General features: G+C 43.1%; 2 protein-coding genes and 43 non-coding genes across 45 annotated transcripts; 1 reads left to right on the plus strand and 44 right to left on the minus strand.

The window, feature by feature from the left end:
• Nucleotides 1-10,157: 10,157 nt before the first annotated feature.
• Nucleotides 10,158-10,230, minus strand: trnav-cac (transfer RNA valine (anticodon CAC)). The gene has a single exon. It is a non-coding gene; the product is annotated as a tRNA-Val (tRNA).
• Nucleotides 10,231-10,975: 745 nt separating this feature from the next.
• On the minus strand, nt 10,976-11,048 carry trnav-cac (transfer RNA valine (anticodon CAC)). Its single transcript has one exon. It is a non-coding gene; the product is annotated as a tRNA-Val (tRNA).
• Nucleotides 11,049-26,588: 15,540 nt separating this feature from the next.
• Nucleotides 26,589-26,661, minus strand: trnav-aac (transfer RNA valine (anticodon AAC)). Its single transcript has one exon. It is a non-coding gene; the product is annotated as a tRNA-Val (tRNA).
• Nucleotides 26,662-27,586: 925 nt separating this feature from the next.
• On the minus strand, nt 27,587-27,659 carry trnav-cac (transfer RNA valine (anticodon CAC)). The gene has a single exon. It is a non-coding gene; the product is annotated as a tRNA-Val (tRNA).
• A 123-nt stretch (nt 27,660-27,782) lies between these two features.
• trnav-aac (transfer RNA valine (anticodon AAC)) lies at nt 27,783-27,855 on the minus strand. Its single transcript has one exon. It is a non-coding gene; the product is annotated as a tRNA-Val (tRNA).
• Nucleotides 27,856-28,069: 214 nt separating this feature from the next.
• On the minus strand, nt 28,070-28,142 carry trnav-uac (transfer RNA valine (anticodon UAC)). The gene has a single exon. It is a non-coding gene; the product is annotated as a tRNA-Val (tRNA).
• A 648-nt stretch (nt 28,143-28,790) lies between these two features.
• Nucleotides 28,791-28,863, minus strand: trnav-cac (transfer RNA valine (anticodon CAC)). Its single transcript has one exon. It is a non-coding gene; the product is annotated as a tRNA-Val (tRNA).
• A 123-nt stretch (nt 28,864-28,986) lies between these two features.
• Nucleotides 28,987-29,059, minus strand: trnav-aac (transfer RNA valine (anticodon AAC)). Its single transcript has one exon. It is a non-coding gene; the product is annotated as a tRNA-Val (tRNA).
• A 553-nt stretch (nt 29,060-29,612) lies between these two features.
• On the minus strand, nt 29,613-29,685 carry trnav-cac (transfer RNA valine (anticodon CAC)). The gene has a single exon. It is a non-coding gene; the product is annotated as a tRNA-Val (tRNA).
• Nucleotides 29,686-30,160: 475 nt separating this feature from the next.
• trnav-uac (transfer RNA valine (anticodon UAC)) lies at nt 30,161-30,233 on the minus strand. The gene has a single exon. It is a non-coding gene; the product is annotated as a tRNA-Val (tRNA).
• Nucleotides 30,234-30,898: 665 nt separating this feature from the next.
• trnav-aac (transfer RNA valine (anticodon AAC)) lies at nt 30,899-30,971 on the minus strand. Its single transcript has one exon. It is a non-coding gene; the product is annotated as a tRNA-Val (tRNA).
• Nucleotides 30,972-32,850: 1,879 nt separating this feature from the next.
• trnav-aac (transfer RNA valine (anticodon AAC)) lies at nt 32,851-32,923 on the minus strand. The gene has a single exon. It is a non-coding gene; the product is annotated as a tRNA-Val (tRNA).
• Nucleotides 32,924-33,690: 767 nt separating this feature from the next.
• On the minus strand, nt 33,691-33,763 carry trnav-aac (transfer RNA valine (anticodon AAC)). Its single transcript has one exon. It is a non-coding gene; the product is annotated as a tRNA-Val (tRNA).
• A 9,038-nt stretch (nt 33,764-42,801) lies between these two features.
• Nucleotides 42,802-44,109, plus strand: LOC143753369 (uncharacterized protein F54H12.2-like). The gene has a single exon (XM_077245698.1). It carries the CDS (start codon nt 42,802-42,804, stop codon nt 44,107-44,109), a length of 1,308 nt encoding a protein of 435 aa, XP_077101813.1.
• An 11,621-nt stretch (nt 44,110-55,730) lies between these two features.
• trnav-uac (transfer RNA valine (anticodon UAC)) lies at nt 55,731-55,803 on the minus strand. Its single transcript has one exon. It is a non-coding gene; the product is annotated as a tRNA-Val (tRNA).
• Nucleotides 55,804-55,940: 137 nt separating this feature from the next.
• On the minus strand, nt 55,941-56,013 carry trnav-uac (transfer RNA valine (anticodon UAC)). Its single transcript has one exon. It is a non-coding gene; the product is annotated as a tRNA-Val (tRNA).
• Nucleotides 56,014-56,472: 459 nt separating this feature from the next.
• Nucleotides 56,473-56,545, minus strand: trnav-aac (transfer RNA valine (anticodon AAC)). The gene has a single exon. It is a non-coding gene; the product is annotated as a tRNA-Val (tRNA).
• Nucleotides 56,546-56,780: 235 nt separating this feature from the next.
• On the minus strand, nt 56,781-56,853 carry trnav-uac (transfer RNA valine (anticodon UAC)). Its single transcript has one exon. It is a non-coding gene; the product is annotated as a tRNA-Val (tRNA).
• A 127-nt stretch (nt 56,854-56,980) lies between these two features.
• trnav-uac (transfer RNA valine (anticodon UAC)) lies at nt 56,981-57,053 on the minus strand. Its single transcript has one exon. It is a non-coding gene; the product is annotated as a tRNA-Val (tRNA).
• Nucleotides 57,054-57,723: 670 nt separating this feature from the next.
• On the minus strand, nt 57,724-57,796 carry trnav-aac (transfer RNA valine (anticodon AAC)). Its single transcript has one exon. It is a non-coding gene; the product is annotated as a tRNA-Val (tRNA).
• A 2,903-nt stretch (nt 57,797-60,699) lies between these two features.
• On the minus strand, nt 60,700-60,772 carry trnav-uac (transfer RNA valine (anticodon UAC)). Its single transcript has one exon. It is a non-coding gene; the product is annotated as a tRNA-Val (tRNA).
• Nucleotides 60,773-61,442: 670 nt separating this feature from the next.
• On the minus strand, nt 61,443-61,515 carry trnav-aac (transfer RNA valine (anticodon AAC)). Its single transcript has one exon. It is a non-coding gene; the product is annotated as a tRNA-Val (tRNA).
• Nucleotides 61,516-61,750: 235 nt separating this feature from the next.
• trnav-uac (transfer RNA valine (anticodon UAC)) lies at nt 61,751-61,823 on the minus strand. The gene has a single exon. It is a non-coding gene; the product is annotated as a tRNA-Val (tRNA).
• Nucleotides 61,824-61,950: 127 nt separating this feature from the next.
• Nucleotides 61,951-62,023, minus strand: trnav-uac (transfer RNA valine (anticodon UAC)). Its single transcript has one exon. It is a non-coding gene; the product is annotated as a tRNA-Val (tRNA).
• Nucleotides 62,024-62,160: 137 nt separating this feature from the next.
• trnav-uac (transfer RNA valine (anticodon UAC)) lies at nt 62,161-62,233 on the minus strand. The gene has a single exon. It is a non-coding gene; the product is annotated as a tRNA-Val (tRNA).
• Nucleotides 62,234-62,360: 127 nt separating this feature from the next.
• Nucleotides 62,361-62,433, minus strand: trnav-uac (transfer RNA valine (anticodon UAC)). Its single transcript has one exon. It is a non-coding gene; the product is annotated as a tRNA-Val (tRNA).
• Nucleotides 62,434-62,819: 386 nt separating this feature from the next.
• trnav-uac (transfer RNA valine (anticodon UAC)) lies at nt 62,820-62,892 on the minus strand. Its single transcript has one exon. It is a non-coding gene; the product is annotated as a tRNA-Val (tRNA).
• Nucleotides 62,893-63,605: 713 nt separating this feature from the next.
• trnav-aac (transfer RNA valine (anticodon AAC)) lies at nt 63,606-63,678 on the minus strand. The gene has a single exon. It is a non-coding gene; the product is annotated as a tRNA-Val (tRNA).
• Nucleotides 63,679-63,913: 235 nt separating this feature from the next.
• trnav-uac (transfer RNA valine (anticodon UAC)) lies at nt 63,914-63,986 on the minus strand. The gene has a single exon. It is a non-coding gene; the product is annotated as a tRNA-Val (tRNA).
• Nucleotides 63,987-64,113: 127 nt separating this feature from the next.
• Nucleotides 64,114-64,186, minus strand: trnav-uac (transfer RNA valine (anticodon UAC)). Its single transcript has one exon. It is a non-coding gene; the product is annotated as a tRNA-Val (tRNA).
• Nucleotides 64,187-64,323: 137 nt separating this feature from the next.
• trnav-uac (transfer RNA valine (anticodon UAC)) lies at nt 64,324-64,396 on the minus strand. The gene has a single exon. It is a non-coding gene; the product is annotated as a tRNA-Val (tRNA).
• A 127-nt stretch (nt 64,397-64,523) lies between these two features.
• trnav-uac (transfer RNA valine (anticodon UAC)) lies at nt 64,524-64,596 on the minus strand. The gene has a single exon. It is a non-coding gene; the product is annotated as a tRNA-Val (tRNA).
• A 5,787-nt stretch (nt 64,597-70,383) lies between these two features.
• On the minus strand, nt 70,384-70,456 carry trnav-cac (transfer RNA valine (anticodon CAC)). Its single transcript has one exon. It is a non-coding gene; the product is annotated as a tRNA-Val (tRNA).
• A 123-nt stretch (nt 70,457-70,579) lies between these two features.
• trnav-aac (transfer RNA valine (anticodon AAC)) lies at nt 70,580-70,652 on the minus strand. The gene has a single exon. It is a non-coding gene; the product is annotated as a tRNA-Val (tRNA).
• A 214-nt stretch (nt 70,653-70,866) lies between these two features.
• On the minus strand, nt 70,867-70,939 carry trnav-uac (transfer RNA valine (anticodon UAC)). Its single transcript has one exon. It is a non-coding gene; the product is annotated as a tRNA-Val (tRNA).
• Nucleotides 70,940-71,399: 460 nt separating this feature from the next.
• Nucleotides 71,400-71,472, minus strand: trnav-aac (transfer RNA valine (anticodon AAC)). The gene has a single exon. It is a non-coding gene; the product is annotated as a tRNA-Val (tRNA).
• An 836-nt stretch (nt 71,473-72,308) lies between these two features.
• On the minus strand, nt 72,309-72,381 carry trnav-uac (transfer RNA valine (anticodon UAC)). The gene has a single exon. It is a non-coding gene; the product is annotated as a tRNA-Val (tRNA).
• A 757-nt stretch (nt 72,382-73,138) lies between these two features.
• Nucleotides 73,139-73,211, minus strand: trnav-uac (transfer RNA valine (anticodon UAC)). Its single transcript has one exon. It is a non-coding gene; the product is annotated as a tRNA-Val (tRNA).
• A 266-nt stretch (nt 73,212-73,477) lies between these two features.
• Nucleotides 73,478-73,550, minus strand: trnav-cac (transfer RNA valine (anticodon CAC)). The gene has a single exon. It is a non-coding gene; the product is annotated as a tRNA-Val (tRNA).
• A 948-nt stretch (nt 73,551-74,498) lies between these two features.
• Nucleotides 74,499-74,571, minus strand: trnav-cac (transfer RNA valine (anticodon CAC)). The gene has a single exon. It is a non-coding gene; the product is annotated as a tRNA-Val (tRNA).
• Nucleotides 74,572-75,100: 529 nt separating this feature from the next.
• trnav-uac (transfer RNA valine (anticodon UAC)) lies at nt 75,101-75,173 on the minus strand. The gene has a single exon. It is a non-coding gene; the product is annotated as a tRNA-Val (tRNA).
• A 985-nt stretch (nt 75,174-76,158) lies between these two features.
• trnav-uac (transfer RNA valine (anticodon UAC)) lies at nt 76,159-76,231 on the minus strand. Its single transcript has one exon. It is a non-coding gene; the product is annotated as a tRNA-Val (tRNA).
• Nucleotides 76,232-76,497: 266 nt separating this feature from the next.
• Nucleotides 76,498-76,570, minus strand: trnav-cac (transfer RNA valine (anticodon CAC)). Its single transcript has one exon. It is a non-coding gene; the product is annotated as a tRNA-Val (tRNA).
• Nucleotides 76,571-76,693: 123 nt separating this feature from the next.
• On the minus strand, nt 76,694-76,766 carry trnav-aac (transfer RNA valine (anticodon AAC)). Its single transcript has one exon. It is a non-coding gene; the product is annotated as a tRNA-Val (tRNA).
• Nucleotides 76,767-94,908: 18,142 nt separating this feature from the next.
• On the minus strand, nt 94,909-122,839 carry LOC143753370 (FGGY carbohydrate kinase domain-containing protein-like; the record flags this gene model as incomplete). Its single annotated transcript, XM_077245699.1, has 9 exons — nt 94,909-94,931; nt 95,814-95,934; nt 96,070-96,144; nt 96,720-96,870; nt 96,938-96,999; nt 115,895-116,002; nt 116,079-116,182; nt 122,475-122,603; nt 122,724-122,839. Coding segments are annotated over 9 exons (889 nt in total), but the record flags the coding sequence as incomplete, so codon positions are not given.
• Between the last annotated feature and the right edge of the window lie 11,041 nt (nt 122,840-133,880).

A 133,880-nucleotide genomic window follows, 5' to 3' on the forward strand; every position in this document is an offset into this window, starting at 1 on the left:
TAATGCCCCCGAAGGAGTAGTCTGTGAATGAAAAAGACAAAACATTTAGTCTAGCAGGTCATTTATTTAATTACCGCTTTATCTATTCAAGACTACCCTCATATAAAATAGAAAATATTGGATGTCAAAAACGTACTTAAGGTTATAGAATAAAATGTATACATTTGTTCCAATAGTTTTCAGAATTGTGTCAGCTGCTAGCACTAATTTGTGTGACTACTGAGTTGTGACAGTTAATATGCAAATTCAATTATTTTGGACCAATAAAATTTGAAATTACTTACCGAGACAACATGCAATGAAATATAATATATGTTGCATATATAACAAGAGAAAGAAACAGTCATAACTATCCAATAATTTTAACTAATCCTAGATGGAATTATACAATACTGTTTAAAGGTCTATGTTCAGTAAGATTCTTTTTGTTTTTGAAATATGATTAAAATACAGTCAAAAACAGTAATAGTGGGAAATAATATTGCAATTTAGGATCGCCGCTTATTTGAATCTGTTTTCAAAAGTATTTACAGTTTTTTTCAATCGCTAACAAGCGCTTACCCATACTTCAGATACTTTTTCCTAAACTCTTAACACAGACTCACACCAACAAAACACAATTGGCCAAATTGATAATTTTCTTCTCAAGAACACATTTTGTTACAGATTTTTATGATTGTTTACACACTAAAATAAAAATTTCCACACAATTTGCAAAATTCTACTCCAATGAGCAAAACCCCTCCGCAGATTTGCACAACATTACACACAATGTCTGCCTTACCCTTATAGCAAAACATTACACACGGTGATTTGTAAAACTCTACACACATTTTCACACCTTAGACACAGATAAGGATTGTGAGGTTACTTCCTTGTCATTACAAAGCCCCGGATTGCCATTGACCACACTAATGAATGAATTGGATATGCACATCCATCAGGCGTGGAAGCACACATGTGCTAATTTGAAAACGCATCACTCAGGAGTGCTATAAAAGGCAGCAGGTGAGTTCACCTGTCTTCAACAAAAATGGAAGGAGCTAGAAGAAGAAGAAGAAGAAGAGTGAGAATAAGAGGGGGGGGCTCAAAGAGGAGATGAAGGAGGTAGAGGAAGAGGAGAAGGAGGTAGAGGAAGAGGTGAAGGAGGTAGATGAAGAGGAGAAGGAGGTAGAGGAAGAGGAGAAGGAGGTAGAGGAAGAGGTGAAGGAGGTAGAGGGACCATGGACTGACACCGATGGAAGCTGGACAAAGAGTTCAACCAAATCTCTGGTTGATACTGTAACTGAATAGTTACAGTATTCTTGTTGCTTTTACAGCAGTTTTTCTTCAGAGTCAAACTGTATGTACTTCATGCAGTAATTTTAATTTGTCTACAGATTTTATTTTTTTCATTGATTTCATTGTTGGTTGATTACTTTAACTGATTATGGTAAGAAATACTGTAAATAAATACTTGAAATATGAGTCTGCAGAAATCAGTGTTGTGCAGTGCTTGGTAAGTTTATAGTAGGCCTATTTGTGTACATTCTCCCTATATCTCAAACTAATCATGAAGAATGTTGTTTGTGTGTCACAATTTTTTTTTTCATCTAAATTATCCCTTACATAACAATGTCTGGCCAAAAATCTAGCACATGCTATTTCCTAAAAATATTATTTTTACAAATGTGTTTTTTATTTATCACAACAGTGTGAAACTGGTTACAATAGTGTCTGATCATTGAGGACTGTGTTGGTTAAATGAAAACTAATAGCATTTTCACAAATATGTGTATATCTTTTGACTGAAGTGTGTATGTTTTGACAGAAGTGTGTCATTTTCCAAACAATCTAGAAATTATGCCAATTGAGTGTGGTGTTTGGATAATTGTGATTACATTTTGAAAAAAAGAACCCGGTTTTCAAAATTGCGTGTAAACAATTGAAAAAAACTGTAAATATATACTAACTCTTGTAAGGAACTCAGCTTTTTGGAAATATTAATAATCAATAATATCTTGTTATTATTAATTATAAATATTTGGGTCAGTTAATTGGATTAACTTGATGTGGCTGAATTAATATTACAATCAATTAATCAGTTCTTCCAACGAACTCTTTTGATTATTAATTTATTCTAAGAAAAGGGTATCTTCCATGGCCACCGAAGAATAATTATTTCTTCGCCTGTACTTGTACTTTGAGCCAGTAGCAAAAACCGTGATCGTAAAGTGACTTGTATTGCAAGCAAAACAGAACCAAATACATATTATGTACAAGTTTTATTAACTAAATATAGATATTTATATGAATATAAATAAACTAAACAACATACACACATGAATACATAAATAGGTTAGTGATAGGATGAAGTTGGAAACCGGAAGAGGGTCTATGAGAAGAACCATCAGAATTTCATTTTACACATTTCATTGAATTGAATACTTGCATTTGTAATGGGAACAATTCTTGAAGTTGTTGAAAATTGAAGTCGTTGATGGTTCCGGCAGTGTCAAGTGGAAGTTGGTTGAGCGTTCTCTTTCTCCAGGACCGCATGGCTGGTTTGGGCAAGGCCTGGGACTCTGTTGAGGCCAAGCCGAGCACCCAGGAGAAGTGAGGAAGTCGGAAGGATGGGTGATTGGAGTCGTTGTTGGTTGGAGTCTTTGTTGGTTGGAGTCTTTGTTCCAAAACTCCTGAGATTGTCCTTGGTTCTTTGTGAGAGAGTCTTCTCTCTTTTCCATGAGGCCGGATCTGGTTGGAATCGAGGCCTGCTGGGCCCTGGGGCCCCCGTGGAGGGGGAGGGGGCTCCCCAGTCTCACCAGAACAGTGTTGCGGCTGGATGAAAAACTAAGAGAGGCAGGTCACATGTGGACTGTCTCTAATAAGGCCTGGAGAAGATCCTCCCCTAAGGGTTGAACTCGACCAATCAGAAAGGGGACATGTCTGAGAGGGAAAGTGGCTCTTAGTTGATTTATGGATCTTTGTCCCTAGGAAGATTATACCTTCATTAATGCTAAAATAGCTATAACACATCCACACTGCATTCTAGAAGAAGGTGATGTACATCAAAGTGTGAGTCATTAAATGAGGATTAGTTAGGTAGGAGGCACTATACAGGTGAGGTTACATTGATCGTTAGTTTGTTGTATACCAGGATACATACCATAATATATACCTAATAGTACACGAGACAGTAAACCATTTACACTGTTTCTTTCACAGTTTTATGCATGTTCATTTATAGATCAGTTAGTCTATGATTAATGCAGCAAAGTCTGTTTTAAAGAGGGTTTCTGTTTCATAGTCTCTCTCTTGAGTATGTGGCCACATTCCTCGGAGGTCGTAAAATCTCCTTGTCATGCCCTGTAACATGACACTGTTTCTGCCCTTGTGTTTGTTCATTTGGGCTGTGTGAGGAGTTTCATAAACCTTTGTATATAATGAATAATTAGTATGTGTCTGATTGGTCCATACCCTACAGATCCCCCCTCTCGATCGTTGTTGTCCCCCCTCAAGGACAACCACGAGCGAAGTTGGAAGTGCAGAGAGATCGGACACACACTTGTCATAGAAGGCTGGAAGGCCATGGTGGCCTCTGGTTGCTCGTGTCTTCTGGAGCGGTGGTCGTTCCACGGCTGGTGATGTGGACAGTAGCCAAGTCCAGGTCTCTGCAGCAGGTGTTGAGGCAGCAGGTGTTGGGACATTCTGAAGTTCATTAGTTTTGGGGCAGGTGTTTCCTTGTGGTTGCAGGAAGTGGTTAGGCCTCTATGTAGCATAGAGAGGTTTTCAAGCTGACATGGTGCTGGTGGCCGGAGGTCAGAAGGTGGTTGTTAGCCTCTCAGTCACGAGAGGTCTGAAGGATTGAAGTGTTGTTCTGTCCTTATGGTGGTTCCGACGCAAGCTTGCCTAAGCTGGGGTGGGCAAGGAGTCGGAAGCTTGTACCTTACAGGACTCCTCGGGTGAGTCCTGTGCAGGGAGCTATTTTGCATGTGTCAGCGGCTCCAGTAACTCTGAGGCAGGTGCGTCCAGCTGTCCTTGCGGAGCCTCAGATTGACACCTGTGTGAAGGGTATGGAAGAGGATGCTGTCGTTGACAGCCGTGGTCTTCCTGTGGTGTTTGCAGGGTGCTGTCCTCCATGGCTTCTCCAAGGGGCTTGGCTGGTACCTGGGTTGTTGCCATGGTGACAGTTCTGTGCTGGTCCTGGGCATGCTCAGTCCAGCTGCATTGAATCTGGTTCGAACCTCAGTGTCTAGCTGGTCTGTAAGGCTTTGGGCACAGGTCCGCTCCTTGTGGGACGCTGTGATCTATTATGTGAGGTTGTTTACCTTCTGTTTTATACCCATAAGGTGGGGTAAGGAGATGAGAATCTTGATCACCCCGGTGTGGCTGTAACTCTGGCTTGGGGCATGGGTCGTTTGTCCTCTTCTCTCATGGTGCAGTTCCGTTGGCTCCGGTGCCGTCGGATGTCAGCAGCCATGGGTGGAACAGTGTTCCTCGCGATGGCTTGTCAGTCTTTTCGTTCTCCTAACCGGTTAAGGTCAGGTTAAGCAGAGGATCTGCAACATTTTGGCACACCTGTGGTGAGAGACTAATGCATGACCCTAGAAAGTTCAGAGCCACGGTTTAATGGGTTCGCTAGATATGTAGCATAAAGCTAGGTATTTCATGTGTAGCTAGCTAGTGAAGTGTGTATTGTATCCTTATCATCTTAGCTGTGAATGTTAGGAGGCTAAGACTTGTGTGGTTCCGAGAGTATTTCCTGGAAAGGGCATAGCCGAGATGAAATAAATGACTTAAGATGGTTCTTATGACTAAAATATTTCTCTGGACTTAACTGGTGGTTCACTACGGCTTGACGAAGTGAAGAATAGGAGGAAAAAGGACAGCTTTCCTATTCAAATTATGCTTATTATCAATCCTCGGGACTATAGTTATGCCCTAGTAATCGTTGAAGTTACTTGTGTTGCAGGGTCATAAAAATTAGTGCACTTGTTGAAAATAAACAAAATCACAAATAAAGGTGTCTCTGGTTCCTTTCTGGGCCCTATGGGAAATGGAACCACATTTGAACAAGAGAAGAAATGGAAATAAATCATATACATGACAGTATAGACAAGTGAATAGCTGACTGCTATTATTATCGAAGTAAAATAAAAATAAAAAGGACTTAAGTAAGTGATAAAAACAGCCGGAATGATCTGAAATTGAGAGTAATCAATAGCACTAGTGACTAACCTTTAGATTTGCCTGGACCAAAACTCCATAGTGGGTCACAGCTGTTGCGTGTTTAAGACCACACCGTGTGTGTCCCTCCAAAGGTTTAGTCAACATGCTGATGAAAATTCTCATAACTATAAGAATTCTTCTCTAGCTACATAGCTTACATGTAATTAAACTTGGGTTTAATTGACAGGGCATCTGCAAATTTAGCCTACAGCGCTCAGCAAGGACTATGCCTAAACTAGTGAAGGTGAAATTCAGCTGAGAAGAATTGAAAGTAAGGAAAGAGAAAAATTAGAAACCCTAAATGGGGTTAAAGAAAGTATTTTAGAATACTTTGCGCTGTATACATAAAAGCTGTAATTAAGGCTTCAAGTAAATGATGCTAACCGCTAACTGTAGAAGTTATTATGTAGCTTAGCCTAAGCTGGATGGATGCTAGGTTAGCTTAGCTTAGCCTAAACTGGATGGACACTAGGTTAAGTTAGCTTAGCCACCTAGGCTGGTTTGTTTACAAGATGACGTCACGAGTTAGCACTTCCTGTGACAAGTCGTTGTCATGGGAACCAGTGCATGTAAGAACAATTCAACAGTCCATGAAGAATGTCCGCACATTTTAAATGAGTTATGCATGTTTAAACGGGTTAAAAGGGGGCGCCTATACTTTAAATCTTTCAAGAGCTTGATGTTACATTCAGTAAAATGCAAATGTGGTTTGGCATTTGCAAATTTTACTCATGGAACTCTTCTCTTTACTGTACGCAACTTATTCTATTTGTTTACAGAGTAAGGAAATAGATTTGCTGTAAGTCAAAGCTTGTCTAAGCCTATATAGTTACGTCCATCTCGTGCATAAATACTGACTTTTCAGCGAGTAAACAGTTTTGATCGCTAGGTAGCTCTCTGCTTGTAGATGCAGCCAAAATTTAGGTGAATTTACATCAACCTAACAATAATTTGTAAGGTCTTTACTTTGTAGAAAGGGGAGCATCACCCAAGTCTACGTGTATATAACACTGTACTGAGATTCCTTCGTCAGAAACAGATTAAGCAATACTGCAATTTGGATTCCTTCAACCAAAGCAGACTAATAAATACCGGTACAGTTTGCATGCCGCTGAGATGAGATTCCTTTGTCAAACAGACTTACGCTTTAATGCTGAAATTACCGATACCAGTTAAGACCCCTTTTTTTTTATTTTTTATTATTATTATTTTAAGTAGAGATGTCAATTCCAGCTATCGTTTTATCTGCATTTAGACAAGCCAGCAGCTAGTGATCAAAATGTGTATCGCATATCATGTCCCGTTTGGATCGGAATGATCAAATAAGCACTTTTTTAGGATAACAGTAGTTACGAAGGGGCTATAGGTCATGCTAGTTTTCCTGTAACCCTTCATTGTCATGGAAACTAATGTGTAGCAGTGCCAATTCAACCAGCATGTAGCAAATGTTTGTTTCAAAAGAGTCGTGCATAGTCTGTTGGCAGGTGAGGCTTACACGTCCATTCAAGATTTCCTTTATATCAGTAAAATTCTACTTTTACTAATGCAGAGTCTTGCTGCTCTTTGAGCACACATTTTCATCTACTTTAAAAGTTTTATGTCCTATGTTGACCAGGGACTTTTTAGCAGAGTCTTGCATTGTTTTCATGCTGTGTGCCTTCTGGCTTTGCAGTTCAGAATCAATGGGGTCTTAGGAACCTTTTCTGGGGAGGCCTTCTGTGTTAGAGGCCTTCTGCATCAGGTCACGCATCGTTGAGTGGGCATTGCGTGGGGGCAGGTGAAAATATGGTGACTAACTGGTTTTGGAGGAAAAGTTTCTTGAAGCTGGTGTCCTCCTCCGTCACAGGTTCGTTGTAAGTTCCACAGAAAACTCGTTCGGAGTCGGTGGTGGTAGCACAGGCCCTTCTAGGTCTGTCCTGCTTGGTGTTTGGGCAGGGCCCAGCTGGGCTAGATGTGTCTAGATCAGATGGAGTCTGTCTCGGTGTGCCACACCGGCTGCAGGTGCAGACTGCAGGTGAAAATCAATGTCTCGTGGATTGGCAGGGATGTCTCTGACCTTTCACTTGAGATTGTTGAGTGTCACTTCATGTGCCATTTCAGGGATTGTCTGAGTTACCTTTTCCTCCTGCAGCTGCAGGGGCTCTCAGGACACTGTCTGGTGAAGTGTTAAGCCGAGGGCTTTGGCTCCTCCCCCCCTTTGTGCAGGGCTGGGGAAGCTTACGCTGCTAATGTGAAGGTCAGCAGGGTCCATCTTTCTTGTGTGGTCCATTTGCAGTGGGTTGGACTGTTGCAGCTCTCTTTGGACCACATGGAGTGCGTCAATAATGTTACAGCATCGCTAAGTCAGTGTTCGGACTTCCGCTGCACATTGATGGCTTTAGCTCTCTTTGAGTTCAACCATTTCTTTAAGTTCTTTGAGTGAAACAGTTCTTTACCCGTCGGTTTGCAGGTGCTCAGAGCTGTCGTCCGCCTGAAAACTGATGATCTCTTTCAGTTGCTCTGCTCTGTCAGGGTCCTTGCATCTGTCCTGTGCCTTCTCCCGTTGAGCAGGGTTCGTTCTCTGTGGAGTCCTGTGGCTGGCAGCGTTAGTTCATTTACCTCCTGTTTGAGGCCTGCGGGAGCATGGCCAAGGAGAAGATAATGCTGGTCAGCTCTTGGTGGCTCAGGCTGGGTGTCAGACGTCTGCTTTCATTGTTGCCTAACTGTTCCTTCCTCTGCCGTGGCAGGTCGTTGCCTGCTTCAGGCTGAAGGATGTCCATGACACTGCTCTGCCGGGTCTTCAGGTGGTCCTGGTGGCAGAGCTGGGTGTCTGAGGCCTACTGGAACACTTGTGGGAACACGAGAGAGAAATGGCAAAGGCAAATGCAAGTTTCTACAGAGGTTGTGAGCTATCTGTGTGGGAGAATGGCTATGTGGAGCAGCTAAAATTTAGTGTTGGTGAGCACACACAACAAAAAAAAAAAAGTTTTGAGTATCTTAGTTGACGTGCTTTAAGCAGCATCGACTGATGACTGGGCTCTTACATGTCATAACCTATTACTCAAAAATGCTGATGGTTCTTCTCACATGTTGTGCTACGAGAGTAACAGATAGAGCAAAACCAAAATAAAACAATGGGATGAAACCAGAAAAGAAGAGGAAGAAAGGAGTGTTTTACCTATTTAGGTTTAGCTAGGAGACATAGGTAAACAGGAGTCACTTATGGGTTATGCTGCTGTTAGACTAAGCTACCAGGGACACATCAGACATCTCAAGGTCCAAAAGAAGAAGAAGAAACAATGGGAAGTGTTTCCAGTTCTGTCTGGGGCCTACTGTGCGTTTGTGTTTAGCCGTACTTCATGTACTTAGCTTGGTGCTAAGGAGTGAGGATGGGTAAAACACAGACAGGAAGTAGGATATTAATGACCTGTGTAACTCGCTATGGAAACAACAGTCGCTAGATATTGTAATCCTATAGAGAGAGCGAAGATGAGGATAGTGACTAGTCATCTAAAATAAGGTAAAGGTAAAGTTAGAACGTCCTTATAGCTCTAAGAAAACTAAAAGGAAAGGGAAGCGTATCAAGTAATTTAATTAAATTTCAAATTTAGTTAAGCCCTTCTTTTTTTCTTTAGCTGAATATAAGAATTCAGGCTGAAACAAACGTAAATAACTAAATTGAAATAAAATAAAAATAAATAAAAAAAATGTATGTAAACATTGTGTGTTCTCATAGCTCTGGTAACTAGAGGGGAACTTGACTAAGCAAATTGATTTAATTAAATTCCCAATTTAATTAAATTCAATTTAACTGAATAGGACTATTCAGGCTCAACAGGTGTAAATACACAAAATAAAATAGGGGTAGATTTAAGTAAAAATAAAAGAAACACAAATAAAAACCCAAAGTATCTGGGTTTCAATCTGAAAGTGAAACCAAGAGGAAGGGGTCGAGAGAGAGAAAGAGAGAGAGAAGAGGGTGGTTTAACCCTCTTATGAGACGTGCTTCGTGAAGCTCTGACACCAGGGTGAATCATTCGTCTCAAATCATTCGGAGTGTATCACTGCTAAGGTCACGTGATTTTATTAAACTGGGCTTCGTTACGCGTCATAGCTGTTTCGAAATTGTTTTAAATTTCAACGGTTCGTGAACCATTGTGTATCTGGTCTCTATGTGATCTCGTATCACTTTATAGATTCGTACACATTTAATGACGCATTTGATAAAGGGTCTGATTGACTTTCAAGTCAAGCTTTCATAAAACGAGCCCTACGGTTTACTAAGATATTATGCCTTGAAAGACACCTCATATTAAACGATATTAGGTAGCTCGCGGATTGCCATTACCTGATTACACCTTTTGATAAAACCTTTGCGATTGGTTTGTAAAAGGTGTTTCGTTGATTTGAGTTTCCGCTACGCTTTCACGTGTTGGGCGAATGTGATGACCACTACACTACAGAAACCTAATGTTGAGAGGGATGTGCTTTTTAGAAGATGGCTCCTTCCATAATCTGCCCTGCAAGCAGTGTGACAGTCTGTAAATTCCACAAACAACAGAACAGAGGTTATTCGGCATGGCAATCTGCCTACAGCTCCTTGGTACGATGGCCTTCACAAGGGTTATGTAGCGAATTGCAGCATTTATATTTAACATGCCTCCACTTGTTTCCACCCAGTTTTGAACTGAGGACCTGTCGCGTGTAAAGCGAACGTGATAACCACTACACTACGGAAACTTGATGTGGATGTCAGTCCCACCTCTTCTAGGGTACGCTTGTTCAAAAACGACTGAAACTATAGACTGCCCAGTGTTTTAAACATGGCAAAAAGCTGCTAATTTTGTTGGCAGACCAAACATTTTTTATTACTGTACAGGAAACCTCAACGGTCATTTGTTTTATTTTTGACAGAAAATGTGCCTGCATCCCTGCAAGTGTACTGACCTGATCAAGCGAAAACCACACACAGTTTCCACCCAGTTTCGAACTGGGGACCTTTCGAGTGTGAGGCGAACGTGATAACCACTACACTACGGAAACACACCTTCAGGTTGCAGACATAAATCTTTAGGTGCACGCTTATTAAAAGGCATATAAAGGAAAGGAGCGCTGCTACTAGTGTGGCAAAAAGTTTAAATTTTCTGTCAGAATCCAACCACTGTTTCTGCTCGGTTTCGAACAGAGGACCTTTTGCGTGTTAGGCGAACGTGAGGAACACTACACTACAGAAACCTATTGATGAGGTACATGTGCTTTTTAGAAGATGGCTCCTTCCCATAATCTACTCTGCAAGCAGTGTGACAGTCTGTGAATTCCACAAACAACAGAACAGAGGTCATTCGGCATGGCAGTCTGCCTACAGCTCCTGGGTACGATGGCCTTCACCTGTCTTAAAAGTAAGGGTTTTGTATCGAATTGCAGCATTTATATTTAACATGCCTCCACTTGTTTCCACCCAGTTTTGAACTGAAGACCTTTGCGTGTAAAGCGAACGTGATAACCACTGCACTACAGAAACTTGATTTGGACGTCAGTCCCACTGCTTCTAGCGTACGCTTGTTCAAAAGCGACTGAAACTATAGACTGCCCAGTGTTTTTAACATGGCAAAATGCTGCTAATTTTGTTGGCAGACCGAACATTTTATATTACTGTACAGGAAACCTCAATGGTCATTTGTTTTATTTTTGTCCTTTTCTAAAGAGATTAAACCACAAACATCCCTGCAAATGTAACTGACCTGCTCAACAGAAAATCGCATACGAAATTTTTGCAAAAACCACCCACAGTTTCCGCCCAGTTTCGAACTGGGGACCTTTCGCGTGTGAGGCGAACGTGATAACCACTTCACTACGGAAACACATCTTCAGGATGCAGACATAAATCTTTAGGTGCACGCTTATTAAAAAGCATATAAAGCAGTGGTCTCAAACTCAATTCCTGGAGGGCCAGAGCTCTGCACAGTTTTGCTCCAACCCTAATCAAGCACACCTGATTCAGCTAATCAAGGTCTTCAGGATTGCTAGAAACTTCCTTGCAGGTGTGAGTTTGAGCTGGTTGGAGCTAAACTGTGCAGAGCTGTGGCCCTCCAGGAATTGAGTTTGAGACCACTGATATAAAGGAAATGAGCGCTTCACCCACCTAGTGTGGCAAACAGTTTACATTTTCTGTCAGAATCCAACCACTGTTTCTGCTCGGTTTCGAACCGAGGACCTTTCGCCCTTTAGGCCACCGGGTTAGGGAAGGGGACCCCCGCGCGTCGCCCCCTAGGTGATTTTTCGGGGACCGGCCGACGGTGCCGACGAAATCCGGCCCCCTCGCCCGCGATCCGGGCATCGGCCACAGGGGGGCGACTCGCCGACCGCCCTCAGTCGATTCGACACGCGCCGAACAGGTTGCGGGCGGGCGTCCACGGAGCGCACGCGCGTCCCCCTGACCGCCCTTTCGCGAAATTCCCTGACCGCACCCACCGACCACGGAGCGCCCGTCCGTCCCACCTGTGACCTGCGAACAGCCCCCTGGCCACGCCCACTGACACGAACAGCCTATTCGTCCCACCGACCGCCTGTGTGACCACGAACGGCCTTTTCGCCCACGGCCAACCTGGGTGACGGCCCCTGGCCCCGCCCACTGACACGAACAGCCTATTCGTCCCCCTAACCGCCTGTGTGACCACGAACGGCCATTTCGCCCACGGCAAACCTAAGTGACGGCCCCTGGCCACGCCCACTGACACGAACAGCCTATTCGTCCCCCTAACCGCCTGTGTGACCACGAACAGCCTATTCATCCCACTGACCACCTATGTGACCATGAACGGCCTATTCATCCCACCGACCGCCCAGTGACCACGGACAGCCTATTCGTCCCACTGACAGCCTATGTGACCACGAACGGCCCGTCCGTCCACGGCCAATCTAAGTGACGGCCCGTGGCCCCGCCCAGTGACTACGGACAGCCTATTCGTCCCACTGACAGCCTGTTTGACCACGAACGGCCCGTCTGTCCACGGCTAATCTAAGTGACGGCCCGTGTCCCTGCCCAGTGACCACGGACAGCCTATTCGTCCCACTGACAGCCTGTTTGACCACGAACGGCCCGTCTGTCCACGGCCAATCTAAGTGACGGCCCGTGGCCCCGCCCAGTGACCACGGACAGCCTATTCGTCCCACTGACAGCCTGTTTGACCACGAACGGCCCGTCTGTCCACGGCCAATTTAAGTGACGGCCCGTGGCCCCGCCCAGTGACCACGGACAGCCTATTCGTCCCACTGACCGCCTGTGTGGCCACGAATGGCCTATGTGTCCCATCAGAAGAACTATACATTATTAGACTTAAAATGGCATGTCCATGGACAGCCTATTTGAACTCTGTCAAATAAGTTACAGGTCGGCAAAGTAAGGGCCCACCTGTAACTTATTTGACAGGGTCCAAATAGGCTGTCCGTGGTCAATGCATTAATAGGTCATATTTCATAATTACAGTGGTTTTATTAGGTGAAACCTACTGTACACCACACAGGGGCCACAATACAACACACTGATGTACATTAAAGCTATCAATTATGCATAATTAGCCTAAAAATGGACTGTCCACGAACAGCCTATTTGGACCCTGTCAAATAAGTTGCAGGTGGGCAAAGTAAGGAACCACCTGTAACTTATTTGACGGGGTCCAAATAGGCTGAGCGTGGTCAATGCATTAATAGGTCATATTTCATAATTACAGTGGTTTTATTAGGTGAAACCTAATGTACACCACACAGGGGCCACAATACTACACACTGATGTACATTAAAGCTATCAATTATGCATAATTAGCCTAAAAATGGACTGTCCACGAACAGCCTATTTGGACCCTGTCAAATAAGTTGCAGGTGGGCAAAGTAAGGGCCCACCTGTAACTTATTTGACGGGGTCCAAATAGGCTGTCCGTGGTCAATGCATTAATAGGTCATATTTCATAATTACAGTGGTTTTATTAGGTGAAACCTACTGTACACCACACTGGGGACACAATACAACACACTGATGTACATTAAAGCTATTAATTATGCATAATTAGCCTAAATATGGACTGTCCACAGACAGCCTATTTGGACCCTGTCAAATAAGTTACAGGTGGGCAAATTAAGGGCCCACTGTAGCCTAAAAATGGACTGTCCACGAATAGCCTAATTGGACCCTGTCAAATAAGTTACAGGTGGGCAAATTAAGGGCCCACTGTAGCCTACAAATGGACTGTCCACAGACAGCCTATTTGGACCCTGTCAAATAAGTTACAGGTGGGCAAATTAAGGGCCCACTGTAGCCTAAAAATGGACGGTCCACAGACAGCCTATTTGGACCCTGTCAAATAAGTTACAAGTGGGCAAAGTATACCTGTAACTTATTTGACGGGGTCCAAATAGGCTGTACGTGGTCAATGCATTAATAGGTCATATTTCATAATTACAGTGGTTTTATTAGGTGAAACCTGCTGTACAACACACTGGGGACACAATACGACACACCTATGTACATTAAAGCTATTAATTATGCATAATTAGCCTAAATATGGACTGTCCACGAACAGCCTATTTGGACCCTGTCAAATAAGTTACAGGTGGGATCTTTTTTATATTTTGTTGTCATGATTGATAAAAATGCATAAAAATGATTAAATATCAATTTTAAGTTCATCTTTGGGCCCCCCTGAGCAATTAGCAGCCTTCAGAACCCCGAAATTCCACTGTCCACGAACAGCCTAAATTTTTGAATGGGATAAGTTGCAGGTGGGACGTCCAGATCTCAGCCTCTGGACACAATTTGGAGCTGAAACCTGAAACAGGGCCCACCTGTAACTTATTTGACGGGGTCCAAATAGGCTGTCCGTGGTCAATGCATTAATAGGTCATATCTCATAATTACAATGGTTTTATGTCGTCAAACCTACTGTAAACCACACTGGGGACACAATACAGCACACTGATGTACATTAAAGCTATTAATTATGCATAATTAGCCTAAATATGGACTGTCCATGAACAGCCTATTTGGACCCTGTCGAATAAGCTACAGGTGGGATGCTGTTTTTAACTTAGACATTTTCAGCGGATGAATCCCCGTAATGATTAGGCGATTTTATCACATGTGGTGAAGTCCCACCTGCAACTTATTTGACGGGGTCCAAATAGGCTGTCCGTGGTCAATGCATTAACAGGTCATATTTCATAATTACAGTGGTTTTATGAGGTGAAACCTACTGTACACCACACAGGGGACACAATACAACACACTGATGTACATTAAAGCTAATAATTATGCATAATTAGCCTAAAAATGGACTGTCCACGGACAGCATTTAGGGCACCCGTCAAATAGGTTACAGATGGAATGCTGTTTTTAACTGTAACGAACTTAACGGGGTACTACGGACCCCAGTCTTTGCGGACCGTCTGAGGGGACCCTGAGGGGCCACAGATTTCAAATCGGAGCCATTCGGAGCTATTGGGACCGTTGCGTGGGGATGTCCACCAAACGCCTATGAAAATGAATGGGATAAGTTGCACGTGTCAGTGGCTCCCGCGCGGCCCCCGGGGGTCCGAGGGGCCCCAAACTCTACAAAAAGTTGCGTCACGTGGCCCTCTGCGACAGACAGAGCGGGCTAGGTCGAGACATGCCAAGTTTATTTTTAGCTATTTTTTATGCACCTCTCTGTCTCCCATTGATCTCTATGGGAGCATGTGTCTGCAAGGGTTAATTCAGCAGTTAGGATTAGACGGCCTACTTGTTCCAACTTATGTGCAACTTATTCCATGGGGCTGTTGGTGGCCAATTAGCGTGAAAAAAGGTCAGAGGGACGCGGAACTCTAGAACCCGTCCCCGGGGCCCGTGACGAGACCCACGTGTCGGTTTCGGGCCGATCGGGCGTTTCCTTCAAAGCGTTTGGCTGAAACACATACTTAGAACCGATCTAGAACCACCAAGCCCGTGATCTAGAACCGGGGGCCCCCGGACCACAGCCGTGCCGAATTTGGGGCCGCTGCGACCTTTCGACCCCTTTTGGCCCCTGTTTTTTTGACGTCCCACGTGCAACTTATTCCATGGGGCTGTTGGTGGCCAATTAGCTTGAAAAAAGTTCAGAGGGACGCGGAACTCTAGAACCCGTCCCAGGGGCCCGTAACGAGACGCATACGTCAGTTTCGGGCCGATCGGACCTTTCTGTCCACCCTTCACCGAGCACATGGTCCAATTAATGGCAGCCCTCTTGCACACACAGAAAGACATATGCTCAGTAGAACCAAAAGTGAGGAGATTTTTGAACAAAAAAATGATACACTTGGAACCGATCTAGAACCCTGCGATCCGGGATCTAGAACCGGGGGCCCCTCGACTACCAGGGCGGCGAATTTGGAGGCGGTGCGACCTTTCGACCCCTGTATTTCCGCCCTCCCACGTGCAACTTATTCAGTTTAAACTTCACAGTCGCTTCCAGGTCAAGGGGGGCTTTTTTCGGCCAAATGAGCAGTTTTGGGCACGGAACTCTAGAACCCGTCCCCGGGGCCCGTGAAGGGACGCATATGTCAGTTTCGGGCCGATCGGGCGTTTCCTTCGAACCGTTTTGCTGAAACACATACTTAGAACCCATCTAGAACCACCAAACTCGTGATCTAGACCCGGGGGCCCCCGGACTACCGCCGTGCCGAATTTGGGGCCGCTGCGACCTTTCGACCCCTTTTGGCCCCTGTTTATTTGACGTCCCACGTGCAACTTATTCCCTGGGGCTGTTGGTGGCCAATTAGCGCGAAAAAAGGTCAGAGGGACGCGGAACTCTAGAACCCGTCCCAGGGGCCCGTGACGGGACGCATACGTCAGTTTCGGGCCGATCGGACCTTTCTGAAACACGTCCACCAAACACCTGTGGAAATGAATGGGATAAGTCACACGTGTCAGTGGCCCCTGTACGGCCCCCGGAGGTCCCACGGGCCCCAAACACTGCGTGCCGGGGCCCCTCGGGCCCCCGAACGACATAGCAGGTGGACGAGTCTCTAGAGCTCAGGGCTAATTTTTTCTCCACATTTGTTCAAGTTTCTCTTCAAATGCCACTTGCACTCATAGTCAGGTCATAGACTGGCATTCCCTCTTGAAGGGTCAAACTGAAAACACACTCGGAACCGATCTAGAACCACCAAACCCGGGATCTAGAACCGGGGGCCCCCGAACACCCACCGCGTCGAGTTTGGGGCCGCTGCGACCTTTCGACCCCTTTTGGCCCCTGTTTTTTTGACGTCCCACGTGCAACTTATTCCATGGGGCTGTTGGTGGCCAATTAGCGCGAAAAAAGGTCAGAGGGACGCGGAACTCTAGAACCCGCCCCAGGGGCCCGTGACGGGACGTACGTGTCAGTTTCGGGCCGATCGGACCTTTCTGTCCACCCTTCACCGAGCACATGGTCCAATTAATGGCAGCCCTCTTGCACACACAGAAAGAAATATGCTCAGTAGAACCAAAGCGAGGAGATTTTTGCACAAAAAAATTATACACTTGGAACCGATCTAGAACCCTGCGATCCGGGATCTAGAACCGGGGGCCCCTCGACTACCAGGGCGGCGAATTTGGAGGCGGTGCGACCTTTCGAGCCCTGTATTTCCGGCCGCCCACGTGCAACTTGTTCAGTTCAAACTTCACAGGCGCTTCCAGGTCAAGGGGGTGTTTTTTGGCCAAACGAGCAGCTTTGGACGCGGAACTCTAGAACCCGTCCCAGGGGGCCGTGACGGGACGCATACGTCAGTTTCGGGCCGATCGGGCGTTTCCTTCGAACCGTTTTGCTGAAACACATACTTGGAACCGATCTAGAACCACCAAACCCGTGATCTAGAATCGGACCACCGTCCACCAAGTACCTGTGAAATCGCATTGAATAAGTTGCACGTGTCACTGAACCTCGTTCGGCCCCTGGAGGTGCTAGGGGCCCGAAACTTCTTGGAAAGCTGCGTCACTCGGCCCCGGAAAGCACACAGAGAGGGGAACGTCTAGTCACACAAAAAAAATACTTGTTGCCCAATGTCCACAGAACACCTATGAAAATCAATGGGATAAGTTGTACGTGGGACGCTTTGCCGTTTGGCCCCCGGGGGCCCTGGCGGCCCCAAACTTAATCTGCCTACTGTCACTGGGGCCCAGAAAGACCCTGGGGGATGTAGAAAGCTGAACCATGTGTGGATCAGGCCGAACCACCGAAACGCACACTTGGGAACCACGTAGAACCTTGAAACTAAGGATCTCGCCCCGGGGCCCGCTGGGCTACCCTCACGCCAAATTTCGAGGCCCTGTGACTTTTCGGCTCAGAGTTAGAGACACAGTGAATTGAGACAAAAAACAGGTGGTTAGGGGTCAAAATAGGCACTTTGTGGTACTGAGGATGACTATGGTGAAGTTTAGGTGGTTAGGGGACCCCACAGGCACTTCGTGGCAATGGAGAAGAAAATAGGTGGTTAGGGGTCAAAATAGGCACTTCGTGGTACTGAGGAAGACTATGGTGAAGTTTAGGTGGTTAGGGGACCCCATAGGCACTTCGTGGCAATGAAGAAGAAAATAGGTGGTTAGGGGTCAAAATAGGCACTTCGTGGTACTGAGGAAGACTATGGAGAAGTTTAGGTGGTTAGGGGACCCCATAGGCACTTCGTGGCAATGAAGAAGAAAATAGGTGGTTAGGGGTCAAAATTGGCACTTCGTGGTACTGAGGAAGACTATGGTGAAGTTTAGGTGGTTAGGGGACCCCATAGGCACTTCGTGGCAATGAAGAAGAAAATAGGTGGTTAGGGGTCCAAATAGGCACTTCGTGGTACTGAGGAAGACTATGGTGAAGTTTAGGTGGTTAGGGGACCCCATAGGCACTTCGTGGCAATGAAGAAGAAAATAGGTGGTTAGGGGTCAAAATAGGCACTTTGTGGTACTGAGGAGGACTATGGTGAAGAGTAGGTAGTTGGTGTACCCCAAAAGCACTTGGTGGACTCCCACGTGGTGCAATGGCACCCCCAGAGGCGTCCACAGAGAGCCTATGGTAATATATGCTAATCTTGGCCTCTTTATATGCGATTTTGGAAAAGTGACACGGCACCACTGAATAAGCAGCTTGTGTCGTCCATTTCGAGCACGCGGACCTCGAAGTGTCGGTGCTGACAATGGCAACTTAAATGAATGGGGAAAAGCAAACGTGATAACCACTACACTACGGAAACTTGATTTGGACGGCACCCACCTAGTGTCATTCGGCATTGCAGTCTGCCTACAGCTCCTTGGTACGATGGCCTTCACCTGTCTCAAAAGTAAGGGTTTTGTAGCATTTATATTTAAAATGCATCCACTTGTTTCCGCCCAGTTTTGAACTGAGCACCTTTCGGGTGTAAAGCGAACGTGATAACCACTACACTACGGAAACTTGTTTTGGACGTCAGTCCCACCTCTTCTAGGGTACGCTTGTTCAAAAGCGACTGAAACTATAAACTGCCCAGTGTTTTTAACATGGCAAAAAGCTGCTAATAGGCGGCGAGCTACATAGGCCTACCGTGCACCCCCCCCACCTCCCAACAAAACCATACTTTTCTGAAAGGTCTGGATGTGTAGAATATGAATCTGAATGTTAACATTGAAAATGTTGGGTTGCACTACCTGTTTTAGGCCTGTGAATAGGGAAACCCTAAAAAACGATTGTAAGCGATTTTAACACGTCGAGATTGTCCTAGTCAATCAGAACAGCTTTTAGGGGACCCAATACACACTCAAACTTAACATATGATGACTTAGGTCAAATATCTACCATGCTGCTTATTGGTAGGTGTCTAAAATGAACATAGGTAAGGCTTTATGTTGATATAATGAGCCCATTTCATGCATAGGCCACGACCTAGATTCGCCTATCATACACCCCAACCCCCTCCCCTGACAAAATCATGCTTTTCTGAAAGGTCTGGATGTGTAGAATATGAATCTGAATGTTAACATTGACATTTTTGGGATACACTACCTGTTTTAGCCCTGAATATGGAAACCCTAAAAAACGATTTTAAGCTATTTTAACACGTCGAGATTGGCCTAGTCAATCAGAACAGCTTTTAGGTTACCCAATACTCTTACTACACTACATTGATAGTTACTTTAAATAGTTGTTTTTAATTATTTTTTATTTAATATAGTTAAGGCCTTGTATGGATATAATCGATCAAGGTCCATTTCCATAGTATCAGTTAATATGCTAACGTGCTAACATTCCAACCCTCATTACCCTTTCCATCAAAGGTGTGTGGCTCACAAGTCATTTCATTGACAAATCAGAAACCTGTCTGGGTTGTTCATCCAATGACAAAATAAGATATTTGTTGAATTTTCATTAATAGTTTCCTCTGTGTCAGACAGGTATATAAAGACCGTCCTGAAAGACTGTTCTTACTCACACAGACAGATTCTCCAAGTCTGCATCCTCTGCCTATACAGCAAGAAATTTGTTTCACTGAATTGCTCGATGTTTGATATTTTAGTTTACAATTTAATATAATTGACCCGTCTTACTACACTACATTGATGCTTACTTTAAATATTTGTTTTTAATTATTTTAAATGACATTTGATAGATTAATAGATATATACTTTATTCATCCCAAAGGGAAATTTTAGACGTCCAGTAGCTTATACATACACACACACACACACACACACACACACACACACACACACACACACACACACACACACACACACACACACACACACACACACACACACACATATCTCATACACATAGATAATCTAGTCGGTTATATAATTGGTTTCTTCAACATAGCTGAACTGCTCAGTTATGTCTGAGTCAAGACATGAGTCAGTGGGCCAAGTGACTGCAGGTCCTTCAAGGCATAGGGGATGTCATGGGACAAAACCAAAGTCCAGATGCATTGTGCATGTCCCTGGTCTTGTATATGGACCACTCGTGCAATTATGGGCAAACGCAGATTCTGATGCAAGATTAGCCAGAATGAAAGAAATACGTGACAAGAGATTAGCTGAACCACTGGAATCTGCTCACAGAATGACTGTAACCTGTGAACTTACACCAGACACCCTTACAGAAGGTGATGGATATCACAGAGAATGCTACCAAAGATTCACCATGAATCTCAAAAGACTCGACCAGAAGCCTGAACTATTAGCAGCAAGTTCAAGGCAAAGTCAGAGGGCCTCAACTGGTGACAAGGTGCTCTTCACACCTGACTGTATATTCTGCAACTCAATTACACGGAAGAAGGTAAAAAATAAAGGGATATGGACGACTGAGGGGTTAAGAGAGTTTGAGTGTGATGGGTAGAGAACAGTCCTCAAAGTTGCAGAACAAAAATTTGATGAAAATTCATCAAGAAAAATGGAGAAGTGCAAGCACAGAAAACAAGGCCAAACAAATCCAACTAGTAGAAGCTCACGGTGAGGCATTTGGTGCTGTATCTCGAGTAATTGACAAGGAAATCATCGGCAGAAACAAAATGATGAAATTGACTGATCTGACCAAAATCTACATAGCTCATCTGGAATGCACAAACTTCCCCAATCCCAAATTGCGTGGGGAAAAGCTCAAAGCTAAGCTAGAAACACATGGACAATACAAGGAAAAGGTGGCATTCTGCAAGCTAAACAAAAAAGGCCGTTTCTCGACATACATTGTGTACAACTCACAAAGTGACATTACAAACCTAGTGCAGTGTGCATATGAACTTGGTTCCAAAGACATGATCCAGGAGACTGGCCATTATCTACATGAGGAGATTCTGGAAAGCTTTGCAAAAGCTGATGAGTTGAGATGGCCACCCTCTGCCCAGGATCTTGTAAGCATGAACATTGTAATTCCATCTAATTTGGAGACATTTCTGTGTCATGTGATATGTGGCAAACCAAAATCACAAAGCTCCAAAATGAACAGGCTTGTAAATTCAATAGGGCAAGACATATGTCGCGCCACAACAAATGGAGAATGGAAACTTCCAAAGCATATGCTTATATGCATGACACTTAGACACCTTTTCAGGAGTGAAAAATGAATTACCCTATTTAATCGATTGGGCCATTCAGAGAATTATACATTCTCCCTTGAACTGGAAACTGCACTTGCTGAGGCTGTGGCTGAGACATCCAGTCTTTTGTCTACACAAATCATTAGATCACCAGGAGCCCCTTCCATTTTCCACTCAGAATTTGATAATTTTGATCAGTTGCTCAACAACTTAACTGGAATGGATTCAATTCACACTGCACATGGCATTATGTTACAGGACATAGAAGGCAAGCCGGAGAATCATGGCGGAGTCCGTATCGATATTCCATCCACTTCCAGGAAAACAAAACGACATTCTTTTGAGCAGGGGTCAGCTGAAGCTCTTCCTGACTGCTATATTACACAACGGAAAAGTCCTCAAATAACCATACACCAAAGAGTAATTCCTGATGGTGAGAGGGCTCTTCAAGATGCTACCATGAAGCACTTTCTGTGGGTCTTGATCCGTACAGCATGCAGCAAATCAGATCAACAATTTCCAGGATGGACAGGTTTCATCACAATGTCAGGACGAACCCCTGAAAGTCTGACAACTATTGATTATTACCCTGTTATTCCAAGCCCAATTACAGACTACAAGACAGTAAAAGAATGCCTTCGATATGCTGAGGAGGCAACAGCAGAAATCCAACAACAGTATGTTGTTACAACATTCGACTTGGGGGTATGCATGAAAGCATATCCCCTGATTTGGAATGATCAATCTAGGTATGATAAACACATAATATTGATTGGTACATTTCATCTGGCTTGCGCATATCTGAAGATGGTGGGCAAGAAAATGGATGGATCGGGTCTCTCTGATATCTTGTTGGAAGCTGGGCTGATTGCATTAGGTTCTCTTCAAGGTGTCCTTACTGGTAAACATTATGACAGATCACTACACTGTCATAAGGCAGTATTGGAATGTCTTGAAAGACTTCTCCTATCACAATACCTCACAAGTATTGGAGAGAAAGAAGTATTCTCTCAATTACCAGAGGGATCAAAGGGGATACTAGATGAACTGCTGAAAGCTCCTTCTAAAGAAGCCTTAGATGCAACAAGGAATGATGTTCCACTGCAGAAGTACATCGAAGGATATCAACAGTTTCGAGAGAGTGTAAAAGCTGGACATCTAGGGAAGACAGCACAGCTGTGGACATCTTACATGGACCACATCTGGTTGGTACTGTCTCTCATCCATGCAGTGAAACATAATGATTTTCCCCTTTATGCTCAGTGTTTGCACCTTATGGCAGACCTGTTTTTCAGCTTTGGAGGCCAGAATTATGCCAGATATCTCTCTTACTTCTCCATATTCATTGCGAACATTGAAGTGTCACATCCTGGAGCCACAGAGTTGTTGAAAAGAGGGGCTATTAGCGTTGCACGTTCCTTCATTCCAGGTAACCGCTGCGCCGTAGATAAAACTATGGAGGAGACCTTCATGCGACATGCTAAATCTCATGGGGGTGCTGGTGGAAATGCTTTTGGTGTGTCAGGAATTCTGACAAATTATGATGCCTACCAACGTTGGGTACGAACAACCCATGCTAGATCTCAGTATGTTAATGCAACCCTCAGTATGGCTGACATGCTGTCTGGAACAGCTGCAGAAACCAAGCATAATGAGCTTCGTCCAGCTGAGATGTTGAGGAGTGAAAAGTTGGTGAGAAAAACAATTGAGGCAGTGGAGAGCTTCCTTAACCCTTTTGAGTTGGGAAGCACTGACAACTTGTTTATTCTTTCTTCTGATGCTGCAGTATCTGCTGAGGTCCAAAGAGATGTTTTGAGAGCTGAACAAGCAGGCAAGGTTGCCAAGGATATTTTTATTGCGACACGCCTGGAAAAAGGTTGTGACTTCTTTGAGCCTATCAAGCGCCTTGGCCTCAAAACCTTCACGGACATGAACAAAAAGAGCAAAGTTACAACAACAACACACAAAGTAATACAGTATCAGCAGCAAGGGAACATTGCTTTCCAGTTGTTCATGAAGTCCCAACAGCAAGGTCTACAATTGGACATGAGGGAACTACTCACGTACCCCTTGACTCCTGTGCCGTACAGTATAGGCACTGCTGATGGTTTCTTGTCCAAAACAGATAAGTCAAAGTCATTTGCTTACCTGGTAAAAGCCATCAATGATGCTGCCCTACCATCCACAGATCAAACTCTTGTAATTATTGATGGAAATGCCTACTTTTACTTCTTGAAGGAGGTACCAGGCAGCTTCAAACAGATATGCAGTAAGGTGTTTGACATGATGCCAAAGACAGGCAATGTTGTGTTCAGCACAGATAGTTACTTCCCCAATTCTGTGAAAACAATGGAAAGACAGAGGAGGGGTTGTGGTCAAAAGCTTATCATAAAAGGTGAAAATACCAAAAGGCCAGCAGATTGGAAACAGTTCCTCGCCAATGATGAAAACAAGCAACAATTTATTGCACTACTCATCCGCCTTTGGAGTGAAGACTCATATGCCAGGAAGCTACATGGGAGACAAGTGATCATAACCTGTGAAGGAACAGCATATCTGCTAACGTCTGAAGATGGCAGCTCAACATGCAGAACAGAAGTCCTGAGCCTTAAGTCTACCCAAGAAGAGACAGATTCTAGAGTCATTCTCTACTGTGACTTTGCCAGAGACAACAACTACAGCAATGTTGTCGTTAAGAGTCCTGATACTGACATATTTTTCATCTTGTTACACTATGCTCTGGCAATGTCAGACTTAAATATTATGTTTCACACTGGCACAGGAAACAAGAAAAGGCTCATTGATGTGAGTGAAATGTCTCGTAGTTACTCTCAGCAACATTTGACAGAACTAATGGCACTTCACGCCTTCAGTGGTTGTGATACCACTAGTGCATTCAAGGGGTTAGGCAAAGTCAGGCCATTGAAAACCCTCTCTAGGATGCCAAAGTTTGGAGAAACTCTTGCCAGGCTGGGAGACACATGGGATGTACCGAGGGATCTCTTTGATCTCCTCAATGAGTTCACCTGTGCTCTGTTTAGTAGACCACGAGTACGAAGTGTTGATGAGTTGCGTTTCTTGCGAATGAGTGAGCTGTGCTCCAAAGATGACAAGCATCTAGCCCACTCAAGAAATGTGGACCTGGCTACACTCCCCCCATGTGGGAGGAGTTTAGAGCAACACATCAGCAGGGTTAACTACCAGGTTGGAATATGGAAGGTGGCCCATATTGCCAACCCTGACATCCCTGATGCTTGCAATGGACACGGTTGGACACTGGTTGACCAAAAGATTGAGCCTCTGTGGTATGAGGGATGTGTTCTCCCACAGCAATTGGCAGATATCATTGAATCTGTGAGTGGCAGGGATGAGGAAGATGAATCAGATGATGATAGCGTAACAGATGAACAGTACTTATCTGATGATGACAACTCTGAGTCAGACCAGGATTGAAAAACAGTTTGAGTGTCATGTTACACCTGACATATGCATGAAATATACATGTATTTTATTGATTGGTAAAACATATTACCCTAATAGTAGGTCATTATACCTACTATTTGTTCAGTGTTTCTTTGGGAAAGGGAAGCTATGTATGCTGTAGTTCTCTTACAGCATGTGTGTGTGTGTGTGTGTGTGTGTGTGTGTGTGTGTGTGTGTGTGTGTGTGTGTGTGTGTGTGTGTGTGTGTGTGTGTGTGTGTGTGTGTGTGTGTGTGTGTGTGTGTGTGTGCGCATGATGTATATAGGTCTTGTGTGTTAATGTGTGTTCTTGTGCATTTGTGTGTGTGTGCGCATTCAGTATATAGTTATTTTCAATGCTGTATGTAGTTCTTGTATATAATTATTGTGCGTTTGTGTGTCTGTGTGCATGCTTGCATGCTGTATATAGTTCTTTTCCATGCTGATTTTAGCTTTTGTATATAGGCCTAGTTATTTTGTGTGTCTGTGTGCATGCTGTATATAGTTATTTTCCATGCTGATTGTAGTTTTTGTATATAGTTATTTTGTGTGTCTGTGTGCATGCTGTATATAGTTCTTTTGAATTTGTGTGTGTGTGCATGCTGTATATAGTTAATTTCAATGCTATATGTAGTTCTTGTATATAGTTATTGTGCGTTTGTGTGTCTGTGTGCATGCTGTATATAGTTCTTTTCCATGCTGTATGTAGTTATTGTATATAGTTATTGTGTGTGTCTGTGTGCATGCTGTATACAGTTCTTGTGAATTTGTGTGTGTGTGTGTGCATGCTGTATATAGTTATTTTCCATGCTGTATGTAGTTCTAGTATATAGTTATTGTGCGTTTGTGTGTCTGGGTGCATGCTTGCATGCTGTATATAGTTCTTTTCCATGCTGTTTGTAGTTTTTGTATATAGTTAGTGTGTGTCTGTGTGCATGGGAAATCCGGAAATTACAAAGGTAAACAACAGCACGACACACGTAGATGGTGCACGTGTCAGCAACGTCTTTGTTATTAAACATTGTGAAGTGCTGTTCCAATCCCATCTATACCTATCTGAGCTCATGTGGTCTCACACACTCACTAACTTAGCACCTGAGATCAATTAAGTCTGTGAGTCTTTAGTCCTTAGTCCTCAGGGCTCACTTTGGGATTGGCCCTTCGTGTGTGTGTGCATGCTGTATATAGGAAATGGGCTCATTAAATCAACATAAGGCCTTAACTATATTAATTTTAGTCACTTACCAGGAAGCAGTATAGGGTGCCCTTTGATCTAAGTCATCATATGTTAAGCTTGAGTGTGTAATGGGTCACCTAAAAGCAGTTCTGATTGACTAGGCCAATTTCGACTTGTTAAAATCGCTTAAAATCGTTTTTTAGGGTTTCCCTATTCACAGGCCTAAAACAGGTAGTGCAACCCAAAATTTTCAATGTTAACATTCAGATTCATATTCTACACATCCAGACCTTTCAGAAAAGTATGGTTTTGTTGGGAGGTGGGGGGGGGGGGGTGCACGGTAGGCCTATGTAGCTCGCCGCCTATAATTTTGTTGGCAGACCGAACATTTTATATTACTGTACAGGAAACTTCAATGGTTATTTGTTTTATTTTTGTCCTTTTCTAAGAGATTAAACCACAAACATCCCTGCAAGTGTACTGACCTGCTCAACAGAAAATCGCATACGAAATTTTTGCAAAAATCACCCACAGTTTCCGCCCAGTTTCAAACTGGGGACTTTTCGCATGTGAGGCGAACGTGATAACCACTACACTACAAACACGTCTTCAGGTTGCAGACATTAATCTTTAGGTGCACGCTTATTAAAAAGCATATAAAGGAAATGAGCGCTGCACCCACCTAGCGTGGCAAAGAGTTAAAGTTTTCTGTCAGAATCCAACCACTGTTTCTGCTCGGTTTCGAACCGAGGACCTTTCGCGTGTTAGGCGAATGTGATGACCACTACACTACAGAAACCTATTGATGAGGTGCATGTGCTTTTTAGAAGATGGCTCCTTCCCATAATCTGCTCTGCAAGCAGTGTGACAGTCTGTAAATTCCACAAACAACAGAACAGAGGTCATTCTGCATGGCAGCCTGCCTACAGCTCCTTGGTACGATGGCCTTCACCTGTCTCAAAAGTAAGGGTTCTGTAGCATTTATATTTAAAATGCATCCACTTGTTTAAGCCCAGTTTTGAACTGAGGACCTTTTGCGTGTAAAGCAAACGTGATAACCACTACACTACGGAAACTTGATTTGGACGGCACCCACCTAGTGTCATTCGGCATGGCAGTCTGCCTACAGCTCCTTGATAAAGGAAAGGAGCACTGCTACCACCTAGCGTGGCAAAAAGTTTAAATTTTCTGTCAGAATCCAACCACTGTTTCTGCTCGGTTTCGAACAGAGGACCTTTTGCGTGTTAGGCGAACGTGATGAACACTACACTACAGAAACCTATTGATGAGGTACATGTGCTTTTTAGAAGATGGCTCCTTCCCATAATCTACTCTGCAAGCAGTGTGACAGTCTGTGAATTCCACAAACAACAGAACAGAGGTCATTCGGCATGGCAGTCTGCCTACAGCTCCTGGGTACGATGGCCTTCACCTGTCTTAAATGTAAGGGTTTTGTATCGAATTGCAGCATTTATATTTAACATGCCTCCACTTGTTTCCGCCCAGTTTTGAACTGAAGACCTTTGCGTGTAAAGCGAACGTGATATCATGGCATGTGCTTTTTAGAAGATGGCTCCTTCCCATAATCTACTCTGCAAGCAGTGTGACAGTCTGTGAATTCCACAAACAACAGAACAGAGGTCATTAAACCAAGAACATCCCTGCAAGTGTACTGACCTGCTCTACAGAAAATCGCATACGAAATTTTTGCAAAAAACACCCACAGTTTCCGCCCAGTTTCGAACTGGGGACCTTTCGCGTGTGAGGCAAACGTGATAACCACTACACTATGGAAACAAGTCTTCAGGTTGCAGACATAAATCTTTAGTTGCACCCTTATTAAAAAGCATATAAAGGAAATGAGCGCTGCACCCACCTAGTGTGGCAAACAGATAAAATTTTCTGTCAGAATCCAACCACTGTTTCTGCTCGGTTTCGAACCGAGGACCTTTCGCGTGTTAGGCGAACGTGATGACCACTACACTACAGAAACCTATTGATGAGGTGCATGTGATTTTTAGAAGATGGCTCCTTCCCATAATCTGCTCTGCAAGCAGTGTGACAGTCTGTGAATTCCACAAACAACAGAACAGAGGTCATTCGGCATTGCAGTCTGCCTACAGCTCCTTGGTACGATGGCCTTCACCTGTCTCAAAAGTAAGGGTTTTGTAGCGAATTGCAGCATTTATATTTAACATGCCTCCACTTGTTTCCGCCCAGTTTTGAACTGAGCACCTTTCGCGTGTAAAGCGAACGTGATAACCACTACACTACGGAAACTTGATTTGGACGGCACCCACCTAGTGTCATTCGGCATGGCAGTCTGCCTACAGCTCCTTGATAAAGGAAAGGAGCACTGCTACCACCTAGCGTGGCAAAAAGTTTACATTTTCTGTCAGAATCCAACCACTGTTTCTGCTCGGTTTCGAACAGAGGACCTTTTGCGTGTTAGGCGAACGTGATGAACACTACACTACAGAAACCTATTGATGAGGTACATTTGCTTTTTAGAAGATCGCTCCTTCCCATAATCTACTCTGCAAGCAGTGTGACAGTCTGTGAATTCCACAAACAACAGAACAGAGGTCATTCGGCATGGCAGTCTGCCTACAGCTCCTGGGTACGATGGCCTTCACCTGTCTTAAATGTAAGGGTTTTGTATCGAATTGCAGCATTTATATTTAACATGCCTCCACTTGTTTCCGCCCAGTTTTGAACTGAAGACCTTTGCGTGTAAAGCGAACGTGATATCATGGCATGTGCTTTTTAGAAGATGGCTCCTTCCCATAATCTACTCTGCAAGCAGTGTGACAGTCTGTGAATTCCACAAACAACAGAACAGAGGTCATTAAACCAAGAACATCCCTGCAAGTGTACTGACCTGCTCAACAGAAAATCGCATACGAAATTTTTGCAAAAAACACCCACAGTTTCCGCCCAGTTTCGAACTGGGGACCTTTCGCGTGTGAGGCAAACGTGATAACCACTACACTATGGAAACAAGTCTTCAGGTTGCAGACATAAATCTTTAGGTGCACCCTTATTAAAAAGCATATAAAGGAAATGAGCGCTGCACCCACCTAGTGTGGCAAACAGATAAAATTTTCTGTCAGAATCCAACCACTGTTTCTGCTCGGTTTCGAACCGAGGACCTTTCGCGTGTTAGGCGAACGTGATGACCACTACACTACAGAAACCTATTGATGAGGTGCATGTGATTTTTAGAAAATGGCTCCTTCTCATAATCTGCTCTGCAAGCAGTGTGACAGTCTGTGAATTCCACAAACAACAGAACAGAGGTCATTCGGCATTGCAGTCTGCCTACAGCTCCTTGGTACGATGGCCTTCACCTGTCTCAAAAGTAATGGTTTTGTAGCGAATTGCAGCATTTATATTTAACATGCCTCCACTTGTTTCCGCCCAGTTTTGAACTGAGCACCTTTCGCGTGTAAAGCGAACGTGATAACCACTACACTACGGAAAATTGATTTGGATGTCAGTCCCACCTCTTCTAGGGTACGCTTGTTCAAAAGCGACTGAAACTATAGACTGCCCAGTGTTTTTAACATGGCAAAAAGCTGCTAATTTTGTTGGCAGACCGAACATTTTATATTACTGTACAGGAAACCTCAATGGTCATTTGTTTTATTTTTGTCCTTTTCTAAAGAGATTAAACCACAAACATCCCTGCAAGTGTACTGACCTGCTCAACAGAAAATCGCATACGAAAGTTTTGCAAAAATCACCCACAGTTTCCGCCCAGTTTCGAACTGGGGACCTTTCGCGTGTGAGGCGAACGTGATAACCACTACACTACAGAAACCTATTGATGAGGACATGTGCTTTTTAGAAGATGGCTCCTTCCCATAATCTGCTCTGCAAGCAGTGTGACAGTCTGTGAATTCCACAAACAACAGAACAGAGGTCATTCGGCATGGAAGTCTGCCTACAACTCCTTGGTACGATGGCCTTCACATGTCTCAAGAGTAAGGGTTTTGTAGCGAATTGCAGCATTTATATTTAAAATGCATCCACTTGTTTCCGCCCAGTTTAGAACTGAGGACCTTTCGCGTGTAAAGCAAACGTGATTACCACTACACTACGGAAACTTGATTTGCACGTTAGTCCCACCTCTTCTATAATCTGCTCTGCAAGCAGTGTGACAGTCTGTAAATTCCACAAACAACAGAACAGAGGTCATTCTGCATGGCAGTCTGCCTACAGCTCCTTGGTACGATGGCCTTCACCTGTCTCAAAAGTAAGGGTTTTGTAGCATTTATATTTAAAATGCATCCACTTGTTTCCGCCCAGTTTTGAACTGAGGACCTTTTGCGTGTAAAGCAAACGTGATAACCACTACACTACGGAAACTTGATTTGGACAGCACCCACCTAGTGTGATTCGGCATGGCAGTCTGCCTACAGCTCCTTGGTACGATGGCCTTCACCTGTCTCAAAAGCAAGGGTTTTGTAGCGAATTGGAGCATTACATTTAAAATGCCTCCACTTGTTTCCAACCAATTTTGAACTGAGGACCTTTCGCGTGTAAAGCAAACGAGATAACCACTACACTACGGAAACTTGGTTTGGACCTCATTCCCACCACTTCTAGTGTACGCTTGTTCAAAAGCGACTGAAACTATAGACTGCCCAGTGTTTTTAACATGGCAAAAAGCTGCTAATTTTGTTGGCCGAACATTTTATATTACTGTACAGGAAACCTCAATGGTCATTTGTTTTATTTTTGTCCTTTTCTAAAGAGATTAAACAACAAACATCCCTGCAAGTGTACTGACCTGCTCAACAGAAAATCGCATACGAATTTTTTGCAAAAATCACCCACAGTTTCCGCCCAGTTTCAAACTGGGGACTTTTCGCGTGTGAGGCGAACGTGATAACCACTACACTACAAACACGTCTTCAGGTTGCAGACATAAATCTTTAGGTGCACGCTTATTAAAAAGCATATAAAGGAAATGAGCGCTGCACCCACCTAACGTGCCAAAGAGTTTAAATTTTCTGTCAGAATCCAACCACTGTTTCTAGTCGGTTTTGAACCGAGGACCTTTCGCGTGTTAGGCGAATGTGATGACCACTACACTACAGAAACCTATTGTTGAGAGGGATGTGCTTTTTAGAAGATGGCTCCTTCCCATTATCTGCCCTGCAAGCAGTGTGACAGTCTGTAAATTCCACAAACAACAGAACAAAGGTCATTCGGCACCCACCTAGTGTCATTCGGCATGGCAGTCTGCCTACAGCTCCTTGATACGATGGCCTTCACCTGTCTTAAAAGTAAGGGTTTTGTAGCGAATTGAAGCATTTGTATTTAACATGCCTCCACTTGTTTCCACCCAATTTTGTACTGAGGACCTTTCACGTGTAAAGCAAACGTGATAACCACTACACTACGGAAACTTGGTTTGGATCTCATTCCAACCTCTTCTAGCGTACGCTTGTTCAAAAGCGACTGAAACTATAGACTGCCCAGTGTTTTTAAGATGGCAAAAAGCTGCTAATTTTGTTGGCAGACCGAACATTTTATATTACTGTACAGGAAACCTCAATGGTCATTTGTTTTCTTTTTGTCCTTTTCTAAAGAGATTAAACCACAAACATCCCTGCAAGTATACTGACCTGCTCAACAGAAAATCGCATACGAAATTTTTGCAAAAACCACCCTTAGTTTCCGCCCAGTTTTGAACTGGGGACCTTTCGGGTGTGAGGCGAACGTGATAACCACTACACTATGGAAACAAGTCTTCAGGTCAAGCAGTGTGACAGTCTGCCCAGTGTTTTTAACATGGCAAAAAGCTGCTAATTTTGTTGGCCGAACATTTTATATTACTGTACAGGAAACCTCAATGGTCATTTGTTTTATTTTTGTCCTTTTCTAAAGAGATTAAACAACCGAGGACCTTTCGCGTGTTAGGCGAATGTGATGACCACTACACTACAGAAACCTATTGTTGAGAGGGATGTGCTTTTTAGAAGATGGCTCCTTCCCATTATCTGCCCTGCAAGCAGTGTGACAGTCTGTAAATTCCACAAACAACAGAACAAAGGTCATTCGGCACCCACCTAGTGTCATTCGGCATGGCAGTCTGCCTACAGCTCCTGGGTACGATGGCCTTCACCTGTCTTAAAAGTAAGGGTTTTGTATCGAATTGCAGCATTTATATTTAACATGCCTCCACTTGTTTCCGCCCAGTTTTGAACTGAAGACCTTTGCGTGTAAAGCGAACGTGATATCATGGCATGTGCTTTTTAGAAGATGGCTCCTTCCCATAATCTGCTCTGCAAGCAGTGTGACAGTCTGTGAATTCCACAAACAACAGAACAGAGGTCATTCGGCATGGCAGTCTGCCTACAGCTCCTGGGTACGATGGCCTTCACCTGTCTTAAAAGTAAGGGTTTTGTATCGAATTGCAGCATTTATATTTAAAATGCATCCACTTGTTTCCACCCAGTTTTGAACTGAGGACCTTTCACGTGTAAAGCAAACGTGGTAACCACTACACTTCAGAAACTTGATTTGGACGTCAGTCCCACCGCTTCTAGGGTACGCTTTTTCAAAAGCGACTGAAACTATAGACTGCCCAGTGTTTTTAACATGGCAAAAAGCTGCTAATTTTGTTGGCAGACCGAACATTTTATATTACTGTACAGGAAACCTCAATGGTCATTTGTTTTATTTTTGTCCTTTTCTAAGAGATTAAACCACAAACATCCCTGCAAGTGTACTGACCTGCTCAACAGAAAATCGCATACGAATTTTTTGCAAAAATCACCCACAGTTTCCGCCCAGTTTCGAACTGGGGACTTATCGCGTGTGAGGCAAACGTGATAACCACTATACTACAAACACGTCTTCAGGTTGCAGACATTAATCTTTAGGTGCACGCTTATTAAAAAGCATATAAAGGAAATGAGCGCTGCACACACCTAGCGTGGAAAAGAGTTAAAGTTTTCTGTCAGAATCCAACCACTGTTTCTGCTCGGTTTCGAACCGAGGACCTTTCGCGTGTTAGGCGAATGTGATGACCACTACACTACAGAAACCTATTGATGAGGTGCATGTGCTTTTTAGAAGATGGCTCCTTCCCATAATCTGCTCTGCAAGCAGTGTGACAGTCTGTGAATTCCACAAACAACAGAACAGAGGTCATTCGGCACCCACCTAGTGTCATTCGGCATGGCAGTCTGCCTACAGCTCCTTGGTACGATGGCCTTCACCTGTCTCAAAAGTAAGGGTTTTGTAGCGAATTGCAGCATTTATATTTAAAATGCATCCACTTGTTTCCACCCAGTTTTGAACTGAGGACCTTTCACGTGTAAAGCAAACGTGGTAACCACTACACTTCAGAAACTTGATTTGGACGTCAGTCCCACCGCTTCTAGGGTACGCTTTTTCAAAAGCGACTGAAACTATAGACTGCCCAGTGTTTTTAACATGGCAAAAAGCTGCTAATTTTGTTGGCAGACCGAACATTTTATATTACTGTACAGGAAACCTCAATGGTCATTTGTTTTATTTTTGTCCTTTTCTAAGAGATTAAACCACAAACATCCCTGCAAGTGTACTGACCTGCTCAACAGAAAATCGCATACGAATTTTTTGCAAAAATCACCCACAGTTTCCGCCCAGTTTCGAACTGGGGACTTATCGGGTGTGAGGCAAACGTGATAACCACTACACTACAAACACGTCTTCAGGTTGCAGACATTAATCTTTAGGTGCACGCTTATTAAAAAGCATATAAAGGAAATGAGCGCTGCACACACCTAGCGTGGAAAAGAGTTAAAGTTTTCTGTCAGAATCCAACCACTGTTTCTGCTCGGTTTCGAACCGAGGACCTTTCGCGTGTTAGGCGAATGTGATGACCACTACACTACAGAAACCTATTGATGAGGTGCATGTGCTTTTTAGAAGATGGCTCCTTCCCATAATCTGCTCTGCAAGCAGTGTGACAGTCTGTGAATTCCACAAACAACAGAACAGAGGTCATTCGGCACCCACCTAGTGTCATTCGGCATGGCAGTCTGCCTACAGCTCCTTGGTACGATGGCCTTCACCTGTCTCAAAAGTAAGGGTTTTGTAGCGAATTGCAGCATTTATATTTAAAACGCATCCACTTGTTTCCGCCCAGTTTTGAACTGAGGACCTTTCGCGTGTAAAGCAAACGTGATAACCACTTAACTTCCGAAACTTGATTTGGACGTCAGTCCCACCGCTTCTGGGGTACGCTTGTTCAAAAGCGACTGAAACTATAGACTGCCCAGTGTTTTAAAAATGGCAAAAAGCTGCTAATTTTGTTTGCAGACCAAACATTTTTTATTACTGTACAGGAAACCTCAACGGTCATTTGTTTTATTTTTGTCCTTTTCTAAAGAGATTAAACCACAAACATCCCTGCAAGTGTACTGACCTGCTCAACAGAAAATCGCATACGAAATTTTTGCAAAAACCACCCACTGTTTCCACCCAGTTTCGAACTTGGGACCTTTTCGCGTGTGAGGCGAACGTGATAACCTCTGCACTACGGAAACACGTCTTCAGGTGGCAGACATAAATCTTTAGGTGCACGCTTGTTAACCCTCTGGGGTCCAAAGTGTTTTTGGGGTTCTGGAGGTGTTCTGACATGCTCTAACATTTGAGCTTTTTTCAGTTATTTATAAACATGTTAATGGCAAAGGTGTAAATTCACTCTATATAGCACAAACAGGGCTACCATAATATGTTAGCAAGATGTATGTACATGTTTGTATTTTTGAGAGAATATTGTTTATGCATGGTTATTGAAAAAACTAAAACTTAAAGTCTCTGAAATAAGGCCACAAAACACATACTAAATATGTGTCCACAAGACTTTTGACTAATTGATGTTCTCGCCTAGGATTTTTGCTTCAAAATGATCTGAAAATCATCCTTCCAAATCATTCACATAAAACAATACATTGATTTAAATTTAGTAAAACACTTTTTGTTTGGAAAGGCAATATGCGAAATGGGCGTGACTCATGTATAATGGTCTGATTCACACCTGTGAAGACAAAAGACCTGCTTAATGAGCCGCATAATGAGCTTTCCACAGGTGTGTCACTGAGCCACAAGAAAGAATACAAGGACACAAGAAAAGAAATGTGTATATATACTACAAAATTGGTTCACAGTTGGAAACATCTATAAAAAATAGTATTTTTCCACTTGTATTTTTGCTTGCAAATTGTATAATATCCAAGGTGAACATTTCTAGTAATTGTGTAGTTAATTCTCATACTGTATTTTCAGAAAGTTTTGAATATGTATCCTCTCCCCAAATTTGTCACTAATAAAACACAATACAAATAATTTGAAGAGAAGGCTTATATTGACCTTTTAAGATTTTGTTTACATCTACCTTGTAAATATATTATTTGCTATTTTATTAAAAAGGTTACAATTACAGCAACAATTAAAATAACAATATTTCAAGTGTAATATTTCTTTGTAAAAACTAAAGTGTACATTTTATCATACATATTTCAAATTTAAGGATTCATTAGTTTGAATAAAGCCTACATTGGAACAAACACTATAATAGCATCCTAGTTGATGACTTTATTTTTGACAAAACAAACATAGCCTAATATATTTAACATTTGAGCAGAAATTGGTGAACAAAAGCTTATTCAATGTGGCAGTAGTCTATAGTTTAGGCTACAGTAAACAGTTAATAATCTATTTAAAACTAGTCAACAAAATGTTGTCTTTCATATTTCTTCTGTAACATAGGCATATTGTTTGTTGTTTTTATGATAGCCTATATTAGGGCATATAAATATTAATTTGCAGTTTAATACGTTGCTAATACAAAGACATTTTAACGTTATTTCAACCTATTTCAGTCGATTTTCACTCATCTCAGTATAGCAATAGGGTTTGGTAAAAACTGTTCAGTTCATTCATTCACACACGCGATTCATATTTAAACAGTCTTTTTGCAGTTTACATACACTATGATATCGCGATTAGAACAATAATAAAAAAACTTACTTCTCAGATGGATATTTCATATTTCTTTGTAAAAACTAAATTATACATTTTATCATACATATTTCATAGTTAAGGATTCATTAGTTTGAATAAAGCCTACATTGGAACAAACACTATAATAGCATCCTACTTGATGACTTTATTTTTGACAAAACAAACATAGCGTAATATATAACATTTGAGCAGAAATTGGTGAACAAAAGCTTATTCAATGTGGCAGTAGCATATTTTACATTAAACAGTTAATAATCTATCCAAAACTAGTCAACAAAATGTTGTCTTTCATATTTCGTCTGTAACATAGGCATATCGTTTGTTGTTTTTATGAGCCTATATTAGGGCATAAATTTTAATTTGCAGTTTAATACGTTGCTAATACAAAGACATTTTAACGTTATTTCAACATATTTCAGTCGATTTTCACTCATCTCAGTATAGCAATAGGGTTTGGTAAAAACTGTTCAGTTCATTCATTCACACACAGACGCGATTAATATTTAAACAGTCTTTTTGCGGTTTACATACACTATGATATCGCGATTAGAACAATAATAATAAAGAACTTACTTATCAGATGGATCCGTTGCTCCTCGGAATGAAAAAAAAACAGCACATGTTCTGAGGTAAATGTCCCAGGATTACTCCTCACACAGCCTCGCAAGAAGAAATAGTAGGCTACATTAATCTGATGATTACATTTGTTGTGTTATCGCGTTTATGAGGGGCGTTGACACTTTGCATGTGTTGCTTCAGATCATTTGCGTTTGAATACCGCGCGCTCTCCGTGGGCGTGTCAGATTAGCAGAATAATGAGCTAAGAGAACGATAAGTAGATCGGCTGACACCTCTCTCTTTTTTAATAGATTACATAAACAGAGAATATTTATTTTAGTTTTGAATTAGATATTTTAAAAGTACAAACTTAAATGATTATAAAGATATATTGCTCGTGCTTGTGTGAATAGTATTCGCTGAGCTTTGTTTAAGTTTAGAGACGTGCACCAGAAAAAAATTTAACGGAGACAGAGAGGCAGAAAGCACACCCTGTTTATTTTCTTCATTTTACAAAAGCACACGGTTTTGATGTTAATGTGAGTGTACACAAAAAAAGAAGACCCTCTATAGTTTATAATCATGTATTGATTTTATTTATATGACGTAAAATGACGGAGTATTTTAAGTCTATGTTGCTGCTATGTGGAAAAAAAACGACCCAAGAGAGTTAAAAAGCGTATAAAGGAAATGAGCGCTACACTCACCTAGCGTGGCAAACAGTATAAATTTTCTGTCAGACCCCAACCACTGTTTCTGCTCGATTTCAAACCGAGGACCTTTCGCGAGTTAGGCGAATGTGATGAGCACTACACTACAGAAACCTATTGATGAGATTGATGTGCTTTTTAGAAGATGGCTCCTTCCCATAATCTGCCCTGCAAGCAGTGTGAGTAGTTATAACCATTCGGCTTATGTCAAAATGATTTATGACCCTATGATTGACAGGTGGGCGGGGCTAACCTTTGACCTTCCGGAGGGTGTTCCGGAGGTCCTTTGATGTAGGGATTAACCTTTGACCTTCCGGAGGGGTTGTTCCGGAGGTCGCTTAATTTAGGGATTAACCTTTGACCTATCGATCGATCAAGTTGACAGTTGTCTTTACCCTATTGACCTTTGTATGATATGTGAAGTGGCCAGTTGTCTTTGCCAGTTGTCTTTGCCCCATTGATTTTGACCTATTGACCCCGGGGGGAAATAACTTCTTGGTGTGGGAAATCCCCTCCGTGTCGGGGTGAGAAAATAATTTTTCTAATGTCGCATATAGATTAGAATAGATTAGAATTACAAAAGTAAAATCATCTTACCGTTTCACAATGGTGAAGAATTGGATTAAAGTTGACAGTCTCCGCACTGTGTGTGTGTGCGTCTGTCTGTGAGTGTGTGCGTGTCATCCGATATCCTGGCATTCCTGAGCACGCTATATAAATAGGGACTGTGTGTTGTAGCCAGACCAGAAAGAGAACCATGAGCTACATGAGCATGGATGGTTCATCCTCCCCTAAAACCCCAGAGATGGCGCTGACCAGCAAGATGATGGAAAGTCTGACTATGGCACCGAGAAAGGCCATTGGACACGTCCGTTTGACAAACTTTCTCCATGAAACTTCGGAATGGACTCAAGCTGAATATATGATGTGTAGTAACCGTGTATTCGGGTACAAATTTCATAAACCCTCACGAATTGTTATACTCTACACCGCCGACGGCGTGGGTGAGTTTCAGCCTGGGGAAGATCCGTGTGTTGTATTTCCTGAAAAAGACTGGACTCTATTTTACACGTTTGTCTGGAAGGATCTGCACGACATCGGCGAAGAGCCTTTGTACACTGCCGAGTGGGACGGTGTAAGCCCAAACACCCGGTACCGTGTGGTAGGTGACCATACTAAAAAGAAGCCGAATGATTCTGTCTACATATTCTGCTGTAAAGACAAGACAAAGCTAGACAGCACTCGATCAGGAGTTATCCGGCCTAACGAGCATCACGATCTGTACGAAATGCAATTTGTGTTCAATTGGTGCGATCTGAATCTGCTGACTAGTTTTTTTTCAGCCATCAACAAAATGTTCAAATGGTGTGACCTGCACGACGGATACAACAAAATCAAAGTGCTGCTGTTCCACCCCGAGAGATGCGCGCGCAGCAGTTCGTTTACTAAGCCATCCACGCCCATTCACTACAGTCATCCTAAAGCTCGACTGTCAGACCCTCCCAAGCGTCTTTATAAACCGTGGTTAAAATTCTAGAACGTTCCGCCCTCTTCTACAACCTCATAAATTCCAGCGACCAGACCCTCCCGAGCAAACACATATAAACCATGGCTGAAGACGGAGGTCCAGAACCCACACACGTGTGCAGCTGCGGTATCTCTTTCGGCAACATTCTCGACCCTGACGATAGCGTGACCGACCATATTCTGACCGACGACGCCGGACCATCGGGTCTCCACAAAGACTGGCCCCCGGCCAAAACTACCAGACGTCGCATAGCCTTGGCACCGTGCTTTGAAAACGACTGGGCTCAGACTAAAACTACCAAACGTCGCTTAGACTGGGATTTGGAGATCGAGTGCGACTGCGCTTGCACTAAACCTTCACCACCATCCAACAAAAAGCTTGGATCTCACAACCTGACTTACGAGTCCGACGGACGCAACGACCCCGATGCTAAACCCAATTTAGATGCTACAGACGGATGTTTCAGCGACGTTGGATTCAAAATCATAAAAGCAGCGGTCGTGGTGCTGTTGCAACATCTCATTGGTGATAAGCTGAAGGAGGAATGTGAGGGGTGTGCGATTGATCATCCTAGCCAGCTGCAGCATTCCTGCCTGTTTGACCCTCCCAACTACTTCTTCGACCCACACTTTGATGAACTGTCAGGCAAGCTGTTTAAACCCAATTTTCATACCATCATTACTATTATCCTCAACCGGTGTGGGTTAAAATCTCGACCCCACCGTATTCAAGGAACAGTCGGGGGTATTCTGCATGAATCAAAAGACGAACCATTCATCACAGCCAAGCTAGAAGAAATCAGGGGGAGACTTCTGGACAAACCCTGCAAGGAGATCATCTACGACGTCGTTGATCTCTGGGAAGGTCTCTCCATCGTGAATGGGGAGTGACCAAACCTCCTCCGACATGGGCGTTGTGGGGAGTATAACACACTTTATAGCATCCATGTTTAAAGATCATTACAAAGACCAGATCATCGGTCTTATGAACAAGATTATTGAGGACGCATCCGATTCCCCGTTTGAAATTTTACGGGATGATGACGACAGTACACGTGAGACCAATCTCAAGAAAATGATGATAAATGTAAGAGGTCTGGGTCGTAACAATACATGGTGCTCTATGATCTCCGCATGTCTTGACGATGACGAACAAGTATTCTATGTGATAAAACAGGTTCTCGATTGGCTGTACGGTTCACAGTCTGACATCGGTGTCTATGATACGTTATCCATGTTCACGTTTGTAGTTGATGTATGTATCCATTTGGTCAAAAAGTCAAAGGGGTTAGACACTGATGATGAGGAGATGGTCGAACGTCGTCAATTGATTAACAACGTCGACCAAATTATTGAACTGTTTACCGATTATGTCCTAAACAGAAACATGTTTGTGTTCCGCGACTTTTTATTCTGGCTAGATTGTGATTAGACCGTTGTATTATATCCGTTTTACTTAGACTGTAACGTCATTATATCCATTTTTTTACTATGTTGTATTATATTCATTTTAACCTTGAGTGTGCATGTAGCATGATTATATCCATTTTTACTTAATGTTTGTTGTATTATATTCATTTTTTTTACCTAGCGTGTACAGACATGTCATTATAACCATTTTTACTTAGCCTGTATATTCTGTAACGTCATTATATCCATATTTTTTTAATAAAAGATTGATTCAAATCATCCGTACCTCTCATTCTTTCACAGCGGGTGAAACATCATCATCATCATGTCCGAGCTCATGAAAAAGGCTTATTATACACCGTCCAACCCAGGTTCTTTAGGGGGTAAAAAACGATTAAAAGATGCCGTCTTAAAAGATAGCGGAGTCCGCCTAAGCGATAAACAGGTTTCAGAATGGCTGGCTGGTGAGGATGCTTACACATTACACAAAACAGCGCCGATAAAATACAAACGAAATAGGGTGGTTGTATACGGAATCGATACTCAGTTCCAGGCTGATCTGGTCGACATGACCGCTTATGCCAAGGATAATGACGGTCATAAATATCTGCTGACCTGCGTGGACGTTTTCACCAAACACGCGTGGACCAGGGTGTTGAAGAATAAGAGCGGGGTTGAGGTTACCAAAGCGTTCGAGTCTATACTCGAAGAGGGGCGTGTCCCACAGAAATTGCAGACGGATCAGGGGAAGGAATTTTTTAACAAACATTTTCAAAATCTCATGAAAAAGCATGACATTAATCATTTCGCTACCGCTACCGATTTGAAAGCCAGCGTCGTTGAACGATTTAATAGAACGTTAAAAAGTCGCATGTGGAGATTTTTAACGGCTACCAATTCACGACGATACATAGATGTTTTACAGGACATTATTCAAGGGTACAATACCAGTTATCATCGCAGTATCAGAATGAGACCCGTGGACGTCAGCAGAGTCAATGAGGGTCAAGTGTTTCAAAACTTGTATGGGGATGTAAAGAAGAATAAGACCGAGAAACCCGTATTAAAGTTCAAAGTCGGCGACGTCGTCAGGATTTCTAAAGTGAGAGGTCCGTTTGCCAAAGGTTATGAGCAGAACTACACAGAAGAGTTTTTCACTGTATCCTCATGTATCCCGCGCCAACCCCCGGTCTACAGACTCAGCGATTATGACGGCGAAGTCCTTGAAGGGGTTTTTTATGAAAAAGAGCTGCAAAAAATAATTGTGAGTAAAAACAAATCTTTTAAGGTGGAAAAGATTTTAGGTCAGAAAAAACAAGGCAAATCTACGCTTGTTTTAGTGAAATGGCTAGGATGGCCTTCAAAATTCAACAGCTATGTAGATAAAAAAACTGTGGTGGACTTGCAATCTCCTTAAAACGCATCGACCATAACGGATGAGATCATACCATCATGGACGAGCACGGGTTCTACGTCACGCTACCATGCAATGCATCGTCGTGGGTTTACCCCCAAAATCGAATATCCAGCTATACAACCAGACTACCAAAAGCTATAAGCTTGAAAGGACCCTGGCAAGTCGGACTAGTCGAAATCGAATATCCTAGAAGTTGGTATAGCTTTAACGACAAAGAAGGATATTTCACCCTAAACATTGCGTCGGATGGTGATACGGTTAAAAAAAACACAGCGAAGCAATTAAACATAGCTGGAGGGTACTACCCGAATATTCGCGCCATCGTACGTGTTATAAATCAACTTATCCTAAATCATGGGGTATTGACTCATGATGAAATAAAAAACAAACTGTTTCTGGTGGCAAAACCCAACGTTTCACTCTACTTCCGAGGGAGACTCGGCATTATTTTAGGATTAGCGAAAGGCGGGTATCTCGGACAATCGAGCTACGATAAAGAAACAGATTTGACGAAAACCATTATGATGTACGCCCCCCATCAATGCGACATCAACGCAGGGTTCTACACGCTCTACGTCTACACGGACATTATCCAATATCAAGTGGTCGGCGATTCTCACGTACCCCTTTTGAGATGCGTACATATATCGGGTAAAACCAACGAGACGGTCATTGCTAGATACGACAAGCCGCATTACGCATCGATCGCCAAGGATCACATCACTGACATCACCATAGAGGTTAAGGACGATCAAAACAAACCGGTACCCTTCACTTACGGGAAAGTCATCGTAAAACTACACTTTAAACCAAAAAATGAATTATCATTATAGACCTAGAGAGAGTCCGGACTATGTCGCCTACTATCAAAACCAAGCCAGGGGAGCTTTACCGGGTTATGCCGGGGGAGGGGTTATGTATGGTAGCGGCTTAGGGGGTATTTTTAGAGGTCTGTTCAGGATGGCCGTACCTCTGTTAAAAAGAGGCTTCAGCATTGCAAAGCCCCACCTAAAATCGGCTGCTAAAAATATAGTATCCGACGTCTTCTCAAATGTATTGATGCGTTCCCACGACAATGATGCTAAAGCTCAAGGCGGATCTGGTCTGATGGTCATGGCACGTAAGAGAACGTCCAAACCTCCCGGTGTGAGAAGGCGTGGTCAATCGGGGGTGAAAAGGAAGAAAACAACACATGTATCAAACAAACGCTCACTCGTACGTAGAAAGCGTAAGAAGACTGTTAGGCGAAACGCGTCGGTCAAGAGAGGGGTAAAAACCATATTCTAACATGGCGTTACTGCATCGTATGTCGGGAGAGTGCATCAAGTCCGAGCTGGACTTATTTACGGTACCTCTGACACAGACCATCATCGAGAAAAACAGCTATTTAGAAGTAGCTCCGTTATCGGCCCTTTCGCCCTCTGCCCCGATAGAGTTTTTTATCGCGGGAAACGGGGATGATTATATGGATCTCAATAACACCATGCTCTATCTACGGGTGAAAATCACGCAGCCTGACGGAGACGATATCCCGCATCCGGCTAGGGTTGGACTCATTAACTACCCGGGCGCTACAATATTTTCGCAAGTCGACATAACCCTGGGTGATCGCCTGATATCTCAAAGCTCAAGCACCTATCCTTATCGCTGTATCATAGAGAGTCTGCTCAACTACGGTAAGGATACGTTGGAATCTCTGTTCTCCACATCGTTGTTTCACAAAGATTCGGCGGGTCAGATGGATGTGCATGACCCCCCTGGCAATAACGAGGGACTGACAAAGAGGGCGACCTATACCAGCCGGAGCAGGGAGGTGGAACTGTTTACCCCCATACACGCCGATATATTCTTCCAGGAGAAACTTTTACTGAATGGGGTGGATGTTAAGTTGCGATTTATTCGAGCAAAAGATGAATTCTGCCTGATGAGGGGCGACGACATTGCTTACAAATTAAATATAACGGCGGCATCCCTATTTGTCAAGAAAGTGTCTGTATCACCCCCGGTGAGACTGGCTCACGCACAGGCGTTACTGTCAACAACGGCCAAGTACGCCGTCGACAGGGTCTGTCTAAAAACGTTCTCAATCCCTACTGGGTCTCGTGTTCTGAATCAAGAAAATCTGTTTTTAGGAACATTGCCAAAGTCTATCATCATCGCCATGGTCGACAACGATGCATTCACCGGATCCTACACAAAAAATCCATTTGCGTTCAAACATTACAATCTGGAGTTCTTAGCCGTCTACGTCGATTCTCAGCAATTCCCCGCTAAACCTCTACAACCTAATTTCGAAGCCGGTGTGGCGGCGCGTGAATTTTATCAGCTTTCGATGGCGACCGGTAGACACCTTAAAGACCGCGCACTCTGTATCGACAGTAACGATTTCATAAACGGATACACGCTTTATGCGTTTAACCTCACCCCGGATGAAGAGTGTGGCCAGCACATTTCGCTTATCAAGTCCGGAAATATCAGAGTCGAAGCTCGTTTCAGACAACCGCTGCCAAATACCGTTAACTTAATCATTTACGCCGTTTTTGATTCTCTCATTGAAGTGTCTAACCGCAGACAGGTGCTGATCGATTACTATTGAGAGATGAACACACTTCAACTCACAGCTATCGTGGATAAAATGACGTGCAGAACACATTTTCTTGGGGTTCTACCGAGCGATCAACTACCCAAAAAACCTGTGAGGACCTTACCTGCGATGGGGATCATTAACACCGACCCCGCTCGGCTACCCGGTGAGCATTGGATAGCCGTTTATTTACCCGAAGAGGGGCCCGCTTGTTTTTTCGACAGCTTTGGCAATCCACCCAACAGCACCCGCTTCCCAACCAGCATCGATCACTTTCTAGCGACCAACCACCCCCAAGTATTATATTCCGACAGACAAGTCCAGGATTATTCATCCAATACCTGTGGGGAGCACTGTTTGTTTTTTCTATATCATTTAACTAAAGGTTGTGACTATGACCGTGTGTTGAAACTATACACCGACGATTATATTAAAAATGATAAAATGGTATCCCTATTTGTGAAGAGATTAAGACCGCATGTGTGTAATGATAAAATGTCATCCTGTGTGCAAACGTGTTTGATCTATAAATAAGAAATCTTAAAACATTTTATTTTTTATCGTCTTTATTTAATCGTAAGATACATTCGTTAAAATTCCAACCATTGCCTCGGATCACCGGTCGATATTTTAAACACAGAGTCTTTCGGAGTCCTGTAGCATGAATATTTCCGTGCCTTTTTATAAGGTCTAACATCGGGTGTGGTGGCGGGGGTGGCGGGTTTACTCTTTAGAGACTTAATCACGCTCCTGACCTGTTGATTCGGCACTGTAGAAAAAGGAATGTTTAACTCGCCAAAAGCCTGTAGAAACTCCGTCCATCCCAGAGGTCTCCGGTCATCCCGAACCTTTTGGGGGGCCGTCACATTTTTTAACAAATCAACCATGTGTGAACCTGGTACGACTTTACCCTTGAACACAAACTCCCCCGATTCGTTCCACCCGCTTAGTCCTTTAGCTTTAGACATCTTGTTTAATATGTATCTACTGTTTTTCACGCTTCTCGAAGGGACATTCTTCAGCACTTCGTCCTCCACAGCCCCCTCAGCAACACCGTCTTCAACATTAGCAGTGCGGGGAGCGGCTGGCGTTTGCGCATCTTTAGGCTCAGGGTCACTATGGGGTAACGAGAGGGTTAAAACCCCGCTCTCACGATCCCCTTGTCTAACGATGGTCAAAAACCTGCTTAGGGTATTGGTGTAAAGTTTGGCTTTTTCGTACGGATTCAAATCGGTGCGATGTAAAATATTTCTTATGGCACCGTCCAAATCGTTTTCCACAGTCTGTTGAATGTTCTCGCGTACATTCTCAGTTTTCATCTTATCCAGCTGATGCTGCGGGACTAAATACATCTTCTCAGCGTACTCCATCCTATCGATTGGCTATCAAGCTTGTCAGGAACGGGACGGCGACGCTTAATAAAGGTAAAAGGAAGCCGCCCTTTTGGTTGATGACTCGTTTCTTGGCCGCTATGCCAATTTTTTTATCGGCCACAAATTTGATTTCCGCTTTTCTCTTTTTCAGTTTTTGGTACTGCTGGCGATTGACCGGGATCGTGCCGTAGAGGATGTTTAGCGCCAATTCGCACAGCGATAAAATGAATTCGTCGGACACCGATTGTAAAATAACACGTCGTTGTTTAGGAGACGCTTTATGTAGCAGTTTTAACACCGGCAGATGTTTACAAAGTCTGGCGGACATGACGATTTATCACGTTCTTCTTTTTTTCGGGATATAAACCACTTGACGGTCGGACAGCAATCCTGTTCTGAGACGGTACTGCTCCGGAGTTTTAGCTTTATAGTCTATCAATAGGTATCCGAAAGATCGGTTGACCGCGTCGTGATAACATTCCATAAAGTATTTTGTGTTTCCCGGGTACATTTGTCGTCCTAGCATCGCTACCTGATTGACGTCCCTGGGGTTTTTAAACAAAATCATGTAATTGGCGTTTAAGCTGATGGTTCGACTGGACTTACCCTGTGCAAATAAATTTTGCACTATATAGATGCTGCTGAGATTCCGATGGTGACAATATTGCGTAAATACGCGCTGGAGTTCCAGGTTGGCGCTAGCTTGCTGCATCAAATCATCCACGATGAGAAGATTTGTTTTATGAGTAAATCATCGTCATTCAGACTCTCGGGTATTCCATGCACAAATTTAATGTCGTACAATTTCAGTACATCGTCGTACAAAGGCTGCCAGCAATCATACAACCATACAATGTTTTCAATTTTCTTGGAGATTATAGTCAAACCCTTTTCCAACAAAAGTTTTACAAAATAAGACTTTCCAGAATTGGACGGCCCACTTATAACACAACTAAATGGATGTTGAAGTCTGAAATCAAAATCGGAAACAACCTGAGACCCTCTGTGCATCACCTGATCAGTAGCCATAAGGAAGAGTGGTGAAATCGGGCAAAAGTCTGCGTTTATTATACACCACCTTGAACTTTTTAACGACTGATTTGTTGTGCAATGTGAGAGTCTTTTTATTCCTCACAATATTTTCGGTGTGAGCCAGGATGTGTTTGGCGCTATCCTGCGACGTCACATAACCGTCAACCAGACCAATCAGGGATTCCAGACAGATGGCTCGGGAGTTTTTTGCATTCAATGTTATACCCTTAGCTTTCATGCACGTCTTACCTTTGGCCGTCTTGTACCCATAAGATTTAGGCCCGCTCGTGCAAAAACACGTTATGAAGTCGCCGTCGTCTAGCTCGCTCGTCAGCTCCCCCAAATGACCCCCTAGAGGCGGTTCCCAGTCCCCCTCCCTAGACACAAAGACGACGGAGTCCGTATCTGAGTAAAGAAGCCGGTCGCCGAGTCTGTCCATCAATTCGTACAATTCCAGTCGTGCATGAGCCGTTGTAAACGCTCCTAGAAACACGTTAACGTCGTGCGCCTTACAAACATCGTCTTTGTCAGGTTTATGCTGAACGAGAGCTACGTCGTCCGAGACGAATGTGAAATAGGACAGTGTGTCGGTATTACCAAAAACGATTCTGGTGAAATCTTCGGGGTCGTTCACCAGAGTCGTTTGAGGCAGGTTCTGTCTTAACGAGAACCAACCCCAAAGCGAATTGAGAATCAATTTCGTGATTGCCCTCTGGGCGGCGTTGTACTTGATCTTTTCGGGGTCGAGTTGAACCCCCTCTTTTTCAAAATACTCAGGGATGTAAGTCTCTTTCTCAGCCTCCGTGACCACATTCGACGGATACCCTGACGCTTGTTGTTTCAAACGCAGAAACGTTTTGACATAATCGCCAAACAATGCGTCTGACCGCTGAGGAAAATGCCAAACCTCGTCTATCTTGGCTACCACATAACCCTTCTCGACGGCTTTTAAAAGCTCGATGCTGACCCAACAGCCCGACAGCGATCTTTCCTGATCCGTGTGGGTACAGGTTGAGGTCTGGTTTTGCTCGTGAGCGCAAGTTCTACATAACGGGAACATGAGTTTTCCTTCGCATCTGTAAGGGAGAACCGGGTGCAGTAATTTGCGGGGAGGGTACACGGTCGCTTTGATAAGGCCGAAATAATTTTCAATCGGTTCAAAATCTTTGAAAATGATTTGTGGATGATCGATCGGATTGCTTTTCCTAGCCTGGCAAAAGGGGTAGAGGCTGGTGAAATCGAGATACCTTATTTTTTCATCTTCGGTCACCTTGTGATAGAGTTTATAAGCGTTAGTTCGACCACCAAACAGAGTGTCTCGCGGTTTCAATCTCTCGGGGGCCGAATAATTGTCCATAAATTCTATCACGGAGGGATCGGTCTTTTTCATTTTGCTCCATTCGCATTCCCAAAGAACCTCGATTTGCAAACCGTCTTCTGCAGAATTTCGACCTTATCGTCAAACTGTCTCCTGAGAACCCCGTAAGGTACTCGCGACAAGGGGTGTGTCTGATGGGCTTCAAAGCGACAGCAGTGTCCATGGTGTACACAACCATTGTATTCTAAGCCAAACCTCAACCCGTTCTGTTCGTAGTAACCGTCTAAAAAGTACTTACCGAAGGATACTTCGCCATGGTTCAAGGCGTGGTGTAGGTCGACGTTTCGAGTCTTTTTGACATACTCCAGCCATTCTATTGAACCAGATGAATAGCATTTGCTCTGTCGGATGTACGCTTTGTTATGCGTGAGAGCCAGCGTATTTTTCTTAAGGAAATGTGTTTTGAAGATCCCCATCGCACAACTAGCGATCATCGTAAAACTGAAAGGGTCAAGTTTGGTGCATTCGATGAACGACTGGCGATATTTCATACAACCTTCGCGTAATAACACAACGTCGTTAACGCCGTACTCGTACAGTTCTTTCTTAAAGTCAAAGAACTTACCCTCAACCGTGCTGTACCAGGCATCGAACTTTTGTTGGTCTTTATCCGACATGTTATCGTAGTTGTAAAACTTTTTGTCGGGGTAAGGTCCGAAATACTTCGCATTTTCCACTCTGTTGAAAAGATGTGGAAAGTAGCCTTTTTCAGTCGTCGTCAAGTCTAACGCAGCTGGCATTTTGGCTAGGGCAAACGGGGAAAAATGAATGACTGTCGAGGTATCGCTGCGCAAACGTTTCATCATACATAAGGATTAATTTACATCCCTGCATGATAACCTCGATGGCAATCCCAGCTTTGCAGAAATACTCCAGAATGAGAAAGGAGTCAAATCTGGAGGCGTAATGAGCAATGAAGCAGCAGCCTTCATATCGCGGCTGTCTGAAGCGCTTGATTAGCTTAGCTATACAGCCTGTACCGCGAGCTACAAATTTCTCCCCTTGGAACGTGATCGCGCAAACAAAATTAGCCACGTGCCTCCCATTTTCATAACGCGTTTCAAAATCGTAGAAAATGTATTTTTCGCAAAACTCCTTAGGCGCTAGGGGCTGTATGAAGCATTGGTGTTCTCCCTCGTCCACCAGAATTTCGCGACAATGGTCGCATTTGTCCGGAGCGCATACGTGTTTGGTTTTCTTGTTTCCCGGTTTAACCTGGTAGCGTCTGTTGCATAGTTTACAGTATTTTATAAGATCACAGGCGGGGTTTTCGTGACCCGGAGGTGGGTTTTTTTTATGCATTTCGAAGCAATAGCTCGATTTACAGTAACGCATGCAATCTAGACAGTGTATGGTCGTTTTAGGGTAGGTGTAACATTCTGAGTCGAAGCATACGTTACAGACGTGTTTGCATCGATGGTCTCTGCGACTGGTGTAACTTTTGTAACAAAATTCGCATACGTATTCCGAACCGATGAACCCTGTCAAACTCGTTATCATGTAGTAATGATCGTTATGGTGATAGAGGAACACCGTTTTCGGATGGGGTTCATCACAAGTTTTGTACGTTTCTAAGACAGCTGCGTTAGATCTGTGAAATACGACAATTTTAATGCCTAGAGCTCGTTCAAATGAGGCTATGTCGCTAAAAGCGATTGGATCTTGGATTGAGAAGCCTGCACTGTTTTGGATGGTGGTAGCCAGATTTTCTAACTCGGTCTCGGGTGTTGTGGGTTAAGAAAACGGGCGAGACAAATGGAGAAGCACAAATTATTCGAAATATTTGTGGGGCAAAATAAACTGTTTTTTTTTCTTTTGATCACCTCACCAATGGCCAGATCCATAAGTTTACGTCGTTGACCCCCACCTCCTTGCCTGTTCATAACAACGGTAGCTTCTATCTCAACGGCCTGGTCCGATAATAACTGATCGTTGCTCTGTAAAACTTTTTCAATTTGGTCGTAAAGCAAATTGGGGTCATAATTATTTCCATCGGTTAAAACAGCGCTGATGGGTATTTGTAGACTGGAGGCTGACACGGTCAAATTAATCACGGGTACATCCTCACCAAAATCTCTAGCAAAAGTAACAATCCCGCTCAGTGTGTCGTGTAAGTAACGATGATAATCGGCCAGATCTGCAGAGTTGATGACTCTCAGATTCATGCTCCTTCTCAACGATACGCTATTGAAACGAGGTCGTGGTAAAACGTGATATCCGTTAACGAACCCACCCCGGCGAATCAACGCATCAATGTCGAGGGGACTTAATCGCTCATGTGTAGGAGGATTACCTTCGCGGAAAGTATTATCATCGTCGGTAGGATGTTCTACACTATCGTCGTCAGGATCTGGGGGTGGTTCGGCGGTATTTAACCCTGCACCGTGTTGTATGGGTGGGTCATAGAGATTCATATTTGGATTTACGACTAATTCAAAAAGATCCAAATCAGCAGATTGGTGTGACGATTCTACATTAAGATACTGTTCTAAAGAATCTGGAAGCATACTTATCGTTTCAAGCTCATCCGGAGACAGTTCTGTGTCAGATTGGTCTGATTGACGAGCGTCTGAAAAGAAGTATTTTGATCCATCCATTTTTGAAATTCAGACTAACATCACAGAGTATAAAACAATCACAGAGTATAAAACGTGAGATATTACAAAATCATAGAGCATAGATAAAATAGCATAGTGTATACATGTAATATAATAAGAGTATATAAAAGGAATATAAATCAAAGAGTATAAAATCAAAGAGTGTATATAACAATCAATACATGATCTAACGCGGTACAAAATGGATCGTGAGTAAACTATTAATTGTAGCAGACATCTCATCTATGAGGGTATGGAGAAGATGAAGCCTGAGCAGCATTTCACTATGGTGTTGCGTTGACATATGCTCGTTTATATCAGAATCCTCATCCATGATTAATCGGATAATATGGATGCGGTGAAATATTTCATCGCTCACATTCTGAAAAAAACGATCCTGAACATCGAATCTGCTATGTATCTCTGGCTGAAAGGATCGTAGCTCGTTACGTAAGGCATCTATTCTGCTATGGTTTTCTTCCTGCCTTGCAGGATTTGCATCAATTTTCCTGTTTATATCCGCATTCGCCTCACGAAACTCACTGCGAAATGCATCTATTGAATTAATGAGCTGGCGAATCAGAGGCTTATCGTTGGATGGTTCATCGACTGGTTGAGGGGTCAGCGCTACTTCTTCAACATCGATCTCTTCCGACGATTGGTGAAAATGAAATGGCGTCTGACCGGCGTTCGACGCTTCGCCACGCTCGCTCGTCCAAGAGCTCTGATCCCAAGCGTGGAGTTGAGCCACACCCCAGTCAGTCACATCGTCATCATCATCATCATGGATTCTATCCGAACCTGCTGTATGGAAATATAACAATCAATCATAATGGTATGACAAATTTGAGTTTAAATTTTAATACATGTAGATAGCCTCACCATTAAATAGCTCAGGACTAAATGGGGGTACAGAATAATTCGTTTTTCTAGTCTTTTTCTTTGGTTGGTCTAAAGCTGTGGGGGTAGGAACTATTTGATCTCCGACTATGTCTCGCCTATCTGTTACGACGATGGTGTCTTGTTCATTCTCGTCTTCAGTAAGGTCGACCACCGGGAATCCAGGCTGTGTGACGAATTGGATGAAATCTATAAAATAAATAAAACGTTAGATTTCCTTAAACGTAAAACATTACGTTGAAGGTGGATCTTGTTCTTACCATTGGCAGTGCTGTCTCCATCAAACCCATGCGTAGCCACTACGAATTAAAAATAAGTAAAACTTAAAATAAATTAAAATTAATAAATAAAGACGCATAAAAATTGGTACATTTAATTTATAAAGAATAGAAAATAAGTTCTCACATGAATTAATGGCATCAAAGGCGTTCCGCTCGACGTTTGAATCTGAGGGGGAAAAACATATTATGATTTGAAGCCGCCTGGTGGGGCCGTTTTATATGGTTGATGACGCGCACACACACACACACACACACACACACACACACACACACACACACACACGCCTATAATTTATGAATCATACAACTTGGAAAATTTAAATACATCACATCAGCATTTAAATAGCTAGATTAAAACAATTTGCTCTAAACAAAATCATCTCCAACCATAGGATGACCTATCACAGTAAGGAGTGCATTGTATATCATTTCAGGGCACTAGGGGGGGCTATTTGCCTGTGAACTGGATGTTGTTTGAACTCCGGGACTGGTGGGGGCGCTATTTGCCTGTGAACTGGATGTTGTTTGAACTTCGGGACTGGTGGGGGCGCTATTTGCCTGTGAACTGGATGTTGTTTGAACTCCGGGACTGGTGGGGGCGCTATTTGCCTGTGAACTGGATGTTGTTTGAACTCCGGGACTGGTGGGGGCGCTATTTGCCTGTGAACTGGATGTTGTTTGAACTCCGGGCCTGTGGGGGCGCTATTTGTCTGTGAACTGGATGTTGTTTGAACTCCGGGCCTGTGGGGGCGCTATTTGCCTGTGAACTGGATGTTGTTTGAACTCCGGGACTGGTGGGGGCGCTATTTGCCTGTGAACTGGATGTTGTTTGAACTCCGGGACTGGTGGGGGCGCTATTTGCCTGTGAACTGGATGTTGTTTGAACTCCGGGACTGGTGGGGGCGCTATTTGCCTGTGAACTGGATGTTGTTTGAACTCCGGGCCTGTGGGGGCGCTATTTGTCTGTGAACTGGATGTTGTTTGAACTCCGGGCCTGTGGGGGCGCTATTTGTCTGTGAACTGGATGTTGTTTGAACTCATGGGCAACCATATCCATTCCATACCTGAATGTGACGCTTCAGAAAGTGTTTAAAACGATGATTATTTGGTAAAATATATACCAGTATACCGTCAGAAGCATCAGCAATGTTTTTCTGAAACATATACAGACAAAAGCAAAATGATATAGCGCCCATAACAATGTGTGAGATCCGTTAGCAGCGTAGCACGAGATGCTAACCAACACACATGTTCTATCACCATGCCGCATGGTTAGCTATCCGAAAGATCGGTTTACTAAATTATAACGCTGTATATATCACCGTCTTTTCACATTAAAAGATAGCGCTGCATTATAACACACAAATAGCATTCGTAGAAGAGTGAAGTATGTTGCGGTAAGCCGACGGCTGATCCATGATTTTCATAATAAAAGCTTTTTCACATAAAAAGTTTCACATAAGCAGTAAATCCGATGATAATCCATATTAATACACATAAGCATGGATATGCAGACTGATTTGGTTTAAAATCACCAATGGTCCATATTTTAAAAATCAAACTTTATGATAAATGAATGTGATGTTGCATATTATTAAAAATCATATCTACTGTTTTTCACCCTAGGTGAAAACAATATTTAAATCACCGTAGCATAACCCCATAAGCATGGGTATGCAGACTGGTGTGATTTAAAAAACAAAACAAAAAAAACACCAATGTTCCATATTTTTAAATTTCAAACTTTTATGAATATAATCTTACTTATTTAAAAATCATATCTACTGTTTTTCACCATGTGAAAACAATATTTAAATCACCGTAGCATAACCCCATAAGCATGGAAATAAAGACTGATGAGATTTTTTAAAATGTACATATGCAGACTGATATTTTTAAAATCATAGTTTATGATACTTAATATCTGTACCCAGATATTTTTAAAAATCATACTTTATTAATATAATTTTACATATTTAAAAATTCACATCTATTGTTTCACACCCTATGTGAAAAAACAATCTTTAAAACACCATAGCATAAAAGAATTACAAAGAGAAAATACTCACTGTTTTGCATGTTGATGAGTTGAGCTGTGCAGTCTTGAAGTTTGGACAAGATATGGTTTGCCAGGGTTCGAGCCGTCATCTATATATATATATATACATTCTGAGATGCAGTGAAAATGTATGGGAAAGATATAACTATGTGTGTCCGCTAGATGGCGCGTGTGTTCTATGAATGGTACAGGCGAGTTCACAGAGAGGTCGTTCTCAGAGATCTATCCAACATTTGTCGCCGTATTTCACGGATAGAAGGTCAAAACTGTCACAAAAGAGACACTCCTCTCTTGAGATACGATTTTTTTTAATTGGAAAGCGTATCGGTAGGGTGAAGTGGCACGTACAGCGGTACCGGCTCCTTTGAGTCTTTTCTATACAGTTGTTGTTTTTCAGGATATGCTCGCGACCATAAATTAGTATGAATCGTGAAAACAACAGGTGCTAAAGACGGTCCATGGATACATCTCCCAGTGTTGCAAGCACACACACACTTAGCGCTTTGAGTGTCAACTTTAATCCAATTCTTCAGTACTCTGAAACGGTAAGCTGATTTTTATTTTTGTCATCGGTTCGTAAACTGCATGAAATACGTTATGATTTTATTTCTGATCATCCGTTCATACTGTATAGCTTCTTCAACAGTCTAAATGGAAGATGATTTTTATTTTTGGACTGCTATAATTGGAATATTATTTATTTACAATGAATGATGCAAGCATTTTATTTATATACTTTTAAATGAACAATGTTGTTCAACTTTAGTTACTGGGAGATATTTTCTCACTTTCACCCCCCAGCAGGGGGTGCAGGAATAGGGTGGTGTCTCACTCACAGACAGACGCACACACTTAGCGCGGAGACCATTGCTGTCATGCGCTGGTGTTTGAGAGACTGAGGGGAGGGAGGGTGTCATGAAACACACACGCACACACACATACACACACACACACACACACACACACACACACACACACACACACACACACACACACACACACACACACACACACACACACACACACACATTCCTCCACCACTCTGAATCACAGAGTGTCAAAACACAGAGTGTTTAAAAACTTTAAACTTATTTAATCTGAAATGACTGCTTCAGTAGATTTTTAGTAAGATATTTATTTTTGTTTTGAAAAGATTTTTTATAATCATTTATATACTTTTTAAAAGATCAATGTGTTCAACTTTAGTTAGTGTGAAAATTGTAAATGACTAAATGTAAATTTTATAAATATTTCATTCATATACTTTTAAAGGAGCAGCATGCTTTTCAACTTTAGTGTGAGAGTATTAGAAAAACCTTTTCTCACTATCCCCATTTATATAGCGTGCTCAGGAATGCCAGGATATCGGATGACACGCACACACTCACAGACAGACGCACACACACACAGTGCGGAGACTGTCAACTTTAATCCAATTCTTCACCATAGTGAAACGGTAAGATGATTTTACATTTGTAATTCTAATCTATTCTAATCTATATGCGACATTAGAAAAATTATTTTCTCACCCCGACACGGAGGGGATTTCCCACACCAAGAAGTTATTTCCCCCCGGGGTCAATAGGTCAAAATCAATGGGGCAAAGACAACTGGCAAAGACAACTGGCAACTTCATATACCATACAAAGGTCAATAGGGTAAAGACAACTGTCAACTTGATCGATCGATAGGTCAAAGGTTAATCCCTAAATTAAGCGACCTCCGGAACAACCCCTCCGGAAGGTCAAAGGTTAATCCCTACATCAAAGGACCTCCGGAACACCCTCCGGAAGGTCAAAGGTTAGCCCCGCCCACCTGTCAATCATAGGGTCATAAATCATTTTGACATAAGCCGAATGGTTATAACTACTAGTGTGACAGTCTGTAAATTCCACAAACAACAGAACAGAGGTCATTCGGCATGGCAGTCTGCCTACAGCTCCTTGGTACGATGGCCTTCACCTGTCTCAAAAGTAAGGGTTTTGTAGCATTTATATTTAAAATGCATCCACTTGTTTCCGCCCAGTTTTGAACTGAGGACATTTTGCGTGTAAAGCAAACGTGATAACCACTACACTACGGAAACTTGATTTGGACGGTACCCACCTAGTGTCATTCGGCATAGCAGTCTGCCTACAGCTCCTTGGTACGATGGCCTTCACCTGTCTTAAAAGTAAGGGTTTTGTAGCGAATTGCAGCATTTATATTTAACATGCCTCCACTTGTTTCCACCCAATTTTGAACTGAGGACCTTTCGCGTGTAAAGCGAACGTGATAACCACTACACTACGGAAACTTGGTTTGGATCTCATTCCCACCTCTTCTAGCGTACGCTTGTTAAAAGCGACTGAAACTATAGACTGCCCAGTGTTTTTAACATGGCAAAAAGCTGCTAATTTTGTTGGCAGACCGAACATTTTATATTACTGTACAGGAAACCTCAATGTTCATTTGTTTTATTTTTGTCCTTTTCTAAAGAGATTAAACAACAAACATCCCTTCAAGTGTACTGACCTGGTCAACAGAAAATCGCATACGAAATATTTGCAAAAATCACCCACAGTTTCCGCCCAGTTTCGAACTGGGGACTTTTCGCGTGTGAGGCGAACGTGATAACCACTACATAACAAACACGTCTTCAGGTTGCAGACATAAATCTTTAGGTGCACGCTTATTAAAAAGCATATAAAGGAAATAAGCGCTGCACCCACCTCGCGTGCCAAAGGGTTTACATTTTATGTCAGAATCCAACCACTGTTTCTGCTCGGTTTCGAACCGAGGACCTTTCGCGTGTTAGGCGAATGTGATGACCACTACACTACAGAAACCTATTGTTGAGAGGGATGTGCTTTTTAGAAGATGGCTCCTTCCCATAATCTGCCCTGCAAGCAGTGTGAAAGTCTGTAAATTCCACAAACAACAGAACAGAGGTCATTTGGCACCCACCCAGTGTCATTCGGCATGGCAGTCTGCCTACAGCTCCTTGATACGATGGCCTTCACCTGTCTTAAAAGTAAGGGTTTTGTAACGAATTGCAGCATTTATATTTAACATGCCTCCACTTGTTTCCACCCAATTTTGAACTGAGGACCTTTCGCGTGTAAAGCGAACGTGATAACCACTACACTACGGAAACTTGATTTGGACGGCACCCACCTAGTGTCTTTCGGCATGGCAGTCTGCCTACAGCTCCTTGGTACGATGACCTTCACCTGTCTCAAAAGTAAGGGTTTTGTAGCATTTATATTTAAAATGAATCCACTTGTTTCCGCCCAGTTTTGAACTGAGGACCTTTTGCGTGTAAAGCAAACGTGATAACCACTACACTACGGAAACTTGATTTGGACGGCACCCACCTAGTGTCATTCGGCATGGCAGTCTGCCTACAGCTCCTTGGTACGATGGCCTTCACCTGTCTTAAAAGTAAGGGTTTTGTAGCGAATTGCAGCATTTATATTTAACATGCCTCCACTTGTTTCCACCCAATTTTGAACTGAGGACTTTTCGCGTGTAAAGCGAACGTGATAACCACTACACTACGGAAACTTGGTTTGGATCTCATTCCCACCTCTTCTAGCGTACGCTTGTTCAAAAGCGACTGAAACTATAGACTGCCCAGTGTTTTTAACATGGCAAAAAGCTGCTAATTTTGTTGGCAGACCGAACATTTTATATTACTGTACAGGAAACCTCAATGGTCATTTGTTTTATTTTTGTCCTTTTCTAAAGAGATTAAACAACAAACATCCCTGCAAGTGTACTGACCTGCTCAACAGAAAATCGCATACGAAATTTTTGCAAAAATCACCCACAGTTTCCGCCCAGTTATGAACTGGGGACTTTTCGCGTGTGAGGCGAACGTGATAACCACTACACTACAAACACGTCTTCAGGTTGCAGACATAAATCTTTAGGTGCACGCTTATTAAAAAGCATATAAAGGAAATGAGCGATGCACCCACCTAGCGTGCCAAAGAGTTTACATTTTCTGTCATAATCCAACCACTGTTTCTGCTCGGTTTCGAACCGAAGACCTTTCGCGTGTTAGGCGAATGTGATGACCACTACACTACAGAAACCTATTATTGAGACGGATGTGCTTTTTAGAAGATGGCTCCTTCCCATAATCTGCCCTGCAGGCAGTGTGACAGTCTATAAATTCCACAAACAACAGAACAGAGGTCATTCGGCACCCACCTAGTGTCATTCGGCATGGCAGTCTGCCTACAGCTCCTTGGTACGATGGCCTTCACCTGTCTCAAAAGTAAGGGTTTTGTAGCGAATTGCAGCATTTATATTTAACATGCCTCCACTTGTTTCCACCCAATTTTGAACTGAGGACCTTTCGCGTGTAAAGCAAACGTGATAACCACTACACTTCCGAAACTTGATTTGGACGTCAGTCCCACCGCTTCTAGGGTACGCTTGTTCAAAAGCGACTGAAACTATAGACTGCCCAGTGTTTTTAACATGGCAAAAAGCTGCTAATTTTGTTGGCAGACCGAACATTTTATATTACTGTACAGGAAACCTCAATGGTCATTTGTTTTATATTTTTAAAATCATAGTTTATGATACTTAATATCTGTACCCAGATATTTTTAAAAATCATACTTTATTAATATAATTTTACATATTTAAAAATTCACATCTATTGTTTCACACCCTATGTGAAAAAACAATCTTTAAAACACCATAGCATAAAAGAATTACAAAGAGAAAATACTCACTGTTTTGCATGTTGATGAGTTGAGCTGTGCAGTCTTGAAGTTTGGACAAGATATGGTTTGCCAGGGTTCGAGCCGTCATCTATATATACATATATACATTCTGAGATGCAGTGAAAATGTATGGGAAAGATATAACTATGTGTGTCCGCTAGATGGCGCGCGTGTTCTATGAATGGTACAGGCGAGTTCACAGAGAGGTCGTTCTCAGAGATCTATCCAACATTTGTCGCCGTATTTCACGGATAGAAGGTCAAAACTGTCACAAAAGAGACACTCCTCTCTTGAGATACGATTTTTTTTAATTGGAAAGCGTATCGGTAGGGTGAAGTGGCACGTACAGCGGTACCGGCTCCTTTGAGTCTTTTCTATACAGTTGTTGTTTTTCAGGATATGCTCGCGACCATAAATTAGTATGAATCGTGAAAACAACAGGTGCTAAAGACGGTCCATGGATACATCTCCCAGTGTTGCAAGCACACACACACTTAGCGCTTTGAGTGTCAACTTTAATCCAATTCTTCAGTACTCTGAAACGGTAAGCTGATTTTTATTTTTGTCATCGGTTCGTAAACTGCATGAAACACGTTATGATTTTATTTCTGATCATCCGTTCATACTGTATAGCTTCTTCAACAGTCTAAATGGAAGATGATTTTTATTTTTGGACTGCTATAATTGGAATATTATTTATTTACAATGAATGATGCAAGCATTTTATTTATATACTTTTAAATGAACAATGTTGTTCAACTTTAGTTACTGGGAGATATTTTCTCACTTTCACCCCCCAGCAGGGGGTGCAGGAATAGGGTGGTGTCTAACTCACAGACAGACGCACACACTTAGCGCGGAGACCATTGCTGTCATGCGCTGGTGTTTGAGAGACTGAGGGGAGGGAGGGTGTCATGAAACACACACGCACACACACACACACACACACACACACACACACACACACACACACACACACACACACACACACACACACACACACACACACACACACACATTCCTCCACCACTCTGAATCACAGAGTGTCAAAACACAGAGTGTTTAAAAACTTTAAACTTATTTAATCTGAAATGACTGCTATAGTAGATTTTTAGTAAGATATTTATTTTTGTTTTGAAAAGATTTTTTATAATCATTTATATACTTTTTAAAAGATCAATGTGTTCAACTTTAGTTAGTGTGAAAATTGTAAATGACTAAATGTAAATTTTATAAATATTTCATTCATATACTTTTAAAGGAGCAGCATGCTTTTCAACTTTAGTGTGAGAGTATTAGAAAAACCTTTTCTCACTATCCCCATTTATATAGCGTGCTCAGGAATGCCAGGATATCGGATGACACGCACACACTCACAGACAGACGCACACACACACAGTGCGGAGACTGTCAACTTTAATCCAATTCTTCACCATAGTGAAACGGTAAGATGATTTTACTTTTGTAATTCTAATCTATTCTAATCTATATGCGACATTAGAAAAATTATTTTCTCACCCCGACACGGAGGGGATTTCCCACACCAAGAAGTTATTTCCCCCCGGGGTCAATAGGTCAAAATCAATGGGGCAAAGACAACTGGCAAAGACAACTGGCAACTCCATATATCATACAAAGGTCAATAGGGTAAAGACAACTGTCAACTTGATCGATCGATAGGTCAAAGGTTAATCCCTAAATTAAGCGACCTCCGGAACAACCCCTCCGGAAGGTCAAAGGTTAATCCCTACATCAAAGGACCTCCGGAACACCCTCCGGAAGGTCAAAGGTTAGCCCCGCCCACCTGTCAATCATAGGGTCATAAATCATTTTGACATAAGCGGAATGGTTATAACTACTAGTGTGACAGTCTGTAAATTCCACAAACAACAGAACAGAGGTCATTCGGCATGGCAGTCTGCCTACAGCTCCTTGGTACGATGGCCTTCACCTGTCTCAAACGTAAGGGTTTTGTATCGAATTGCAGCATTTATATTTAACATGCCTCCACTTGTTTCCACCCAGTTTTGAACTGAAGACCTTTGCGTGTAAAGCGAACGTGATATCATGGCATGTGCTTTTTAGAAGATGGCTCCTTCCCATAATCTGCTCTGCAAGCAGTGTGACAGTCTGTGAATTCCACAAACAACAGAACAGAGGTCATTCGGCATGGCAGTCTGCCTACAGCTCCTTGGTACGATGGCCTTCACCTGTCTCAAAAGTAAGGGTTTTGTAGCATTTATATTTAAAATGCATCCACTTGTTTCCGCCCAGTTTTGAACTGAGGACATTTTGCGTGTAAAGCAAACGTGATAACCACTACACTACGGAAACTTGATTTGGACGGTACCCACCTAGTGTCATTCGGCATGGGAGTCTGCCTACAGCTCCTTGGTACGATTGCCTTCACCTGTCTTAAAAGTAAGGGTTTTGTAGCGAATTGCAGCATTTATATTTAACATGCCTCCACTTGTTTCCACCCAATTTTGAACTGAGGACCTTTCGCGTGTAAAGCGAACGTGATAACCACTACACTACTGAAACTTGGTTTGGATCTCATTCCCACCTCTTCTAGCGTACGCTTGTTCAAAAGCGACTGAAACTATAGACTGCCCAGTGTTTTTAACATGGCAAAAAGCTGCTAATTTTGTTGGCAGACCGAACATTTTATATTACTGTACAGGAAACCTCAATGTTCATTTGTTTTATTTTTGTCCTTTTCTAAAGAGATTAAACAACAAACATCCCTTCAAGTGTACTGACCTGCTCAACAGAAAATCGCATACGAAATATTTGCAAAAATCACCCACAGTTTCCGCCCAGTTTCGAACTGGGGACTTTTCGCGTGTGAGGCGAACGTGATAACCACTACATAACAAACACGTCTTCAGGTTGCAGACATAAATCTTTAGGTGCACGCTTATTAAAAAGCATATAAAGGAAATAAGCGCTGCACCCACCTAGCGTGCCAAAGAGTTTACATTTTATGTCAGAATCCAACCACTGTTTCTGCTCGGTTTCGAACCGAGGACCTTTCGCGTGTTAGGCGAATGTGATGACCACTACACTACAGAAACCTATTGTTGCGAGGGATGTGCTTTTTAGAAGGTGGCTCCTTCCCATAATCTGCCCTGCAAGCAGTGTGAAAGTCTGTAAATTCCACAAACAACAGAACAGAGGTCATTCGGCACCCACCTAGTGTCATTCGGCATGGCAGTCTGCCTACAGCTCCTTGATACGATGGCCTTCACCTGTCTTAAAAGTAAGGGTTTTGTAACGAATTGCAGCATTTATATTTAACATGCCTCCACTTGTTTCCACCCAATTTTGAACTGAGGACCTTTCGCGTGTAAAGCGAACGTGATAACCACTACACTACGGAAACTTGATTTGGACGGCACCCACCTAGTGTCTTTCGGCATGGCAGTCTGCCTACAGCTCCTTGGTACGATGGCCTTCACCTGTCTCAAAAGTAAGGGTTTTGTAGCATTTATATTTAAAATGCATCCACTTGTTTCCGCCCAGTTTTGAACTGAGGACCTTTTGCATGTAAAGCAAACGTGATAACCACTACACTACGGAAACTTGATTTGGACGGCACCCACCTAGTGTCATTCGGCATGGCAGTCTGCCTACAGCTCCTTGGTACGATGGCCTTCACCTGTCTTAAATGTAAGGGTTTTGTAGCGAATTGCAGCATTTATATTTAACATGCCTCCACTTGTTTCCACCCAATTTTGAACTGAGGACCTTTCGCGTGTAAAGCGAACGTGATAACCACTACACTACGGAAACTTGATTTGGACGGCACCCACCTAGTGTCTTTCGGCATGGCAGTCTGCCTACAGCTCCTTGGTACGATGGCCTTCACCTGTCTCAAAAGTAAGGGTTTTGTAGCATTTATATTTAAAATGAATCCACTTGTTTCCGCCCAGTTTTGAACTGAGGACCTTTTGCGTGTAAAGCAAACGTGATAACCACTACACTACGGAAACTTGATTTGGACGGCACCCACCTAGTGTCATTCGGCATGGCAGTCTGCCTACAGCTCCTTGGTACGATGGCCTTCACCTGTCTCAAAAGTAAGGGTTTTGTATCGAATTGCAGCATTTATATTTAACATGCCTCCACTTGTTTCCACCCAGTTTTGAACTGAAGACCTTTGCGTGTAAAGCGAACGTGATATCATGGCATGTGCTTTTTAGAAGATGGCTCCTTCCCATAATCTGCTCTGCAAGCAGTGTGACAGTCTGTGAATTCCACAAACAACAGAACAGAGGTCATTCGGCATGGCAGTCTGCCTACAGCTCCTTGGTACGATGGCCTTCACCTGTCTCAAAAGTAAGGGTTTTGTAGCATTTATATTTAAAATGCATCCACTTGTTTCCGCCCAGTTTTGAACTGAGGACATTTTGCGTGTAAAGCAAACGTGATAACCACTACACTACGGAAACTTGATTTGGACGGTACCCACCTAGTGTCATTCGGCATGGCAGTCTGCCTACAGCTCCTTGGTACGATTGCCTTCACCTGTCTTAAACAAGTGAATCCACTTGTTAGCGAATTGCAGCATTTATATTTAACATGCCTCCACTTGTTTCCACCCAATTTTGAACTGAGGACCTTTCGCGTGTAAAGCGAACGTGATAACCACTACACTACTGAAACTTGGTTTGGATCTCATTCCCACCTCTTCTAGCGTACGCTTGTTCAAAAGCGACTTAAACTATAGACTGCCCAGTGTTTTTAACATGGCAAAAAGCTGCTAATTTTGTTGGCAGACCGAACATTTTATATTACTGTACAGTGTATTATTACTGTACAGTGTACAGTGTACATTGAGTATATTACCTCAATGTTCATTTGTTTTATTTTTGTCCTTTTCTAAAGAGATTAAACAACAAACATCCCTTCAAGTGTACTGACCTGCTCAACAGAAAATCGCATACGAAATATTTGCAAAAATCACCCACAGTTTCCGCCCAGTTTCGAACTGGGGACTTTTCGCGTGTGAGGCGAACGTGATAACCACTACATAACAAACACGTCTTCAGGTTGCAGACATAAATCTTTAGGTGCACGCTTATTAAAAAGCATATAAAGGAAATAAGCGCTGCACCCACCTAGCGTGCCAAAGAGTTTACATTTTATGTCAGAATCCAACCACTGTTTCTGCTCGGTTTCGAACCGAGGACCTTTCGCGTGTTAGGCGAATGTGATGACCACTACACTACAGAAACCTATTGTTGCGAGGGATGTGCTTTTTAGAAGATGGCTCCTTCCCATAATCTGCCCTGCAAGCAGTGTGAAAGTCTGTAAATTCCACAAACAACAGAACAGAGGTCATTCGGCACCCACCTAGTGTCATTCGGCATGGCAGTCTGCCTACAGCTCCTTGATACGATGGCCTTCACCTGTCTTAAAAGTAAGGGTTTTGTAACGAATTGCAGCATTTATATTTAACATGCCTCCACTTGTTTCCACCCAATTTTGAACTGAGGACCTTTCGCGTGTAAAGCGAACGTGATAACCACTACACTACGGAAACTTGATTTGGACGGCACCCACCTAGTGTCTTTCGGCATGGCAGTCTGCCTACAGCTCCTTGGTACGATGGCCTTCACCTGTCTCAAAAGTAAGGGTTTTGTAGCATTTATATTTAAAATGCATCCACTTGTTTCCGCCCAGTTTTGAACTGAGGACCTTTTGCATGTAAAGCAAACGTGATAACCACTACACTACGGAAACTTGATTTGGACGGCACCCACCTAGTGTCATTCGGCATGGCAGTCTGCCTACAGCTCCTTGGTACGATGGCCTTCACCTGTCTTAAATGTAAGGGTTTTGTAGCGAATTGCAGCATTTATATTTAACATGCCTCCACTTGTTTCCACCCAATTTTGAACTGAGGACCTTTCGCGTGTAAAGCGAACGTGATAACCACTACACTACGGAAACTTGATTTGGACGGCACCCACCTAGTGTCTTTCGGCATGGCAGTCTGCCTACAGCTCCTTGGTACGATGGCCTTCACCTGTCTCAAAAGTAAGGGTTTTGTAGCATTTATATTTAAAATGAATCCACTTGTTTCCGCCCAGTTTTGAACTGAGGACCTTTTGCGTGTAAAGCAAACGTGATAACCACTACACTACGGAAACTTGATTTGGACGGCACCCACCTAGTGTCATTCGGCATGGCAGTCTGCCTACAGCTCCTTGGTACGATGGCCTTCACCTGTCTTAAAAGTAAGGGTTTTGTAGCGAATTGCAGCATTTATATTTAACATGCCTCCACTTGTTTCCAACCAATTTTGAACTGAGGACTTTTCGCGTGTAAAGCGAACGTGATAACCACTACACTACGGAAACTTGGTTTGGATCTCATTCCCACCTCTTCTAGCGTACGCTTGTTCAAAAGCGACTGAAACTATAGACTGCCCAGTGTTTTTAACATGGCAAAAAGCTGCTAATTTTGTTGGCAGACCGAACATTTTATATTACTGTACAGGAAACCTCAATGGTCATTTGTTTTATTTTTGTCCTTTTCTAAAGAGATTAAACAACAAACATCCCTGCAAGTGTACTGACCTGCTCAACAGAAAATCGCATACGAAATTTTTGCAAAAATCACCCACAGTTTCCGCCCAGTTATGAACTGGGGACTTTTCGCGTGTGAGGCGAACGTGATAACCACTACACTACAAACACGTCTTCAGGTTGCAGACATAAATCTTTAGGTGCACGCTTATTAAAAAGCATATAAAGGAAATGAGCGCTGCACCCACCTAGCGTGCCAAAGAGTTTACATTTTCTGTCAGAAACCTACAGAAACCTATTATTGAGACGGATGTGCTTTTTAGAAGATGGCTCCTTCCCATAATCTGCCCTGCAGGCAGTGTGACAGTCTGTAAATTCCACAAACAACAGAACAGAGGTCATTCGGCACCCACCTAGTGTCATTCGGCATGGCAGTCTGCCTACAGCTCCTTGGTACGATGGCCTTCACCTGTCTCAAAAGTAAGGGTTTTGTAGCGAATTGCAGCATTTATATTTAAAATGCATCCACTTGTTTCCGCCCAGTTTTGAACTGAGGACCTTTCGCGTGTAAAGCAAACGTGATAACCACTACACTTCCGAAACTTGATTTGGACGTCAGTCCCACCGCTTCTAGGGTACGCTTGTTCGAAAGCGACTGAAACTATAGACTGCCCAGCAGTGTTGTATAAAGTACTAGAAAGCAATACTTGAGTAAAAGTACAAGTATCGTACTAGAAAAAGACTTTGGTAGAAGTGAAAGTTACCTTTTAGAATATTACTTAATTAAAAGTCTTAAAGTATCTGATATATACTGTACTTAAGTATCAAAAGTAATTTTCTGATATTTAATGTACTTAAGTATTTGAAGTAAAAGTAATTTTTTTTTTTTTGATATATATATAAAAAAAAGCAAGCGGTTAGAACTTTGATTGTGACATTTATTGTGGCTTTCTTACAGTAAAGCATATTCAGGGTTCCCATATCTTCTTAATCTCACTTATCAAATCAAAATCAGTCTTTTCCAGTACTTTTCAGGCACAATCTCTTAAGTTCAAAGAACAAACAGCATATTTTTAGAGCTGACAAAGAAAAAAACAAACATGAACTTGTATGAACTTCAGGTAAAAATGAAAAATAAATAACTTATTTCTTTCAACAACAAAAAAAACCTGCTGGTAGGGAGAACATTTTGGTCATGTGGTATTGGCATTTGTAGGGCTCCATCACACGCTCGCTCACTCACTCACTCACTCACTCACTCACTCACTCACACAACCTATGTCCAGCAGCTACTAATACGCCAGTCATTAGTTGAAACTGAAAAGGTGTCTGTTCATCTTCAAAAGAAGCTGGTTTTCAAAGTTGCCAGAATTCAGTCTTACTCTTCTTGGACTGAAGACAAGTCCTGCGATGCTAAATAGCCTTTCACAGGCCGCTGAGGCAGGTAGAGGAGTGTTCAGCTTCACAGAAAGCTTGCACACTGCTGGGAAGGACTTCAGCAAGGCCATGTGATCTGCTGAACAGGCCATGTACCCATCCAGCTGTTTGGTGCCATCTTGTATTTGAGACGACTGCAGGGCAGAGAAAAAGTCATCCTCATCAGACGAAGTGGACCTGCTGGCATCGCCTATCTGCAGTGAGGGCTCTTCCAGATGCTGCCTGATGTAGTCAATTCCTGAAATAGTGTGGATAAAAATATAAATTATACAACTAATGCAACTGTCTAATCTGCCATGGCATGACCCCAACACAAACTTTTAATTTAAGGTTTGCTATTTTAGTTTCATGTACCATCCATGCACCTATAATTCAAGGTTTCTTTATTAGTACCAAGGGTAAATTTGTTGTGCAGCAATCAGAATCTTGATTTGTGAATTGCCAGTATGACAAATTGTGAAAATATACACCTAATGTTGCTCTATCCCCATGATATCTTACCCGTTTTGATTGTGGCTTCATCCTTTGTCCACATCGTTCGGAATTTCGGAAGCAGAATCGCAGCAGCGATCAACTCTGGTTCTCCTGACATGTGGCCAAAACGGTTCATGATTCCCACCTGCAAGGCAGGTTATTTATAGCAGATTTCAGCAACAAGGCAATTCACAATGTACTTTACATAAAACATTTAAGCATTGAGACAAAGTGGCAAAGAAACTTAAATTAATAAAAATGAATCATTGAAGAGATAAGACAATAGAAAATAAATACAATAGTAAAAGTTACCTGTAGAGCATCCACCAGAGGCTTGCAGTACTTCAGTGGCAACTTGACTCTGTCAAGTTTGACAGTGAGCAGGTTGATGGTTGGAAGTAGCCACCCCATCATGACATTTGCTTCTGCTTGCAAGATGTTGGTAGCCTGGGCGACAGGGCTCATGGCAGCGGCATACTCTGCGAGAAAGGCGAGTTCAGCTGGATTAAACCTGTTGAAAACAAAACACAACAACATTGTTTTTATAACACTGTAACCATTTCATTGGATTCATCAAAATAACTGCTGGAAGAGTAATTCAGTAAAATTGAAGTGGAAGTTGGGATAGAATGTGATGTAATGTAAAGTTTTTAGTGTCCACGAAAGAATGGGACAAAGAAAGACATTCCAGATGTTCGATTATGATGAAATAAAACACATAATTCCTACTTACATTGGAAGCTTTAAGTCAGTGCAGATGACTCTGATGGTCCCCTCTCCCTTTTCTTTAATTATTCTCAGCAGTCTTTCCACTGCCAGGAACAGGGAGTTCCACCTGGTGGAATACGGACGCAGCAGCTGGAGGGAGCAAGCATCTTCAACAGTTTCGGCTGCAAGGGTGGATTTTCCACATTTGTTCCAAAGTGCACTACACTTGCCAAATGTTGAACGGTACACTTTCTTGTATGCCTCATTGGATGTTGTTGCTTTCATGGCATCAACAGTAGCTATTAGGTTGAGTAGGTGACAAGCACAGCGCTGGTGCTTTGGGAGCTGGAATTCTAAACCATCATCTTCAGTCAGAAGTGCTGACACATCAACACACTCCACTTCTTCATCCCCTTCTTGATCTTCTTCTTCCTCTCCTGGTTGAGATGCACTGCCATGATCACCATCACTTCCAATGGCATTATTGTTCTCATCTTCACCAAAAATGTTGAACGCTTTTATGAAGTTAGAGGCATTGTCTGTTGTTGTTCGCACAATCTTCCCTCGAATTTCAAATTCAGAGTGGATGTCATTAAGGGCACTTGCCAACACATCAAATGTGTGCGAACCTCTCAGCTGTTTACAGGCTAGGGCTGCTGAGCATCTTTTGAGACTGTCGGGGTCAATCCAATGGGCAGTAACACCAATGAAGCTCCGCCTTCTGACAGACCAGCAGTCGGTGGTGGTGGCGATATGGTCAACTCCTCTCATGGCCTCAGTCACAGCCCTCTTCATTCCCCTGAAGGCATCATCAATCATGGAGCGCAGAGTCAGCCGTGACATAATTTTTGCATTAGGCTGCAGTTCCTTCACAAAATCTTTAAATGGTTGTTCTTCAACAACATGGAATGGCCGGAGTCCTTGGACCACATAAGTCACTATAGCTTTGTCAATGGACATCTGAGACACAGTCCTGGTGTTCACCAATGTGCTCTGCTTGATGCTGGAGGTGGTGGTGGGAGACTCAGGAGCCCTTTTTCTCTTTGTTGATGTAAGCTCTTCATACTTTTTGAGGTGGTGTACATGCTTTCTCTGTTTCAGAGGAAGAGACATTTAATGAGCAACTTTAGCTACAAGATTTAAAAGTCACACAACACAAACAATTGTCATTTGACTGTTAAACATTATCTAACTGCAAGTAAGTTAATGAAACTATTTCCATCAGTGATGCAAATTACTAGGAACTAGATCTAATTTGCATCACTGATGGGAATATGGTTTCATTTATAAAAACGTGTTAACTTAAATGTCACCATATTATCTTGTTTTACTAAATTAGAATTATAAACACTCAGACTGCCACCCTTACTAGGCAATAACACTATTAACTGGTACAACCTGGCGTTGTTTGTGTTTTGTAGCCTATACTGTACTTGTGTTATCGTTTAGCTCCCACTGCATGTACCTTAAGTTAGCTGCTTTACTAGGAAAGAAAAAAGCACTGTGACTTTGATCAACAATGCAAGCCTACATTCACAATTTATAACATTAGCCCAACATTATGCAATAACCACTGAGTTTTGAGTTCATTAACATAAAAGGAAATCTCAAGTTTGACTAAACATATTATGCTTTTGAAGACGTGAATAGCCTTTAACACTTTCTAACCTCCCACTGATTAACGTAGCAGTTTTCAAAAAATATTTCTCAATCTAACATTAGCCTACCTGAGGAAATATTCGGCCCGGCAGTTAACGTTATGATATACCAGTTAAGTGTGTTTCAGTATTATGGACATATCTTTGAGAGTTCTCTGTTGAATTAAATTCAGGGGAAAATCAGTGGTGTAACGTTGACGTTAGTTAAACATGTGCGCCATATCAGCTAATTAGCAACGTTAACAAGCAGACGTTAGCCTGGCCATCACGTTAGCCAGATATCTCTGATACGGCTTATGATAACTAATGTTGAATCACATTGACATTGTGTCTTTACTGAATAACTATTAATTTAACCTACCTCGATGTGCTTCTTCAGGTTGGACGGGGAGTTTTTGAATGCCAAAATTTCAGTTTTCTTCGGTAGGCATAAGAGGCACTTCATCCGGTAGGAAGAATCTTTCGTTCCAATGTACAAAAACATTTCTTGCAAATACGGCCACGGGTGTATAACGTTATCTTCACCACTATCGTCGGGGTGGTCGTCTACGATAAGAACGGCAGGTCCTTCAGGTGCTTCCATGGCGGTATACACAGTTGTGCTTCCTCCTCTTTTGGAAATGGCAACAAACAAGCATTTCGCGCTGAAAAACAGCGTGCGTAGCGTGCGTGATGCAATCTAGCTCAGTGATTCGCCAAACCTCCCTTATTGCAGTCGCACACATTTCTTCTGATTTTATTTTGTAGTAACGAGTAACGAAGATGCATTGTGGAAATATATCGGAGTAAAAGTATACATTTTATCTAGGAAATGTAGTGGAGTAAAAGTGAAAGTTGACATAAATTTAAATAGCGAAGTAAAGTACAGATACGTGAAATTTCTACTTAAGTACAGTAACGAAGTATTTGTACTCCGTTACATTACAACACTGCTGCCCAGTGTTTTTAACATGGCAAAAAGCTGCTAATTTTGTTGGCAGACCGGACATTTTATATTACTGTACAGGAAACCTCAATGGTCATTTGTTTTATTTTTGTCATTTTCTAAGAGATTAAACCACAAACATCCCTGCAAGTGTACTGACCTGCTCAACAGAAAATCGCATACGAAATTTTTGCAAAAATCACCCACAGTTTCCGCCCAGTTTCGAACTGGGGACCTTTCGCGTGTGAGGCAAACGTGATAACCACTACACTACGGAAACAAGTCTTCAAGTTGCAGACATAAATCTTTAGGTGCACGCTTATTAAAAAACATATAAAGGAAATGAGCGCTGCACCCTCCTAGTGTGGCAAACAGTTTAAATTTTCTGTCAGAATCCAACCACTGTTTCTGCTCGGTTTCGAACCGAGGACCTTTCGCGTGTTAGGCGAACGTGATGACCACTAAACTACAGAAACCTATTGATGAGGTGCATGTGCTTTTTAGAAGATGGCTCCTTCCCATAATCTGCTCTGCAAGCAGTGTGACAGTCTGTAAATTCCACAAACAACAGAACAGAGGTCATTCGGCATTGCAGTCTGCCTACAGCTCCTTGGTACGATGGCCTTCACCTGTCTCAAAAGTAAGGGTTTTGTAGCGAATTGCAGCATTTATATTTAACATGCATCCACTTGTTTCCGCCCAGTTTTGAACTGAGGACCTTTCGCGTGTAAAGCGAACGTGATAACCACTACACTACGGAAACTTGGTTTGGATCTCATTCCTACCTCTTCTAGCGTACGCTTGTTCAAAAGCGACTGAAACTATAGACTGCCCAGTGTTTTTAACATGGCAAAAAGCTGCTAATTTCGTTGGCAGACCGAACATTTTATATTACTGTACAGGAAACCTCAATGGTCATTTGTTTTATTTTTGTCCTTTTCTAAAGAGATTAAACAACAAACATCCCTGCAAGTGCACTGACCTGCTCAACAGAAAATCGCATACGAAATTTTTGCAAAAATCACCCACAGTTTCCGCCCAGTTTCGAACTGGGCACTTTTCGCGTGTGAGGCGAACGTGATAACCACTACATAACAAACACGTCTTCAGGTTGCAGACATAAATCTTTAGGTGCACGCTTATTAAAAAGCATATAAAGGAAATAAGCGCTGCACCCACCTAGCGTGCCAAAGAGTTTACATTTTCTGTCAGAATCCAACCACTGTTTCTGCTCGGTTTCGAACCGAGGACCTTTCGCGTGTTAGGCGAATGTGATGACCACTACACTACAGAAACCTATTGTTGAGAGGGATGTGCTTTTTAGAAGATGGCTCCTTCCCATAATCTGCCCTGCAAGCAGTGTGACAGTCTGTAAATTCCACAAACAACAGAACAGAGGTCATTCGGCACCCACCTAGTGGGTGCTTCTCATTTCTTATTTGTGCATCCTCGTTTCCTTTCCTCGCTTCCTTTCCTAGCGTCTCAGCTCCACCCCCTGTAGGTTTTGAGGGAAGGACGCAAGGAAAGAAAATGAGGACGGAGGAATCGAATGAAAGCTTTTTTTATTCATTGGAATACTTGATCACTCGCGCGTCACTTCATAGCGTCATCAGCAGCGCTCAAAGGATCTGCCCTTATGTTGTTGAAGTTTGTTTATTTAAGAAATTCATAATAAATGATAATAAAGCAAGATACCCTGTTGAAATATGTGTAATGTGTGGTTTATATAAACTGCAAAGGTAAAGTATACATTAAAAGAGATTGTGATCGATGTGAAGGGGGAGGAGAATGTATACGCGCGTCACGTTTAGTCGATAAATCTCTTCCGCATAGGATACACCTGTGTATCCTCGCTCATGACTCCTCTGGAAGCCTCCTCACTCCTCGATCCTCGCCTCCTCGCGGTGCAATTAGAGAACTGAGATGTCCTTCAAGATGGCTGCGCTCGATCGGTTTCCGGGTCATAGGATGGAGGACAGAGGAACGAGGAGACGAGGAGGGATATTGCGAAGCACCCAGTGTCATTCGGCATGGCAGTCTGCCTACAGCTCCTTGATACGATGGCCTTCACCTGTCTTAAAAGTAAGGGTTTTGTAGCGAATTGCAGCATTTATATTTAACATGCCTCCACTTGTTTCCACCCAATTTTGAACTGAGGACCTTTCGCGTGTAAAGCGAACGTGATAACCACTACACTACGGAAACTTGGTCTGGATCTCATTCCCACCTCTTCTAGCGTACGCTTGTTCAAAAGCGACTGAAACTATAGACTGCCCAGTGTTTTTAACATGGCAAAAAGCTGCTAATTTTGTTGGCAGACCGAACATTTTACATTACTGTACAGGAAACCTCAATGGTCATTTGTTTTATTTTTGTCCTTTTCTAAAGAGATTAAACCACAAACATCCCTGCAAGTGTACTGACCTGCTCAACAGAAAATCGCATACGAAATTTTTGCAAAAATTACCCACAGTTTCCGCCCAGTTTCAAACTGGGGACGTTTCGCGTGGGAGGGGAACGTGATAACCACTACACTACAAACACGTCTTCAGGTTGCAGACCTAAATCTTTAGGCGCACGCTTATTAAAAAGCATATAAAGGAAATGAGCGCTGCACCCACCTAGTGTGGCAAAGAGTTTACATTTTCTGTCAGAATCCAACCACTGTTTCTGCTCGGTTTCGAACAGAGGACCTTTCGCGTGTTAGGCGAATTTGATGACCACTAAACTACAGAAACCTATTTGTGCTTTTTAGAAGATGGCTCGTTCCCATAATCTGCCCTGCAAGCAGTGTGACAGTCTGTAAATTCCACAAACAACAGAACAGAGGTCATTCGGCACCCACCTAGTGTCATTCGGCATGGCAGTCTGCCTACAGCTCCTTGTTACGATGGCCTTCACCTGTCTTAAAAGTAAGGGTTTTGAAGTGAATTGCAGCATTTATATTTAACATGCCTCCACTTGTTTCCACCCAATTTTGAACTGAGGACCTTTCGCTTGTAAAGCGAACGTGATAACCACTACACTACGGAAACTTGGTTTGGATCTCATTCCCACCTCTTCTAGCGCACGCTTGTTCAAAAGCGACTGAAACTATAGACTGCCCAGTGTTTTTAACATGGCAAAAAGCTGCTAATTTTGTTGGCAGACCGAACATTTTATATTACTTCACAGGAAACCTCAATGGTCATTTGTTTTATTTTTGTCCTTTCCTAAAGAGATTAAACCACAAACATCCCTGCAAGTGTACTGACCTGCTCAACAGAAAATCGCATACGAAATTTTTGCAAAAAACACTCACAGTTTCCGCCCAGTTTCGAACTGGGGACCTTTCGCGTGTGAGGCAAACGTGATAACCACTACACTACAAAAACAAGTCCTCAGTTTGCAGACATAAATCTTTAGTTGCACGCTTATTAAAAAGCATATAATGGAAATGAGCGCTGCTACCACCTAGTGTGGCAAACAGTTTAAATTTTCTGTCAGAATCCAACCACTGTTTCTACTCGGTTTCGAACCGAGGACCTTTCGCGTGTTAGGCGAACGTGATGACCACTACACTACAAAACCTATTGATGCGGTGCATATGCTTTTTAGAAGATGGCTCCTTCCCATAATCTGCTCTGCAAGCAGTGTGACAGTCTGTAAATTCCACAAACAACAGAACAGAGGTCATTCTGCATGGCAGTCTGCCTACAGCTCCTTGGTACGATGGCCTTCACCTGTCTCAAAAGTAAGGGTTTTGTAGCATTTATATTTAAAATGCATCCACTTGTTTAAGCCCAGTTTTGAACTGAGGACCTTTTGCGTGTAAAGCAAACGTGATAACCACTACACTACGGAAACTTGATTTGGACGGCACCCACCTAGTGTCATTCGGCATGGCAGTCTGCCTACAGCTCCTTGGTACGATGGCCTTCACCTGTCTTAAAAGTAAGGGTTTTGTAGCGAATTGCAGCATTTATATTTAACATGCCTCCACTTGTTTCCACCCAATTTTGAACTGAGGACCTTTCGCGTGTAAAGCGAACGTGATAACCACTACACTACAGAAAATTGGTTTGGATCTCATTCCCACCTCTTCTAGCGTACGCTTGTTCAAAAGCGACTGAAACTATAGACTGCCCAGTGTTTTTAACATGGCAAAAAGCTGCTAATTTTGTTGGCAGAACGAACATTTTATATTACTGTACAGGAAAGCTCAATGGTCATTTGTTTTATTTTTGTCCTTTTCTAAAGAGATTAAACAACAAACATCCCTGCAAGTGTACTGACCTGCTCAACAGAAAATCGCATACGAAATTTTTGCGAAAACCACACACAGTTTCCGCCCAGTTTCGAACTGGGGACCATTCGCGTGTGAGGCGAACGTGATAACCACTACACTACGGAAACACATCTTCAGGTGGCAGACATAAATCTTTAGGTGCACGCTTATTAAAAAGCATATAAAGGAAAGGAGCGCTGCTACCACCTAGCGTGGCAAAAAGTTTAAATTTTCTGTCAGAATCCAACCACTGTTTCTGCTCGGTTTCGAACAGAGGACCTTTTGCGTGTTAGGCGAACGTGATGAACACTACACTACAGAAACCTATTGATGAGGTACATGTGCTTTTTAGAAGATGGCTCCTTTTTTTGCAGCATTTATATTTAACATGCCTCCACTTGTTTCCGCCCAGTTTTGAACTGAAGACCTTTGCGTGTAAAGCGAACGTGATATCATGGCATATGCTTTTTAGAAGATGGCTCCTTCCCATAATCTGCTCATCAAGCAGTGTGACAGTCTGTGAATTCCACAAACAACAGAACAGAGGTCATTCGGCATGGCAGTCTGCCTACAGCTCCTTGGTACGATGGCCTTCACCTGTCTCAAAAGCAAGGGTTTTGTAGCGAATTGGAGCATTACATTTAAAATGCCTCCACTTGTTTCCACCCAGTTTTGAACTGAGGACCTTTCGCGTGTAAAGCAAACGTGATAACCACTACACTACGGAAACTTGATTTGGTCTTCAGTCCCACCACTTCTAGGGTACGCTTGTTCAAAAGCCACTGAAACTATAGACTGCCCAGTGTTTTTAACATGGCAAAATGCTGCTAATTTTGTTGGCAGACCGAACATTTTATATTACTGTACAGGAAACCTCAATTGTCATTTGTTTTATTTTTGTCCTTTTCTAAAGAGATTAAACCATAAACATCCCTGCAAGTGTACTGACCATTTATATTTAACATGCCTCCACTTGTTTCCACCCAGTTTTGAACTGAGGACCTGTCGCGTGTAAAGCGAACGTGATAACCACTACACTACGGAAACACGTCTTCAGGTGGCAGACATAATTCTTTAGCTGCACGCTTATTAAAAAGCATATAAAGGAAATGAGCGCTGCTACCACCTAGCGTGGCAAACAGTTTAAATTTTCTGTCAGAATCCAAACACTGTTTCTGCTCGGTTTCGAACAGAGGACCTTTCGCGTGTTAGGCGAACGTGATGAACACTACACTACAGAAACCTATTGATGACGCACATGTGCTTTTTAGAAGATGGCTCCTTCCCATAATCTACTCTGCAAGCAGTGTGACAGTCTGTGAATTCCACAAACAACAGAACAGAGGTCATTCGGCATGGCAGTCTGCCTACAGCTCCTGGGTACGATGGCCTTCACCTGTCTTAAAAGTAAGGGTTTTGTATCGAATTGCAGCATTTATATTTAACATGCCTCCACTTGTTTCCACCCAGTTTTGAACTGAAGACCTTTGCGTGTAAAGCGAATGTGATATCATGGCATGTGCTTTTTAGAAGATGGCTCCTTCCCATAATCTACTCTGCAAGCAGTGTGACAGTCTGTGAATTCCACAAACAACAGAACAGAGGTCATTCGGCATGGCAGTCTGCCTACAGCTCCTTGGTACGATGGCCTTCACCTGTCTCAAAAGCAAGGGTTTTATAGCGAATTGGAGCATTACATTTAAAATGCCTCCACTTGTTTCAGCCCAGTTTTGAACTGAGGGCCTTTCGCTTGTAAAGCAAACGTGATAACCACTACACTACGGAAACTTGATTTGGACGTCAGTCCCACCGCTTCTAGGGTACGCTTGTTCAAAAGCGACTGAAACTATAGATTGCCCAGTGTTTTTAACATGGCAAAATGCTGCTAATTTTGTTGGCAGACCAAACATTTTATATTACTGTACAGGAAACCTCAATGGTCATTTGTTTTATTTTTGTCCTTTTCTAAAGAGATTAAACCACAAACATCCCTGCAAGTGTACTGACCTGCTCAACAGAAAATCGCATACGAAATTTTTGCAAAAACCACCCACAGTTTCCGCCCAGTTTCGAACTGGGGACCTTTCGCGTGTGAGGCGAACGTGATAACCACTACACTACGGAAACACGTCTTCAGGTTGCAGACATAAATCTTTAGGTGCACGCTTATTAAAAAGCATATAATGGAAATGAGCGCTGCTACCACCTAGTGTGGCAAACAGTTTAAATTTTCTGTCAGAATCCAACCACTGTTTCTACTCGGTTTCGAACCGAGGACCTTTCGCGTGTTAGGCGAACGTGATGACCACTACACTACAGAAACCTATTGATGAGAGACATGTGCTTTTTAGAAGATGGCTCCTTCCCATAATCTGCTCTGCAGGCAGTGTGACAGTCTGTAAATTCCACAAACAACAGAACAGAGGTCATTCTGCATGGCAGTCTGCCTACAGCTCCTTGGTACGATGGCCTTCACCTGTCTCAAAAGTCATACCGATCTTTATGGGAGCTCCCTGGGCACAGCGCTATGGAGGGCCAGGATCGGAGTTGGGCTTGCACGATTGGAAGGCGCAGACGGAATATCTGGCCGGATTACAGGGACTGAGTGCATCATAGAAAGTACAGTTTGTGTTGGGGTCTTTGGAAGCAGAAGCCAAAAGAGAAGTTCTTGCTGCATCAGAAGCCACACGGGCTACCGCGAAAACTATCTTCGATTTCCTGTCCGGATTATATGGAGACTCTACCCCGGTGGCCACTCTTCGTGCCCAGTTCTTTAACTATCAACAGGGGCCTAAGCAGACTCTTCGGGCATACTCCTTGAAATTGTGGGAGCAGTTTGGCCGGCTGTTGGGTGAACTTCGTCGGGGTCGAGTCGAGGGCGGATCGATGGTGAGAGAGAGGTCGTATTCGGAGAAGGGGCGAGCTCCTGTGCGCCGCCCCCTACGTCCTGTGGGCCCCCGGTTCCAGTGGGATGACCAGGGAAGGCCCATCTGTATTAATTGTGGAGACCCGGGACACATCAGTCGTCAGTGTGGGCTCCGTCGGGGTTCTCAAGGGGGTTTTTAGTCCCACCGGCTACTGTGGGTCAAGTGGCCGGGACCCCTTTGTGTGACCCTCCTTCTGTTCCTGTTTTACGAGACGACAGGGTTGGGCGCTGTCCCACCGTGGAGGTTCAAGCTAACGGAGTCACTATAGATTGTCTGGTCGATACAGGTTCTCAAGTTACGTTATTTTCGGAGAGCCTGGCCCAGGAGTTGGTTGCAGATCATCGGCTCCAAGCAGTGGACGCTTCTAGTCTGACTTTACGGGGGCAAATGGTCTGGACATCCCTTACACTGGGTACATCGTGGTAGACTTTCTGGTCCAAGGGGTTCCCGTCCAACAGAAAGGGGTCGTTATCGTCCGAGATCATTGCTTGGGCATTCATCGAGCACTCCTAGGGATGAACGTTATACTGGATTGCTCGGAGGAATTGTTTCTGGGACGGCCAGCTCGGACTTCTCTGTCATCGGCGAAGCAGGACAGGGACCGGATTCTGGCCGATTGCCGAAGAGTGCACGTGGCTAGTCAAGTGAAGGAGAGAGAAGGCATCGGTCGAGTAGCCTGTCGGTACGCTTTGTCTGTCCCAGCCCAGAGCGAGACCGTGCTTTGGGTCCGAGTACCTGCAGGACCCTGTGGGACGGGTACCTGTGTCCTGGTAGAGCCCCATGAGGACTGTCAACCCATTGAAGTGGCTCACGGGCTGACGGCCATCCACCGTGGGCGAGTCTCAGTAAAGGTGCGGAATGCCAATCCCTACTCCGTGCTCCTTCGTCGACACCAACGTCTGGTTCGAGTTTCCTCGGTACGCTCTGCCCAGGTTCACAAGCATCAGTACGTCTGCTTCAGGCAGGTGAGCTCTGCGGTGGTGGAAGTCGCCGTCCGCCCAGTTGAGGCAGAACCAGGCTCTGTGGGAGGAGGGGTGCCGACCCATTTGATGGGAGAGTCCCTGAAGGGTGAAAATCTGGAGGAGGAACAGGTGTTACAGCTCCAGGAGCTCTTGAGAAAATGGCAACATGTGTTCTCGACCCACGAAGAAGACTATGGCTGCACAGGGGTAGTGAGGCATCAAATACCTACCGGTGAGGCGATGCCTAGCCAAGAGCGGTATCGTCCGGTGCCACCCACCCTCTATGCCGAGGTCCGCGCCCTGTTGAAAGGGATGCTGGAGGGAGGAATTGTTCGAGAGAGCAGTAGTCCCAGGGCGGCGCCAATTGTTCTGGTTCAGAAGAAAACGGGAGCTTGGAGGTTCTGCGTTGACTACCGCAAACTCAACAGTGTAACGAAGAAAGATACATTCCCGTTGCCACGGATTGAAGACTCACTCACCTGTCTCACACAAGCGGCGTGGTACTCCACATTGGACCTGGCGAGTGGATACTGGCAGGTGCAGGTAGACGACCGAGATAGAGAGAAGACAGCCTTCACCACCCCGTTTGGGTTATTTGAATGGGACCAGATGCGGTTCGGCCTGTGCAATGCTCCTGCGACCTTTCAGCGCTTGATGCAGCACTGTCTAGGGGGACAACTGGTCGACTCAACGCCGGTATACCTGGACGATGCGATCGTCTTCTCCCCTGACTTCCGCACTCACCTGCACCATCTAGGTGGGAGGAGGACCACCTAGGGAGGAGGAGGAACACAGGAAGTGTTCAGGGCCATGGAGAAATATGGGCTAAAGCTTAGGCCAGACAAATGCCAGTTATTGCGGAAGAAGGTACAGTTCTTGGGACATCGTGTCAGTGCTGCAGGGATATCCCCCGACCCGGAGAAGGTGGCGGCTGTCCAAGGGTGGGAGCCACCCCGGGCAGTGAGACAGGTGCGGTCGTTCCTGGGGTTCGTGGGATTTTGTCGACGCTTTATAAAAGGATTATCTGGGCTTGCTTGGCCATTGAACCAACTCCTTGCTGGTTCCGGACGTGCCCGTGGCAAAGGCTCCCCGTCAGTGCATTGGGATTCCACCTGTGAGACCACCTTCCAGAACCTCAAGCAGGAACTTCTGAGGGCCCCTATCTTGGCCTACGCAGACTTCACCCAGCCGTTCCTTCTGTACACTGACGCCAGCAATGCAGGTTTGGGAGCCGTGTTGGCCCAAGAGCACCAAGGAGTGGAGAGAGTGATTGCATACGCAAGTCAAAGTTTACATCCCGCAGAGCGGAACGCGGCAAATTACAGTTCCTTCAAAATCGAACTACTGGCAATGAAGTGGGCCATGACGGAGAAGTTCAAAGATTACCTGTTGGGAGCCAAGGTGACGGTGATTACGGATAATAATCCATTAGTACACTTGCAGACCGCCAAGTTGGGGGCAGTAGAACAGCGTTGGGTGGCACAACTAGCAAATTATGATTAACAGCTTAAATACCGACCCGGCAGAGAACACGTAAATGCGGACGCCCTGTCCAAACTCCCAGTCATCCGGAGGGACAACCAAACACCCCTTTGTACCCCTGGCCCTGAAGACGAGTTGCTGATGGCAATGGTGGAAGCTCCCGGGACCCTGAGGGCTGTTCCGTCTAGTTGGGGGTGGGACCCCGGGCGGTGGAGAAGGCTGCAGCTGGGAGATGCAGACCTGTGTCAGGTTACGTTGTACCTTAGACAGGGATACATGCCGAGAGCAGAGGAAAGCGGGCTCAGACGGTGGGAGTACAACATCTCCTAAGGCAGTGGAAGAGGCTGCGACTTAGAGAAGGGGTAATCTGCCGTTCGATGCAAGATCCCCGAACACAGGAGACAGTACACCAGGTGGTGGTACCGGAGGGCCAAGTCTCGAGCTATTGACTGCATTCCACACCCATACTGGCCATCAGGGCCAAGAGAAGACGCTGTCTCTGCTGAGGAGGTATTTCTACTGGCCTAGGATGGAAAAGAAAGTTGAGGAGTTCGTTCAGAGTTGTCCACTGTGTACGTTGTTCAAACGCAGGAAGGAAGTCCGAGCCCCATTGGTCCCCCTGTGGCCCAAAGCACCTCTGCACATCATAGGAATCGATTTCCTGACTTTAGGTCGGCCGACGGATCGATTTCAAAATATCCTGGTGATGACTGACCTATTAACTAAATACGCCTAGGCCATCCCCACTGTAGATCAGACGACAGTTACCACAGCCAGCGCCCTTTGGAGGGCAGTGATACAACCTTTTGGCTCCCCAGAGACCCTACACTCAGACCAAGGTTCAAATTTTGAGTCTCGAGTGATCCAAGAGCTGAGCCACCTTTATGGGTGCCGGAAGACCCATACGACCTCATACCATCCTCAGGGTAACGGGGGTGCGAAAGGTTGAACCAGACCCTGTTGGGGTTATTGGGGACCCTAGAGAGTGAACAACAGGGCCAATGGGCCGAGAGTCTCCCCTCTCTGTTGCAAGCCTATAACAATAGTGTGCACAGTATCACCGGGTATGCTCCTTCCTACCTTATGTTTGGGCGCCATCTCCGCTTACCTGTGGACTTGCTCCTGGGGACCGAGGCTGCAGAAAGAGGGTATAGTACCACTGACTGGGTGAATCGGCACCACCACCAACTGCTCGATGCCTACCGACGAGTCTCAGATCATCTGAGTGCAGCAGCCGCCAAGAACAAGCGGCTATACGACCGGACTGCCCGAGAGGCCCCTTTGTTACCAGGGGAGCGAGTGCTGGTAAGGGACAACCGGCGCTCAGGGAAGGGGAAGCTCCGCGATCGCTGGGAGTCGACGCCATATGTGGTGGAACGACGACAAGGGCCTGATGCTCCAGTTTACTCGGTACGACCCGAGGGGAAACCAGGACCGATACGGGTGCTCCATCGAAACTTGCTCCGTCCATGTCCGAACTATTCGCAGCTAGCGGCCGAGGCCCCAAGTGCGCCACCCGCCCCAGAGGTACTCATGGTAGGGTGGTCTGTGGTCCCGAGGGACCCTGAAGTTGAAGCAAGAGTGGCTCCGCCCTCGCCACTCCGACGGTCTCAGCGGGACACCCGAGGACAGCCTCCTGAGAGGTATGGCGAATGGAATTGAAGAACACCGGTTCTCGGGACTAGAACCGATTGGCGGGGGGGATGTCACGGGTGACAAAAACGCGTAGTGAGCGGAACCCTCTTGGTGAGTCACGAGTTTCTCGAGGGAACGATTTGTTTGCGACACATCCCACTCCAGTTCCAGGTGTGGCAGAAACATTGCCCGGCCTGATTAGCGCTAATGCACTGCAGGTGCAAGAGAGAGAGGAGCGGCGTTCACACAGGTGTCCGGCTTCACAAGCCAAAGATAAAAGGGCTATCCAGAGAGGTTTCGGGGAACGGGACGTGGATGAGGTCTGTTTTGTTTTTGGAGCAGTTTGGGGCTCAAGCTTTACTCGGGGAAGTTGTCTGGATGTGGGGAAGAGAGAAAGATAAGTGAATTGATTTCATCTTATGAACATTCGAAAAGCTTGAAGAGGATGCAGTGAATGTAAATCTGACTGTTGGGGAAGCTATGTGTTTCAGAGTGTGTTGAGGAGGAACCGAGGATTAAATATCCCCCACGGGAGTGTAACGAATGGATTGAGGCCTCTGATCAGCCCTATCGTGTGAGTGAATTGCAGTGTTTTTGCCTTATTTATATACATTGATTCATGGCTGTGGATTTGAAGTGAACACGAGTGTGATGTGCTTTTACTGAGAAGCGGCCCCAACCCCTGCTTACACGTTTGTGAAAAGTTATTATATCTGCTCTCCATCAGAAGCCCAGAGTGATACAGCTGAGTTTGGAAGTATGCAGTATCGCTGGTGAAGTAAGCTTTTAAATCACTGTCTCACTACTTTGCACTGACGAAAAGTATCCTATGTTGAGAAGAATCCTTTACCTTCCTACTTACCATCTAAGTCTGGAAGTATGCAGTATCGCTCGTGAAGTAATTTTTTTAAATCATTGTTTCACTACTGTGTACTGACGAAAGTATTCTATACTGAGAAGAATCCTTACCTTCCTACTTAACGTCTGAGTTTGGAAGTATGCAGCATCGCTGGTGAAGTAAGCTTTTAAACCACTGTCTCACTACTGTGCACCGACAAAAAGTGTTCTATACTGAGAAAAATCTTTATCTTCCTACTTACGGTCTGAGTCTAGAAATATGCAGCATCGCTGGTGAAGAAAGCTTTTAAGTCACTGTTTCACTACTGTGCACTGCTGAAAGTATCTTATACTGAGAAGAATCCTTACCTTCCTACTTACTGTCTGAGTCTAGAAGTATGCAGCATGGCTGGTGAAGTAAGCTTTTAAACCACCGTCTCCCACTACTGTGCACTGACGAAAGTTTCTTGTACTGAGAAGAATTCTTACCTTCCTACATACCGTCTGAGTCTAGAAGTATGCAGCATTGCTGGTGAAGTAAGCTTTTAAATCACTGTCTCACTACTGTGCACTGACGACAGTATCCTATACTGAGAAGAATCCTTACCTTCCTACTTACCGCCTGAGTCTAGACGTATGCAGCATCGCTGGTGAAGTAAGCTTTTAAAATCATTGTTTCACTACTGTGCACTGACGAAAGTATTCTATACTGAGAAAAATACTTATCTTCCTACTTACTGTCTGAGTCTAGAAGTATGCAGCATTGCTGGTGAAGTAAGCTTTTAAACCACCGTCTCCCACTACTGTGCACTGACGAAAGTATCTTGTACTGAGAAGAATTCTTACCTTCCTACTTATCGTCTGAGTCTAGAAGTATGCAGTATTGCTGGTGAAGTAAGCTTTTAAATCACTGTCTCACTACTGTGCACTGACAAAAGTATCCTATACTGAGAAGAATTCTTACCTTCCTACTTACCGCCTGAGTCTAGAAGTATGCAGTATCGCTGGTGAAGTAAGCTTTTCAATCACTGTCTCACTACTGTGCACTGACGAAAGTATCCTATACTGAGAAGAATCCTTACCTTCCTACTTACCGTCTGAGTCTGGAAGTATGCAGCATCGCTGGTGAAGTAAGCCTTTGAATCATTGTCCCACTACTGTGCACTGACGAAAGGATTCTGTATTGAGAAGAACTCTTACCTTCTTACTTACCGTTTGAGTCCTGAAGTGAGCCGTATCCTTGGTGAAGTTGTCACAAGGTGACGAACTAGAGACGGAACTACACAGCCCACGGAGCGGTTTCAACTGAACACCAAGCCGGCCTCAGATGCGTCGCTACCATAGGAACAGCAGCCGCTGATGGCAAAGTGACAGCAGGTGTGGCGCATTAAGTGACTGTGTGACGATTGGGACAAGTCGCTTTTAGGAATAGACAAAAGCAAAACTTTGAGAGACTGAGTGGGTTGGGTGGGATTGCTGCGGCGTTCTAACTTTTCTTCTTGCTGAGAGAGAGTGAGAGATTTCTGTGGGACAAATCGGCTGGCTAGATTGATCCGTGGGAAGGGAATCCGCTACGAAGAACTGGGTGACGGAGAACAGAGAGGCAGAGGGCGAAGTCATCTATGAAGTATTATCGAGTCCACTTACTGGGGTGAAGATAAGTACCAACCTTCTACTGGCTGTATTATATGTGGGTTATACACGAAAACATTATATATGAGGAGAAATGACATAAAAAACGGAGTCCAGACGTCTGAATGAGAAGACAGCTGTTAGGATTTGTGATTGCAGTCGCTGAATTCTTCCGTCTTACTACCCCCGCTGTCCAGAGCGAGGAGGTTGGCCGTGACCTTAAATTTCACGGAGTGGATGAGAGTGCCGTGAGTTAATGCTGTGTCCCACGGTGTGTGGTTGAAGTGGAATTATTGAATGCTTACTGTACAGAATTCTGTCACGTGTCCATCGGTCTTGCCTTGTGTTACAGTCGGGAGTTTTCTGAGGAAGAGATTAAGTGAAAACGGACTTTAAGCCTGCTGTATTCTGATTCATCATTGATGCTGTTCTGGAGAACGGGGAAAATCCAGTTACCTGCTGTTCTGAGTGTTGAATATCCAAAGCCTGTTGTATTCTGATTCATCATTGATGCTGTTCTGGAGAACAGGGAAAATCCAGTTACCTGCTGTTCTGAGTATTGAATATCCAAAGCCTGTTGTATTCTGATTCATCATTGATGCTGTTCTGGAGGACGGGGAAAATCCAGTTACCTGCTGTTCTGAGTGCGTCCCATCTGAAGCCCGCTGCATTTGTCTCATCGTTGCTGTTGTGGAGAACGGAGGAAACCTCAGGTACCCGTTGTTCTGAGTGTTGTGTATCTAAATCCTGTTGTACTCTGCTTCATTATTGATGCTGTTCTGGGGGACGGAGAAAATCCAGTTACCTGCTGTTCGGAGTGTGTTCCATCTGAGGCCGGTGCATTCTCGTCTCATCCTCGCTGTTCTTGGGAGTGGGAATAAACCCAGTTACCTGCTGCCCAGTCGACGCCCTTCACAGCCCCAAGCCTTCTGCACCGACGTATTGGGAAGACCAAACGTACGTGGAGTACCTACTTGCTGTCCAGTGGACGCTCCTTCACAGCCGTAAGCTTTCTGCACCTGTTGAACTAAGAAGAACCAACCGTATTTAGAGGATTTACCTGCTGCCAGTCGACGCTCCTTCACAGCCCTAAGCCTACTGCACCGACGTATTGGGAAGACCAAACGTACGTGGAGTACCTACTTGCTGTCCAGTCGACGCTCCTTCACAGCCGTAAGCTTCCTACACCTGTTGTACTGAGAAGAACCAACCGTACTGAGAGTAAGCCTTTGGCACCTGAGAGACTGAGAAGAGTCAACCATACTGAGAGTAAGCCTTTGGCACCTGAGAGACTGAGAAGAGTCAACCGTACTGAGAGTAAGCCTTTGGCACCTGAGAGACTCAGAAGAACCAACCGTACTGAGAGTAAGCCTTTGGCACCTGAGAGACTCAGAAGAGTCAACCGTACTGAGAGTAAGCCTTTGGCACCTGAGAGACTGAGAAGAGTTCACCGTACGGAGAGTAAGCCTTTGGCACCTGAGAGACTGAGAAGAGTCAACCGTACTGAGAGTAAGCCTTTGGCACCTGAGAGACTGAGAAGAGTCAACCGTACTGAGAGTAAGCCTTTGGCACCTGAGAGACTAAGAAGAGTCAACCGTACTGAGAGTAAGCCTTTGGCACCTGAGAGACTGAGAAGAGTCAACCGTACTGAGAGTAAGCCTTTGGAACCTGAATGTATCGAATAGAATCAAATGTAGCTCTTTAATGAGAACTAGTAATGTAGCTAGTTTTATTTAAGTTACTTATAAGCCATAAGCAATCGTCGATTAAAAGAGTATTTGGGGATGGCAGTTTGCTGTTTGACTTATCAATTTGTGTCGATAAAGTATAATAGGGTGAATCATGTATATAGTGCTTGCATAGTGCATATACTTGTAGCTGTTATGTATCTTTGGAAGTCCTTGAAATTAATAGGTTTCAAAGCGCAGCGCAGCGTTCCGCGTCCTGTCTAAAAGGTGCTTCAGTCCTTGGCGCGCGCAAGTGCACGAACCCCAACCCCCCCTGTATGTAGATAGATAGCCTATATATACACACACACAAACATATACACAAAAAAAAGTGTACATGCAGACCCGCTAACAACATGTCTATAATTAACCAAGAATGTGAATTATAAAAAACATGAATTATAGAAAGCATGAAAGGCCCAGTTCCTCATTAAGGCCATTTGGTTCTACTGTGTTAAGAGTTAAAATCCAGAAAGCGTCCCGTTGTAGTAGGGACTTCACTATGTCACCTCCTCGCTGGGATTTTGGTTTTTCAATACCCCAAAATTTTAAGGACGCATTGGAACCATGATTAGCTTGTACATAATGCCTCGCAATTTCATAGTCCATATTTCTGTTATGAATTGCTGCTTTGTGTTCTCAAATGCGTAGTTTGAGGGGGCGTTTAGTCTGACCTACGTACTCCAACCCACATGGACATTTCAACATGTAAATCACATGGGTGGTGTTACAATATTGTATTTTTTACCTGACTGGGGATGGAAAAATTGTTTTGTGTCATTTGAGTTAGAGCAATGGGTGCAGTGCCCACATCTTTCATGCTTTCTAAAATTCATGTTTTTTATAATTCACATTTTTAGTTAATTATAGACATGTTGTTAGCGGGTCTGCATGTACACTTTTTTTGTGTATGTTTGTGTGTGTGTATATATATAGGCTATCTATCTATCTATATATACATACAGGGGGGGTTGGGGTTCGTGCACTTCCGGTCTGAGCGAACGCTGGCGTGTTCTGACAGCCGCTGCTCTCTCGCTATCTCGCTATCCTTTTGTTTTCGTGACAAACTGTGGACTAATTATGGACTACTCAAGCGTGTTTTTTTTTCAACGCTGATTTTAAACGCTGAATTACGGTGCTGTTTAAAAAATTGTCTCTGCATCCCTTCAGTCAAGCTGCTACCTGCCAAACGCGAGCTTTCGCCACCGAAGCAAACAGGCTACTTCAACTGTTTTCCGTGAGTAAGCTTCTACTTTCTCTCGGACTATTGGTTGCCATATGCTAGTCAGGTTGATATGGTCTTAGAAAGGGCTGTATCTTCCACATACTTGCACTGTGTAGTAGTTCAGCTGCCCGGTGTGCTGGCTAACGTGGTTTAAAAATCTGGCTGGGTATGCGCGACTCTAGGATGATCATCCTCTTTTTATTGCACGTAACTTTTTTATCTGCTTCTTTTTATTTTTGCGCGCTGTCTCAAGAAACTTTGCTGCCTTTTTGCCGGTGGGGTTTTTATGACATGACTTTTTATTCGTCGTTGGATCTGCACCATCTGAACCCTAAAGTTCGGTCATCGCTGCCCACTAATCTTTACAATCACTGCGCTGCTCTTGGTATCGCCCGCCGGCCTCGTTACATACATCGGGGCTCCCACAAACATTGTACTGGGCTCTCTACTTCAGCTCACTCAGTTGACTCAGTTGACGGATGTATTATTCCCGTCGTCTGGTCTTCCTCTCGTCGGCTGTCTACAAAATCTCGCAGAGAAGGCGGAAATATTAACTCTGCAAATCACCGTTCTCTGGAATATGCCCCACTTGGGGCCCTATCACCAGCTAAAACTTCCTCTGCATCAGCTCAGCCTTCAGTGAAAATGGCTCTAGTAAACGCTAGATCACTATCAAATAAAACATTCATTATGAACAACTTCTTCTCATCTTATGCCTTGGATTTTCTGTTTGTGACTGAAACCTGGTTGAAATCTGACGATGTTTCGTCTCTGGGCGAATTATCTCCTCCTGACTGTTCCTTTTACAGCACTCCCAGGCCAAATGGATCTGGTGGTGGTCTAGCTACAATCTTCAAGATGTCATTTAAATGTCAACTACTGCCCGTAGATACTTTTTCCAGTTTTGAAGCACAACTATTGCACATCGACCTAAATGGTCCTCTAATTTGCATCCTGATTTATAGACCACCGAAAGTCAACACAACGTTTATCCATGAGCTCTCAGACTTCCTGTCAAATCAAGTGTCACGCTGTGATAGACTGTTGGTTCTGGGGGATTTCAATATCCATGTTTGCTGCCCCTCTAAACCTATGGTTAAAAATTTTATGAACCTCATTGACTCACTCAGTTTCGCACAGTGTGTCTCTTCTCCTACTCACAACCTGGGCCACACACTAGATCTTATTTTGACTCGTGGTCTCTCTATGCATTCATGTGAAGTATTTGATGCTGGTATTTCTGATCACTATTCTGTTTTATTTGAACCTGCAGTTCCATATGTACAGCCCGTCCTCTTTCAGCCTGTGTGCTGCTCCCGTGTTTTTCATGCCACTACTGCACTAGAATTCTCAACCACCTTTTCTAATTGTGAGGTCTCTTTGTCACCTGATATGAACACTGATGAGTTGGTTCTCGTCTTCAACTCTGCCTGCTCTACTGCATTGGATATTGTTGCCCCTTTGAAGCCTAGAAGGCAAAAACCTAAATCAAACTCTCAACCTTGGTTAAATGACTCTACCCGTGTGCTCAGACGGGAATGCAGAAGGGCTGAGCGCAGGTGGAAAAAGGACGGGCTACAGGTCTCTTATCAAATTTTAAAAGATTGTCTTGCCACCTATCAAAAGTCGGTCAGTGATGAAAAGTCTCAATATCTTTCAAATTTAATTGCTATGAATGCAAACAGGCCACAAGTTCTTTTTAAAACTATAAACTCAGTTCTTAATCCAGCCACCTGCTCAGCTCCTGCTGGCAATCTCGAGACCTGTATAGAATTCTTAGGTTTCTTTGTACAGAAGATACTAGATATCAGATCTCGCCTCTCTCCTTCTGACACGGCTGTTTCTCCCCTTATCTCTCCTTCTAGTAATTTTACTAGTTTTAAACCAGTGTCTCAGTCTCAATTAAGTGCATTAATTTCCAAAATGAAAGTGACATACTGTCAATCTGATGTACTGCCTGGCCGTTTGCTTAGAGAGGTATTAGACACTATTAGCCCTGCGCTTTTAACTATTATAAACAGTTCTCTGTCCACTGGGGTTTTCCCTGAGTCTTTTAAGCATGCTTCTGTACAGCCCTTGCTAAAAAGATCTAACCTTGATCCATCTGTTCTTAGTAACTACCGGCCAATTTCTAAACTCCCATTCATTTCAAAGGTTTTAGAGAAAGCAGTGCTCTCACAGTTTACTTCTTACTTAGATGCCTTTAACATTTTGGATAAGTTACAATCTGGTTTTAGAGCACTTCACAGTACAGAGTCAGCCTTGCTTAAAGTTACAAATGATCTATTGTTGTCTACTGATTCAGGGTCATCTGTCATTCTGTTACTGCTAGATCTGAGTGCAGCTTTTGACACGATTGACCATGACATCCTCTTGAAACGACTTCAATATACAGTAGGGGTTCAAGGCACGGCATTACAATGGTTCAACTCTTATTTAAAGGGTAGGACGTTTTCAGTAAATATCGGGTCGTTTACCTCACCTACTGCACCCGTCACTTATGGTGTTCCCCAGGGTTCTATTCTTGGCCCTTTGTTGTTTTCACTCTACATGCTTCCCCTGGGCTCCATTCTCCAGAAACATGGCATAAACTATCACTGCTACGCCGATGACCTACAACTTTACCTTCCAATCAAACTTGAAAATGATTTCTCTATACAACTCCTTTTATCATGTCTTGATGAAGTGAAAATTTGGATGGCGAACAATTTCCTGCAACTAAACACTGACAAAACTGAGGTGCTTCTGCTAGGCCCCACTGCACTCAATCCTACTCTGACAAGTAGGTTAGGCTCCCTCAGTGATAGCTTACAACCCTATGTAAAAAATCTAGGGGTCTATTTTGACCCTTCACTACAATTCGACAAACAGGTGAACACGGTTGTAAAGAGTAGCTTCTTCCACCTCAGATCTGTTGCGAAGGTAAAACATTTTCTTTCTCAAAAAGATCTTGAAATTGTCATCCATGCACTAATCTCTTCTAGACTGGACTATTGTAATTCTCTATATGTCGGTCTTCCACAAAGCACTCTATCTCGGCTTCAGATGGTCCAAAATGCGGCAGCCAGACTGCTGACAGGAACAAAAAAACGGGAGCATATTACTCCTGTTCTTGTTTCATTGCACTGGCTCCCTGTCAAGTTTAGAGTTGATTTTAAGGTCCTTCTTTTTGTATATAAGGCTCTCCAAAAATCAACCCCGGATTATCTCTATGAACTTATCCAGCCACATACAACCTCTAGGTCATTAAGATCCTGTAACCAGCTTCTTTTATCAGTTCCTCGTTCACGTTGCAAATCAAAAGGCGATAGAGCTTTCGCGGTTGCTGCACCTAAACTTTGGAACAGCTTACCCTTTAATATCAGGGCCTCTCCATCGCTCAATGCTTTTAAATCTAGCCTAAAGACTCATTTTTATACTCTTGCATTTGAGTGACGCTGTGTATGGTACACTGTGTAAATGTACGTAGAAATGTTCTTTTATTCGTTTATTATTATTAATAGTTTTCTTTATTAATTTTTAATTTTTATTTTTGACCGTCTGTAAAGCACTTTGGATCAACTAATGTTGTGTTTATGTTGTGCTCTATAAGTAAATTGACTTGACTTGACTTGACTTGACTTGCGCGCGCCGAGGACTGAAGCACCTTTTAGACAGGACGCGGAACGCTGCGCTTTGAAACCTATTAATTTCAAGGACTTACAAAGATACATAACAGCTACAAATATATGCACTATGCAAGCACTATATACATGATTCACCCTATTATACTTTATCGACACAAATTGATAAGTCAAACAGCAAACTGCCATCCCCAAATAGTCTATAGCTACATAGTCTGTCTTTGACTTGAACACAAGGGTTAAATTACTCGTCAGGCTACAGAATACCATAATTCCTCCGTTCTATTTGGCCTAAGAAATCGAGAGTCACGCAGACCTATAACAACCCAGCCACAACATAATTGGGAATAACATGCCTTACCTTAACAAGAAATGGATTTCAAGGACTTCGCGCGCAGATCAATGGCCTCCACAGTTTATATTTTTTCTACGAATCTTTGAGTTAACATGTAGCCTACTAACCATGATTGGAATTTGCACCGCAGCGCCACCACACCTTGATGCTCATGAATAGCATGTACAGTTTTCTTTATTGAAGTGAATTAGGTTTAAATCGCCATCATACATGCATGAATGAATGATATTTTGCTATTTAAGACATAATTCTCCACGATGATCACATTACACAAAACTGAAATTGCACGTAAAAATGAAACATTGTCAATATTTTTTGAGACCCCCCCAAAATTTCATGAATCACGTTTTCAGGGGAGCCCATGTCTTATTAAGGGGAGACGAGCTCCCCCTAGCTCCCCCGTAGTTCGCACCCTGGTCGAAACGTTAGTCATTCTATACTAATAAAAATATTAAAACGTTCTCCGGTCCTGCTCCTTGGTCCTAGCTAGACCTTGGGTCCTTTTCCTCAGATTTTTGTGTCCTTTTCTGTGAGCACTAACTAGGCTGAAGCGCAAGTGGCTCCTTTCTACTAGAGCAGGGCTGTTCAATCGTTTAGATGCCTCAGATCCCCATATATGATCATTCTCCTGCGAGGAACCCCACCCTAAAGTTAAAAAGACAACACACAACCTCACTCACTCACACACTCACTCACACACTCACACACACACACACACACACACACACACACACACACACACACACACACACACACACACACACACACACACACACACACACAAACACACACACACACACACAAACACACACACACACACACACACACACACACACACACACACACACACACACACACACAAAATAATAAATATTGCAAAAGTATATATTTTTAAAAGCCTTTTATTGCTCTGAAATGCATATTACAACACTGATTCTAGTTATGGTCGAACACTTGTTTATAAAGTGGTTTCATCTGGTGATATTTTCCTCACTCCTGCTCATTTGTGTAAAAGGCTGAACACTTATAATGTTAAGATGAATACAAATCTAGTGTTTTTGGTCATTTGAAGCAGACTCTTCTAGTGTTTAATCTGGCCGTCTGTGTGTCAAACTCCATCATCCTCCATCAGCGCCACACACTCCTTCTGATGATCATAAAGACGTAGAAACACAGCGTACTTCCTTCTGTAAAAGCTTTACACACAGAGACCAATAATCATTCATTACTCATGCAGGAGACATGAATCCTGATCTATGACTGTATTAAATCTCTGCTATGTGGATTAATGCTTTATTACGAGAAACATCATTGGATGGCACCTTTCTAGAGCAGGGTTTGGTCTCACGACATGCCCGATTCTGCTCATCTTCATCATTGCTTCCTGAGAAGAGAGACAAGAAGTTCGGTGCATGAATTTACACGGAGAATACACTGTATAAAAATAAATGCAAATTAATTAATGTAATGCGGGACTACTGTTACATACGCGGGTTCTTTAGGGACACATAATCTGTAGCCCCGCGCCTTAGGCAGTTTTTTGTCAGGTCGACGACTGTCCAGTGAGTGAGTCACAGACAGCAGCACTAAGGACGAGTATGGCGAGTGGTGGCGACCCACAAGAGTTAGGCCTGTTTTATGCTTCTGCGTCAAATCGGCGGTGTACCCCCGCAGACCCCTCTGCGTTGCCACGAACCCCTCTCCGACCCCTCCGCTCTGATTGGTCAGATGCACCACGATGCAACGCAACCTGAAGCAGAACCATAAAACGGCCATGAAACCGTAGGAGTGACGTCGTAGCTACGCCATGGAGTTGACGCAGAAGCATAATGAGGCCTTTAGAGGACCCGCCGGCCTCTTTAAAGGGGGGGTGAAACACTCAGTTTCAGTCAATCTCATGTTAATCTTGAGTTCCTATAGAGTAATATTGCATCCTTCATATCTCCAAAAAGTCTTTAGTTTTATTATATTTATAAAAGAAAGATAGGCTGTACCGAGTCTTTCCGGAAAAAACTGAGCGGGTGTGGGCGGAGCTAAATAATCACGAGTGCGCAAAGCATTTGCGTTGAGAGCGTCTGGAAGCTGTGACATCCCAAAACAAACCATGGCTAACAATCAGATTCAGCCATACATTTTTGATCCCGAATCAGATCCCGTGAGATGGGCAGTGAAATGGGGGAAAAACGCAAGGTCTCGAGAGTTTTTTAAAAGTAGAAATTATTTGAACTTGGTGTTTTTAGAACACCGTGTCATGCGCGAGTTTTACAACATTTGTGTGTGTTTACTCGTGGTTTATGAGGACATGATTTGGTTTTACAATAAACAACAAGACACCTACAGTGGCCAGCTAAACAAATGTATTTAACACACACACACACACACACACACACACACACACACACACACACACACACACACACACACACACACACACACACACACACACACACACACACCATACATCCCATGCTCCATAGATACATTAACTATACGTGATCATGTTGTTTACTTGCTGTGCTTACACGCCGATAGTTAACAACACACGACATTGGAAGCAGTTTTACTCATCGCCTGCGGTTCCAACGCACGACCGTGAACCTTTATCAAGACTGCTCCATCCTTAAGCATTAGACGATCTGCAAAAGCCGAGCACAGCGCTTTGATGGGCATACTGCCTTCACTCTCTCGCTCTAGGCTACAGGTGCGCGCGCGCCCTTCCGGGAGAAGTGCCTTTAGGACCCGTATAAGGAAATTCCATCTTTTGGACATTCATCATATTGCATTGGTTTTCATTTCTTGTCCTCAGAGCACTAATCTGTTTAGTTTTTAGTTACACATTCTACATTGATTAAAAAAGAAAATCAAATGTTTTATTAATGATAGTATTATTTTATACAGAAATATTTTTTTTTATATAATTCAGATGAGAATAAAGTTAGTGTTAATTAAAATTAAGGAAAACAAATATATTGAACTGAAATATCAAATTAATTTTAAATTAATTCAGGTACAATTACCATCAATGTCAATGTTATCAATGTCTTTTTTTTTCTTTTTATTAATTTAATTAATAAACGAATTATATATAAATATTGTCAATGCACTACAAATAAACTGGTTATATGCCTTTACTTTCACACAGAGAAAGAGAGAAATGTAGTAATACACTAGGTGGTACAGCCTGAGACATGCACAATTAAAAAAAAATTGCCTTCTGCATTTTTGTTTTGCTTTTCGCTCCATTGTACCAAACTGGTATCGAACCGTGACTTCTGTGTACCGTTCCACCCATAGTGTGTGTGTGTGTGTGTGTTGAACCTGTATGGAGTCACAGTCAGATGAAGGACAGGCTCCGATCACAGCGGCTGAGTGTGTGTGTGTGTGTGTGTGTGTGTGTGTGTGTGTGTGTGTGTGTGTGTGTGTGTGTGTGTGTGTGTGTGTGTGTGTGTGTGTGTGTGTGTGTGTGTGTGTGTGTGTGTGTGTGTTTTTTACCTGTATTGAGCCACAGTCAGATGAAGCACAGGCTCCGATCACAGCGGGTGTGTGTGTGTGTGTGTGTGTGTGTGTGTGTGTGTGTGTGTGTGTGTGTGTGTGTGTGTGTGTGTGTGTGTGTGTGTGTGTGTGTGTTGAACCTGTATGGAGCCACAGTCAGATGAAGCACAGGCTCCGATCACAGCGGCTGAGTGTGTGTGTGTGTGTGTTTTGTACCTGTATGGAGCCACAGTCAGATGAAGCACAGGCTCCGATCACAGCGGCTGAGTGTGTGTGTGTGTGTGTGTGTGTGTGTGAGTGTAGAGACCTGCACTTCTGCGAGACTACCCCGGGACCCAGCGCAACCGAGTGCGGCGCGGGACAATATTTGATGGGTGAATGCGGGTGCGGGCGGCAAGATATTATTGTGTGCGGGTTGCGGGAAAATACATTTTTTTGTGGGAAATATAGAACAAAATAAAATAACTAGAAACACATAAACCGTTATTTATCTAATGCACAAGCAACAAGGATAACTAAAATAAAAACGATTTACAGGCACATGGTCGGAAGCTAACTCTCGCGTGGTTCATAGGCGCAGAACAGCCAAGCCTACCACACAGAGGCAAAATGTCTGCACCGCATGACACACGCCATGTACTTTGCATTCCAGCTTCCAGCGCACCATCGGAGAGGGCTTTCAGTATTTGCGGTCGCATACTGGAGCAGAGACGGATTAATCTGAAGCCCTCATCAGTGAACGACATGCTATTCCTGCATGGGCACATTAAGTAGTCATACAGTTTTTTTTAAATTGTTTTAGTTAATTCAGTTTTTTTATTTATTTAGCTAAATATTTAAAATTGGTATATTTTGTTATTGAGGAATAAGGATAGTTTTTGTTTAATGTTTGAAGGAATTGCTAAAAGCAAAGGCGGCATTCTTAAGCAGTATTAGGCCCTATATATAGGCTACTTTTGAACATGAAAGAAATCCAGGTTTATTATTATTATATAATTTATTAGGCTATACTATAATCATTATGGTATATTTTTATTTATGTACATTTCTTACTTTTTTTACTGTATTTATTTGTTCTAAGTTCCTTGTTCAAGTTCATCCATTGAATTAAACGCAAATAAAACAAAACATTTGTTTATTTTCCGTTTCTTTTTTTTTCTTTTTTATATTCAACAGGGGAGCAAGTGAAAAAAATCACAGAGTAGCAGGCAGAATATGCAATGTATTTAAAAAAAAAAGTACTTATACGTTTACCCGCGGGATTTTGCGGGCGGGAGCGGGACGAAACTTGATTGTTGGGGGCAGCAGCGGGAGAAAACAACATATATTTTTGCAGGAACGGGATAAAATCCGTCCCGCGCAGGTCTCTACCATGTCAGATAAATGAGTGAGTGTGTGTGTGAGTGAGCATTGACCCGTGGTGTTGGTCATGTCATGTCAGATATATGAGCGTGTGTGTGAGTGAGCACTGACCCGTGGTGTTGGCGTGTGTCTGTACGAACAGCGCGTTCTTGCTCAGCCCCCCGCACAGGAAGAGGGTTGTGATGTCATATCCTGCCTCTTTCATGGCATCTAGGATGTGTCTGGTGCCAAGCTTCATACAACAGAGACACACAATCACATTAACACTGTAATACTGAACACTTAGAACACTTTAGTGTGTGAGTGAGAGTGTTTTTGTGTGTGTGTATGTGAGAGAGAGTGTGTGTGTGTGTGGTGTGTGTCTTACAGCGATGGCCTGAAGAGTTGCTAGATACAGCAGAGCTAAATCATCCAGTGTCTGTGATAAAGTGAGTCCCACAACCTGCACACACCAGCAGTGACATCATCAATCAACTCTCCACCACTGCAAACATTAGTTATAAAAGCTAAAACTATCTGATGTGTCTTTTTTCTTAATGGTTAAAAATAAGAAATTATATTAAACGTAAAGAAAATCTTTCTTTCTAGAACGTAAAGAAAAAAGTACTTTCTAGGGCTATTAACATTATTTTCATGACATTAAGCAAATGTCCCTGTTAAATCCACATTTCTGTCCTCTGAAATAAAGGAAAAAAGCCCAAAAATATAATTAAAAAAAAAGATTGTCATTACTATAAATGTTAATTTGGAGTTCATTCTCAATATTCTCATTCTAGCAGCAACATAGCAACTGCCTACCAACTACACTAACAACCCTAGCAACCACCCACAACATCCGAACAACTGCCTGGTGCCAAATTTTGCCGCAGTAAGCACCACTCACATATTCTGCAGAAAATGTACGTCCAGTTATCAGTTTTATTAATAAATAATAAAAAATTAAATTAAATTAAAGGCAGTACAATGAAAACTATTATATTTTTTCATCAGCACTGTAACAAGCACAGCGTTCCTCACCGATCCCCGTGATGTCTGGTCGGCCAGAGGAGAGCGGTTGCCGTGGAAATCAGGCCAGATGTGCAGGCCGGCCGTCAGCTGCTCCAGCTGTGCTGCGTCTCCAGACATGTGCTCCAGATGGAGGTTCAGGCAGGAGTAAACGTGTTTCCCACTGCAGAGAAAAGCTCAGCGATCAGACTGAGCGAGAACAGAAACGCATCAGAGCGACTGATGCTCACCTCTTCTCCGCCTGCTCTTTCAGCTGCCTGGAAGCGGCGTGTCCGTTCACCACATGGTCCACCTGAAAGGACATGACATCGCTCTAATTAAGATATTCATATATTTTCATGTAAACCATCTGTATATATAGCGTATTATGTGTTTATTGTAACGTTTGTCACAATGTCCTGTAGTACAGTGATGACTGTCTGGAACCAAGCAGCCAAACTACCAACCAACCAATAAACTAAAAAAACAACAGCCAACCAATCAACTACACCAATCAATCAGACCAAACAACCAATTTAAAATATCAACCAAACAACCAACCTAACGACCAACAAAACCAACCAATCAATCAAACTACCAAGGAAACAACCAACCAAAAACCAAGAAAATAACCAAACAAACAACCAAACAACCAAGAAACCAACTAATAAACCAAACAACCAAGAAAACCACCAACCAAGTAAAAAAACGACCAATCAACCAACAAACCAATAAAGACAACAACCAATCAACCAACCACCCACCAACCAAGAAAACAACCAACCAACTAATAAACCAAACCAAGAAAATAACCACCCAACTAATCAACCAATCAACTAAACCAACCAATAAAAACAATCCATCAATCAACCAAACCAAGTAGAAAACTAACCAATCATCCAAGAACAATACAACCAATCAACCAAAAAACCAATCGAATCAATCAACCGATCAATAAACCGAGAAAAAAAAACAACCAACCAAATCAACCAACCAACCCAAGAAAAACAACAAAAACCAAACAACCACTCCTTTCAAGAACAAAACAACCAATCAATCAACCAATAAACCAAGAAAAAAACCCAACCAACCAATCAAATTAATCAACCAACCCAAGAAAAAACCAACAACCAATCGAATCAATAAACCAAGAAAAAACAACAACCAACCAATCAAATCAATCAACCAACCAACAAACCCAAGAAAAAAACTAACGAATCAATCAACCAAACAAACAATCAACCAAGAAAAAAACCCAACCAACTAATCAAAATCTACCAACCAACCAATAAACCAAGAAAATAACAAAACAACCAACCAATCGAATCAATTAACCAACCAATAAAAAAACAACCAACTACCCAACCAATCAAATCAATTAACTAATCAACCCAAGAAAAAAATAACCAACCAAGTAGAAAAAACAAACAAACCACCAATCATCCAAGAAAAATCAACCAATAAAACAAACAACCAACCAATCAAATCAATCATAAATCAATCAAGAAAAAAACCCAACCAAGTTACCAATCAAATCGATCAACCAACCAACCAATCAATCAATTAATCAACCAAGACATCATGGCTCTGTTTCAAACCCAAATAAACTGTCTTTCTGTCAACATTCTCAAGCAGCGTCTTTTACTAAACGGTGCCTGAACCGATACTTTAAAAAAAGAGCCTCAAAACGATGGTGAATGACATTAAAGAACGGCTTTTTTATTGAAAAATAAATAAATAAAATAATCTTAAAAATTAACAATATATAGATTTTTTTAAAGTATACTGAAATATTTAAAGTGTACTAAATACAAAACACAACAAATTTTCATAATAAATTCACAATAAAACCCAAGCCACCTAACCCAACTACAATAATTTAACACTAAATAGCAGTTACATTTCTAATAACAGCAAAGTAGTGTGTATTCTTGGTGTGCCACAAACTAGCTTCTCTTTTGCAGAAATATTAACACATTTCTTGTCTTCTCTGGCCAAATATGACACCTCTCCTGACTCCTGACTAATTTATTAGATGTATGTAGGTCTGTTATTGTAGGGACATCAACTTTACATTTTCACACTAAACATGGTGCGGAACAAAACGTGATTGTGATTGGTTGCGTGACGGGCGAGTCAGTCCTTGGCTGATATTTTTTATTCTTAAATACGTGTGAGTGAATGTGTTTTGTCTTTTAAGAAACCTTTATAATGGTCATGACTCATGTTAGTTGATCTAACGCATAATGTTCGACATGTTAGTACGCACCGCAGTTCAGAGAATTGCATCTGTCAGATTTAGGCCTATAGCGCGTCAATTCATCCACTTCTCCCAAAATACATGAAAGTGGCCAGTGAAGTGTGAGAAGAATAGAGTAAATTTTATAGTTACCTACACAATATGCATATAAACACTTCTTCAATTTATAATTGAAAGGATTGTTATTGCTGCTTCCATGGACATCGTTGTGTATTTTACAAACAATAAATGTATTGTTTGCTAGTAGGTAGTCTATTTATGTGTCTAATCACACCGGCGTGAACGATCGTACGTGTTAAAGGGTTAACTAGCGATCACGTGCGGTGATGATGCTTCTTACGTCCGTTTCGGAGAACCAGAGGGAAGTATTTCAACCGACAGCTGAGGCATAAGTCCGAGTACATGTCGGTTACTTATGGCTCGTTTCCGAGCGGTGCGGTACGGTACAGTACAGTATGGTACGCAACTATTTCCGTTTCCACTGCCAAAAGCCATACCACTTTTTCAGTACCCTTCCGTTGGAGTACTTAGCACAGTGGTACGGTACCTAAAGGGTGGAGCTAGACTCACTGCATAATGTTGATTGGTTGACAGAGAATAGTCACTTGCACGTGCTAAAAGGGGAATGACAACATAAGAAGCACCATTTTTTAATATACAGTTGAAATATATTACTGTCATTGTGTCTCAAAATGTCATTTTAAGAGTTTTTCAGGTGAGAATGTAGTTGTTTAAAGCTGAAATCTGTGGTTTATTTATAAAGATTTATGAAAATTTGATCTAGGTTGTGAGATCCATTCCAGGCGATCACAGGGCGTTCGGCGCTCATGTACCCCGCCTGGAACAGCCTTTCCTCGGCTAGTCGTTCTGACGTTTGCTGCTGACGTCTCTGTAGTGGTTAAATATGAGATATAATTCGTCTTGTGTAGACCTAACGGGCGATCTTTGGTCTCGTGAATCTATCATTTGTTCCCTGGCCAATGGTTGAGGGCTAAGTGAAGTTTCAAAACTTTATATATTTAGGCTATTTAACTTTACTGTTGTAACGTTAGACTAGAGCGCTGACTTTTGACTGAATGGTTTGCTTTATTTCTTATTGTATAGCTTCTTGTACCTTTTACTTATACTTTTATAATGGCTATTATTGATAAAACTGAAGTTTAACAAAAAGAGACAGAGTTGAGTTTTGTCATTTTTAATTTTATTACAGTGAAGATGAGCACTGTAATGTTGTTTACTGCAACATTTGTTGTTTAGTACAAATGCACATATTGCCTGGACCATATTAATAATTGTAATATTTTTAGAATTTAAATGAAAAGAGGCAGGGTTCTTTTATATTTCGTTTTGTTATGAATAGGCTAACGTTATGCATGCAGTGAATATAACCAATACGCATTGCCTGAACCCCATTTGTGTGGCTATGATGTTTAAGATTTCTTTAACCCTCTGGGGTCGACAAACGCGCCAGCACGTTTTGCTCGATTTTTTCACATACAGTAGCAGGAAAATAGACTTAAAATACTCTGTCATTTTTGGTCATACACACTTAAGAAATATAAAAAAATAAACTGTTGAATGTCTATTTTTTTATGTGTCCACTTACAATCGAAATAAAACATTGTGCTTTTGTAAAATAAAGAAAATAAACAGGGTGTGCTTTCTGTCTCTCCATCTCGGTTAACCTTTTTTCTGGAGCACGTCTCTAAACTTAAACAAAACTCAGCGAATACTATTCACACAAGCATGAGCAATATATCTTTATAATCATTTAAGTTTGTACTTTTAAAATATCTAATTCAAAACTAAAATAAATATTCTCTGTTTATGTAATCTATAAAAAAGAGAGGGGTGTCAGCCGATCTCATTATCGTTCTCTCAGCTCATTATTCTGCTAATGTGACACGCCCACGGAGAGCGCGGTATTCAAACGCAAATGATCTGAAGCGACACATGCAAACGTGTCAACGTCCCTCATAAACGCGATAACACAACAAATTTAATCAACAGATTAATGTACCTTTTCGGCTTGTGAGGCTGTGACTGTGAGGAGTAATCCTGGGACATTTACCTCAGAACATGTACTGGTTTATTTTCATTTTGAGGAGCGACCGATCTAGCCGAGAATTGTGAGTAGCTACCCTAAGTTTTTTCTTCTTGTGCTTTGTTCTAATGTCTGTAAATGCAAAAAGACTTTAAATTTGAATCAGGTTTCTGTGTGTGAATGAATTAACGGCACAGATGGGCGCTGTTGTTTATGTTTAGCCTACTATGTTACAGATGAAATATGAAAGATAACTATGGGATCAAATTCCCGCCAAATATATTGCGGCCACGGATCAAAATATAATAAGCGTGAATCAAAAATGGGATCAAATTCCCGCCAAATGTATTGCGGCCACGGATCAAAATATAATAAGCGTGATTCAAAAAATAACAAGCATGAATAAAAACTTTAAACACATTAAAAAATATTTTTCACAAAAAGTTTATTTTAAACTTTACAAGGACTTTTAAGCAGTAAAGCTATCTGAACTCTGGACATATACAAATAATTAAATTCCTCCTTTTTTGAGGTAGCCTACATTTTAATGCGCACACTGGTAATTGGTGTTAAACAATGGCTCATGATTATCCTAAAGCAGCTCTAAAACATCATGCAGTTTTGAAACACTACATTTCTTTGCTAAAATTAAGTTAAAAACGACCATTTTACCCGTCTGAAGAATTTAGGACTTTGACCTTTCAATGCTACACACAGCCTTTATATTATTTAGTTCCATTACAGACAAGGCATACAGTGCAAAAAGTACAAGACGAATACAAAGGCATTTGTGGTACAGTTCAGAGTATGTAAAACAAAGAACAACAACTAAAATTTAAAATAAACCTGTAGCCTTTGTAAAAGGAAAAAAGATGCACAGCATACCTGGTGATCCGTTACAGTTAAATACGCCATCCTGAAATATTTTCTTAATTGTTGTTGTTAAGCGATCATATAGCCTAGGTAGCATGGTAAATTAATTCTAGACTAGATAGATGTACCATTTGACTAAAGATTAATGAAAATGATAGTGTACAGAGGAGATTACAGAAACCAGGTGGATTTGATATGCAGTGATTTATTATAATTATTGTGTTCATTTGCATTGAATATTTTTAGTTACAATTTTTAATGTAAATTACTTTTAATTGTCATAAACAACATGTTATCAACGTTGATTTTTTTCAGTTCAGTTCATCTTTAAAGGTTAATATGATGGATCGTCAGACAGGCACAACTGTCAACTAACGACACAACAGGTCGTCGTCGTTAAAGTGACGAATTTAACGATAACGGATCGCCAGGTAGACGTAACAGGTCGAGTTCCAGGCACACATACAGTTTAACGGTGTCCTGCCACGGAAAGATTTTTACATGAACATGAATTTACATGAATTTACATGAAACTCGAACTGCAACATTTGGAAGAGCAAGCCCAGAACATGGAAAGATGAGCGAAGAGGAAAACAGCACAAGCGTACCAAAAAATAAATTATGAGCAGAAAATGAAAGAGCGCAAAGTACAGAGTTATAAAACCAAGGAAAACATCATTTTAAAGAAAGCATGAAAAATATTTTTTAATGTGTTTAAATTTTTTTTTTCCATGCTTGTTATTTTTTGATTCACGCTTAATATATTTTGATCCGTGGCCGCAATACATTTGGCGGTAATTTGATCCCATAGATAACATTTCGTAGTTTTGGATAGATTATAAAGATTTTATTCTAAAATATCAAATAAGCTTTTGTCATCCAGTTTCGGCTCATATTTTAAATATATAGTAGGCTATGTTCTGTCAAAAATAAACTCATCAACTAAGTTGTTATTATAGTGTTTGTTCCAATGTAAGCTATATAAAAACTAATGAATCCTTAACTTTAAAATATGTATGATAATACTGTAGGATAATACTGAGGAATACTGTAGTAAGTTTTTTTCATTCTCAAGTGAATCGCGTTTCTGTGTGTGAATGAATGAACAGCAGAGATGCGCTGTTTACCACAACTCGCAAAAAGACAGTTTAAATTTGAATCGCGTTTCTGTGTGTGAATGAATGATCCGCTTTTAGCAAACTATATTGCTATACTGAGATGAGTAAAAATCGACTGAAATATGTTGAAATAAAATGTATTTGTATAAGCAACGTATTAAACTGCAAATTAACATTTATATTTCTAATATAAACGAAAGACCTATGTTACAGACATATGAAAGACAACATTTCGTTGACTAGTTTTGGATAGATTATACATTTTTACTGTAAAATCTTTGCCATCTCAAATAAGCTTTTGTTTGCCAATTTTGCTGATATGTTAAATAGCCTATAGCAGGGGTTCTTAACCTTTTTGATGTCGGGGCCCAAATTTTACAGTACAAAGTGGCCCAGGGCCCATTCAAATATTAGCACTGTATTGGTTTATTGATCTCACCATTGGTTTGATTTGTATTCAATAACTAAATGAAATCCACTTGCAGTTTAACAGGTTATTGTGTATGTAAACATGCACATAGGCTACAACAAGATGCAAAACACACAACAATTCATGGAACAAATCAATCTGCATCAAGAACAAATTTAAAGGCTCAAGTCAGGCATATTAGCCTAACTAGTGCTGCACGATTAATCGTATCGCAATCGCGATGTCAAGCCAATGCGATTATATGAAGCAAAATGCTGCGATTTTATATGAAATAAACAAATAGGGCTATTAACGCAATTAACGCAGCATCTGTTATTTTTGTCATCCTTTGGCTAGTGTTACATGATCCCGCTCTTATTCGTGCGAATGCTTTTGAACCATTCATGCGCGACAAGACAAAAGAGAATTTGCTGTATCACTTGAATCACTGTCTGTGAATGTCACTGCCTGTGAAAATGTATATTAATAAAAATAAAAACAATAAAATGTGTTGCTTAAATAAATAAATGCATAATAATATTTTTCAAAATAAATAAGTTGTAAATTAAAATTTAAATAAAGTGCAAATTAAAAAGTATAGCTTTATAATCTGCAAAATAATTTGATAATTGTTTCAGCAGTCTACATTTTTGCATGGTAGAACCTGAAGTTGCTCTTCATATCTGTTATAAATGAACAATAACAACAGTCCAATTTGAACAAGCTACAACTCCCTATTTATGTTCCCCTCTTAATGAGACACTTGGGCCTGCTTCACAGATAGTGGTGGGATGGTGCATTGTAACGGCTGTTTCACACCGCAAGCGTGAGCGGGGCTTGAGCAGTGCGTCAGCGTAACTACATCGTCACTGCAGCTGCAGACACGCGAGAGTATTCACACTGGAAGCGTTTGTACAGTGTCACAGTAGCGGCTCCAAAGCTACATATAAGCGAACAATTATTTACAAAGACAACTATACATTTGATTTTAGAAGTTGGTAAACCATATAAATGTCAGTAAACAACAAAACAACCAAGAAAACAGCTCCAATCTTGTCGTTTCAGTCATAGCATATTTTCAATAGGTTTACAAGAATGCAAACTCCGCAGATAAAGCACACACACACACACAAAACCGCACACTCGGGTTTGATTTGGGTTGTGCTAGCCTATGTAGCTGTCTGTGTATTTCATAAACTAAAAGAAAGTTTTTATATAATATTTTCTGGCTATTTTACTTTAGGTTTTTTAGTTTTTTATAATACACCATACTTTCACCCAAACTGAATTTGCCTATATTCCTTGCCTTTTTTGCCTACTCTAGTTCTTGTTAAAACTCACTAGACATGCTTATTCTGTGCATTTTGGGCACTTTTTGTGTGAAATAAAATTTATTTTGTCCATCTAAAGTGTGCTTTCACTTTAATGGAGCGTGAGCATCGCAGCAAAAATAGACTCGGCGCCGAATCCCCCGCTTCACTGCTGCTCACGCGACGCTCCTGCTTGACGCTCACGCGCTGCTCCTGCTCGCAGTGTGAATGCACTCATTGATTAACATGCAAGAAAAAAATATGCGCTGCTCACGTGCCGCTGACGCTTGCGGTGTGAAGCGGCCGTAACTGCCTCATGGATAACAGTGGTCATTCTGGTGTCTTCAATTGATAACTAGTTTGGTCCCGCGGCCCTCGCGGCCCACAGGTGAAAAACGTAAAGTTTTTTGCGGCCCTCCAGGTGGCGCTCGGGCCGCGGCCCTATGGTTAAGAATAGGTGGCCTATAGTATGTTTTGTCAAAAATAAAGTAATCAAATAATATGTTATTATGTGTTTGTTCCAATGTAGCCTAGGCTATATCCAAAGTAATGAATCCTTAACTTTGAAATATGTATGATAAAATGTATACTTTAGTTTTTACAAAGAAAGATTGCACTTGAATTGTTGTTGTAATTGTAACATTTTTAATAAAAAAATATATTTACAAGGTAGATGTAAACAAACTATTAAAAGGTAAATATAAGCCTTTTCTTTAAATATTTTTTATTGAGTTTTATTAGTGACAAATTTGGGGAGAGGATACTGTTGTAAACCTTGTTCTTCTTAAGTGTAGAAAAACTCAGAAGCGAAGACCAGGAAACTTGGCTTATCTTTTAAGCAGGATTCTTTATTTGCTTTAGTCTGCTTCGTCCAAAATCTTACCCAAGTCTAACTAAGGCAGTATACATTTTAGTTCATATACCCTTTCAGGGGGAGGAATTACATAAAGGTGGAGACACTCTGAAACAAAAGCATGTAAATGAGGCATACAAGTTTAGGAACTTGCCCTAGACTGAGAGTGTTACCCATCCTAATCCAATCAGCATAACAGTGTAATGTAAATATCCTAATCCAATCAGCCTGACTCTTCACCGATACCTTCACATTATCATACAGCTTAATGGCCAGGCAGTGGATAAAGACAAAAGGTGATAGTCTCAGTGCTCTGATCAATTTAACTTACAATAGAGAGAGCAGGACAGACAGGAACAGGCAGGTCTGTGACATCAGATGAGAAGTAACAAAACGGTTAATGTCCTATGCCTCAAAATGGTAACTTTCTCAGATAAAATACTGTTGAACCTAAATTGAAACATTTTAATAAATTTGTAACACTACAACGCCTATCAAGTAAGGGTACTGTTGGCGGTGGAAATGCAAGCCAGATCAGGGTTTACCATCCCAAATCGTACTGTACTGTACTGTACCGTAACGTACCGCTCCGTGGAAACGAGCCATTAGGTACCGGTTCCATATTGGTACCAGGTTTCGGTACACAACCCTTGTTTTCACTATGAAAATCTTCACACCCTGTTAGAAATATATTTTCTCCCTCAGCATAAATCTATAACATAAGAAGGATTCTTTGTTCAGCCTAAAACTGACACGTTTGCACATTCTTTTCTATGTATGTAAAGTTAAACATCTGGTATTCATTAATGAGGAAGGGAGCCCCCTCCCTTCTCCTTTCTCTTCCTTTTCTTTCTTTGTGTTTCTATGTTACACATTGAAGAGCTTCCTCTGAGCTCCAGGCTTGCAAGGAGATTCTAGCGCATACTGCCCATATAAAGAAGTTGTAATATAAAGTCTATATGATATGCCAATGATGTAATGTTTGGTTCTATTGGTTAGACTTACACTCCTCCCTGTAATACTTTGCCTATATAATGTATAATTTAGACATTATGAGCCGAGCGTTTTGTCTCCCTCCGGCCTGGGGTTGTGAATTGTTTATTCATAATAAAAAAACAAGAATTTGGGCACTTCTCGTTTGGACCATTTCATTTCGATTCTAACACTTGGGGGCGTCGTCAGGGATTTCTCCAGACAGGTAAGAATTTTTTTTTTTTACAAAAGAGAAAGTTGATTCTTACTGTCTGCTGAGAAAACGTATTTGTAGTGCCGTGATTTTTACCATATTTGGTGAAATCAGCCTCGTGTTTTAATTAATGCGGGAAGAGCAGAAAAAAGGGAACTGATCTCTCTCTCTTTTTTGTTATTTGTCCTTGTATAAAACGATACAGGACGGTAGCCTCGTATTTTTAATAAAAAATGTGAGAAGAACAAGCAAAAGAGATTTGAGCTCCCTCTTTCGATGTTATTTGTCTTTGTTTAAAACGATACGGGACCGGTTATCCTCGTGTTTTCGATAAATGCGGGAAGAATGTAAGGAAAATTGATCACTTTCCTCCGTTTTTTGCAAGAAAAAAATAGATTTGCTACACAGATAATTTGTTTTCTTTTGCAAAGTCTATTTTAATTTCCCTTTGGTCTAGGGCTATGAATAAATAAATCACTATTTTTTTTCTTTTAACTTTCTCTTTTCTTTTCTTCTCTCTTATTTCTCTCTCTATTTGCCAATTTACTAACACAATTAATTTGAAATTGTATACTTTTCTTTGAGTTCTGTAAGGAACCTAGCTATATGAAATATTAATAATCAATAATAACTTGTTATGATTAATTTTGAATATTTGGGTCAGTTAATTGGATTAACTTGACATGGCTAAATTAATATTACAATCAATTAATCAGTTCGTCCAACGAACTCTTTTGATTATTCATTTATTCTAAGAAAAGGGTATCTTCCCTGGCCACAGAAGAATAATTATTTCTTAATATGTACAGCGTTTTGAGCATGTAGCAAGAACCGAAACCATAAAGGGACTTCGTATTGCAAGCAAATCAGAACCAAATACATAAAGTGCATAAGTTTTATTAACTAAATCATAAACATGAATAAACTAAACACACACATATACAGAAATAGGTAAGTGATAGGATTAAATTGGCAACCGGAGAAAGGGTCTATGAGAAGAACCATCAGAATTTCATTTTCACATTTCATTGAATTGAATACTTGCATTTGTAGTGGGAACAATTCTTGAAGTTGTTGAAAATTTAAGTCGTTGATGGTTCCGGCAGTGTGAAGTGGAAGTTGGTTGAGAGTTCTCTTTCTCCAGGAACGCATGGCTGGTTTGGTCAGGGCCTGGGGCCCTGTTGAGGCCACGCTGAGCACCCAGGAGAAGTGAGGAAGTCGGAAGAGTGAGTGATTGGAGTCGTTGTTGGTTGGAGTCTTTGTTCCAAAACTCCTGAGATTGTCCTTGGTTCTTTGTGAGAGTCTTCTCTCTCCTGCCTGTGCCCATATCTGGTTGGATCGAGGCCTGCTGGGCCCTGGGGCCCCTGTGGAGGGGGAGGGGGTTCCCCAGGATCACCAGAACAGTGTTGCGGCTGGATGAAAGAACTAAGAGAGGGAGGTCACATGTGGGCTGTCTCTAATAAAGCCTGGAAAAGATCCTCCCCTAAGGGTTGAACTCGACCAATCAGAAAGGTGACATGTCTGAGAGGGAAAGTGGCTCTTAGTTGATTTACGGGTCTTTGTCCCTAGCGTGGTTATACCTTCATTAATGCTCAGATAGCTATAACACATCCACACTGCATTCTAGAAGAAGGTGATGAACATCAAAGTGTGAGTCATTAAATGAGGATTAATTAGGTAGGAGGCATGATACAGGTGAGGTTACATTGATCGTTAGTTGGTTGTATACCAGGATACATACCATAATATATACCTAATAGTACACGAGACAGTCAACCATTTACACTGTTTCTTTCACAGTTTTATGCATGTTCATTTATAGATCAGTTAGTCTATGATTAATGCAGCAAAGTCTGTTTTAAAGAGGGTTTCTGTTTCATAGTCTCTCTCTTGTGCATGTGGCCACATTCCTCGGAGGTCGTAAAATCTCCTCATCATGCCCTGTAACATGACACTGTTTCTGCCCCTTGTGTTCGTTCATTTGGGCTGTTAGTTTTGGAGTTTCATAAACCTTTGTATATAATGAATAATTAGTGTCTGATTGGTCCATACCCTACAGTTCCATTTGGCTATATTGCAATTTATTTAAGTTGCATGAAGGAGAAATTTTTGTGTGTGTACAATGGGGAATAAAATTAGTCCACCGTTAGAAAATGAATCTCCGAAAGATTTTATGATTAGAAATAATCAAGCATTTTTTACAGAGCCATATGTGTCAAATTTAGCTGGCTGGTCAACTGGCAAAACACAATTAGATGCGTTTCCTCGTGACGGCTCATTTAAAGACACATATATGCGTGAAGCAAAATACATGATTTTTGGAAATTGGGGCGATCCCGATTGGGATTATTCGTATATGAAACGTACCTATAAGATCTGGAAAGACATGCAATCTTATTGGAATCGTGGTCCAAAAGTGGATAACAACAAAAATCTTTCTCCCCCTCAAGCTGAACAGCCTGAGAAGGAGAAAGTTATTTCACATCCTGCTGAAGTCAGAGCGCCCCTCCCTCCCAGATATGAGAGCATTCAAACTTCTCCTGTCTCGGAACCTATAAAAAATAAATCCTACCCTGTTGATGAAAAAATGAACACATTTTTGAATAACATGCACAACGAGACTGCACAAATGATTCGAATAACTATAACCAACATTAGTAACATTTCTGTTGATGAATTGGGTAGACGCTTGCGTGAACTGTCGTCTGCTGGGGCATTTGAAAACTCCAGAGGAAAAGTTCCCGCAATGTTCCAAGTAAATTCCACTGTCCAAAATCGCCCGCCACCCAATGTTAGGAATGACATAAAGTGTTTTTTTATGTCACACACAGCGGACACACACAGCGATTTTGCAGAAAAAAAGCTGAGAGATTTCAGCAAACTAATGAGAAACCGATGTTTAGGCGCTCTGATGGCCTCCCTTTCTTTCTCCCTCTGAAAGACAGAGACCTGTGTATCCGACTGAATGGGGAAAGGAATGACGGACATTAAATTCTATAGGAATAGATAATATTCCAGTGGTTTGTAATTTGACACCACCTTTATTTGTTACTTCTAATGATATACCATCATTGTTCAAAATGCATGATTTTTTGCAATTATACCTGATTCTTTATTCTGCTTGTTAGGTAGAGATTTAATGCATAAGTTGGGTGTTAAATTAGGATTTGACTCTGACTCTTTGCAACTCATGTTTCCAGCAGCCTTTTCTCTTACGACCGACACAGGAAGTGCTCTCTTCGAGGATGTATCTGCAACTGAGCTCGGACAGGAAGTAGCTGATGTAAACCCGAAATTGTGGGCGGCCCATAAGGATGACGTGGGACTTCTTGATATCCAACCTTATGTGGCCAATTTGACAATGAATAGGCCTGTTTTTTTTTTAAAAAACAACATTCGCTTTCAAAGGAAAAAGAGGAGGGAATTCGACCCCTCATTGATCAGTTTCTGGCTCAAGGCATTCTGGTTCGCACTCATTCACCTTACAACACACCAATTAATCCAATCAAGAAAGCAAATGATTCTTGGCGCTTAATGCAAGACTTGAGAAAAATTAATGATTTGATAAAACCACATGCTCCTATTGTGCCAGATGTACAAACTATTATTAATTATATTCCTTTAGAACATGCATTTTATTCTGTCATTGATTTATGCTCCGCCTTCTTCAGCATTCCTGTTGACCAACAAACTCAGCCACTTTTTGGTTTCTGTTTTCAGAATTGCCAGTACATATGGACAAGACTCCCTCAAGGGTTCAGAGATTCTCCGGCTGTTTTCTCCGCTGTAGTGCACGCAAGGCTGAAGGATGTCAGACTCCCTCCTGACACCTGCCTGCTCCAATACGCTGATGGCATTCTCGTCACTGGTGCCTCTGCGGACATGTGTGCTGCTGCCACTACAATTGTCTGCAACGTTTTAGCAGAGGCTGGTTCCAAGGCATCTAAAGAGAAACTTCAGTGGGTGCAGAGGAAAGTCAATTACATCGGCAATGAACTGTCACAAGGCCAAGTTCGCCTGTCTGCGGACAGAGTCAAAGCCATCGCTTTGTTCAAGCACCCTTCAACACGGAAGCAAATGCAGAGCTTTCTGGGACTGGTCAATTACTGTCGATTATGGGTGCCAAATTGCTCCATGTATGACAAAATCCTGCGAGACGCTACGCTGGATGATAAAGAGGACATTACATGGACAAGTGAGATGGACCAAGCGTTAAGACATTTGAAATCCTCTCTGTTAAGGCCTCCCGCCCTCGGCCTTCCTTGCTACAAGCGAGATTTCCACCTGTACGTGCACGAAGGTGGGGGCACAGCCGCAGGAATCCTGGCCCAAGAGCATGGGGGCACTTTTGGTCCAGTAGCTTATTTGTCTAAAACTCTTGATTCAGTGGCTCGGGGACTCCCGGCCTGTTTACGTGCAGTGGCTGCTGCAGCGATCATGGTACAGGATGCTGAAAGGGTTGTTTTATCATATCCACTCACAGTTCACACATCACATCAGGTAGGAGCAATTATGCATAACATTTCTACTCAACACATGACTGCTCAACGTCGTTCAGGCTATGAGGCTATATTATTAGCAACTGCTAATTTAACGTTGAAAGTAACTTCTGTTATTCATGGTCCTACTGTACATCTGCACAGGTTGTTGACAGATGGTGAATTTGAGAGTGACGACCACGACTGCCTTACCAGAATCCAAACTTCGACTGCCTGCAGGCCAGATGTGTCGACATCTTTCCTGGAGGAGGGAGATAATTGGTATATAGACGGATCCTGTTTCAAGCCAAATGACAATTTATACTTGTGTGGATATGCTATTGTCAAATTACCTGATCGTGTAATTGAGGCATATTCATTGCCATATAAATCAGCTCAAGTAGCAGAATTAATTGCTCTAACAAGAGCTTGTCAGTTGGCAAAAGTTCAGTGCATCAATATATACATTGATTCCAAATGCGCGTACGCCGTTGTCCATGATTTTGCTAAATTGTGGGAAGAAAGAAATTTCAAAACCTCCGACGGAAAAACAATTTTGACCATCGAAACCATCGAAACTTGCTGTTATTAAAGTAGCTGGTCATAAAACAGGTTAATCGGATGAGGCTAAGGGAAACAGGTTTGCAGATGAAGTCGCGAAATGGGCTGCTAAAGAAGTAATACTTAGTCCATACGTAAATGAAAAGAGCAACGATGTACCTATGATGAATTTGTCGCTGATTAATGATTTGGACATTAAAGTACTGCAAGCTAACCCTACGCAAGTTGACTTGATTCATTGGGCTGCGAACGAAGTGAAACCAGATCAAGCTGGTATTCTGAGAGACAAGCAGGGTAGAATCGCTCTACCAGCATCCACCGTTGTAATGCTGTGCAGGCATTATCATGGTGTATCACACGTGTCAAAAGAAAAAGTGATACAAAATTTGAATCAATCATACTGCATAGCAAATGTTCGAAAGAATACTTTGTTGATATTGGATGCTTGCCTGGTGTGTGCACGAACAAACAGACACAAGGCAACCCGCATGAAGCTTTACCGCATCCTGAGGTTCCTTTTTAATATTTACAGATCAATTTTACACACATGCCTCCATGTGGAAATCACAAATATTTGCTCATGATTGTTGATCGATTTTCTAAGTGGCCTGAAGCTTTTACGTGTGGTAAAGAAAACGCTCAGACGGTGTAAAGGTTCTTGCAAAAGAAATTATACCGCGTTTCAGTATTCCAACCGTTATAGCGAGTGATAATAGAACTCCGTTTGCTTCAAAAGTCACACAATTGTTAGCCAAAGAGTTTAATATTAATTGGCACTTCCACATTCCCTATTCGCCGCAATTATAAGCTAACGTAGAACAGACAAATAAGACGATAAAAGAACGTCTCAATAATGCGTGTCTAGATACAGGCAGAAATTGGGTTGATTTGCTGCCTGCCGTATTGACGGAAATGAGAATGTCCCCATCAGCAACCACAAAAATTTCTCCATTTGAAATTCTGATGGGTAGACCTTTCCCGACCCCTTGGGTCAGAGGTCGCGCTGGCAATCTCTCCACAGGTGACACGGAGGTGATCATCTCGGATTACGTGGATTCCTTAGTTAGAACGTTAAAAGGCATAAATGGTGATGTTTCTCTCTCTCTCCCTCTTCCTTCAGAAAAGCCGACTCATCCTTTCGTTCCAGGACAACAGGTGCTGATAAGGTGTCTGAAGCCCACGTAACTCGGTGAGCCGAACTATTCAGGACCATCCACTGTTATCGCTGTGACGAGGATCGGTGTTCTGACTGACCACCAGCCGCAGTGGGTCCATGCTAGCCGGGTTAAGGCAGCTCCATCCCAGGGGAACGCACAAGCCTATGTGGAAGCACTGATCGAAAGGAGAACGAGGAAGAGAAGTAGACGAAGAACGAGATTGCTGATTGATATTAGCAATAATTATAACTGAATCTATTAAGATTCATCGTGCTATGAATACTTTTGAATTTTTTGTATATGCTTTGATGAAAAGAACTGTCAAATATTAATGATTTTGAAGGAAATGTTTGATTGAAGAATATTGCATGTATTATTGTACTAGAATGAATATGCTGAGAATGATGTGATATGATAATTCTATTATGTGATAATTATCTTATCAATGGGGCCATTGTTAGAAATATATTTTCTCCCTCAGCATAAATCTATAACATAAGAAGGATTCTTTGTTCAGCCGAAAACTGACACGTTTGCACATTCTTTTCTATGAATTTATACTAACTGGACTTATACTCCTCCCCGTAAGACTTTAATTTAGACATTATGAGCTGAGCGTTTTGTCTCCCTCCGGCGCTGGGGTTGTGAATTGTTTATTCATAATAAAAGACCAATAATTGGGGCACTTCTCGTTTGGACCATTTCATTTCGATTCTAACACACCCTTATAGGCACACCCACCTTGAGGGCAAGGCTTTCCTATGTACTAATGTAGCAAAACAGAGATATTAAAAGATCACATTCAATACACACCTTATTGATGATGCATACTGTGTACAGGCGAGCAGATGAAACGTTCCTCAAGTGTTGTCCCATATAAAACATCTCGGTTACTAACATAACCTCGGTTCCCTGAGATAACGGGAACGAGTATTGTGTCTTTGCTAGATGCTATGGGGGAAAATTCCTTTTTGTCCGATTTGTTGAAGCCTTTTATTCAATAATGCAGTATTACTGCACGGCCATAATAGTGCGGAGATGCACGCTCGCTATTGGCTGGGCAGTGGGAACGGCACATGTCTATGGCGAAGTGGCACATCTGCGCGAGCCAATCAGGCTGCGTCCCGCCGAACCGAGCGCAGAGCCGGCCAAAGAGGGCGGGGCATCTGCCTATAGCACAGCTGTCTACGCAATACTCGTTCCCGTAATCTCAAGCCCACTTGCTTGACCGATGCTAAGGCTAGCAAGTGTGCGGTCTTGAGCGAAAGTGCCCTTAATTCGGCCGACTGTAGCGGCTCAAACGGGGGCCCCTTGAGGGCCCTGAAGACTGTAACAGGACTGATAGGTCTCAGGAAGGTGTTGTGAGGGGGCGAGGCAGGTTGAGCATCCTTGCCCACTTCTGGAAGCGAACAATCAAATTGCTTCTACCCAACATCTGGCCGGCCACAGGAGCATCTAACTTTGCTATGGCCGCCACATAGACGGAGCGTGGAGGGGTACGACACGCGTTCAGCAGCACTTGTAGGAAGGAAAATAGGAGCGGTACATCACATGAAGTAGGGTCTTGGCTCCATGCTGAGCACCATTTGGAGAAGACAGAACACTTAAGTACGTGGACGAGTCTCGTGGATGGGGCTCTGGTCTCAGATATAGTGTTTAGGACACTCTCGTGGATAGCCCACATGGATAGCCCATGGCATTGGCCATGGGGCTGCTGCTAGCAGCTGAATCATCTCGGGAAACCAAGGCTGGGTCCACCAAAGGGGGGCCACCAGACAGACTGTGCATCTCTCCTCTCTGATCCTGTTGATGACCTGAGGGAAGAGCACGACTGAGGGAAAAGCATAAAGGGGAAGACTGGGCTATTTGTGGGCCATGGAATATTGGGCAGTGAGAGTTGTCTTTGGAGGCGAAGAGGTCAACCTCTGCCCTGCCGAAGACACTCCAAATTGTTTGAACCTGGGGCTGGAGGGCCCATTCTCCCGGGGACACATTGAATCAGGGAGCAGACATGCTGTCGCGAGACAATCTGCCAGACACGTGCATCGCTCTCAGCAAGCGCAGGCTGTGTTGTGCCCAAAAGAGCAGACGTCTGGCTACCCTGTACAGAGGCTTCTACCTGAGTCCAACCCTGGTGGTTTATGTAGGATACTATCGCCATGTTGTCCGACCGGATTAAGACGCGATGTCCATTTAGGTCTGGTAGGTAGGTTTTGAGGGCGTGCGCCGAACGATCAGGCTCTTGGTCGCCGGAGAGTGCCGAAGCTTCACTCATGTGGAATAAATGAAGGGCAGTTGATCATTACTGAAGTAGAAAAATTTCTGAAATCCCATGGCAAAATGAGCAGCTGTATAGGCAGAAGCCCCGCCTCTTTGGCGGGCTCTGCGCACGGTTCGGCGGGACACCCCCCCCCCAGCCCCGGATGGGCTCGCGCAGACATGCCAGTTGGCCATAGGTTTGTGCAGTTCCCACTTGCCTAGCCAAAAGCATGCGTGCATCTCCGCACTATTATGGCTGTGCAGTAGCACTGCGTTATTGAAAAAAGGCTTCAATAAATCATTTAAGTTTTCAAAACTAAGTTTTCCCCCATAGCGTCTAGCAAAGACGCAATACGAGTAAACGTTTAGGAAGGAAACCAATATAGAGGAAATTCTTAAACATTTAGTATTGTGTTAACATTCTGTGCTCATCTGCATCATCAATAAGCTGTACACTAAATTACACTTTTAATGTCACTGTTTTAGTATGTTAAGGGGCTTGAAGTGTTTTGAGTGTGTTTTTCCATTCCACTGCGCTACATCTTGCATTTTTAACCACAAAAATATGTTCTGTGTGAATGGTCTCTTAGACTGGTTTGTTTTGCAATTATGCTTTCAGTATTGAATAAAATCTAAATGTATTTTGTCCAGTGCATTCTGGGATTTCCTTCCATATTAAAGATAGATGTGATTGACTCACCAGTCGTCCCGTGGCGCTCTGACCTCCCCCATTAAGCCACAGTCCCGGCAGCATGGCGGACAGATATGGGCCCCAGACCCCAGGGACGAACAGTGGCTGTGTGCTCACCTGAGAGATACAGACACACGCTGACATCAACAGTCACATGCTTTGAACACAAACAAGTACAGGAACTGAAGCTCACAGCCATGTGACATGAGGACGTCCCACATATGACAGCCAAACGGGACGTGACTGGTTGCTCTTCACAGGGCAGCTGGTGTCCCCTCACATCGGCCCCGATGACCTCTACAAGACAATAAAATTACAGAAAATATAACTGACACTGCTACATAAATTTAAACTCACAGATCTTACGATAATTACCCAGCTAATTAATCACAGTACAGTAACACAATTGTTTTTGCATTGCAATATGCAAATGAGTCACTATCTAATTAAATATGTACTCATATGCATATATTTCCTGTCCAGAAACTAGATTCATCATTTTTATTTGATTTTGTTGACTTATTACTGTTTTCTTCCAGCAGGGATTTTGGATTTTTCTTTTTATCACTCTATAAATCAGAAAAGACTGTCAACAGACAGAAACAAATACATTTTCATCATGTTTTTAGCAGTTGTATAAAAATGTTGCATAAATGTGGTGAATGATATATGAACAAACTTTCATATAGATATAGATTTCATATAAACTAAAATTTTGGCGTGTGTGAAGCTGCTGAATTGGAGATTTCGGACTCAAGTTCACCGTCTTTAAGGATTAAAATTTTTAGACACTAATAGATAAAGTGAAATAAAATAAGCACTTGTTTTCTTTCCACTAGTTTGAAAGAAGACAAGCTATGGAAGCAGTTAGAGCTCAAAACTGACAAGTGGATGAAAAAACCCTGGTTTTGCCTGTAAAATCTTGCACTAGTTTACATGTTTTGCCTGTTTATTTATTGCTATATATCATCTGAAGGTTTAGATTAAGCAGGTCAGGACAGTTATTACAGGAACACTGTGATGAAACCAAGAAGAGGCTGACTAAACATCAGGGCCATATTAGGAGCACACAAACACTGCAATGCTCCTCCTGTGTCAACAGGATTTAAAAAGCCCCAATTATGCTTTTTAGTGTATTTCCTTTAATGTAGTGTGTAATAAATATGTTTGCGAATGTGAAAGATCTGCAGTTCTCTTACAAGAGGTTCTCTCGTATTGCGTAAGCTAGCTTACGCTACGGGGAAAGTCATCTTTGCTCGAGATATTGAAGCCAAAAATTATCCTTAATTTTGTATTTATTGTCAACGTAGTGCAGCAGCCAGCAGACTTAGAGCAGGCCATCTTGCGTGCTCATTGGCTGCCCTGCGGCAACTGCTGCAGCCTACCACTGAGCCTCGCGCGTGACGTCACGTCCCATGAGGGCGCTTTGCGCCCTTATGCGTCATAGCCCGCCAAAATGGGGGTGGCTTAGCGTATAAAAGCCAGGCTCGTTTGCTGCGTCACTGATTTCATCATCTTCAGCGAAGCTCTCCGCATCGCGGAGTCAGTCAGAGATAGAACTGTTATCTCACAGAGCTGTGCTTCTCAGCCATCTGGAAAGCTTGGGTCTCATGGTCAACTGGACCAAGAGGTCATTACTGCCCACTAGTCAGTCAGGTTTCCTTCCTAGGAATAGAACTGGACTCTGTGGCTATGACGGCCCGCTTATTGACACAGCACGCCCGCCGTGTTCGACAGCTAGCCGCGTCTTTCCAGGAGGGCAGCATTACACCTCTGAAGACATTCCAGAAGATGCTAGGCTGTATGGCATCAGCTGCGGCTGTGCTTCAGCTGGGCCTCCTGCGCATCCGCCCGCTAAAACGCTGGCTGAACACCCAAGTGATAGTTCATACAGCACCACCATGTACTGGTCCGCTCGGACAACATGTCTGTGGTGTCCTACATAAACCGTCAGGGCGGCGTCAGATCCAGAAACCACTGCCATCTGACGGAACGCCTTCTTATATGGTCTCAGGGCCGCCTGCGCTCGCTGAGAGCCACGCATGTGCCAAGCCACTTGAACGACGATCCAGACAAACTGTCCAGGAACTACGTTCCCCAAGGGGAATGGTCCCTGCATCCCCAAACAGTCCAGTTACTGTGGCGCCTCTTCGACAAAGCGAAAGTCGACCTGTTTGGGTCAAAAGACAACACTCATTGCCCGCTGTTCTTTTCAAAGAACGAGGATGCGTTGGCCTAAATCTGGCCCAGCCTCCCACTTTATGCTTTCCCTCCGGTCTCTCTGTTACCACAGGTAATCAAGAGAATCAGGGAAACGCGCCACTCGGTGCTCCTTATAGCCCAGAATCAAACCTGGTTCCCGGAGCTTATGCGGCTGCCCCAAACAGCCCCTTGGCCGATTCCGGTGAGGAGAGATCTCCTCTCTCAAGCCCGCGGCTCAATCTGGCATCCCCATCCAGAGCGCTGGTCTCTGCACGTATGGTTAATCAACGGATACCCGTTGTACTGCCAGAAGGAGTGATGAACACGATTACGCAAGCCAGAGCTCCCTCTACGAGGCGACTTTACGCGTCTAAATGGTCGTGTTCTCCAAATGGTGTGCTGATAGAGATCTAGACCCACGAATGTGTGGGGTCACGGGGTTGCTTAGCTTCCTTCAAGAGAAGTTGGATAAGGGCAGGTCCCCACCCACGCTTAAAGTCTATGTGGCGGCCGTCGCAGCGTTCACTGAGTCGACGCGTGGCCAGTCAATAGGAAGGAACGAGCTCGTCATTCGCTTCCTTATAGGAGCTAGACGGATGAATCCCCCGCGACCCTCGTCGGTTCCCATGTGGGATCTTTCACTGGTCCTAGAGGCCCTGAAAGCTTTCCCCTTAGAACCATTAAACTCCGTGGACCTAAAGTACCTCTCGCTCAAACCCGTTTTTCTGACAGCTCTGTCATCAGTTAAACGTGTGGGGGATTTACACGCGCTATCTGTTAGCGCAGCGTGTCTTGAGTTCAGGCCAAATGACTCTAAAGTCATCCTCAAGCCAAGACATGGTTATGTCCTTAAAGTGTTGGGCACCGCCTTCAGAGTGCAGGTCATTTCTCTTTCGGCTCTGCCAGCATCCGATAGTGAGGGTGATGTGGATCTCCTCTGCCCCGTCAGGGCACTGAGGGTTTACATTACGCGCTCCGCCTCTTTCAGGCGTTCGGAACAGCTCTTTGTCTCGTTCGGTGGGCGCACCAGGGGTCTCGCCGCCGCTAAACAGAGCCTGTCCAGATGGATAGTGGAAGCTATCACATCTGCTTATAAGTCTAAAGGTCTGCAATGCCCCTTGGGCATCAGGGCGCATTCCACCAGAGGCGTGGCCTCGTCGTGGGCTTGGTCCAGCGGAATTTCCATTCATGACATTTGTGAGGCGGCAGGCTGGGCCTCTCCCTCCACATTTGTTAGGTTTTATAACCTGGAAGTTCCCGCCTTGCAGGCTAAACTTCTGTCAGTGTGAGCAGTGTGTTTGTCCTGCCCAGATGATCATGCGCAGACTTCTCTCACGCGACGTTCGCCTTCCTGGTTGAGCTGCACTATATAGTGAATAGTTATATGGACCGGCGACGCCGCTCTGTATACCCTGTATGTGCTTATAACATGTGCTGGCCCGCATTGCTGGCCACCTGTTTCCCACTTATCTATGTTCCCCGGGAATCCCTGGGACTCATGAAGTGGAGGCTGGGCGCACGGCCTTGACAATGGGTTCCCGTAGTGTAAGCTAGCTTACGCAATACGAGAGAACCTCTCGTAAGAGAACGATACTTGGTTACTAACGTAACCTCGGTTCTCTCTAGAAGAGGGAACGAGTATTGCGTAACCTGACTGTGCAGGCGCCACGAGCGTTTTTCGCTTCAGCTGCTGGAACCAGGACACAGCCAACGAGCCTGGCTTTTATACGCTAAGCCACCCCCATTTTGGCGGGCTATGACACGTAAGGGCGCGAAGCGCCCTCATTGGACGTGACGTCACACGCGAGGTTCAGTGGTAGGCTGCAGCAGTTGCCGCAGGGCAGCCAATGAGCACACAAGATGGCCTGCTCTAAGTCTGCTGGCTACTGTACTGCGTTGACAATAAATACAATATTAAGGATGATTTTTGGCTTCAATATCTCGAGCAAAGATGACTTTAGCTTAGCTTACGCAATACTCGTTCCCTCTTCTAGAGAGAACCGAGGTAACGTTAGTAACCGAGTATCGTTTCAATGATCAAAGTTCCGATAAATAGATTTTTTGTCTCCAAAAAGAAAGCGATTCTGAACTGAAATGAGTCAACCTGTAATTCCAGTCTCACTTCCTGATATGGTAAAACCCACGGTATTGTTAATGTTCGCATCCCAGTGTATATCAAGAGCTGAGATTCAGATATGATAATGAGGGTTTGGTTTCAGACCAATCACAGCAGACTGGGCCATCTGACCAATCAGAGCAGAGCAGCTCTCAGAGAGGTGGGGTTTCGAGAGACTGAATCCTTGATCGAAGCATTTCAGACACAGAGAGAAAAAAGCTGATGCTGCAGTGGATATTATGAGGAAATTAAAGTGTTCCTGCTTGTTCTTGTTGTTTACAGTAGAGGTCGACCGATAGTGGATTTTACAGATACAGATATTTAGGTTTGACCGTACATGCCGATAACCGATTATTCAACCAATATTTTTTTAAATGGATACTGGATTAAAAACAAACATAACACTCCAGTAAAACAGTGCTGAACTGAAATGTGCTAAATTAAATAAATATATAAATATGAATATATTAAAATGAGAAGTTCTACATAACTAACTATACAGAAATAAATTTAGACATTAAAATATTTGTAGATATGTGTTTCTTTAGCTATTACCTAGAAACATAGCCTATATAAATTTCATAGGTAACACTTTGGAAGTCCCATTTGTTAACAAGGATGTATTAGCTAGCTTTCATGAACTATATGCATTATGCAATATATGTTTTACTGCATGTATTAATATTTGAGCAATACAATTGTACCTTGATCATTCATATTAGTTCATAGTACATTAACTAAGGTAATAACAGATAAAATAAAAATTAAAACTCAATTTAAAATGTATTAGTAAATGTTGAAATTAACAAACTAACAATGAATAATACTTATACAACATTTATTAACCTAAGTTAATGCTCAAAAATGTAATCTTATTGTAAAGTGTTACCATTTCATATAAATCCAAAGAGTCATGCTTAAAGATGGCCATATTTTAAATATCTGCAAAGGCCAGAGCATTAAAATTACATAAATGTAGACCTATATTACATGTATAGTCTCTTTGCTTCTATTTTAGAACACATGATGATTGTTTAATCAAAATAACAATATGTGTTGTAGTGATAAAAATATAAAGACCTGATCTATTTAGGAGTGAAGCGGGTTGTCGAAGGTCACACACTCAAACAGAAGTGGAGTGACACCGTATTTAACGCAGTGTAAATGCATTCATTATGGCCTTGGTTACACTGTCAGTGAAATGAGACCAAATTCAGATTTTTTGTGACACAGATCTTATGTGACACAGATCGGATGTGTTATATGACTGTGTAAACAGGGAAAAAACGCATGCATTCGGATATTTCGAGATCTGTTTCAGGCCTCGTTCATATGTGGAAATAAATCAGATATAAATCATATATGTGCCAATGCGACTGTCATGTAAAAGGCAGGATTTTCTGAGGCATTACGTCTCCGCGGTTTAATGACGAGAGACAACCCCGACACGCATCTGCGAAGGGACGGATGGTGTCGTCATAGGAGAGGAATGTGGACACACGATGACACAACATATCAAAAGTTGGCTAGCTCATCCTAACATTTCGGACCCACTGCTTCTCGTTAAAGCCCGCCACAATCTCATGAAAGTGCATATCTATACCACTAATTTTATTTCTCGTGCCATTTACACCAAAAATAGTTTTTGAGTGCATATGATATAAATGAATGAGGCATTTATATAGCGCTTCCAAACAATGGTAATTTCAAAAATATGTTCTTTATGGTGTGTAATACGCACGCACTCCACACCCCTAATCCTACCCAAGGGGTTTACAGTGCGTATTATGCACGCAAAACTATTTTTGACGTATAAATGGCGCGAGAAATAAAATTAGTTACGCACTTTCATGAGATCGTGTTGTATGTTCCCAGCAGTCCCGAGATCTCTCGCACACAATAACTGAAGCACATGCGCTGCTGCAATGATGGCCCTTTTTGTCGTCCTCCGCCTCACAGTCATGCTGATGTTTGGCGAACTTTGCATATATCGCAGAGCTAGCATCAAGCATATTTCGCATTCGTCCATCTGTGCAAGAACCAACTTTAAGCATGCGCAATGTTTCAGATAGTATGTCAAATCGGAAATGGGTCACAATTGAAAAAGACGTGTAAACGGACAGTCAAATAAATTGGATATAGGCAACAAATCAGAATTGGGCATCAAGACCTGCAGTGTAAACGAGGCCATGACACAGTTTTCTCTTCATTTCAAAGAGACGTGGATGAGCGAGCGCTGCATTAGCACTCAGCTGGTGTGGCGTATCATACCTAACCCTCCTGCGTGTGCGTCTATGAGTGAAGCGGCCACAGCCGTTCCCGGTCTCAGGCCCAGATCTGCAGCCGCCTCTGAGGTCAGTCCTCGTCCTACAGGAGTCCCAGGAATACAAGTCTGCTCACCTGCACACACACACACACACACACACACACACACACACACACACACACACACACACACACACTATCAGTCAACACGACCGGCTGAACACACACAGACACCTGAGCTTTACTCTCTCCCACCGATTTTACAATAGCAGTTTTCCATCAGGTCCTCCAAGCCGATGGCGCTCCAGAAGGTGTCGTCCCAGCCTTCAGACGGAGAATACGTCCACTTACAGACAAGAGTACAGAGAGACCTGCATCAGGAGAGCAAGACATGCTGTGTATCACTGCTTGAGCACCTGGCCCTTTGCCCCTTGGTGCCCAAAGAGCCCTTTTGTCAAGGCAAAATTTCCTATCCTTTTTTTGTAATTAAAGGCCCTTTTGTGGATGCCTGCCCAATCTAACTATTAGTAAAATTAATGAATAATAATTTAGCCGTAAATAAAATGACCCACATGATGACCTTTCACCTGACGAACTCACCCGGATGACACGCCGCACGCGCATTTTTTAATATCGCGCGCACTACCAGAGGATATCTTCAACTCCTCGGCTGCTGGTGTATCATACTCAGCAAAGTGATTTTATGGTTTGTTTACTTATTATTGTTATTATTTTACTAGAACGACGTGAAGAGATGTTGTTTATATTGCTGTGTGTAGCCTGCATAAGTAACGTTAGCTTGCTGTTTGAGGGAGAAAAGTTTTAAGAGTGTCGAGGGGCCCGGTCTTTTTATGTCATTTGACTAAAAACTATTCATACTTTGAACTACTATTATTATTATTACAGTATTTATTTAAAAAATGTCGAGAACCTTAAAAATAATTATCACATTACTGGTAAGGCTTACCATATTTATATTTAAGGCTTTTCTTATTTTTTTCTACCTGCAGGTCTTGGTGTGCAGCAGCTTCTGTGAGCATCTCCCTCACAGCAAAGGCAGCAAACTCACTTAACGACTTCAGTAAGAATTTACCAGAACAGGCATATCTATATATTTATATCGCTGTGGGCCTCTAGTCAGTCAACGTAGTGTGATTGCGTAGATCTACGTCACACATAGGCTCACTATTGGCCGACGCTCGACACAAGCAAGAGCACCCTCAGTTGATACTGTAATAACACATTGTATTTGGATAACAGATTTTGGCCCGAACCCAGAGTAATCCCAGGTTTGGGATAGGACAACTAAGTGAGGAGATGGGGTGGTGGATGGACGCTGGAAAACTGTCATATAACAGCGGTAAAAGCTACTGTATGTATACCTCCTTATGTTAATTGAGTTGCCTGGATGACTCCCATGACAATTACTAGGTTAATTATCTGAAAGTGCTTCTCCCGAACTTTGTTAATAAAACATCATTTCACGAGTTCACACTTACATATAGGGGTGTGACAGTTATTATATAACCGTGAGACCGACGGTTATAGTTAAACACCGTCATTAGAGCTCTATAACCGCCAAAACCGTGTTATTTAAATTATTTTTACAAACATGTCTTGTTTGTAATGTAATGTTTGTAATTCAGAATGTTTAAATACTAATATCAGCTTACGAGGGAAACGGAGGCGGAGTTAAGTGATGCTTGGCCGGAGACTGCTGCAGGAGATGATTCGAGAGAGGTCTGTGCCACTTTACCGATCAGAGCGCGCGCTGACACGGAGTAAAGCCTTGTTTATACTCGACGCGTCCGCACGAGCGCGAAGATGCGCGCGGCAAAAATGACGCGTCAGGTATGCAAGATCGGTAAAGCCTTGTTTATACTCGACGCGTCCGCACGAGCGCGAGTCTCGGCTGACTGCGTGCGCACCTCTCCAAACAGACGAGGCGTTTATACTTGACGCGCTCGCCGTTGTGCTATTCTGTGAAACGACAGGGGGCGACTTGGAGTAATTCTCCTCTAAACCACCAGGAATCAGCAGTGAAGAAGTAGCTTGCCGGTTATTAATTGCTGAAATTCATATAAAAAGAGTAATAAATGCAGTAGGTTTATTGTACTTTCACTGCATGTAAACTAGTTAAACAACTGAAGCCTTATTGAAGAGTGTTTAAACCTTAATTTCATCAGCAGGGCTTACTTCTGCTATTGTAGGCTTATTTTGTAAATGTAAGCAGTTACTTTAGACAAGTGCAAACTGGGTGCTTAATGCAAATGTGTTCCTATTCACAAAATGCAAATGTCTCTGTGTATAGAAGGATCATAAACATGCTGGTACAGACGTACCAGTTCGGCCAGATTCGGCTCAAAGTCGTTCATCTTCGGATGCGGCGCCGAGCGAGATTTTACAAAAAGTGCCGTGCACACCGCCAGGCGAAATGGGGTCTTGCGCACCCAAACGCACACGACCGCCCACACCGCAATGACGTCATTTTTGCCGCGCGCACCTTCGCGCTCTAGCGGACGCGTCGGGTATAAACAAGGCTTTAGGTGTTTGGTTATTACTTCGCTCGACCGGGAGGGGTCGCGCTGCATCCGACGGGAGCCTGCAGCTCACAACATCGGAAGAGCGATAATTATAGTGTAAAGAAAACAACCAACCAAATTAAAAAGTCATTTTTTTATTCCATTTCCACCTATCATAGTCCTCAAGTATCTCTGGTTATTTTAACGTCTATTTTTAATCAGTAATTATGTTCAGGATAGGGTACACATATTCTAAGAGCTATTTCCTTGTTGTGGATTAAAGTCCTTGTCTCTTCAAACGTGTGTTTGTGTGTGTGTGTGTGTGTGTGTGTGTGTATTTATGTATTATGCACATTTTATTATTGTTCTTCTGTCTTTTACAACTGTTTTAACTATTGTTCTTGTGTAGTGATGTTTCAGACAGTTGTAATTGTATAACTGGAGTGACAAACAACTTGAATGTGAGCCTACATGGTAAATTCAAACTATCCAAGCATGACTTAGCCTACCAACCTGTGTAGGAGGAGCTGACTGCTCTTCATCAATACTGCTGTACCTATACTGAGCCGTTTCACTGCTGCTGTAGAAGCTGTGGCTGCCTCTGACTCTTTTCTTTTTTGAAGAAGCTCTGAATATCTCTGCTTCTCTTCATAACTATTCTCTTAACCCTAACCCTGGGGGAAATGTAATTCAATCACTCAATCAATCAGTTAGTCAATTCACTTTGAAGTAATAGCTATAACTACAAACATAAAGCAGGATCATTGTCAAATTGGGTTAGAATCAGTGTGCAAAATACAGGTGTTCGTGGGGCTCTGGAACCCCTTAAATAACAGCTTTGACTCCATTAAAATGTCAAAAAGAAAGGTGTCAGCAATGTGCCTAAATATAGGATCTACAAAGGTTTATTTTTACATAACTAAACTATTTTTATAACGTACTCGGTTACTAACGTAACCTCGGTTCTCTCTAGAGAGGGAACGAGTACTGCGTAATATCTTACACTATGGGGAAAACCTCTTTTCCACGAGATATTGAAGCCAAAAATTATCCTTAATTTTGAATTAATTTAAAACGCTGTGCAGCAGCATGCAGATATAGGCAAGACGGCTTTCGCGCCTATTGGCTGCCCTGCGGCAACAGCAGCAGCCTATCGAGAGAGGCTCTGCGTGACACATATCCAATGGGGGCATTTCACGCCCATTTCATCACGTCCCGCCAGAAAGGGCGTGGTCACGCCCTATAAACATAGCTCGATTAGGCTGGTACAACTGGTTTTCATCGCCGAAGCGAACCAGAGCTGTGTATGCACGGCAAGATACGCAGTACTCGTTCCCTCTCTAGAGAGAACCGAGGTTACGTTAGTAACCAAGTACGTTCTCTTACGAGAGTATCCCACGTACTGCGTAATATCTTACGCTATGGGGAACACAATGCAAAACGCAGTGCGTACTGGGATCCGACACCAAAGTCCCAAGGGCAGTAGCCCGGGGCTCATATAGTGCATAATCACCATAGACTCACAGAGAGTCTGAGAAGAGAGGCTGCAAGCATCATTCCCCATGAAATAGCATCCTACAGGAGCTAGTTATGTTAACAGTGTTTCACGCATACAGGGTGAACGTGTTCAGCCTGAACTGGGTAATAGTACGGGTTATTCAACACCCATGGAGCTGTTTTATCGCTCAGTGAGCGATGCACAAGCGAAACTCAGCATCTGGGCCGGCACAGCGGGGCAGATAGCACTGAATTCTATACCGACAGAAGCTTGGCTTGTAAGGCGGGAACCTCTAGGTTGTAAAACCTTATAAATGTAGACGGCGAGGCCCAGCCCGTGGCCGTACAGATATCGGTAACCCCACTATACCACGCCCACGATGAGGCCACGCCTATCATGGAGTGCGCTCTGACACCCAAAGGACACTGCAGGCCCTTAGAAGTGTAAGCCAGTGCTATGGCGTCGACTATCCATCTGGATAGGCTCTGTTTTGATGCGGCCAGTCCCTTGGAGCGTCCGCCAAACAAAACGAAGAGCTGCTCAGTCTGTCTGAAGACCGACGAGCGGGACACATAAGCTCTCAGTGCCCTGACAGGGCAGAGGAGACTCGCATCCTTCTCCTCATCACGAACCGGGAGGGCGCACAGGGAAATAACCTGGGCCCTGAACGGTGTGTTGAGGGATGTGGGCACGTACCCGTGCATTGTTTTGAGTATGACTTTTGAGCCATTAGGCTCAAACTCCATGCATGACGCGCTTACCGAAAGCGCTTGCAAGTCCCCTACGCGCTTCACTGAAGCGAGAGCCATAAGGAATACCGTTTTGAGAGAAGGATGTTTCATGTCTGACAAATGGATTGGCTCGAATGGGGCACCTTTCATGGCTTCCAAAACCGTAGAAAGGTCCCTCACAGGGACTAAGGGGGGTCTGGGAGGATTCAGCCTCCGAGCTCCCCTGAGGAATCGCACGACCAGGTCGTTTTTCCCCAGTGACTGGCCAGACGTCGGTTTTGCAAACACCGCTATGGCCGCCACGTATACTTTGAGCGTGGATGGGGTTCTGCCCTTATCCAGCAGCTCCTGAAGGAAGGAGAGCACTTCCGTAACTCCACATTCTGCGGGTGAAAAGCCCTGAGCTTGACACCAGGCAGAGAACTCTGACCACTTTGAGGAATAGAGCCGTCTAGTAGACGGGGCTCTAGCCTGCGTGATTGTATTTAACACTCCCCCTGGGAGGTTAGCGGGTACCCGTTGATGGCCCATGCATGTAGGGACCATAATTACGGACGAGGATGCCAAATCGAGCCCTTTGCCTGAGAGAGGAGGTCTCTCCTCACCGGTATCGGGCAGTGCTGGTCCGCCGCATTAGGACTGGGAACCAATTCTGGTTTGTCCAGAGCGGAGCCACGAGTAGCACTGGGCATCCGTTTTCCCTGATTTGTTCCAGCACTTGAGGCTGGAGCGAGACGGGGGAAAAGCAAAGAGGGGGCAGCGGGGCCACACATGGGCCAGCGCATCCCTGCTCTTGCAGAAAATGTTCGGACAGTGAGCGCTTTCTTGAGACGCGAACAGGTCCACCTGTGCTCTTCCGAATGTCTCCCTCAGCAGTTGGATCGTCTGCAGGTGCAGCGACCATTCCCCTGCTGGGACATTGTTTCTGGACAGATGGTCCCAGATTCAGGCGACCAGGCACATGCGCTGCTTTCAGTGAAAGCAGGTTGTGCTGAGCCCAGACCAGGAGGCGTTCCGTCAGCCTGTAAAGGTTTCGGGACCTGACGCCACCCTGGTGATTTTTGTATGCCACCACTGACATGTTGTCCGACCGGACTAAGAGATGGCGGCCTTTTATCTGGGGACAAAAACGCCATAGCGCGTTGTCGACTGCCAGCATTTCTAGACAGTTTATGCGTAGGAGCTTTTCCCGTTCTGACCACTGGCCGAAGAACGGTCTGCCCTCGAGCTTCCCATCCCGAGGTGGAGGCATCCGTGGACACCACCGTCACACTCGAGGGAGTCCCCAGACACACGCCTGACTGATACCAGTCGGCTATTTTCCAAGGTTCCAGAGGCGAAACGCATTTCATGTCCACCCTGAGGTGAAACAGACCAGAGGTCCATGCCCGGGGTGGAACTCGCACTTTCAGCCATAACAGCAGTGGGCGTATGCGTAGCAGGCCCATCTGGAGTACTGAAGATGCCGAGGCCATGAGGCCCAGCATTTTCTGAAACCTTTTGAGCCGGACTATAGAGCCACGGCGAAAGGATTTCGCGGTGCGCTGAATGTCCAGTTCTCACTCTGGCGACAGATGTGCTGTCATAGACAGCGAGTCCCGCACTGTTCCCAGAAAATAGATTTTCTGGCTAGGAAACAGCGAACTCTTCACCAAATTGACTGTGAGACCCAGATTCTCGAGATGCTCGAGTAATGTGGTTCTGTGTTCTATGAGCTCTGAATGTGATCAAACTAGAATCAGCCAATCATCCAAGTAGTTCAAAACTCGCATGCCCTGAAGTCTCAGGGGTGCGAGGGCCGCATCCATGCACTTCGTAAATGTACGGGGTGCTAGGGGTATGCCGAACGGTAGGACTGTGTATTGATATGCCTGGCCCTCGAAGGCGAATCTCAAGAATCGCCTGTGACGTGACGCTATTTGTATTTGGAAATAGGCATTTTTCAGATCTATTGACATAAACCAGTCTCCCTGGCGCACTTGCGCGAGGATTTTCCTGGTTGTCAGCATTCTGAACTGGCGCTTCATAAGCACTCTGTTCAGCTGTCGCAGATCTAGAATGGGTCTGAGACCCCCGTCTTTTTTCGGTACCAGAAAATATCTGCTGTATAAGCCCCCCTTCGCTCTGAGCCTGAGATAAAGGTTCTATGGCCCCTTTGCTCAGCAGTTTTGCTATTTCGGCTCGAAGTAGATGAGATACTTCGTTGTTTACCGTGGTTTCGACTCGCGCCGTGTAACGGCAGGGACGTCGAGCAAACTGTAGCGAATAGCCTCTTTTTATAGTGTTCAACACCCATTCTGATACCCCGGGAAGCTTTGCCCACGCATCTGCGTGAATAGCTAGGGGTAGAATGAAATCCGGGCTCTGGCCGCGGCATAGCGGCAGCTGCAGAGCTTCGGTGTGCTGAGACATAAACACTGTGTTTATAGTGTGTGAGGCGGGAGGCGCGCCGATCACGGCGGGCAGCCTGGTCGCGCTCGAATTCTCTGTGACAGGTTGTGGAGAGAGAGCGAGCGGGACAAACCCTGTGGGGTTGAGCGTGTCTGTGAAGGAATGTGGGCGCGGGACGGCGGGCACATTCACTGCACTGAGAACACCGTCGGCTTGTGCTGACCGAATGTGCGTCGTGTGTGTTTCGTTTTTACAGAAAACGAGGGACACGCATCGTGTAGTGTTGGCACTGTGTCGTGGGCACATTCACTACATTTTTGCACAATCGACATGAGTCGATTTTATTTGTGCTAGCCCTGAACTGTGGCGGGCTGTGTCTGTGTGTGGGAATGGGCACTGAGACGTGGGCATTCTTACAACACTCATAACACCATCGGCCGTGACCGGAATACCAGAAAATACACTCTTTTGGGAATTATCTGGGTCGCCGTAAAAATGGCATTTGTGTGCAGGCAAGCGGGCTGTGGTGCCGGCTTGTTTACCGCGAAATACACTGGAACAGTCACATTGTTTGGAACTGAACGAGCGAGAAGTTTCGGTGGAGTCTGGCCGCGGCGAGACTTAAACACCGTGGGTCTTAGCTGACTGTATGTGGGTTGGTTTCGTTTTACCGGCTGTGTTTGTGTGTAGAAATGAACACTGGGCTGTGTTCGGTTTGGGTGACTGCTCCCTTTTCGGTGCAAGTCTGGCCGCGGCGAGACTAAATTTTATCTGCTGCGAGACCTGGGATCGAACACGGGTCTCCCGTGCAAAGGCTTTGGGTTTTGCCTCTGAGCCACAGGGGGAAACGACAAAATCTTAAAATAGCTCGAGCAGATAAGAGAGCGTCATCACAGTTTGTATGTGTTGGCATTTGTTTGCAGGCGTGCGTGTTATACAACAGGCTCATTGCTGCAATATTGAACTTTTTCAGCCGCTCGAACTAAGAGGAGCTGAGAAATGTTTGAGAAATGGAGAATGGCCACTGGATTGTGACCAAAACACACTCTTTCCTCATTTCGCCGGTGACGCATGTCCATGGGGGGCGGGATAGCTTTCTTGTAACGTAAAGAAAGCTAGCCGCGCAGCGGTTTTGATGCTCGGGGCCGCGCTGGCACGGCGCTTTTATGGCGCGGCGCTACAGCTGGCTGAAGTGCAGGCTCTGAGAATGATGCCAGGCAAGTCCTCAGAGTCACCATCGGCAGTAGCTCACAGTGAGGGCATCCGCCGTGGACGAGAGCGAGAGCCGAATGATCCTCACCCAGGCAGGAAACGCAGATGACATGGCGATCCTCTTCACTGAGTGTGGCTCGGCACGAGCCGCAGGATCTATGCATCTTGAAAAAGACGCAGCTCTTTTAGGAGAGGGAGAGAGACAGTGAAAAAATGTGTGTCGCAGCAGCGAACACACACACTTGCAGAAAAGGATATAATGCCGGAAAGCGTAGCAGGTACGGCGGCTAAAGGCGGCGATGCCAGCGACTTCAGACTCAAGGCTCGTCCCGCTGTGTGCTTTTTCTCAGACGGCGTGGCTTCTCACTCCGGATCGATAGGCTGCTGCTGTTGCCGCAGGGCAGCCAATAGGCGCGCAAGCCGTCTTGCCTATGTCTGCATGCTGCTGCACAGCGTTTTACATTAATTCAAGGTTAAGGATAATTTTTGGCTTCAATATCTCGTGGAAAAGAGGTTTTCCACATAGCGTAAGATATTACGCAGTACGAGAGATACTCTCGTAAGAGAACTACTCTTACCACTCACTTATAATAACACAATTAACACATATTGCATCTCAAACATTTGTGGCATTTGAATGCAATTTACTCTGCCTCTGCTTATTTAAACATCTAAAAATATGTGAACTGTGAAGATGAGCTAATTGATAAAAACAAAAAGTCCTTTATTTCCAAGAGAAAATATGTATTTAAACAGCCCTTAAATCACAGAGCAAATAAATAAGTCACAGCTTGTTCTTGTGTTATAGCTAGCTACTGAAATCTACACTGTCACACTATATTTCACACACTGGTTAGCCAAATTGAACACACACATCTGCAAAAATCACTCTCAGTCTTCAGTCAAGAAAATAGCGTTTCATATTTAATGGCGGTATCCAAATAACAATTAAAAAAACAAAATGCTAACGTTCATTGCTTAACTTGGTTCGGACGGAACGACGTCCACGCGATGAAACCGGGGGTTCGGCGGCTGTGACTGGAGGAGGAGGGATGATCCTAGTGGCGCCGGATTGCGGCAGAGGATCAGGGGAGAGAAAGGATTCGTCATCAAACGGCTAGAGTTCGATTTCAGACATGTTGCAATTGGGCGGGGGCCAAATGCTGGAAAGCTGTCATAGAACAGCTGTAAAATCTGCTGTATACCTCCTGATGTTAGCTAATTGAGTTGACTGGATGAGCTCCTCCCATGACAATTAGGTTAATTATCTGAACGTGCCTCTCCCGAACTTTGTTAATAAAATATTAGCGAGTGAAAATCAGGGCTAAAATCAGGGCTGAAAACTTGTGTAATCGTGCATAAGACCTTGTCCATACTAATACGTTTTCGTTTGAAAACACTTTTTTTTCCTCCATTTTGGCCTTCAGTCCACACTGAGACGGTGTTTTTATAAATGAAAACTAAGCTTTTTGAAAAACGCTCTCCAAAGCGGATAAATTTGAAAACGCCATTTTGGCATTGTAGTGTGGACTGTCAAAACGGAGGTATTTGAAAACGATGACGCATGTTTAGTCATGTGACACATATTGTACCGGTATATATTCATGTTTATACCGGTATTGTGCATCTTATGTGCCATTCACTTTCACACTGTTGCTAAAATGTTACTTTCATATCACAGTTCTGCAAAGACCAAACATATGGTGACTGAGTGCAACCTGGTGAACTCAGTGAATGCTGATATATTTTGCTAAATAGCATTATCCTGCCAGAGGAATTGCGCGATAACTTTATCATTTATTTTTCCATTTGTATCATCTCATTGAGCTTTTGTGAGAATTCCATTTCCTGTCAACAACACAAAATGAACGAATCACTCTCTGAGACAACTCAGTGCTCCTGAGTCATATTAAAGATTCGTTTACAGTGAAAAAAATCACTCATGACCGACCCATCACTAACACTAGTGTGGAGGAGAAGCTTTTGGAAAACGTTAATGTGGGTGGACAGCGTTTTTATACGAAAACGCAGTTTTCAAATGTATCCGGATTAATGTAGACGTAGCCTTAGAGATGTATTGTGCATTGTTGGCGGCTTCATTGCACTTTGTGAGATCGTGATGAAATGACAGAGCGACAGCATTAGTGATTGTAAAGGGAGCAGTCTTGACTCGCATTCGAGGCTTCAGCCTATTTAATCCATTGAATAACACTATTATTTTTCATGCTGCTAAGAGAACCGACGCCAATTGCATGCTGTAAAGTTTCAGAAGTGACCTGGATTCACGCAGCACGGGATAGAAATATGACGCTAAAATAGTAACGCATTGAAGCAATGTAAAGGCACACTAAATTAATAGAAAAATATTTGTAGTATATATATTTTTTAAATTCTATTCCAAATATTGGCAAAAGTTATGACTTGTAAATAATAGGAATGTAACGACAAAATCTCACGATACAATAATACCTTGGTGTAAAGACCACGGTACGATCATTATTGCGATATTTAAAAAAAAAAAAAGAAAGAGTGACAAATGAAGACTTGGAAAAAGGTGCCATATGTGTTTATTAAACAATGATTAAACATTACAATGATGTACAAATTAACCATGTAATTTCCTGACTCTTTTTTTTATCCTCATAACTTCTGCTTAGAAGGTATATACACACACATACAGAGAGAGAGAGAGAGAGAGAGAGAGAGAGAGAGAGAGAGAGAGAGAGAGAGAGAGAGAGAGAGAGAGACAAACACACAGAGAGACAGACAGACAGACACACAGACACACACACACACACACAGAGAGAGAGTGAGAGAGAGAGAGCGAGAGAGAGAGAGAGTGAGAGAGAGAGAGAAACACACACCGAGAGAGAGAGAGAGAGAGACAGACAAACAAACAAACAAACAAACACACACACACAGCGACAGACTGACGGACACACACGGGTTAATATTTGGGTGAACTCCCCTCATTACTGTCATAACGTTAGTTAACTCACTCTCATTACTGCAAAAAGATAAAACTGAATACAGCCCGCTATTTCCTTCATGCAAATTG

The sequence above is a fragment of the Siphateles boraxobius genome, unplaced genomic scaffold (genome assembly GCF_051911475.1).
Source record: "Siphateles boraxobius isolate OS27281-9 unplaced genomic scaffold, OSU_SipBor_1 281, whole genome shotgun sequence".
Taxonomy (NCBI): Eukaryota; Metazoa; Chordata; class Actinopteri; order Cypriniformes; family Leuciscidae; genus Siphateles; species Siphateles boraxobius.

What these genes read in the sequence shown, in the direction of transcription:
- LOC143753369 (XM_077245698.1), top strand. Translation starts at nt 42,802, where the DNA reads ATGGCGTTACTGCATCGTATGTCGGGAGAGTGCATCAAGTCCGAGCTG.